General features: G+C 33.7%; 2 protein-coding genes across 4 annotated transcripts; one reads left to right on the forward strand and one right to left on the reverse strand.

The window, feature by feature from the left end:
• Nucleotides 1-14,128: 14,128 nt before the first annotated feature.
• Nucleotides 14,129-88,066, reverse strand: LOC124364382 (meiotic recombination protein SPO11). Of its 2 annotated transcripts, none has more exons than XM_046819795.1 (8): nucleotides 87,831-88,066; nucleotides 84,490-84,618; nucleotides 80,869-81,006; nucleotides 72,476-72,669; nucleotides 68,698-68,843; nucleotides 67,239-67,376; nucleotides 56,677-56,856; nucleotides 14,129-14,440 (listed from the first exon to the last, which is right to left on the reverse strand). In XM_046819795.1, the coding sequence occupies exons 1-8, from the start codon at nucleotides 87,947-87,949 to the stop codon at nucleotides 14,363-14,365; spliced, it is 1,122 nt and encodes a 373-aa protein (XP_046675751.1). In that variant the 5' UTR covers nucleotides 87,950-88,066; the 3' UTR covers nucleotides 14,129-14,362. The 2 variants fall into 2 exon arrangements, with proteins under 2 accessions (XP_046675751.1, XP_046675750.1); XM_046819794.1 differs by lacking the exon at nucleotides 14,129-14,440 and adding an exon at nucleotides 43,266-43,717 and having other exon boundaries at nucleotides 87,831-88,065.
• LOC124364383 lies at nucleotides 21,751-41,531 on the forward strand. Of its 2 annotated transcripts, none has more exons than XM_046819797.1 (4): nucleotides 21,751-21,879; nucleotides 37,431-37,499; nucleotides 38,676-38,863; nucleotides 40,650-41,531. In XM_046819797.1, exons 2-4 carry the CDS (start codon nucleotides 37,431-37,433, stop codon nucleotides 41,437-41,439), a joined length of 1,047 nt encoding a protein of 348 aa, XP_046675753.1. In that variant the 5' UTR covers nucleotides 21,751-21,879; the 3' UTR covers nucleotides 41,440-41,531. The 2 variants fall into 2 exon arrangements, with proteins under 2 accessions (XP_046675753.1, XP_046675752.1); XM_046819796.1 differs by having other exon boundaries at nucleotides 21,752-21,866; nucleotides 37,426-37,499.
• Nucleotides 88,067-144,179: the final 56,113 nt, after the last annotated feature.

Here is a 144,179-nt window from a genome sequence, read left to right on the forward strand (position 1 = left end):
TTTACAAGGGCCAAGGAATGGTTTCAACATATAAAGCTTAGTCTCAATGTTGATAAGGTACACATTATGGTCTGCAACCTAAAATCCATCAATTGTGCGAGTGCGGGGGCTGTCAAGCTGCTAGGATTTACTATTAACACTAAATTGACATGGAACTAGCACACTAACAAAGTTTGCACAAGACTGGCTCGCGTGACCTACTTGTTGCAAAGGTTCAAAACTTTGTTGACCAAAGAACAATTTAATTTAATTTATGTCAAAGAAAACATAGACTCATTTTCTTGCCAAAGCTCCTTTCATGATCATCTAACTAGGTAAAGAAACGATCTGGCGACACCTTCGGTAAGACTTTCTAAAACAATCAACAGCCATGTATATCAACAACTTAAATTGTTTAACAAATTACCATTAGCTATTAGAAACATGACATACAAAAATTTTAAAAATACCATTACTAAACTGTTAAAAAGTCAAGCATTTTACACAACTGATGAATACTTTAGTCTTAGCTTCTAAGTCCCACATGTAAATCTGTATTTTGATTAATTTATTTCTGTTAAGTACCACCTTTGTCAATATTTCTGTTAAGTACCACCTTTGTCTCTTAAATACTTCTTGTGTCTTGTTCATATTAATTTGTATTTTGATTAAGTAATTTCTGTCAAGTACCACTTTTATCCATCACTGTCAACCAGATATCTCAGTTTGCACTTGAGTTAGGCCTGTTTGTCTCTTTCATTTTGCATTTTCTTCTGTTTTACAAAACTGCTTAAAACAACTTCCTATATTAAGGCACCGTAATCCTAAGCTTTTAAGTTATTTTACTCATACAATGTACAATTTTAAATACTTTTTGTGTATAAAGTTATGATGTTACCATAACAGTTTTATATTATAACATAGAAATGACGTGTCTTATTGCATTGTTAATATGCCTAATGGAAATAAATTGTCTATAATAATAATAATAATAATAATAATATATTGTCTAAATAATATGTCTATTGTCTATTAATTGTCAAAAACATATTGTCTCAATCTACTTCGGCCTTTTTGACAGTCATCCGAGCAATGGTCTTCTACTATGGGGTCTCTCTTCTGGTAGTAAAGCAGTCTTTAAGCTACAGAAGAAGATTGTAAGGACCATTTCTTCTGCAGGGTGGCGTGATCATTGTATACCTATCTTTATAAGGCGTAATGTCTTGACTATTTATAGCCTGTATTCTACACAATGTAATTCATGTGAAGACAAGAGAAGCATCAATCTCAACCAGAGCTGCACATAAACACCTGCCATTTCAGACGGGACTTGATATCAACGTTCCTTACTGTAGATTGACTAAGAACTGTTTAACTGTTCAACGCATTGCCTGAAGCTGTAATGCAGCTTGATCTACCATCCTTTAGGAGAATGGAGATTTGGCTTGTTAACAATGCTTTTATGCTCTTGGAGAGTTTTATTGCCACCGCCATTCTTGTCTTATTCATTGTAAATTGTCTTTAATCATTAACCCCCCTGTACAATGCGTTAACGACGCATAATTATTAAACGATAATTATTAAATGTTACTTATTTAACTTCCTGCGGTATTGTACAAATAAAAAAGGAAGGATATAAAAATATAGTTATACATCAGATTAATTTATTAAAAGGTAATGATTAATTTTCAAGAAATAGAATGAGATTTTTTGTAACAATTTTCAATATTCTCTTGTAGAGTACAGGGATAATGAAGTATGAGATGTTGTACTATTCTTAAACGTCTATCAATTCAGCTAATAGTATATTTTTAACATTTCCAAAATACGAGAAGGATTACATTGTTTAAAATTGTAAAGATTTTGAAAATTTCACATAAAAATTGTTGATTTTTTCATTAAACTATCTTTTTCAATGAACTTATGAAAAATATTGTGCTTTTACGTTTACAAAAATGTTTAGCAAGTCTATGAACATTTATCTAACTTTGCTTAAATAATAGTTACAATAATATAGTGATGTTCATATTATTTCAGTGATCATGCAAAATTTCAACACAATCTTACATAGCGGCATTTGCGTGACAGAAAACACAAGATAATGTCTGTCACACTTTGAACCCTCATTATTCGTTTTTGGAAGGTGTGAATTTCTGCTAAAATGATTTGTTTGCAGCGAATGCTACTGCTCTCAATCTCTGTTCACTGTACCTCCCTATTTCCTTAGTTCAGTCTAGGGGTGTAATTATCCTTCACATAATTATTTTGAGAGTAATTATGGGTGGTTTTTGGAATGAAAAGATGCTTAAATTTTATTCTTTAATTTAAAACTTTACATGTAAAATTTCACCCAAATCTGTCCAATGGATATCAAGCAGACTCACGAAACCCTTGATTTTATATTATTAATACAATTAGGATTAGTTAAAATAGCGAAGATAAAAATTAAAAAAGGACCATGTACTTAAAAGTTTTATTACAAGCAATAAACTTTTAATTGGATTTTTTATTATAATAAGAAAACTTACAATGTTTTACGTATATTGACTTTATTATAAGTGAAACAGAGTTTGTTCTTGAGATAGAGATGTCTTCCAGTCGTCTTTCCTGAACTTTCCCGACGTCTCAAGTCTGTGAGATCGCTAAACGAAACCAATCAGGAAACACAACTTACGCTGACACTTCGTCTCAGGAAGAATTTACAAAATAATTTTATTTTGTATTCTGTCAAAGAGCATATTTAAATAACGAACATTTAAGCAATATGCACATCGTTTTAATCTATTAAGTTAATCGAAAAACAGAGTTTTGAAAAGTTACTACCTCAGCGTGCGTTAATAAAATTATAAATCTTAAAATTTGTACGTACAAGTTTTGGATTGTAGATTTCTAACATTTATAGTAAACTAAAGAATTGATTGTAATTTTCATTCAATAAGAAATTGTATGAACATAAAATTTAGGGTTTTATGAGTTACCATATTGTGGAGAGAAAACTGCCATTAGGTATAAATAAACAAGGTAGAAGTACAACACACCACGTAGGTTCGCTGAGGTTTGCATACAAAAGTCGATGTACAGTTGGGAAGAGGTCACATGTGTCACATGTGAAAACTGTGTGTCATATGTTGTACTCAGCTTGTTTGCAAATTTATTAATTCTGTATTTTCTTTTGTTGGCATCCTATAAAGATGGACTTACCCATAAGACCGCTGAGTTCACAAGTGCTCAGCCAAATCCATGCACAAGAGTGACATGCACCATCATCAAATGCGATATTGCCAATATAGAAAATAAAAAAGCAAATCAGATCAAATCAAAAAAATCTTCATTTTCATCATCATTTTACAAAAATATAACGCAGGAGCAGAATATTCCATCTATATTATATCGTTACTTTATAATTTTTTAAATCATAACTTTAAATAAATAAATATATATATATATATATATAAATCGTAGGCCCTATATTGATAGGGACTCTAGATGTGTGTAGATATATTTCCTCACATTTTTGCATGCACTTGTGTGTGAGAGACTGAGTCCCATTAATTCAAATTAAGTTTCATAGGGAGTGTGATGAATAAGGTGTGGTATTAAAGGGGTTTGATAAAAAACGTAAAAAGGACAAAAAATATAGATTGAAAGCTAAATTTTATAATAAAGCTTCCTGCGAAATTTCAATTCGTTCTCGGAAAATCATACGATTAAACAGACAGACAGACATAAATAAAACTTTACCAGTCCCTCGAATGATAGGAGCTCAACCGATAAAAATTTGTTCAGAGTCTTTCAACACAGGATTTTGCTTAACCATAGAGAGATGAAAATCCAAATTAACGAAGTGGATTATACGAGTTCAATATACTTGGTTAGATTTATTGTCTTTATTTAAGAACAGTATAATTTAATATGGTTAGGGAAAGTAGAGGAGTTGGTGTAGTATATACGAGAAAAGTGAAATAACCCCGTATTACTTACATATATAATAAATTACCGTATTCATTGTTGCAATTGAGACTAGAGAGTAATTTTAATTCTTCATTGACAGACAGCCTGTGCTCTTGAAGGAAATCAGTATTAAATTTAATCGCTAAAATGCGTTGTGATCAGTTATTTGATTTGGAGATTGAGAATTCCTTGCATTATGTATAAAGATTACGTAATATCAATTTCACAATTTTCCACTATTGTGTTTTGATGGTTAAAATATTCAACAATGGTTTTGTCACTCTGAGATACTGGAGACTATGGGTGGATTGGTGTCCAAACAAATACTTGAGACAATTTTCCAAAGTTATTCTTCTTATTTTCTTGCTTGTAAATTTTCTGCTGAGGGCTTAAAATGACTGAACGTTCCGGGACTGGTGCAATGAGAGTTTCAATGGTGGAGTTTCTACCAAGAGGCCTTTTGCTGACCTCTTCGATATTTAAGGATATCTCACCAACAGGAAGACGTGTTCTATGATGCCACGAGATTCTGAGCCTAGAAAATAAGATGAAATGGATGTGAAAGAGATTCACTCCACTCATTGAACAAATCTCAGAAAGTTTTGGAATTTTTTGCTTTCTGGCATGAGTGCTGAAGACATCCATGGATCTTGAAGAACTTGAGTTGATGCTTACCAAAGTAAATGTATGGGTTGCAAAGGTGGAGTTTCAAAACCTAGGTAATGGATTGGGGTAATAGATTTATCTTAATCCAGATCTCATGACGTCCTTGCTTGGAGGCCGTGAGCTCTCGAACCGTCCACTATCGAACAACACCCAATCAGTTGTGTGATATTTGGGTACAGAGTCAAGCAAATCTACCAGATATGATGGTACTCACCATACCTCATAATTAATTTCGTTCAGGATGGCCAAACAACCGATAATGGAGGCAGTGAACTTTAAAATCTAGTGCAGAGGGACGAAATTGGATGCGGAGGTTAATATTCTTAGAAATGACTTAATAAATGACCGCAGTAGTGGTGTTATCTTTCCTTCCAGATATAGATACCTGACCACACAACCACTGCCATTATCGACCTAATTGGCTTGGCATATCAAGAAGAATGCTTCATCTGTATGATATTTTAGTATGTAAGAGTATCGTAAAAGCTTTTGAAGATCACAATGTTTGAAACTCTTAATAATATAATGAAAGGGTTCTATAGTACTTACATCACCAATGTGGACTTGGATGCAGACATAATTATGTCGGCTACCATGTAGACCTCTTCCAACAAATCGAAGGGCTAATGCTTTCTCCGACAATTATCTTAGACCTTCAAAGATTCATGTTACTGACAGGATACATACTCTATCAGGATATGGATGTCGATGGAACACCCTCGATTTTTATGAGAGATGTTACCTTGATAATTTATGCTGTACAGGATGAAGGCTGCGAAAAAGGACACTGTGTCACAGAGATACAATGTGACACGCGCACAAGTAAATCAACGTGAACATTATTCACAGTATTCGTTTAAAGAAAGAATGTGATAATTTTGGTAGGAAGTTTGATATGATAAGGTATTCCTGAATTATATGTAACGTTTCGAGGTGACGTTTTCCTTGGTGTATACTGTCCAATTTCCAGCAACAGGTTTACTAACTAATAAATCTTCTCTGCTGTGGCTTTGGACGAAATTGGTTCGACAGCACTAGGATTTGCTGGACAACACAATTATGAAGTAACGTAACAAAGACAACCGGTTTTATCATTTAATCTTTTAGATAGATAACATTTTGAATAAACGATTAGCATCGGTTTGTAAATTTACGAAGCTTTAACAACTGGATGCTTTATAGAGCTATTTCAAGAAAGATGTATCCAATGTCTTATCCCTAAATATTACAAGGCAAAAATACGCCACACCACGTGTTGTAACAGATTCCTATAATTTCTTTCACGTGGCTGTAACTAAAATTATTTCAGAATTAACAAAAATACATTATTCCGAGCATAAACCAATTACACAACCTAAATGGAACCTTTGGTTGTTTTCAACCATACACTAATCAATTTCAATAACATCAAGTTCAGTAGTTTAAACTGTAAACTGCTGAAAGGCTTACAAACTTCATTTTCTTTTTTTAGGAAACCAAAGAGACATTTTTGAAAGAAATTATCTGGACCCGAAGTTATAATGGTAAACGTATTAACACAAAATAATTCAGAACTCTCTGTCTCTCTCTCCTTCTCCCTCCCTCCTCCTCTCTCCTTCCCTACCTCTCTCATCCCCTCCCTCTTCCTCCCTATGGGTAGTTTCTATCTCCCTGGGTGACACCCGTTAGAAAACCCGAAGTTTAATGATTATGCTCACTCAAGATGAATTTTTAACTATCATCTTAAGATAGTTACTTAGAACTTAATTTGTGTTTTAATAACTAAAACATAATTTTTGAATCGAGTTTTCCTGCAAACCGCTTTTAGGTGTGAATGTTGAATTTAGCTCCATTTTACCTACCACTTAGTTCATCGTTTGAAATCTGACATTGTCACAGACTTGGCTATAATGGGGAATCATTCTTCGACCGTCTGATGAGTTCCATAAAATAATGTTGGCAACGAACACGTTCTAAATTAACTCTTTGCACCGTTTCAACATCAGAGACCTGGACTATAAAAATGTCTGTCTGGTTTACCAGCAGCCGTCCAGTTTAATCAAGATGAAGAGGTGTTCTTTTTGTCTCATCAGGTGAACAACTGGAAGGTGAAATGGAGCTAAATTCAACATTCGCATGGAAAAATCCTACCATAGCTATATTGAATGTACATTCTACAACACTAAAAGTTTACATATGGAATCTTTCCCGACATACCCTACTACACGATACACTCAGATCTTTGTTCATTACGTTAGGTTTCATGTCGTGAGTAAATCATGAAAGTTTATGTTACCGGACAAACCCGATATTAGGACAAACTAGTTTGGACTAGGGTGATCTAGTTTTTCTTGACTGGCCTAGGATAAACTAGTTTGGCCTTATTGATTACAGGCTGAACTGATTTGGCTGGTGACGTTAAGATAAACCAGATTTGCCTACTTTAGACCAGGCCAAACTAGTGCGTTCAAACTATTACTAGAGTTTCATAAAAAGTTTAAGAGTAACTAATAATTAACATCTCGATATTCTGAGGAATAAAACTAAACGTATTTATTGTTTACTTATTGTTACATACGACAATATTACATTACGTATATATTGTTACACGACAAACTGGAATGGCATTTAGAATTGCACAGTAAATTTTTCTTTTTGCAAAGGAACCTATTATTTTGCAGACTGTTTTACACGAACATTTTACAAATCTTTGACCAATGGAATGTTTTGTTGCAGCCGTTCTCAAAGAAATCTCACTCTCCACATTCACGTCATTTTCAGTAATGAATCTTTGGGCGTTCACGTGAAACTGGGTTCTGAAAAATTTCTGAAGAAATTGTATTCTTGATAAACAATTACGTACACTTTTAACATTTGTAACCTTATTGTAAACTTATTTTTAGGCTTGTTTTAATAAAAAAAGTCATTGAATTCGGGTAAAAAGTACGGACGTTGTGGATAAAATTGTGAGAGCAAGCACGGGTTTAAAAACGTTTTTAAACCTACCTTTTGCACCAAAAAAATGTTTAAGCCCAATTAAAAATGCACTTAATATAATGTACTAAATAAATTAAAAGTAAGCCTACCTTCAATGGAGTGTTTGAAGAATTCCATATTTCGTTCCAATTTTGCACAGCCCCTCACCAGTGATATCAATAACAACCAACGCCAATGATATTCCTTAGGCCAACCTTCGACTTGTCCACACGGGAATGGGTATCATTAGGTTATCTCCAAAATTGGCTGATGGATGTGACATCACTGTGTGATTTCATTGTTTTTGCTTGCTTTTTTAGACCTTTAGCAGCGGTTTTTCTTGAATGTTTTATTTTATTGTCAGTTGAGGTATGGGTCTGAACCATATTTTCATCTTCTTCCATTAAGCTACCATCAGCTTTTTCACTTGCAGGTGTTAAAGTAACTGTTTATAAAGTTTGTAAGACTTCCTCATCATTTACATCTTTCAAAATTTCAGAGGGCAGAGATGGAGTATAGAGTCTGACTCTAGAATCCATGCCAAATATAGCTGTATAAGGGGATTGTTTAATACCAGAATGGAAAGCTCTGTTCTTCATGAATTTTACATACCGTAACCCCTCCTACCCCTTTGCTGCCTTGTTATCAGCCATCCAAGATGGGAGCATGTTTTCCATGTCTTTTTATCCGTACGCTACCCAACCAAACTAGTTTGGCCTAACAATTCAACCAGGCTAAACTAGTTTATCCTAATGCTATTTGGCACAACTAGTTCAGCCTGTAATCAATAAGGCCAAACTAGTTTATCCTATGGCGGCAGAAAAAAACTAGATCATCCTTGTCCAAACTAGTTTGTCCTAAAATCGGGTTTGTCCGGTAACATATACACATCAAGTCACTATAAAATTATGTGCTGAGGATAATTAGGCTACATATCACATGTTTTAATCTCTTATGGACGTATTAAGTTTATTTAAAAATTTATTTATTTTGATATTTTCTCGTTGCCATCATGGTTACCCATAAGACCAATGTAAAAATATTCACTAGTGCTCAGCCAAATCCTATGGAGTGAACCATCATCGAACTCTGTGTTCCTCATATAGATAAGATTCATGCCCAATTTCAATTCTACAGACCTGTTAGTACTTCGAGTGGATAGAGAAGTGATAGTCTTCGCTAAAGCTAAGCATATTAAATACATTTTTGAGTGAAAATGTGCTTTAGAAAAAGACTTTTACACGTTGAGTGCATTGGTATCCAAAAATTTTGTTTTGATTAACTAAACTAGATGTTCCTTTAGAAATTGTTGACATCTTGATCATATTTTCAGGTTCGTCCAACAGAAGTATTGCCTAATTTAAGGCACACTCACTGGGCATTACTATTTTACAACATGGACAATGACACGTCCAAAATGCCTTGCCAATACTTCTTACTAGAAGTTCTTCAACTATCTTCACACCACGCTTAGAAAACCACACAAAACAAGTAGTAAATTCCAACCCGGGTAAAAAACGAGCATTAGTCAGTGCCAAAAGATGATGTAAGAATCGCTCGTTTTGCAAATCTCGTTCCGCTCGACTGACTCCAGACCTCGACCACTCGTAGGACTTTTACTAAACGGCAATGATAATGCTAATGAGCCGCTAGTGGCCTTGGCCTTGAGTGGCCTTACAAGATCGGCGGCAGCTGCAGTCGGAAGTCGGTGGCCACTGTCAATGGCTTCTAGCAGCTGATTGGTGATCTTACCCACTGACAGTGTCAAGGACGACCTGTGGTGTTCGGAAACGGAAGTCGAACGGTTGCCAAAGTATTGGAAGTGTTCTGTGATTGTCACTTTTAATTGGAAGCAATTAGTGATGAAGATCGATAACTACACGTTGGTGGAAGAAATTCGGCAAAGAGTCATTTTTATGACACTGAATAAACGTTACTCTTTTCCAGCCAATAGGTATCAATGGTTTGGAACTCAAGTACGCATAATTTCGATGTACCAAGAAAATACATCAACATTTATAAGATTGATCCACATCAAATTCTTTTTGGTTTTAAATGATTATGACCACGGAAGTCTTCCTCTAATCCATCTATGAAGATACGGAGTACTAACGACTTGGACTGTCCAAAATATCATAATCATCCTTCGAGATTTATTTATTAAGTTAGGCATTTTAACAGTTCTATGTTTGTGTATTTATGAGTGTGCAGTTTATATAACATCACAAAATGTAGAATTATTTAATAATGTACATTCTTGTAGTACTAGGCATGGAAATACATTTGCTGTTTAACACAAGCTTACCTTTCTGAGGAAAGATTCCAATATTCTGGTAAGAAAGTGTATCAAGCTCTACCTGCCTGTCTACAAACACTAAACTGTGTAAAAATATCAAGGTGAGCAAAAGAACTTTTTTGGGCAAAACTTGCTTCTACAGTTTGGATGCATTTTTGCTTGTTGTTCAAGCCGTTAACTTAATCTAACCTATTCTGACGCTTTCCTGGAGGAGTTTGACCATCAGAAACCCAAATCTGGGCCAACCCCTGCAGAAAGAAAAGTACGAAGTAAACATCTTTGTGTTCCTGTATCATAAAAAAACAATGAGGTAAAAGGAAGTGAAGATAAAAGATACCTGAAAATACTAAGTTTGTTGTTCTCTTGATTGCATAAGTTAAAATGCACTATCATATACTACACATTATTGTTTCCAATTTATTCTGCAATGTTGCTATATTATATTGCAGACAGCTAAGATACTTAATTGCTTAAATAGTAAATGTAATGTGGAGAAATAAAATAAACCACTTCCTTCAACTTTGGAAAAATGTATCAAGCGTTAATGGCCAGACAGTTGGCAAGTCCGCGGTGTGCGCATCTTCCCCACTACAAAGTTTGTCACTGTCGAGGTAAGCAGTCAGTTTGCACTGAGCTGCAGTTGCATAAACTTTGCCCCCTCTATTCATTCTCATGCCAAATCTGAATTAAAGGAGTTTTATTCGTTTCCTGCAAGCAGAAGGGAATAGTGCCACATACATCCATTGGAAAATATTCCGTGTTTACGGAAAACAATATGAGTGATGGTGTTTGTGCGTAAATCATGTCAACAGTTTATAAAGATGGCTGGAGTAAAATTCAAGGAACAATGTGAGAAACGTCAAAGATGAATCCCTCCGTCCATACGGCACATCCTCCGGTATATTAAAATTCTGAATATTCGTTTGAAACCACTAATAATTTAAATTATAATTCAAAGTTCTATCCAGTACAATAAATCTATAATAGGCCTACATCTAATAATCTATAATGTACTGTATATGCAGAAAATATATACAAGTTCGGTAAAGATTTAGTTACTGCAATAGCCAGTACATACAATGGCGCAGTGTAACGGGTACAATGGTTATCGTAAGATAATCGGATGAAGAAACGTCGAGCGTGGCTGCTGCTTGGATGGGTGATCGTTGAGCGATCCTGTCCTTGCAATCAGCTTGCCTGCCCGGTCATTGGTGGTGGTTCGGAAGTCACCTGCCGTTGGTCCCCAGATTAAGTGTTAGAGAGGGCTTCTTAAACCCTAACTTCGTCTGGCAAAATATACATATTTACTTGACTTATACGTGATATAGTAATTTTATAAAGACAATGTTAGACAGGGAAATTGAATAGTTTTAAATGTTCTCGGGTATTTTATATGCATCGATTCTTGATAATAGCTGTGGAATATTCCATCCTCATTACCTCATGGCAAGAATATGTGGCTAGTATGGGGTAAAGTATTACTCTTTGTTAAAGCTAGTTACGTATTTATTCTCCTTTGTCCTGCTTGCGCACATACAAACATGCACTCGACCATATTTATGGCTCAATAATTATGCATTATCGTTTTAATGTGCATTTACTTCCACCATGGACTGTTTTCAGAGCATTTATTTGATGACATTTAACAGCTCTCAAATGTGACAGACAATCATGTACTATTGCGAATGGGTGAATATAGGTGAATACCTCTTCATCAAGTCTGGATGTCTCTGATATCGCCGACTTTTTTGGATCTCTTCAAACGGATGTTGACTCCAGATTCCAGGATTTATCTCTGTGACAGCGTCAGATTCCAGACGTTGCACTAAGAAGAACGTGAACTGGAGCTTAACTCAACATTCACACTAAATCAACCCTTCCAACCCCACGTCACGTGCTATTTCCAACTCATTCTGCTAAAATGTAAGAATATTGATTGGCCTCAAAGCTAAGAAACAACTTGGAATCGCCACATGATAACGGGCTGGTTCAAGAAGTCGCCTGCAATGCATTTCATTGACGGTCGCTCATTGTAAAATGTAATTGGATTTCAAGAAATAGATTGCGTAGCCAAATATTTTTCTTTATTCAAATCAGCATACTTGATCAATAATTAGCAAAATATTTTCCTAAAACCAAACGAAATTTCTATAGAATCTAGCAGGATTAAAATGTATTAGTAGTATATTTGTTTCAATTTTAATTGAAGGTAATGTGGAAATATGAAGAATGAATAGATTTTTGTTATTTGTTATCATTTATACAAAATAATTATTTCTTAAAATTAAAAAATAAACTATACCTATGGTGTCATAAGGGGCGACAAGTGAAAACCTATGCCGGATGAGATATTTGACGTTTCTTAGTATTAAGCTAAACAATCATTTGATAAGTAATGACAGAAAGCTTAAATTTATTCAAACACAATCGGGTAATACAATGTACTGCTAGGTGCTACTATAAAAAACTTCTCACAAATGAAAAATATTTTGTTTTCTAGTTGTAATTTACTCTTAACTAATATTAATATTACTGCTAGTAATAAAACATTCTTTATTAAAGAAGAAACAAGAGTCCAGGCAATAAAGCAATGGAGGAATGACGTGGCTATAAATGTTAAGCCTTGTAAGTGAAATCCCCAGGAGGGTTCACTTTTGGCTGGTTTATACCTTCCAGTTGAACCTAAACTTAATTGCATGACAAGAGAAAAATGTTTGATCCTGACTTAAACAAAGAGATCTTTTTTCTCTCTACAGTCAAAAAAATGTATAACTAATGATATGCAAGATGCTTTTATACAATTAAAAAGAAGCCAGTCTATCCAACGGCAGTAAATAATGAAGAGTTACTTTTATTTGCATGGCAGGCTGCAATGAATAGATGATTTTAATCCAAATTTCAAATTACTTTTTCAATTTTGAAATTTCGTTACAGATAAAACTGGTTATAAGAGTTCTTGTAAGGTATATCAATCCCCATGAGGGTTCACTTTTGGCTGGTTTATACCTTCCAGTTGAACTTAAACTTAGTTGCATGACAAGAAGAAAACATTTGCTCCTGATTTAAACATAGAGATTTTTTCTCTTTCTACAGTCAACAAATTCATAACTAATGATATGCCAGATGCTTTTGTACAATTAGAAATAAGCCCGTCTATCCAACGGCAGTAATTAATAAAGTGCTTATTTTTATTTGCATGGCAGGCTTCAATGAGTAGCTGATTTTAAGCTTTTACGCTGTTAATCCAAATGTCAAATCGCTTCTCCAAGTTTTGGTAATTTCGTTACAGATAAAACTAGTTATAAGATTTTAAAGTTTTTATATAGCGTTAATTTTGCAAATTCCTAAACAGAAATTAACGTTGACTAAATGTAAAATCTTGCTTTGCACTAATAATACCCAATAGAGATTCATGGGATCGTTACGTAGTGGTAGGCGAAATATCCACAGTATCGGTGGAGGTGTGGAAGCTATTGGAGACATTTTACAAATGTTGAATGTAAAGGAAGGAAAGATTTTCCAAGGACCAAGTATCTGGGGTGTCCTTGAACTCCTGCAGCAGGGGTGGATGACCAAGCCAGGACTGGTTAGGCTTGACAACAGCTGTGGCCTTGACTTCCTCGTTATATAATGGAACGTTTTATGTAACTCGCGGGCGGGCGAGCCGAATTCCTGCGGTGCAGAAAACTTGCCATCGCTCTACCATGTAAACATTCCATCTAGGTCAGAATCTAGACAGAACTTTGCACTTGCGGTACACTAAATTACTGAGAGCTAAACGGCAATACTTGCTTAGTGCGTGAAATTTGGAGTTACAAGCAAATTAATTCTCCCATCAAACCGGTATTTAAAAACCGGAATGTATTCGAAGTGCTTTTTAAAGGGAAATGGAATAATGGTTTCTCAAATCTGATACTGTAATTACGAATTTACATTGACAACTTGATTGCCTGTTGTGGTCGAATTGAGAAGGTCTACCTTCCTCTTGTTTGAATTCGACAATTTGACATATCAAGTACTGTAAAACAAATATAAAGATACTATTTCTAGATCTTGTATTATCACTATACCAGTGGCCTTGAAATACTTAGTAATTAAGAAGATGTTGATTAAATTAAAGTCCATCACAAGATTTTACATAAGTAATAACACTTTTTATTAAATTCATTTAGTTTCATGTTGTTTCGACGAACAATAATGACATTTCCATAAGGCAATTATTTGTCAAAAGGTGATAAACTTAGGGCGGTTACGTATAACGTAAACGAATAAAGTATTTTGTCTGCACAGAACTCGATGTATATTCGATGCATTTGCTTACAAAACACGAGACAAATCAATAATTCCAGCTGTATAAAATATCCCTTTTCCTCTTTTATACTTTAACGCAGCCACTTCTCGTTGTTCCATAATTGAATTTGTTGGACACTTATTGATATTAAAATGGACGATTAATTAAATTTACGGTTTCCTCCAGTTGATAAAAGTTGGGTTACGTAAGGGGTTATATAACAGTCAGAGCTCGGAACAGCTGTTGAATCGTCTGCAGACAGGATATAAGCGATACGTGGTAACGGTCACCAGGCTGGCCAACTGTGAAAATAAAATCAAGTTCAAAGGACAGTTTTCTATCAAATTAAATAAGACAAATAAATAAGAATACTATAATGAGTGAAACTGACGATCAATATAACATACATTTTTAGTGTTTTGTTGAATGGGATTACTGATAAAAATGAGATGGACGGAGCATATATCTCATGTATGGCAGTTCAATTGTTTCTATTAACTCATGTTTGTGTCGGTTTGTTAAGAAAAATTTTTTTATTGATTTTAAACTAATTTTACAAAGACCTCGAGTCTTGAAATTTTGAATATGGCTCATGACTGGAGAACGGTGTTATAATATTAATCATACATATTAACTCGGTTTGTGTTTGTATAGAATGTCAATCAACAAGGACATTTAACAATAAATGTATTGCGTGTAAAACACAATATTGTATCCATTACTTATTTATAACATATATTTAAAATTAGACACTACAAAGTTAAAATGGCTAAGCTTTTATCCCACCAGTTGATTACGAAATCAGATTTCTGTCTTTGTGTATCCGCCTGTAAGCACTATAACCTTCAAAAAATTTGACTTAGAGAGTTGAAATGTGTTGTGAAACTCCACCTCCCCTAACTCTACAATAAAATTAAAAATGACAAACATCCGTACGTTAGGAGTCGCTCTCCAGGGCAGGAAAAATCTGGTGTGATTTTCCTTGTACATGTATCAATATAACGAGTTATCATTTAATAGAGTCTGAAAAAATTATGATGCGTCGTCGCGTTTTTACTGGGGCGTTAAGACCCATTTGAGAAAAAAGCTAAAACCACGTGCGGCCTTGATAGGATACCTATAGGAGTAAGATGACACGACCGGTTGTATACTACTACAAGGTAGAAGTACGCCACAACACGTGCTGAGTAACAGGAATCTGTTTGTTGCTCATTCACTTCCTCAGGCTAGTGTGTGTTACTATGTCACTACGTACTATGTGTTACGTACTCGGTTGTACTCGGTTTATTTACTAATTTATTTATTCTGGGATTTTTTCAAACATGAAGGGGGTCGTCCCTTGAAAAAGTTTTGAAAAAATGTGACCTTGAAATGACGTTTGAACACTAATTTAAGCCCAAAATTTTACATTTCTACAAGCAAGTTTTTCATTGAAACAATTTGTTTTCGGTTTGAAAACATGTCTAAGAATACAATTGAAAACGTATACTATACTATATATACTATACTATACTATACTCTATATATATATATATATATATATATATATATATATATATATATATATATATATATATTAAATTGTATAAATGGCAATAGCCTTATTTAATTTCAATAAACATTGAATCACAAAAAGTACTTGCTCCGCCGGGAGTCGAACCCGGATCTCTCACTTGCCGGGTGAATGTGCTACCATTACACCACAGAGCGCTTACTTTTTCCGATTCAATTATTTTGTATCTGTCACATACGCGTTTAAATAAGCAAACTAACATATGATCGGAAGACCAAATACCTGTCAAACTACTTTTATTTACGTTAAATTGTATAAAACAATAGCCTTATTTAATTTCAATAAACATTGAATCACAACAAGTACTTGCTCCGCCGGGAGTAACCCGGATCTCTCACTTGCCGGGTGAATGCGCTACCATTACACCACAGAGCGCTTACTTTTTCCGATTCAATTATTTTGTATTTGGTCGTATCAGTCACATATGCGTTTAAATAACTAAACTAACGTTTTCTCGAAGTAACCTCAGAGAAAATATACAAACAATCGCTAAAAATATATACAGATGGATCAAAAACCGAGAATGGTGCTGGTGCAGCGTTCTACATTCCAGAATTGGATATCAGAGGTAAATTCTCCCTGCAAGAAGGAATATCCAGCTACTCAGCTGAGCTTATAGCCATATTGCAAGCAACCTTCACACTCGCCACCATCAGACAAAAAGACATCATAATATTCTCCGATTCACAAGCAGCCATAACAGCACTGAGTAACGTATACAACTACTCCAAAGGGGAAGGTATTCCGGTGAGTATCATCCATAATGTAATAGACAGTGGCAAGAACGTCACTTTTCATTGGGTTCCAGCACACGTAGGTATTTTTCATAACGAATATATAGATAACCTAGCAAAACAAGCCATAGCAGACGGCACAAAATTGTTCAATATTTACATCCCAACATCTGACTTCAAAGCCTATCAACAAAGGCAGTATGCAGTAGCATATAAGCAGGTATGCCAACGTACACCAAAAGCGGCATGGTACAAAGAAATAGAAAGTACGACAGGCCATAGCCCTTGGTTCATCATGACAAACTTCAAAAGGTGGGAGATAGTCAATGTAATTAGAATGAGATTTGGACATGCTCGGGTCAATACAAAGTTGTTTGACATCAAACAATATTTCACACCACTTTGTTTAAGTTGTACCCTCGCTGAACGAGAATCCCTTGACCACGTTATTCTACGATGCCCAGCCTACGATTTTGCGAGAGACCTGCGCTTTAAGATATTAAATAATCTACTTAGATCACATAATATGAATTTGATTGATATATTAAAACTTCATAACATAGAAATATACAAGGAACTCAAACCAATTCTTAAAACAAATAAAAAAACCCATATAGCTTCAAAGACAGTACACCAACATATATGTCTTCCTGGATATATGTCTCCCTGGAAAAATAAATATTCAATGAAAATCCATAGTAACACAAAATAACATATGTATGGCAGAAGTTTAACCCCCAGAGAACCACGAGGCGTCATGGGAATTCACCCGAGCCTGTTTAATTAAACGAAGAGAAAAAAAAAAAAAAAAAAAACTTTTATTTACATTCAATTGTATAAATGGCAATAGCCTTATTTAATTTCAATAAACATTGAATCACAAAAAATTAATTAATTTTTTGTATTTTTTTATTTTTTGTGATTCAATATTTTTTGTATTTTTTACGCAATATGTATATATTTATAATTTAGTACAATGTATATATTTATAATTTAATATATATTTTAAATATATATATTTACGACCGATCGGGTGGGCATGCGCGCCTGCTGTGTTATTTATGCACTTTTAAAAATATATTACGATTTCTGTAAAATTTCTTATAAAATTTAGGGAGTGACAAAACTGACTATTCAAATAATGGTGGGGACGCGTCCTCCATGTCCCCTATGGCGGCGACGACTGTGATACCAGTGTAAATATGTTCAATAACGTTCAGCTAAATCCTTCGGAGTGACATGCACCACCAACGAACTCGATAGTGCTTATATACAAATGATGCTCCATGCAAAATTTCAAGTCTATAGATCGCTTTTTTCGAGTTATCGTTCGGAGAGTCAGCTAGATAGACAGAAGTTCTTCAAGAGGTAGGCTTCACTGGCGCTCAGCCAAAAAGACGCTAAGAAGGAAAGCATATCTCGCAATGTCTCTCTCCAATCCTACGTTCTAATTTGTAATTCATGTTTTAACTCCTTTTTTGGCAGTATAGTCTATAGCATACGAATATAAATTCCTCACGCAACTTAGATTAGAATCTAAGCTGTGTAAAGGGCTACCCAGTTATTTTACTAGCTAGTTAAGCCCTTGGCATTGTATAGTGGGTGCTTCACACAACTGAGAGTAGAAGTAGTCAGGATGATGGATCAAATGGCTAAGTAAAGGGTTAAAACATATTGTACATTAAGGGCAGAGGATGATGGAAATTTGAGGAAAAGCAAATTTTTTTGCCTTCTAGACAAAATATATTTCCCGCCGATCACAATTTTGGGTAAGCTATATCTCTAGTTTTTCTGGAAATTACCATTAGAATTTTCCAAGGTAGCTCAGTGCACTTTTGTGAACATTTCCTGAAAATCTCTTTTTACTAATTGGATCCATCTCGAAGTTAGCTACCTATAAGTGTTCACAAAGTTGATTTTCACTACTGGAGTGGTTGAATAAAGACATTGTGAACAAAATGTTTAAATTTATTCAGTGGCCCCCTTAACTTTAGTTTAATTAAAAGGTCAACAAACTTTTGATATTATAAATAAGGATAGTAGTGAACCGTAAGTTCCTTGAAGTTGTAAATGCTGGTAAACTATAGTAGGTTGCATTCTTGTCCGATTTCACAAAACTTATAGTTTCAATCAACATAGTGTGAATTTTACTGGAAACTGGGTCTGATAACGGCATGGCGGCGGATTCGGCGGTTTCGTTGAGTAGGCTGGACGAGGACGAATTGATGGGCGTAACTGTGGGCGAATTTTGTATATTCATGATATTGGCAAGATCGACAGCTGCCTGACACGAATAAATGTAAGTCTGGGATACACGTGACAGAATTAGATATGTGAAGCCAACTTTGAGATAATTTTTTATTATGAACAATATGATGTTCTAATTAGGAACCGTTTACCATATTACTTCAGTCTGGCCTTAGATGGTTATTTCTTAGCAGGCAAAAATGCCACGCCCAAACCGGTATTCGAACCCGGGCCCATGGGATGATAAGCCGAATCGCTAACCAGCTATCAGTAGGGTTGCCATAACTTTTCACCTGCCAACCTCCCACACAACTGTTTGAAATTGGTGGGGGGATGAGACAAATTAAAAAACTCGGTGTGGTATGGTTTAATGAATTTTATTTTGTGTGTAAATAATATAAAAGTAGTTATAAGTTAAAACACTAAAAAAATTTGGATTTACTTTTTTACAGGGTTTTTATTGAATAAATTCAATTTTGTATGTCTAACAAATATTACTGAAATAATTATTCTAGATAAATATTTACTTCTTACAAAATTGACAGTTATGAAATATAAAAAAGTTGTTTCTTTTAATACAATTTCGCATTTTTCACTATAATTAATCTCTTTTATATTTTTCATGATATTCAGTGGAACTAAATCCAAAATTAATTTTTGTACAGCATTAAACTGCGAATGATGGATTCATGCATGAACCCTCATTCATGACTCTAGACAATGTTCATAATAGAAAGAAACTTCCTCAACTGCAGCAAATTTTCCGGGAATACTGTAGACATATTCAATTATAAGCCCAAGATTAAGGTACTGAAATATCCTGCTGCTTAAAAGAATAGAACAACTTCATCCATCTTTCTCCACTAGGTTTCTTCTTTTTTTCTCATATTTCTACTTTTGAAGCTCAGAATTTTTTGCAAGAACAACCTCGTCAAATAGATTATCGATGTTTACCCTTGATTTTTCCGCATTGTATTAATTACTACTGCAATTATTTCAATGTTTTCCCACGAAAACGCCTTTTCGCTTTTCAAGGAATGATCTAGTCGAAATGTTTGTGCTTCTCCAAAACTATCTCTCCAGAATGTAATGTAAGAGATAGACCTACTGAAAAATTCGTGGTGATTCAGTTTGCAGTCAACGTTATTATCAACTGTTTTTTGCGCCCATATGGGATGAAAATAGATTCCTTTCTTCTCTTGTAAATTTTCCTTCAAGTTTTTTTTAAGGCATTGTACAACATCAATAACACTGGACTTGTTTTTACCTATGGACTAAAATTGTTTTATTAAACAATGCTAGCTGATTATGTACAAACCAGAGAAACCGTTCATCTTGCTCTTCATAAAAAAAACTTCTTTATCAGAGATGGACACATTTCCTAAACACAAGAAATACTCTTTCAAACTAAAATAGATATCATATTTTCAATTGCTGGCATAATGGCGACAAATCTAGTATTAAAGTGTCTATTCAACACCTGCAAATACACAGAATTCTTTTAGAAGAGCAAATACATTGTTTTCCCCTTCTCTACTCCACCAAAGTTTGTATTGAAGTTGTCACACCAATCCTTCTCTTCCAAAACAAACCTTCTCCACCAAAACAACTTTCTCTTCCAATTTGTTTTTCCTTTACAACTGTCCATCAGTGATGAGTCAATATTTCTGCGGTTTCCCCGGTACATACTTAAAGTCTAATAGTTTGACTTGCACACCAGATTCCTGTTTAAAACACTGCATAACCATTGGAACAAGTTTTACTTTTTTTGACACATCCATACTTAACGCAAAAATTTTCATTTATAAATCATCATTTAACCCCTCCTTAAGTGCCAATGATGCTATTTGATTTAGAATTACAGCTTCACATTTAGTTTTGCCCAAGGAACATTTTAGTTCAAAATATTTTGAAATTAACTTTAGAGGAATACCAATTTTGAAACTAACATGGCTATTTGGCTAATGAAACATTACAAAAATGTCAGTAACAGTCAATTTAGACTGTCCTTGTCTGATAATTTCTAAATTTTAATTAACAAAAAAACTGATTCCATCAATGTGTGCAGTGAAATATCAGTCAGGTTTACCGGCTGTCCGAATAGTAACATAAAATTCCCTTCACACAACCATACAAAAACGGGCTTTTATGAATTATTTGATGTAAACCACGAGGAAGTGTAACATACATGGTATTTTTTAAATCAGTAAAAAATTTACTTGCTTTTTATTAGGTAAAACATGGGTAGTTGCATTTTAAAAAATTTTACTCGGATGTCATAGCTCTTGCTTGTCTTGAAATATTTGCCATTATTTTAGCATTTAAATACTAGCAAAAATTTCATTCGAAACACTTTTCAATATAACTACTAATAAGAGAGCTGTAACAGTTTGAAAAATTTTTCCAAAAACAGTTTTTTGAGCGCAGCGAGTGAACGACGCAACCAATAATCAACTTGCCACATTAATTTGTTGGTCTTGTTATTACACAAAACTTTGTCCATTTCATCTTTGCTGTATCTCTTATAGTTTTCAAGATCCCTTCAGTGTGCATAAAATTGGAACACACTGTATATCAGTCTACGAAAAGATATTGCATCCAGTGCTAATAAAATCTGTTCCCACTTGAAACATTGTGGTTGTGCGACATCTAGCGGCAAAACGACGAAAACAGCGATTACAAATATATCACAGAAAACTATTAACATATGTTATATAGAGTAAACTGTGACAGTAATATAAAATACTAATTTTAAACACATACATATATTTTAAATTGAGTTCATACAAATTAGGTAATTAAAATAAGATTAAAACGAATTGAAACTCGGAATAAGATTTAGTATTGTAGTGGCTATCTATGATTTAAAGAACAGAACCAACTTTACCGAGCACGATTACTGCCACACAATCCTTATTTGGATGAAAGATCTATTCTGTAAAAAGTCAAAGCTACCGCTCGAACACATACATGGACTCTTTCGGCTTAAGGTGCATACATTTTAGCCAGAAAAGAACGATAATTGGTCACATGGCTAATCATCACACCATGTGTTCCTTCTCAAAACAAACAATTAATTATTCACAAAAGTTTGGCCTAATTAAAAAATTATACATTTTAAAAGTAAACTAAGTTATACTTAGTGTTTTGTAACTAGAATCGACAACAGTAACAGTAACAGACACAGGTAACCTACTAAAATCTAACTAATTGTATTTACAGTTTAGCAACTTTAGCTGCAAAAGATAGTAACATTACGTTTTACGAGGTCATTTATTCATTCTAGATATAAAACATGCCCAACCAACCGTTAGAGACTACTCGCACCTTTGTTTATTAATATAAGGGTCAATTTTATTTTAGGAAAAAGGTCGCATCTTGAAAATGTTGTATACTTTTTTTGGTACTTTGGGATTATACCGACCACACCAGTATGAAGAACACAAAAATAGAAATTTATAGAAACAAACATGATAGAACGAAAAAACAACTCTTCAATTACAAAATTACAAACTTACAAGCATTTCCAGGTATTGTGATCGGTATTGTTGTCGCTGTTATCTTATCTTTCTCGAGAATCCTGATTACGGCAGGCCGCGCGGCATCACGTGATTTGCACGGTACATCATCGCCTTTCCATTACAATTCAATTTATATTTCTGATTAGCCCCTCTAGAATTTGATATTTTACTGATAGGTACTATCTCGAGGGATGTTTTTTCTTTCGTCGACATCAGCGCGGGGCAGCACCGAAGGTGCTGCCGAAGCCCGCGCTGATGGCCGGAGGCACTCGCATTTTGGGTGGCGGAATGTGATCAAGAATAAAAACAAGTTTTGAGTGTTTTTTTAATAAAAAGTTTAGTTTGGTAAATGTTTGTTTTTGTTGAATTTTTGTGTTTGGAGAAATGTAGAGGTAAGACACGGAAGTACAACAAAGCGATGCACCAGCTGAACGGGCGGCGAGACTCTGCAATCACGTTATCTACTAGACGCTCGACTTTGACCTCTGTCTGAGGATGGGGAGGTGTTTGCGATAAGACAATTCCTGTTTTATATTGACGAAATATTGTTCTACGCTAATCTAGTAATCAGTAGAAACGAAATGTGAAATAACGATTCATGTCTGGGTGTGGTCGGTATAATCCCAAAGTACCCTTTTTTTAATAGCGACATAACGATTGAGCCCGATCATGTACAGTACAATACAGCATAATTTGTTCACTGACAATTTTCTTCTTGGGCGAATAGAGCATGGCAGTACTGGATGATATAATCTGTGCCACTTCATAGGAACTGAAAAAAACGCCCCTTGACAAACGTAACATTTAAGGGAAAATGAACAATTACAACAGACTCGGTATTAATTTTTCTAATTCCTAAAATTCCAAAGTCAATAGATTAGGCTATATTTCTATTATTGTAGCACTTTTACCTTCAATTAATTAAATGCAGATCGTTATATTTAATTTGGAAGCAAAGTGTGTGAACGTCGGGGAATCATCGAAGTGATATAATCTCACTCATTTCTCCCAAAATAGTACCATGTGGAGGTCCGGTGTCGTTAAAAAGCGCACTACGAAGAAGGTGCACAGTTAATCCTTTTGGACAAAAAGAATCCAACCCCTATGTTCTTAAAAATGAGGAATGTCACGCATACAGATCACTCAAGTGATGTGATTTTGAATTTGGGTAGAATCTCGAGGGTTTTTTCCGTTTTTCTCAAGATGGCCAGGGGTTTTTCCGATCGGGTCTTTCCCCCTTTCTTAAATGTGATCTGACGTCGCAAAAGTTGGACGATCTGGGATATGATCTGAGGTCAGGAAGTACCGATCGGAAATACCCCTGGCTATTGCACTAAGTGATGACACACCTGAAGAGTGGGATGAACTGTGGTGGATGGTCAGGAGGAATGAACATGGATTATTGCATTCCGTGATGTCTCACATCTACGTATTCATTTCCTTGTAACATAACCGCTACCCTAAACTGTTTTTTACATTGGCCTCTGTGCACTTTCTTCGCTTTGGAGTTTTTCCGCATAATCGAAGGCCCAACGTTTAGCCGTGGCTGTTAATATTTGTCATAGAGTTATAAGTAGTTAGTACTGTTCTAAAAGCAAAATGTTTGATACTGATAACCAGCGAATACTTGTGTTCCTTCTATAACTAGAAGAAACATGATAAGTTTAAAACTTCGTTTGTTGAAAATTTCAATACTATTGTAATAGTTTCTTACCTATCTATATGAGAGCAAAATGCATAAACAACTTACTGTACTTTATAATTTCGAAATCTATTAACACACTATATTTGTATTATACTTTAAAATTAAATAATTTTGAGAGTAGAATCTAAAATATATTAGCTTAGCTCTATCAAGACTATAACACGTTTAAGTGACCTCAGACTGTCCCCAGGCTGGTTTGTGCCTGCCAGTAGAACGTACACGGGGTGCAGCAAAAACGATGTCATTTCAATCTGGGCAACCCGATAAAGGTCCAGGCCAGAAGCGACACATCGATAACCACAAGTGTCGATGTAATCAGGAAAAAGTGCTGATCGATAGCCCTAATAGACTGCAAAGGGTGATTGTTAGAGTTTATGCAGCGCTCTTCTTTTTAAAGAGTTTCAAAAGTCTAAAACGTGAGGGAATGTGGCTTCCCGTGACCTCTTGGAATGGAAGAGTCTGGAACAAAGCTAGCCTACCCTTCTTCCAAGGTGACATAACTGAGACATTGCCCGTTATTCTTCCTCATTGGATCTCGACACGAGTGGTCCATAATCCTAACCTTATCCATTCTGGATGGCCTGTAACTCCAGAAAAAGCTCGAAGGTCCTTTTAGAACTAAATGCAATTCTCATCTTCTTCTCTTAAGTGAACACAAAAATAATCACTTAGACTGTCCTTGACGAGCCACTCTCTTCTTGCTTTTAACACTATTACATTCCGGACATTTGACATCGTCAAGTGATACAGAAAAATCAATAACACTACGTTTCGAGATCTGTAATCTGATCTCTTCTTCAGGTAAATAAGAAGAGATTTTTACATGAAGAAGATATTAGATTGCAGATTCCGAAACGTAGTGTTACTGATTTTTGTAACACTGAAAAATGGCAATTGTCCGGAAAATCCTGTTCCTTCACAATCCTTCCATCGTCAAAAACAAACTTCAAACCAAGAACTATTGCATTTAACAACAAGGGACGGCAGCCTCATTGTTTTATTAGAGAAGTTCATCTTGTGCAATTGAAGGAATATAGAATTTGTGATGGCCATTACAAGCTATGGTAGACCTGACTCCTGAGATTGCGGCCATGTTCAGACAGGCACACTGTTGGTATACAAGGCCGTTTGAATGCCTCTTTAAAAGTGTATTTCTTAACTAGAACTAATAACAACACCATATAACACAAATGTTATCCACTTCCAAATAACCTATGTAAGCTATCTTGTCACTTCCAAACTACTGAAACGGCTTTGAAGGTCTTGATCGAGAACTTTGATGTTCATTCAAATATTAAAAAAAGTAAAATTTAAATATTTTTTTTAAAAGAGATCATTTTTAGGTTGATTACATTTAAGCCATCTTTATCCTCTCCATGGGCTGTAACTAATTCACGCAATGGTCAGCTTTTAACCCATGCTCATTTGACCTGTTAGGTCATGTCTTTGGTTCGAAATTCGTAATTTATTATTTTTAAATATTAAAAGGATCTTTATACAAAAAGATTATCTATGGGTATAAATCAACACAATCGTACAAGATCTAGCGTAAATGAGGCTATTTATAAAGTTTCTAATAAATATATCAAATATTGTGGTCTTTTTTACATTTTTGGTTGTTGGATAAACGGTTTTTAAATAATTCGGGTATTCACAAACTACGTCTTGCAAACCAAATTTTATAATAATCAGCCCGCCGATTTAGTCACAATCCATTCACGCATAGGTAAGGACACTTTTAACCCTAAACCCACTTTTAAAATCAGGAAATATTCCAATCAACATATTTGTTGAAAACCATTAAGGTTTTTTCGACCATCAAAACATTTCTTTATCTTTATATGGAGGAGAAACAAACGTTTTGTTGAACTACAATCATTGTAACCAACACGTTTAATACCCGAATTGCCCGAAGATGCGAAAAAGCCCTCCTGATTGTCATCCGATATTAACAACTAGATGTTTCTGAACTGAGATTTGGCGGCGTTTTTAACCCTTCTTTCGGGTATAAAATAATTAGATACCCAAATTTGAAAGTTAACCACTAAATAACCAGCAGCGCTGCAATAACGGGAAACGCATAATTTGTGATGACTTCCAGTTATTACATCTACAACAACGAGAAAAGTACCTATCAACCAAAGTATAAGTGCGCTTTTGGTGCTTCTCAAACAAACTGCAGTTTTCGTACACTTGTGTCCGATTGTACTAAAGTGTTCTAAAATATAAGTACAAGTTTACTAAGTATCATATGAAGTATAAGCTATTAATAAATTAACTTTTTTAATTTATTCTTGACCGGCCGTTTCAAAACATTCAATGCTGGTCTTGTTATAGAGCTCAAAATGTCATCTTCTTGGGTGTGTAGCTTTGAAAACCATTTGAAATGTTTAATTGAGCAGGTTTGGTAAAATAACAAGACCAAAACCATTATTTTAACCGCTTGGCAGCTTTTTTTAACCATGCAGCTTCATTGGTTAGTTTGTGGTTAACTCGGGTTTCTAAACTCTTTGATATGTGAGTAGTATATTATGTAGCCAGTCTTCCCTTGTAGCATAGTGTCCTCCAATATGGAGTCTTGTAAAGACATGTTCCTGTCCAGATCAACCAGGAAATATTTTTTTCCAGATTGGGTCAGGAATATTTTTAATTTGACATTGGAAACTGGTTTCCAGATGGCTACTGAAATAGAAACATGACCAGAACATCATGGTTAGGTCTATATGAAAAACTGCAGGACTTCCTTGTTTACCCATCAGGCTATCTATTGGTTGATTGTACTCAATTGATAAGAAACAGGTGATCTCAGCTAATGACAAAGCTACAACTCAGTTATCCATTACAGTCACCACTTTTCACATTTGCCATAGTTGGTCTTTACTTTTTAACCTTTGATCGGGCGCATCGATTTTGAAACGTTATCGGGCGCACCAGGAAGTTACCTCCAGGTTTAGAATTAAGTACAAATACGTTATTCCAAAAAGGTTTATTTAACATACACGCAATAAAAAGTGTATTTATAAAACTCAATTGTTTGTAGAAAAGCTCCCTAAATATCTTATGTAAATATATTCGTTAAATAAAATACAAATGTAAGCAATAATTTATGAAATAAGCTAACATAATGATATCGCACGTATCACTAACTTATATTATCTAAACAATATAACTAAACATAACTAATGAGTACTATTAAAACTTAACTAAACAATACAAATTAAAATAAGAATTGAAATTATAAGATTTAAATTTACAAGATTTATACAAAATCGGCAATAAACAAAAAAAAATATTATTTGTAGAAGTTAGTAAAAATGACAAAAGCGTTACTTTATGTTTTCTTTTGTCAACTATAAAAATTTAAATATTAGACCGTATTTAATTAAGCTAATGGCAAAACATTTTGAAAAACTTACAAAAATGGGGTAACCAAATTTCTTTAGCAAACTGAACTACTCACTCATGTCTTCTTCGGACGGCACACGAGACTCAGTGCACATGACACAGATAGCTGGAGCAGTGTGCTCTCTGCAAATAAAAAACTTGCACTTTGAACACCGGGTCTTGGAAAGACGATGTTTTCTCCAATCACAGCTGTAACATTGGCCGATTGAACGTCCTTCAGGCGGGGCACTTCTTGTTGGACGTGGATCAGCAATCTCCATGATTTTACAAATTCTCAGTTTTACATTTGCTGGTGTGCTCCTGATAGTTATCCTTGAGCGCATATGGTCTTGGCACAACTCCTTAGCAAGGGTTCGTAAAAAGATTCTTCTTTTCATTTTCGGTTCTTTGGCGTTTTCCTTTAGTATTATGAAGGTGTTTAGTGCACCTATATCCAACAGAGCGTAGAAAATTCGCATTGACCAGCGATTACAAACTCGAGCAGTTGAATAGGACTCCTTGTACTTATCCACCGTATCCACTCCACCCTTAACTACTGTTGTAAAATAAGACAATTTCAGGTTTCCCTACAGTTGGAGAGTTTGGGTTGTTGTCAACTGTATCATCATTGTGTAGAGTCGATACAAGCACTACATGTTTTTTCTTGTTGGAGAACAAAGGATACCATTGTGCATTTGTCTTTGAAAGCAAACATAGAACTGTTCACGGGTCTGTGCTTTGTTTCCAGAAAATGCACTTGGAATCTCCCGCTTGTTCTTTCTCAAAGTTCCGACCATTGTAAGACGATGATCATTCATTAGATCGAAGCATAATGGTACAGAGGAGAACCAGTTGTCCATGGTGACGTTTCTTCCAGACCCTGATATGGGCTCGATCATGCGGTGCAGAACACTTCTCGCAGAATTATCTATTTGGTAAGGACCAGGGGGTTGTCTTGCCGCGTATACTTCCAAATTTGCCGTGTAAAAATGTTTTTGCACATACTAGCGCATAGATCTTGAGTCCATATTTTGCTGGCTTGTTTTTGATATATTGTCGAAAACTGCACCTTCCACGAAAAGATTCCAGCATTTCATCTAAAGTTACAAACTCACTCACTCTGTAATGAAGTTTGCAATTTTCAACGAATTCTTCAAATAAATCCCTTATCGGAGCCAAATTGTCAAGTTTCTGTCTATCTTCTCTACTTGTGATGTCGTCGAACCGCATTGCAGTGAGCAGGAACTTAAATCTTTTTGATAGACATTGCACATCTAAAAAATTCTACACCAAATCCATCGCCACTCCAAAGCTCTTCAAGTATCTGGTGTGAAGACTTCATGACACCTGCCATATACAAAATGCCAAATACACATTTTAATTCCTCTGGTGTGGTTTCTTTTGCGTCTCTCTCACGACTGTACCGTTCCTTGTTACTATTAATCCAAACATTAGTTGATTGTGTAATATCTAAAATCATGGAATCTGTGAAAAACAAGCTCCAAATATCTAAAGCAGTTTTAGGCGTCTTTTGCTACACCAACAGTGCAACCCCATCCTCATTCTGAGTATGTTTTCTGGCAGGTGTTCTTACGTTCTTGACTGGGTTGCATATTCCATAACATTTTTTCTGTTCCTGCTAATATAAGCTTGAGACCCATCTGCTTTTGTGACAATATCACCATGCAAACGATTATGAATAGGGATAATATCAAGTTCATCAAAGATCGTCTGACATATTTCCTAAAAATACACTACCTTCTTCATGCCCTTGCACCTCATTGCCTTCCAGCTCCTGAGCAAGATGAACATGTCCTTCATCGTCGTCAGATCCAGCCACATTGGTGTCTTCTTCATCCGATTCGTTGAACAGTTGTCGAACAAATGCACCAGTAGGTCTTCCTAGTACTTCATTTTCTTCTCTTTCGACACTAAGCAGAAGCCTAGCTAACCTGTTTTCCTCACTTACATCCATTGTAACTAACAATAAAAATTATAAAATGTTACAGAACATACGTAAAACTGTCTACAAATAAGAAAAAAAACTAATTAAAACTTTCTTTAAACACTTTTAACAGCAATAAATAAAATAATCACTAAGTCCAATCAAATAGAACATTCATGATATTACGGAACACGGTTGGTCGCACAGGGAGTTTACCTCCAGGTATAACTGTTACACGCACGGGCGCACAGGGAAGCAGCCTCCAGCCCCAACGTAAATACGTCCTCACACTGACAAAAAAGAGAAAGCGGGCAAACCGGCTGGGTGATCGATCGATAAAGAAAGGTGTGAGTGGGGATGGGCAAAACTGGCGACACTCAAGGTCACACGCTTTTAAAGATATTTAGAAAAATAGAGCAACCTGGAGCTAACCTCCAGTATGCGCCCGATGCAGGGTTAATTGGCAATTATGATTTGTGACCAACTGATTGAATGTTTTGCTATTTGTTTTTTTGAAGTGAAAACTTCTTTAGGCGCGTTGAGCGTTTTGGTAGAGGGTAAAATCCTCGGTTCGCGTCACCGACATGCTAATGATACTAACCTGCATGAAAAAGTCAGTCTCGCTGTGTTTTTTAACCGTTAGACTTGGCCGCGGACTACTAACCTGCATGAAAAAGTCAGTCTCGCTGTGTTAAAACTGTCCCGGCGGAGTATGAAAACAGACTGCGAAAATCAGTGACCTTTACGGCTTCCTCTCGCGATTTAAAAGTGAAGCCAATGTCGTACAATTCTGTAAGATGCGTCAAATTAAAGCTCTTAATATTGGCAATCTATTGGTTACATTTTTAAATATTAAGAAAATTTCGAAATAATTTTGATTATTGTTTACATTTTACATAGCGTTTACAATGACAAGAAAAAAGTAGTAAGCGAGGATTTTTTTTATTTTTTGGTCAGACAAAATTTGTCAGCGAGAAAGTTGTGTGAAAATAGATGAATATTTTTTTTTGTAATTTATCATTTTTTTTTATTGGAAGTTTAGTTTAGCCTGTAGTAGCGTATGAAGTGATGAGTGAACGTTTCTGCCGGAACTGTAGTTGGCGCATTGGCTCACTGATACCGTATTAACTCAATAAATTAGTTTATTGTGCAATAAAAATACCTTTACGAAAGAACCAAGTTAATTTAACTAATTTATTAGTTTTAAAAATATTGTGGGTTTAATTGTTATTGCAATTATATACTTTATCCGTAGCAATAACTGTATTATTTACAACGGTGTTCAACTCACTGTTGTTCACTCGGTGTTTACTCACTTGTATTCTATGTTTAACTAACTATTAATATTGAGCAATTACAACAAGTATAATGATTGCATTGAACTTTTTTTCATTAAAATAATATTCTTTAATACTTACAGTACTTTTTTATTAAGATATTGTTAAGATAATTGTATATTAATTATTTTTTCAACCACTTTGTATTTATATTTTGTTCATGATTTGTTTAACCCATCATATGTAACTAATAAATAAAACATAAAAAATTTCATATAATTTTTGCATATAGTTTTAATTACTCTCAACTTAATAGTTCCGTTTTCACTTCTATCGGCAGTCCCACGACTGCTACTGTTTTTTTTTTTCATGCTACTGGTGGTATGGTTACTTTCAACAACTTTAGTTTAAAACTTAAAACTGTTCCTGTAATTTCAAATGAAGTCCAATTTGAACAAAACTTTCAGATAATTGAAATTTATATTTTGAAATATACCGAGAAAGATAAAAATATATATTTTTAAAAACTATTTTTTTACTTCCTTGATAACTACTACATTTTGAGATAACGGGGAAAAATAATTTTTATGTTAACACATAAAAATTTGAACCATTTTTACAGCTTGCAAATGAGTGAAATTCTACCCTAATTCTACCCTTCTACCCTAAAAATTTGAACCATTTTTCCAGCTTGCAAATGAATATCTAATTTAAAAATCAACTTTAATATGTTGAACCTTAATATTTAATAAGAATAAAAGAACATTTACATTTAACTTACCACGCTTATTGCACTTCTTATTGCAGCTATGTACGCCTTGAATAATCCATAACTGTTTGTTTGGTAGCTGTAGCTCTGATAGTTCTTTTTTTATTTATGAAGGAAACGGCAACTCAAGTCATTAGTTTTGAAAAATCACCGTTAAAAGTTTTTTTACACGCAACATAACTTCCTATTTTGGCTCAATATATGTTTTTAAAACAATTATGGCTTATTCTAGTTTTGAGCTAAAAATTTTGTTCAAACTGGACTTTATTAAATGTTCAGTAAAATGGTTGCGAGTAACTATATCGGCTCCCTTCAGAAATAGGATGATGGTTGCCATAAGTTGACACCTCAAATTTTTAATTGGTAATAGTAATTAACTGATTGAGTGCCTCATTGTTTGCAAGCTACTGACAGCTTCATGAAATAGTTTTTTCACTTTGAATAGTAATAAAGCTTAATACTTTGAAATCAAGGGAGAGCGGTCAGCTCTCGTGATTTGACAGTTCATGTCCGCAGCTGAATATGACATGCTGCTTGCAGTCAGCTCAAGTTCTATAGACGCATTGCAGTTTATATTGCAAAATAGTATGCAAGGAGTACAAAGAGAACCCCACAACTTTTGGAGAAATAATGATTTGGTTTGTGAAAATAGGGAGTACGTAATAATAAATGCATACATAGGGGTTCCCTCTACCAAATTACTTGTTATGATGGTTCTAAATCTTTTCATTACAAATTTTTAATAAATCTTGAAACAAATTGAGTAACATAACTGTAACTTGCACATTGTTTGTTTTATATGCAAGTTTTGAGTTAGATCATAAAAAATATTTTCGAACTGCAATCTACAACAAATAAATTTATCTACTTCCTAATCAACACCTTCACTGTGGCTCTAAAGTGTTCGATCTAGTATACTCTATCGCATTACTGCTCTGTAAGGCGTCTCGCAGTCAACGTTTAAGTAACAAAATCAATAACAAAACCCATATATCTTTATAATTATTGGTTTTTTAATTATTATTATACTTTACTCGTATATTAAATTATTATACGTATTATTACACTGGATGTTAGGTATAAGAATAAAGTTTTCATCAGTAGAACTAATTTCACTTTAAAGATAAGAACCTGATGGCTCCTCTGAATATAGTACCGTTTTAAAATGTTAAAAAACTGTTACAAAACTAGACATGTACATTGTTTTAGATGTTACAGTAGTTTTTATTATCATTTTCCCTTAATCTAGCTCAGCTAAGTATATGTTGATTCAGACTTCAATACGAGAGCTAGTAAGAATATTACAAACTAAAAAAAAAAACAGTTTAGATCTTTTAAATATTCATTAAAATTACAAATCTAAAATTCATTAAAATACTAAACTTCAGTGCTAAATTTTATAAATAAAAATGAACTGCAAAATGTGTTGCTAAGTGCTAATCTCCAGAACAGCTGAACCAATTTATCAAATGTATTTGTAAAATATTCCTTGAAATCTGAGGAAGGTTTATTTATAAGAAGAGAAAGATAAGAGAAATTATGTTGGAATATTTTGGAATTCAGAAAAAACTGTGTAGTATTTATGTTTCATGGTGAAAATTTAATTGACACTAAATGTTATTTATTTACACTTTCGAATGAAGTTTGAAAAATTTGCTAAAACATCTGTTTACATTTAAATTTTATAAAATATAAATTGTACAAGAACTTGATCAGTAGAGTAAGGCAGATAGCAAATAAAAAGTCAATGTGTTTTTGGTATCTTATTAACTTTCTCTTTAACTTTTACTCCAGATTGCAATTGTGACGAATTTTAAAACATCTAATGCATTGTAAATATTATTTAAACCCTGTTAAAAAACCAACCTTAACGAACAAAGCTGTGAATGTTTTCACGTGTGGTACTCAAAACTGGTGAGCTCCCTTGACAGTAATATGGTATTTTAACAGTGGCTTAAGGGAAAAATAGAGAAATGAACACCTAACATGCCTCAACGATCCATTCTTTCCAAGACTACAGTACGAAAAGCAACAAGATTTCACAATGCAAAACCTTATAAATGATTATTTTGGAAAGTTACATGAACTAAATAAGAATTTCCTCCTTATATTGGAAATAGGTAAGATGTTCCTCTAGACTATAATAGGCTTCTCAGTCTTACATATGTACGTATATTTTCTTCATCAGTAACAGATATGAAGGCAGCTCAAATGCCTGTAAGATCCGCCACAACCCAACCTCTGATGACTTCAATTACATCTTCATTGCAACAGTAAAAGAAGCATGTAGTCAGGTTCTGCCTTCTACAGCAGTTTCTGATCAACTTGTGAGCAGCTACAAGGTACCACCCCGTTTTTTTGGAAAATAGTTTCAAGTGAGGAAGTAATGAAGTGTGTCCAAAGCATCAAAAGCAGTTCCAGTAAAGACATCTTCGATATCAGTGTTGATCTGGTGACATTTATTTGTTTTGCCTGTGATAGTAGAGCCCCTTACGGCTAGCATCAATCATTGTCTTTCTACAGCCCTGTTTCCTGACTTGCTTAAGTTGGTGCCTATTTTTAAAAAGGGTGACCCCTTCCTGGCTGAGAACTATCTACCTATATCTGTGGTGCCCACCTTTTCCAAAATCATTGATTAAGCTGTGATATACCAGGTTAGTGAATTTTTTGAATCTAATTCTCTTTTTCAAAAAATCAATTTGGCTTTCACAAGGGTTTGTCCACTGTGAGCGGTTGAGCCTAGTCTCAGGAGTAATAAGTGGTTTTGATCACTGCTCTAGCACACTTGCCAGCTTGTGTGATTTGACAAAGGCTTTTGACTGTGCTCCACATAACATCATCCTTAACAAATTACAACATTATGGCCTAAATGGTGTTGAGCTAAACTTCTTTCGAACTTACCTGACTGATCGCACTCAGAGGGTGTACTTCAACAACACACTCTCTGAGTTAGCTTTAGTTAAGGGTGGTGTACCACAGGGATCGGTCCTGGGCCCATTCTTATTCTTAGTTCTTATGAATGATTTGCCTACCAATGTGGATTGCGGTTCAGTAATTTTTGCACATGACTCCACGTTTAATTATTGTACAAATAACGATATGTCTATATCGTTATTTGTACAAGGTATCTACCTTGTTTGTAGAGAGGACTCATGTCCTCCACCACTGGTTTCCATCTAATGGCCTGTTACTAAATGATAATAAATCACAAAATATTTTATTTTCTCTTTGTAGAAATCTTACGTTAACAAAGTATAATTTAAAGTCCTGTATAAGACTGTTGGGTATAACTTTCGATTCTAAGTTGACTTGGCAACCCCATGTTCAAAGTGTCTGTTGTAGGCTGTCAAGAGTAATTTTTTTGCTGCACCACCTAAAGAAACTTGTTCCCAAAGATTATCTTAAATCCGCATATTATGCATTTTTTCATAGCACCGTATTGTATGGAATCACCCCTATGGGGTAACAGTCATGATATTCAAAAAGTATTACTATTACAGAAAAAGGCTGTTAGAATTTTGTCAGGTGTCTCCTCCTTAACTACATGTAAACCTATTTTTGCGGAGGAAGGTATTCTAACAGTTATCAACCTTTATATTTATTCATGTCTGATTAAATTAAAACAGAATCTTTGTGACTTTTCTCTTAGAAATGACATTCATCACTATCCTACTTGAGGCAGCTTATATTTAGATCAGCCCTACTGCAGATTACATAAAACACAATCTATGTATTCTTTTATCGGTATCCGTTTGTTTAGTAAACTACCTCTTACCAGTCATAACACTAGTCTTAGTAAATTCAAATCAGTGAAGTATAGATGGCTGCTAACTAAACCTTTTTATAGTATAGATGAATACCTGGCACTGTCTGTGATAGATGTGTCTTTTTAATTTTAAACCTACCTGTATTAATTGTAGACTACATAAATGTTTAACTGTATTTTATTGTACTATTTATTTATTATTGAATTTTTTACCATTTTATTAATTTGTTTTCTCTAGAATCTATTAATATGTGTATTTATTGTTGTTTGTCCATGCTTCGTTATACATAGGATACTGTTATTTCATCTCGGCCAGTTAGATTTTCACTTGAATTAACATTTAATTTAATATATTGTGATCTATAAGCTTTGGTGACAATGTCAATGCATTTTAATGATGTTATGATGACTAATCAAAATTCTTGATTTCTCTCTTGAAAAATGTTTAAACATCTCCTCCAAGACCTGCGTTGTAAAAGTGGGAAAGCTTTGAAGACTTCACTGCATAGATGGCTTCTAGAATGACCCTACTGAAGCCTGGTAGAATTTATACTGAATACGCTTATTATTGTATTTTTTGTTGTTGATGATATTTGTGATCTTAATGGTGACAAATGATGATTCTGATAACTATTTGATTCACTACAATGTTCTAGACACAATATCGAATAACGGTAGAGCAACCAAGTTTTCTACACATAACACCTATGGTAGGAAGGGTTGATCCAATGTGAATGTTGAGTTCAGTCTCATTTCATATTGTAGGTTGAGTTTTACTCTCATGTCAAGAACGTAGCTAGGACAAAATTTTGGGGTGTCATACAACTGATATTTTCCCATAGTGGACAGAGAGTAAGGCCCCATTTTGTTCCTTAAAACGTTCTTGACTTAATTCTTTGTTGAGAACAACCTTTCAACAGTACATGTCAGTAATACTGAATTATTTAAATAATAATAATAATCATTTACTAAAAAAGTAATTGAAAAAATTTAAAACTTGGAAAGGTTCAGACCTCTTGGACCCACTCGCTGGCTACGTCCTTGTCTCATATTGCACCATCTATCAAAGACAGATTAATATTATAGCATAAACAATTGATGAAACTACAGTTCTTCAACCATTTATCTGAAACAAAGCAAGTAATATCCGATTGGAGCAGGCAATGCCTAATAAATGACAGCAGATATACTTTGATTGTTTCCACTACTCCTTTAACATAAATCAAGTACAGAGTATCAAAACACTGAAATGTTTAAAATTAGTTATCATAGTTGACATGATGTGATAATAATTGCGGTTTTATAACTTTACTCAATTCCTACCATTAGCTTACAAACGATCTCTGTGTGTATGTATATCATCATGACTCAAAAATACATTGCTTATATTGAACCACTTTTTATTACTCTGTTAAACTGAAATTTTGCATATAAACTCAAATCCTGTGACATGTATTTAATAAAGAATTACAACAATAAATTACCGGGTCTCCACTTTACTAGCCTCTAAAGTTGTTGAAATCCCATTACAAGTGCATTGGGGAATAAATAGTCTGAATTTAAGTCACATTTTCAAAATAAACTTTGTAGTATTAAAGTGGTTTTATTACGAATCTGTTTTAAACGTACCATCTTTTATGAACAAAAGCTGATGTAAACGTTGCATAGCCATATTATTGTTTATTGATTTTACTGCTCTGTTTGAAATGTATAGAACTCAAGGAGAAGCTTAGAAATGAAACAGAAGAGGAGAAGCATTTACACTTAGATAAAAGTAATGTACGCTTACCAATCACAAGAAAAACGCGAAGCACAATTAAATGCTAATAATGAGTGATACATAACAGCACGCTCACAAGAAAGTCTACTGTAACAAAGTAGAAATTTAAACAATTTATACTTGTTTTATTAATTATCATATAAGCTAAATTATAAACAAACAAGATTGGATATACAGAGTCAACAATGATTATGCAATAATCACTTAAGATCAAATTATAAACAAACTATTTTATAACTTTAATTTTCTAAATGTCATTACTGTGCACTAATCAATTATTTCCTTAATTTTTAACGCTTTGAACAGTGTATACTTAAAAGTTAATTTCATCAGTAATGTTGTATTACTATACAATATTTTCACTTTATACACAACAACAAATTCCAGATGCTCAGTTAATTTAAAGGTTTGCATATTAAAATGGAGTTTCTACTTCAGTTATGGAAAATCCAAATTAATAACTGAAGATTAATTTGAAGATTAATAACTGAAGATAAATTAATTCATTACAGAACTGGAAAACCTAGTTTTCCAATTTTGTAATGAAACATTGCTCCGATGATGGTACTAATTTATAACGTAACATTGCAGATGGCGCGAGCAAGAGGAAGAAGGTACAGAAGGAACAGGTTACCTGCATCAAGGAACCGCACCCGAAAGGTGATTGGTTTCACTTTTCTCTATTTCTTTATTTACAAACTATTTTATAACTTTAATTTTATACCTGCATCTAAAAAAAATACCTGTATTCTAAAAAAAATAATCAATCACAAGGAACATTGAAAAAGTTATTCAAGCATAAAATTTACTATAAGACAAAATGGCTTTAAGAGTTAGTTTTTTCCAAATGAGGTCAATGTGGCAGTTAGTTAAGAAAATATTGATTAGAATCATCTGTGGATTCATCATTCTAAGGGTTTAGAGAAGCTGCATTTTGGAACTTTTACGTTAAAGTTGGTGGTTGTTTGGGGTTTAATGTTTCGGTGTTGACTGACTGTACAGTTGTAGAGCCTGTAATTACAAAATTTGATTTCAGTAAAGAACAAGCCATATTAAAAACTAAATAACAGGTTTGGGATTCACAGCAATTTGTAAAAAAATTGTAATGAAACTTTGTATAAATTTGTACTCACAACCTAAATAAAATTTAAAAATCATTAATTTTTTCATTTCTTGCCACTTGATCACGAAAAAACTTAGTGTTAATAAACTATAATTAAAAGGATCCTACTAAAAAAATGTAATATCTGTTAGGAAGGATGATAAAATTTCAGACTTTTGCCATTGTTATATGTTACAAAAACTATAACAAAATGTCAAAAATCCTGTTACTCTTTAACTTATCCAACGTCAGTAACAAAATTCGAACAAAGTATATCTGTTTGTTTTGCACATTTCATAACAATTTATTATTACCTGAAAGTGACATTTTCTATTGTGGTCGATGCACCACAAAACTATTTTTCTTACTCTTTATATTTAAGAAGACAATTTTCATTGAATAGTGGGTTTTATAGGTCAATAAACAATTATAAAACAGCAATTTAGATAGATTAGAAAAAAGAGATCAATAGAATTGCTAATACTTTGTTGTTTCCTATCAATAATATAGATAGAACGCTACAAATTTTTATTAAGATTTTTGTATTTTATCTCTTTGCTGTATTCACAAAATTTTGATAGCTAAATTTGAAATATTTTATGATTTTATTAATTGTAAATATCAACCAACACTTTCTCCATATTCTAAGAATGTTTAACACCATGTTTTAATGTAAAATCTGCACTTGTAAACAAGCAAGACTTGACTCATATAACGTTCTTACTGTCCTAAAGTATCTTCCCAGAAGACAGAAGACAGGAGCAGGATTAAACGCTGTTCGCAAGCAGATGAACACAAGAAGACACTCCAGGAGGTATCTCGAACAAACCGACTCCGTGATATTTGTGAACGAGACTCCGTGCTGCTGCAAGTCAAAGGTGGAGAGGGAAAAGTTCAAGAGCCTTCATCTCGACTCTGCGTTGTTAGTAACAAATCACAATACTTGTAGTAATCGGTAATCACACCAATTATGTTCAATGTTATCAAAATTTAATTTGATCAGATAAGATTAAAAGGTTCAGGATGACAACCAAAACGCAGTAATACAATTCATAGACCCTTTCAGGTAATTCAGTTTTTTAAACGGGAGAAAAGTTTTGTATATGTGTTAAAAACATAAAGAGCAATAAGAATTCATTGTATTTTTTATTTTTTAATATTCCCACGGATAACGCAAAATTTATTTAATTAATTTAAAAAATTGTACCTCATGTAATAATTCTGGAGCTGAGAGCCAAAACACACAACCTCGTTTTTTATTACATTAATAGAAGTGTTCCCCCCCCAAAAAAAAAGGAATTGTAAGCCATGTTAGTTTGGGTGAGGGTCAACATAGGTGGTATCTAGAATGAATCAATAACCAAAAAAGCCCTAGTCCCGTCTCCTCCTTTTTTGGCACCATCTTGTTTCTGCCCTGACGACCGCCATTACTACAAACTTCTGGTCACTTCTCTCTGGTTGGTCGGTTAGTACAGATCTATACAGGGTGAATAAGTTAGGACACCCTCTCTATTTTTTCTAAAGCTTATGTAAGGAGATATCCTTTGGGTAGTAGTGCAAAGTAGTGCAATGTGGAAAAGAAGTTTCATTTGATAATTTTGAACATTTTTCATGTCCTCCAAAAATGTGAGATTTTGGGAGCAACTCAAAAATTTCAAACATAAACCCCTTCTCAAGTGACCCTTTATTTTAAAGAGCATAAACAAACTTGCTTTTTCAAAAGGCACTTGATTAAAAGTGAATAATTCAGCAATTCCAATAAAAACAGAATTCAAATATGTTGTTGAGACAACAATATCTAGAATTTTATCAACCCCTTCATGGTTTTTGACGTAACATTATGTTCATAGCGATTGCATAAGTCTGCTACTGACGTAATATTACGCATCGTTATATTGGTCCTGTTTTTTTCTGTTGTCTGCCGTAATATTGAGCAAGAAGCATTTCTACGAACCACATCGTACAAGTAGTTATGGCATTTTTTACTAGATGTCAGCATTTCCTTGGTCCTCTGTCACATGAGTGTTTGCACCTTTGTAGTTCGTTGTTTTCACAAAGTGCAGATAACCAAAGCGTGTTGTTTTTGCATGTCTTCTGTCCTAGAGTATTTTATGGTTTTATTTCTTGTGTTTACTGTACCATGGAAATATTTTATGCAAAATGGACAGCTGGTTTTGTTTGCGTGATGTTGGCATGGACATGGACAGTGACAATAAGTTAGTGGGCAATATATACAAAAATAACAAACATTTGAAAAATACACTAAAACAACTTTTTTTGCATAAAAAAGTATACGTCTAAACTGTAAAAACTTGTCCCTGTAAAAAAAGTGAAAGGAAAATTCAACTCAACAACACAATTTTAGGTAAAAAAATAACAAAACAGTTATAAGGTTAAGTTTTAAAATGTCCAAGGAATGGAAGATTGTACCATATTGTCAACAAGTATCATCACATCTCTCACCAGATCTTTTTGAATATTTGTCATTATTAAGGATATTCTTCTAGTTGAAACACAACTTTATAGTTTAAAAATAGTACAGAAAAGTTTAAAAGGCACTGAAAAATATATAGGAATGACTTTTTTGCTTTTATACTAACTTGAGCATGTATGACTTTGTTTAAAGGTAAATATAAATGTTACTTTAATTTTTATACTGTTTACAATGTTTTGTCTATATCTCAACTCAATAACAGCTTCTGTTTCAGGTTCCTCGCAGACAAAAAACCAGCAAAGCGTGTCCAGTCACATATCTCTGTGATAACGGTCTCTTCGAGTGACGGCGACATCGCCGTGGATCGTACGGCTGAATGGGTGGCAAAAGTAGAATCATCTGTTGACGATACAAAAAAATCTTGCAAAGAAGAGGCTTTTATCGGGGACATGGAAGCTTTCAGTAGTGAGGGTCTGACGGAGCAGATAACAAACGCAGAAACCGTTCGAGAGCAAGTGAGTTTGCAGCAAATTCCACCACAGTCTTCAGCTTCCCCGATGGAAGCCTTTTCACAAGAGTCCCAGAGCTCGACAAGTAAAAAGGAAAGTAACAGCTGTCTAAATACAACCCCGCCCATTTCTTTTCTAACAAACCCAACAGTTGCCCTTTCCACAAATTTCAGTTGGTGTCCCACATCTAACAAAAGTCCACACACCATCACTTCAAATGAAGGCTTTCCTCGTGATACAGAAGAGACAGTGGAAAGATCCCCGAAATTCATTTTCGGACAGCTAAAGAGATTTAATGAAATCTGGAACTTTCGTAAAACCACTGCAGATGCCCCACCCTCCCCTTTGATAATTAATGAAAATGCTTCTGGATCACAACAGGACCCAAGTACTTGTTCAACTTCTACGTCTAATGTACCAAAACAAACCGTGGATGTAGAGATAGACAGCCAAACGTTGCTCCAAGCCCCTTCAACTTCAAAAAGTCCGGTTATAAATAACATCCAACAACGTTCATCTGGAGATGGCTCTCAAGAAGGAACTTCAGAGTTTTAAATTTAAACAGTCACACTAAGACATCTATTCAGCTGTAATAATATTTCACTGTTGTTTTATTTATTTATATATTAAATATGATTTATTAACTATAATACTTCTTGATCAGTAATTAAGATTGAAGGTTTTTGGAAATGTTTGATTTCACAGTAATTTCCAGATTTTACTTGTATTCAAAATATTCAAATAAACAAAATTATATTAATATTATATATCATATTTGGCTTAGATAAGTATAAAATAATGTTGTGCATTCAAAGACAACTACACTGTTATGTACTTCACAGACCAAATTTTAGATTCAAGTGTAGATTTAATATTAAGGTTGGAACACAACACCTGAGGGAGTAAAACCATTATTTTTGAAGGAATCACTTTAAAATAATTATTACTTTCTTCCTCCTTGTATTATGTACATTTATTATCTGTTTCTATCTCATTCTTTTAAGTGCATTTATCTTCAAGGTTCAATTTTTTATCAAACCACAAAGCAAGCCCCCTAGCCCCCACTATGCCATCTATCAATTTTCCAAACATATTTCTTAATTCCACACTGAATACAAGCAAGGAGTATGCTACACAGAGTGTTGTACAACAGGCTTCACTTATGTTGCTTGCAAAATTGCAAATTTATAGCTCATTTCATACTCGAGATATTCTGCGGACTAGTAGCGAAGGATAGGCAATCATACAGAAAAAATATTTTTACACCCCTTGGCAGACGAAAGAGAAGTTATGACAACCTACTCAGTGATTGGCTTCAATGATGCTCAACCAAATTCCATGATTGGACGTTCACAATCGTAGAATTCATTCTCGCTTATGTAGGAATGAAGTTTCATTCAAAAGTCATCCGATGAAATCTTTCCCGAGATATCTTGCCACATGATAAACTAACATTTTTATTCATTAAGTTAGGTATCATAGCAGTGTCCAAATAATAAATATTCTGGTGAGCTAGGGATGGTCCTACAATGCAAGAGTACGTTGAAATCAAATATTATACCAACTTTTAACACTGACTTTCCACTCTATTATTTTCCCTCTTACCATACGAATAAAAATTCACTTGTTAAAATCTCATAGCTTGTACTTTGTTTATTAACAAATTTATTTATTCTAATATTTTCTTCTTCCCATCATGGTTACCCATAACATGAATAACATGAATGTAAAAATGTTCAAAAATCAGCTCAGTCAAATACTATGGAGTGACACCACTTTTATCAAACTCAGTATTGCTTATATGTTATAAATAAAGCAAAATCATTTATCTTAACAAAAATTAAAGGAAATTATAAAAATACCTTTGAATTAACTTAAATTAAATGCGTACTTTTTTACACAAACACATTACACCACAAACTAGGTAATCTTGTGCAAAAAAATTGTGAGATTTTTAATGAAAACATCTCAATCACACACAGTTGAAAACAAAAGGCCTCGTAAATAAAATACTAAATGAAAAATGGACTGTTTAAATTAACTATTATATTTTTACTGTTTTAGATTATAGTGTAAAATAAAATGGATAAATGTGCAATGTTTCAAAATCAAATTATATCTCAAGCAAGAACGTAGCCAGGAAGAAATTTTCTTTGGGAGGAGGGGGAAAGACAAGATGATTGATATTTTCCCATAGTGGACAGACAGTAAGGTAAGTGCAGTTAACCAATCATTCTCCATTTTGTTCCTAGAAGGGTTCTTGAACCATTTCAATATTGAGAACGATCTTTCAGCAGTACATGTCAGTAGTACTGAATTATTTAAATAATAATAATCATTTGCTAAAAAAGTAATTCAAACATTTTATAATTTAGGTGGGGGTTCAGGACCCCTTGGACTCCCTCGCTGGGTACGTCCTGGATCTCAACCTCGCCAAAACAATTTCTCTATAATAAATAATACTTTTATTGTTTCTTACAACTAAAAACATTTACGGACACCTAGTTGCGTGAATTTTTAAACAGAAGAATTTATTGAAACTAAAGAAATCCAATCTATATAATTATTAGTATTTCTATATTTATATTGCAGCTTTACAACTTATAAAATTGTCCTCAATATTTAGCATACTTAGTATTATTATAGAGTAACATTTTATAGGTATAACACAACAAATGATAGATCTGGTGTTGTTGGCATGGGAAGCAGGAAATCAAATAACTTCCTTGGAGGTGATTTTGTAGGAGAGAAACATGTCAGTGAGAAAGGTCGGGGAGAGAGCAGATAAATTCTCTATTTCACACTTCTTTCCAGATTTCAACAGACAGTTCACCTGTAAACAAACATTTTGGGTGTAGTTAAGGCCTGGTAATTTCAAATGCCAAGGAACAAGACCTTGATCTTGGTGATGATCCTGTAACGCAAATATACATTAAAAGCTGTCGTCTTGCATTATCTGATGTGCAGGGACTAACCTCTTAAGAGCTGGCTATGACTCCGTAAGACATTGTCAAATTTCATGTCATTGACAATGACATTGTCAAAAACTTGCATGTCTTTATTTTTGGTTGCAGAGTTATGGTAGATGTTCTTGTTTTAAAGGTATGATCAATACACATCCAAACACTTGCTATTTTTAAGCACTGAGTGTATATTTTTCAAGTATTTAGATAATAAAGAACGAAAAAGTTGAAGAATTCTTCTGCATCACAAATAAAAGTATTGAAGAAGTGTTTGGAAGCGTATAAAGTACATTTTAAAATGAAACATTTCCCATAACTCTATGACATGAGAGTGTGCTTGAAGTTCAACACTGCACTTTTATGGGCCTAAAATTAAGGTGGGGCTAAAAACTAGTTCTAGCTTGAGATAGATTTTGAAACAACTGAAAGATGGAATCTACTTGTACTCATCATGGTTAAATAACTACTCACCTGAAATATTTATGAAATCAACTTTTGTTCCTTTTCAATTTGGGCATAATATATACCCCAAAAAGCCCAAATTGAAAAGGAACAAATTAATCTATAATCTATAATGAACAAGGTCTTCGCGCATGCAGGCCAACAAAAAAAAACAAAAAAACAACACTGGCAATGACGTTCTAAGAAGAGCTTGGAATGGGCCAAAGGGATTCAGTTCACTACTGAATCCTGAGGGTACTGTACCTTGTTCCAATCATCATCAGTGAACTGAATCCCTTTGGCCCATTCCAATATCTTCTTAGACATTGCCAGTGTTATTTAACAAGAAGACCTTGTTCATTTAAGGTTCTTCTGATGGTCCTGGGCGAAACATTTGTGCCATAATCTCTTAACTGGTCACTAAGAACCTTGCTGGTCATTTTTCTATTGACTAGTGTCAAGCTTTTCAACTTTCTGGCCATCCTTGAACTTAACGCTTTCTTCCGGCCACATTTTCTGATACGGCTGGATTTATAAATACCATTGATATCAAATGTTTTCTTGATCCTACTAACTGACTTCTGTGAAATATTTAGTCTGTATGCTATTTCAGTTTGTGTGTAATGATGTTCTTCCAAAAGAACCTTGGCCACAGCACATTTCCTTGGTGAAAGGTCCACATTTTTACCCATTTCCTGATAATTTTATAAATAGCCAATAAGGAAGTAAAAAATTGGTTTCATACACTCACAAATGACCTTAAACTTACTTTAATAATAACAGAACATACTAATAGAAAGATCTACTGAACGTAAAACATGTTAACCACATGAAAGATTAACTGTTACCTGATTGAGGTTATGCAGCTGGTAGATTTGTAAAGGCAGATGATAAACAAAACAGGCAGTGTTGCCACCCGCCAATATAAAATTACCACATTTTCTGCCCATACTATTCTAAAGTAACACACGAATGAGGGTATAAACTTTAACATATACCAACATGAAATTAAATAGTTTTTTGTAAAAATTGAGAAGAAAAAACTGTAAAAAAATGTGCTTTAGTCTAATAATTTGGCCAGCACTGTAGCCTTGGCGGACTCCGTCATGTCCCGCCACCCACCTCCGTACAAGTGTGGCAGGTTCTGGTAAAATTGTCTGAAAAAACCGGTCTGCCTAAGGGCCTGCTTATATGCCACATACTTTAGTAATAACTGACGTGCTTCCCTTATGATAATTAAGTTTTTATCAAAGGTATTATCCTTAAAATAAGGCACTGTTATTTTGAGTAAAGAAATTACCAGTTAATATTTTAATATGAAAGCTATTTTTGGACTAATTTTGTGCGTGATATAAAAATTTACTGAAACAGAATTAAGGAGCAAATTATTTGAAGTAAAAAAAATCTCATTGAGATGCAATATTTCAAGGTAAAACAATACTTCGATGTTTTCCTTATTGGTGTCCTTTACCTCTACATGAGTACCATATAATCTGCATTTATACACAATCTTCTTGTATTAAACCACTTTAAACAATCCTTGAAAACAACGTAAAAATAATACAGGACTCAAGAAAGAACCTTGAGTACTCTGTATTAAAAAACATTGAAAACCATTGAAAACAAATTTCATCATGTAATTTCTAAAAACGTTTTCTTCTGCAACATAATTCAAAATATTATTACCTATTACTTAGATAGCAGACAGACCAACCTAGCTCTCTCTAGTTTGGTTGATAATTATAAACTGTGATAAAAACCTGTCTGTGAACAAGGGAGAAATGGATACAGGTTTAAACATGAAATATCTGAGGAATAACCTTTAAACACCCTTGGAGTAGCAGGCTTTAGGCTTTGCTGTAACATCTCTCAGCTGGTTTTATAAAAAAACCGCCCAAAATTATTAGTAAAATTCGTAAAGATAGTTTTTTATGATTGATAACAGAAATTCGCAAGTTCAATGAAATCTCTCCATACTCAAAAAAAGTCAATTAATGCGCTTTCACATACTTATTATATATATATATATATAATTTCAATAAACATTGAATCGCAAAAAGTACTACTCGCTTCGCCGGGAGTCGAACCCGGATCCCTCACTTGCCGGTTTAATGTATATATATATATATATATATATATATATATATATATATATATATATATATATGTAGATATACCAAGATAACTGGGTCTGCATCCCAAACATCATTCTATTCAAAATAGTTCTTAAGAAAGATTGCACAGCTCAAAGTCTAAATCAGAACTGGGAAAATCTACAAATGATAATTCCTCATCATCATTATATCTAAAAATTCCTACTATAACAATTCAAATAAAAAAAACCAAAGGACCATGACAGAAATTTGTATAACACATTGCAAAGCACTGTGTTAGTTGCATGCAAAATAAACTATTTGCTTTGGTAATGCTACTAAATCTCTAGTTACCCATTAGAGAGCGGTAACAATCAAACACCACTACTGATGAGTTCTTTCAGTTCAAACAAACACTGCTAAAGTCTATTATTTATAAGCTATTGATCAGCTAGGTATTGACACATCACAATATTGACAGTTTTTGTCACTAAGGATGGGGCGATACAAAAATTTTGATTCTAATTCTGATACTGATAACAAAATTGTGGTATCGATTTTCAAATCTGAATTCAATGCTAAAACCGATTCCTGTAACTAAGAATATAGGCTGTATTTGTATATAAGCTAAAAAATTTATATCAATATTTTCAAGATGTGTCTAGAATTAAAATTACAAATTTGTTTCCTAATACACACCAATCAGTTTAACCAGTTTTATTTTCACTTGGCACATAGGTGTAAAACAAAATAAGCCAAAAGAAACAAAGGGAAAGATACCATAAATGGTAGCTGTCACATTTTCTATCACATTACACAGTGTGTTTTTTTTTTTGTTGCTATTAAAGCAAATTTACCAATAGGAGAGCTAGTTGTCACTTGCATGTTACTATTGCATATGGGCTGCAATGGTCATATTTTGATTACCCAACCACCAGGATCGTTTCTCTCTCAGACAGTTGCTGCTCCAAACAATAACCAACTGCAGAGGAATCTACAAATTTATAAAGTATACAAACATTATGTTTGACCATACAAAAATGGAACGCTTGCCTAAACATTATACGATTTTGAGTTAAATAAAATCATCACCAAACCTATTTCTGCCCTTCATAATCTTTTGGGGTCAATTCCCAATAACACAGAGAGACCCAAGAATACTATTCTTTTTAAGAAAATTGGAGAGATCCAAGTAAATGGCATTATTTTAAGAATTCAAGGTGAGAAGTAGGAGATAGAATTCTACTTTTATTAGAATATTCAGAATATATCTTTCACAAAATACGCCTTTTACATGAAAAAGATACGTACATTATATTGTAGTGTTACACTAACACAACCTCAAAATGGCACTGTGTGGAATAAGCAATAAAGTATCTGGAACTAAGCAGTTTGAATCTCCCTGTTGTGATTGTGGAAATGATTTTCACGGGACATGAGATAAGTTGAGTAAAGCTGATATTGAGTATTTTTCTCCTGCTCCACCTGTGTGGAGATGCAACCAATGTAGTGAGGACAGGTGTCAAGAATGTCGTTTAAAGTGAAGGATACTAAAGGTATGCTTACACGAAGACGTTATGTCTGCTATTAAAGAGTTAAGGAATTCAAGTCTCATGAGTCTGAGTGAAAAAATAGGATGAAAATACAAATGCATTAAGAGACCAGACTGAGAAAATGAATCAGTATTTGGAGAAGATTGAACATCTAACTGCAGAAAATGGTACGTTGAAGGACAAAATTCAAATGTTACAAGATAGATTTGATGAGGCAAAACGTTATTCCAGAAGGAACTGCATGGAAATAAAGAGTGTGATCCAAACTTTCCAAGATGTGAGAAAGGCATTAGGAGTGGACATATAAGACTTAATGATTGATGCCTGTCAAATCCTAGAGAAAAAGATAAATTCCTAGAAACCATCAGGGATTATTATAAAGTTCGTTCGAAGACGATGTCAATAACATACTGGCAAAGAGACGTGCTAAAAAACTTCTCTACCAGACATCTAAACTTGCCAACATGATCTATATGAATGAGTCGCTCATCCAGGCGAAGAGTAGGTTGCTGTGTGTGCAAGGAAGATGAAGAATGAATGAGGTTACAAATGGTTGTGGGTGAGGATGTAAGGATCTTCCTGAGGAAGCAAGATAATGTTCCAGTTCCATGTGTAAAATGTCAGGCTGACCTTGAACAAATTTAGTAAATAATTCTGTTTTTGTTTATAACAATAATATTAATAACAGTAGTATAGATTAGTACACATTGTACTACATAGAAACTACAGTATTAATTAATTTTATATTTTTAGTAATTAATAGATATCTATTTAATTCCATTAAAAATATAGGGTTTTAAGCCAAAGGGAAGGTCTAGTTATGCATTGAAATATTAGGAATACGAGGGCTAATTTTGATTCTTTCCTGGTGGATTACCATCCTTACCTAAGATCATGATTTTATCAGAGATCTAGGTTAAAGCTAATGGGACCCAATTTTATCGGATCACAAATAATATTCCACATGCAAAAACGAATGAGAACTACAGGTCCCATGGAATATCGATCTTTGGGCATAACATAAAGTACAAATTGAAACAGCTGATGTCATAATTGTCAGATAAATTTAATACCTATTTATAAAATACATTCGAATTCTAGTACAACTTGTATTGTTAAACAAGACCAGACATTGGGAAAATCTAATATTAAGGCGTGTAGAAATATTTTAATATTGGGAGGTGTAAATATAAATATTTTAGATGAAAGTTCAATTATTGATGGATATAAATTTACCTTGGCTGTAGCAATGGAAGAATCACTTCTCACTGAACCAACTAGAATCACGGATAATTCTAAAACATGTATAGATCACTTACTCGTAAACTTTAAAACACGAATAAACTCTGCATTGAAACCGGAACAATGATTAGTATGACGGGGACAGCCGTTCACCTATGCAGAGGGGCAACTACTGAACCAGCGAGTGACTCACCCAACTCAACGGTCAAGGCTAAGGTCATACAGGTATGTTATTGTATACATAAATAACAGCTAATTAGAAGTCTTGGAATTGTGGTTTGGAGCAATGTATAAGACAGCTAGCTGCATCTAAGGTTTTGTATGTATTTTATGATATATTTTGAACAATTTTACTTTATTCAAAAGAACCTAAAACAAGTATTAAATAAAATATCATAAAATTAAAACCTTGGATTATTTCTACTACTTGGAGACATTAAAATTATAAATAACTGATTAAAATAACTTTGAAAAATCTCCATAATGAGGAATAAATTCAGATAATATAGAAAAGACAAGTCTTCATATGAGTCTTAAAAAAATTAGTATCCCAAACTATTTAAAAATCATAATTACAATTATTTTAAACCTTTTAATGTTACAAACACTGGCTAGAAATATGTAATGATACTTTAGTGATATAGTTGGTAAAATAATAAGAGACCCTAAATGAATGGCTATTGGATTTAATAATTATTTTTGCTCTGTTGCGGAGCATATAAGTGCAAAAATAAAGAGACAGAGTAACGTATAAAAAAATGTTTTACACAACGATATGTTAGTTGGTCAATGTTTTTGACCCCTGCAACATTAAAAGATCTCAAAACAGCAATAAATTTAATTCTTATAAATTTAAGCTACGAAACAGGAGAATTTCAGGAAAAGTTAAATGAAGCTATGGTTCGACCGATATGTGAAACTTATTTTGTCGTAATTATAGACCAACATCTCTGCTGTCTTCTTTTCCTAAAGTATATGAGAAAATTATTTTTTTTTAATTTGTGGGGTTCCTAGAGAGTTCAAGCTTCTTCTAGTGTAAATCTATGGATTTATACAGGGAATTGGCATTGAAACGGCTTTGTTGGAGTTCATGTTGAAAGCAGTGTGTTAAAGTTAAACGGTATATAAACAAATTGGAATAATAAAATATAGAGTACCTCAGGGGTCTACATTGGGTGCAACTTTATTTTTGACATTTACAAATGATCTTTGTAATGGGGAATTTTATGGTGGAATTAGTTCTTTTACTGATGATACTTGTTGAAAATTCAGGAGAAGAAATTGAAGTTAAAATAAATTTTGACCTACAGGCCTTGAGGTGGGGATTTACAGAAAACAACATGGAAAAAACTAAATATATTATTTTACAATATATTATATTATATATTATATACTATCTTCCTTGAGAAGAAATGTGCATCTCAAAAATAAAATTATTTACAGATACTTAGACTACATAAATACTGATAGACAATCTAACAAAAACTTTGGGTTGATAGAAGGGAAAGAATCACTAAAATACTTGGGGTTATGACTGGACAAGGATTTAAATTGGAAAACACACATTGAAACTAAAACCAAAACTGAATAATGTATTCAGAATCTTTTGTTTTAACTAAATATGAATGATAATAACTTCTAAGAAATGCTAGATTTTCTCAGTTTAAGGTCAGTTAGAATATGTAACATTGTATAGGGGAGGAAAAGAGGGTGGACATATATAATAAATTTGAAAACATTAATTGCTCCTCAGAAACATTTAAAGAATTATTATGAGATAATGGAAGACTGAATCATCAATTTTATTATTTTTGTGTATGAAAGTTTTACCTCTCAGATATATGTATGTATAAAAAACATTAAAATATACTTTATGAGAATAGAACATAAAAAATATTCTTTATGAGAAGTAAGAACTTTAAGTCTTTAAATGAATATAAACTGATATTATGTAATTTAGAATATTCGCTTTTGCTGATGCCTTTAAGCACATTCTACAAATCTTTTTCTATATGGCACATACGTTAAGTGACTTAAACAATGGCATTTTGAATTAGGAGACATTGAACATATACTGTTTGAATTTAGTTTATTAATTCACAAGAAAAATAAATAAAAAATGAATAAACAAATAAATACAATATGAAAAATATGTCATGTCTAAATTATTATTACATGTTCTAAAAATATTTATTTTGTTATTTATTAGGAAAATGTTAACTACTATTAATTTTATATTAACGCAAATTGTACTATTCACATTTTAAATATAAATGTATATATTTATTCATTTTTTTTTGTTCATTGTTTTTGTTACGTATATTGTTATTTTTAAAGTTTATTAATGTCAATTTCATAATAACACAAATTCATATCAATACTTTGGTTGGTAACAGTATAAATTTAGAGGTCTATGGAAACAGGTGGCTTATTTGGAATATCAGCTCTTAAAAGTCAATATTATGTGTGGACAATAAAATAACTATTAGGATGGATGAATTCATTCATGTGTCTTTTTTTGGTTGTGTTATGATAATATAAAATTAAATATCTGCATTGTAGTAGCCGTGTTACTATAAATAAGGATATATATGTATACAATGCTCCTCCAAACAGACTAAGCCTGGGAGCTTAAATCTGTATTTCGAGTGTAAGAGACTGCTCAAGCCTTGTAATATACAAAGAATGATACAATTAAATAATTAGTCAGCCGGTGCACTATTACGGTTAATGTTATCAGTATTTATTTGACACAATATCAATATTGATATTGTGAGAAATAAAGTTCTCTCTTTCTACGTGCTGGGACGTGTGGGACAGGTAAATCTCTGAGTGTAGAGTGTTGTGGTTTACGAGTGACCGCACTTCTCATGGGATCGGTGTCAACACCTGCCGTCCAGAACAGTCGCTACTGCACTCCCAGTGGCCACCCGATACGCAACAGTCACTCTCACCGTATTCTCCACAAACGTACAAGACCTTCATCAGTTCTGCTACATGATACAGTGTAACATGAAACATGCTTGTTAAACAATGACCGTGTAAAATCTATCTACACTGGTGTCATGTTATACACTCACATGCAAACTCGGTTGATATTCAGTGTGAGTTCAAAATTCCAATTATTCCTAATAGGATTTCACAATTTTACTGTTCTAAAAGTCTGCTTATTTAGCATATTCTGAAACGGTAAAAAGAAAAGTAGAGCAATGCATTATTAATAAAGCACATGTTTAATATTACAGGACAAAATAATTTCTTTATTATTTATTAGTAAAACCTAAAACATTCGTAGAAACTTCTATTAGTCATTGATAATGGTGTACAACTCTTCAAGACTATAATTTAACCCCCTAGCCACTTGAACAGTTTCTTCTTAAAAATCTGAGGGCCAAGTTTCTTGAGTTCTTCTAGTAGCACATTAAAGTCTAGCACCTGCATACAATGGCTTTTTGGCAAATGAGTTGATCTGTGCATTGGCAAATTAAATTTATCAACCTGTCTTGTTTGACATTCGTGGATTTCACTGTTCCTCAAATATTTCCTTTAAAGGCCTATATATCTTAGTGATATACTTTGACTCCAATGTTAATATATCCAAGTTCTTAACTTTTTAAGAAGTACAGACTTCTTCATATTACAAATTTGGTATTATTGTGGTTTAGGACAAAACAAATTCAAAACAGGTGTTTTGGGTCTGATAGACTTATATAAGAAAATTACTGATCCCATCAACCTCTACCATTAATTTAAGGTGTGCCCTCCCACCAGCTTTACCACAGACTAAGTGTAAGCGTACAACAGAGCGCAAAAATCGAACCCATGACTCCAAGGCTAACTTCCAAGTTTGAGAGTAGCACCTTAGACCATACAGCCATCCTGACTTGATGTATTGAATGTGCAGATAGGATACCAACGGCTTTAAACAATATCTTGTGTGTGTGTTTAGATTAAACATCCTTATGAACAAACCGTATAATGACGTTCCAGAACATCATTCCCCACAAAGAGTTAAGAACCTCTCTACTACTATCTAGAAGATAGATTTAAGCTACCCATGATTTGCACTGCAGGCTTTGCAAAACTAGCACTTCTTGAACGTTAATGATGAAAGATCCCCCTCCCTCCTCGTAAGCACTATTTCATACTAAACATGTGTCTCAAATAGTGTAAAGTGAGCTATTCTGACAGCTTCTAGAGTGCTAATGAGTTTGACTCACTATGAAAAAAAAGGTATTGTATTGTCTTGAACACAATATATCTACATGTTAATTCCATTAGAGAAACAATTGTCAATTGTAACACGCAAGTGTTTTGCAGTGTACTCAATCTAAATCTAAAGGCAAAGATATGTTATCTTTATGACTTTTCCACATGATGCATTTTGTTTTGAATTATTAAAAACCAAATCATTGTTCAGGCAACATCAGAGCTCTAGTCATTGATGTGTAGGTGTAATTTCCAATGTTCCAATGATTTGTTGCTCATAATGAGAACAGTGTCATCAGCATATAAAACTGGATAGCAACACTCTCCTAGGTGCTCTTGAAGGTTTCCAATAAAAAGCACAACAGTTCTGCCCCCAAAGCAGATCTTTGAGGAACACACCATCGGCTTAGATCTTCCAACTTTAATACTAAATTACAAAACTTGCTTAATCTTGATCTACTGCAAATATTTTTAAACCACAATAGTGGTGTGCTCTTGATGCCTAAAGAGTTATGTTTAAAGACTTTGCTCAGATCTAGGAAAACACTGAAAATAGTTTTGAAAACAGTGCAAACTCGTAAAACCACATAACCATGTTGTCTCTTAGGTAGATTGTGATTTATTTTCGTATGTGTATGAGACGTATCACTATAATCTTTTCTATGACTTTTGGACACTATAATAGTCAAAGAGACAGATCTGAAATTCTGTATTTTCATTTTTATTACCTTGTTTGTGTAAGAGGTAAACTTTATATTTTTAGTTCTTCAGAAAATATCCTGAATTAAAGATTTATTGATAATACTAACAATGGGTGTACTAACTTCATGTCTGCAGAAATGTATTGCTTTACAATTTTCCCATATACTCCAGTCTCCTCTAGTGTTTTTCAATTTCATCAAAGAAATTACTCAATATCCCTTCTGATGTTTCTGATTGGAACTCATTGCATGCTGTACCGTAACAATCTCTTAGCTCACTGAACTTTTGGGAGGATTGAAGTTGACAGGAGTGTTTTCCAATTTCATCAAAGAAATTACTCAATATCCCTTCTGATGTTTCTGATTGGAACTCATTGCATGCTGTACCGTAACAATCTCTTAGCTCACTGAACTTTTGGGAGGATTGAAGTTGACAGGAGTGTTTTCCAATTTCATCAAAGAAATTACTCAATATCCCTTCTGATGTTTCTGATTGGAACTCATTGCATGCTGTACCGTAACAATCTCTTAGCTCACTGAACTTTTGGGAGGATTGAAGTTGACAGGAGTGTTTTCCAATTTCATCAAAGAAATTACTCAATATCCCTTCTGATGTTTCTGATTGGAACTCATTGCATGCTGTACCGTAACAATCTCTTAGCTCACTGAACTTTTGGGAGGATTGAAGTTGACAGGAGTGTTTTCCGTTATTGTCAAAAAGAACTTATCAAAATATTCTGTATATTATTTTTTATCAATAGCTCGGGTTGTAGTGCCATTGATGATCAACAGCCAAATTATCTCTAAATCATTTCTCCTTGATTTCCTTTCACTATTGACAATCTCCTAGGCAGCCTTATTTTTGTTACTTGCCTTAGCAATTCTTCGTGCTTTTTCCCCTTAATTCTTGCATCTTAATATCATATTCTTTCCTCTTTAGAAAGGCTACATTTTTATCTTATTCTTTTTGTTGGGTACCTATATATTTTTCATTAGCTTTTACAAAGTCTGTTCAAAGTTACAAATTATATTCATATTAAATCACATATTTATTTTGGAATAGGCTTATACAGTCCTACATAAAAACAAACAAATTATTAATGTTACAATAAAATAATTAGAATGCCGTTAAATCTAAATCATGACGATTCTGTTAGAAACCATTTTAGCAATTTGAATATTTTAACAGTGTATGATATGAATGATGAATTTAGGTCCATACAAATTGAATTAACCCTTCCCATTATAGCTCAATTATGTGTGTGTTTGGTATTTATAGCCTTGAAAACTATTTTAATTGCAAACCAAAATTGTTTAAATCTGTTAATTTAGGCCTTCGTGTAGATAGTTACAATACAAGGAAAACATATTTTTACTGCAGAACATCACTATTTACAGATTTACAAAGAAAAGTCAAGTTAAATTGGAAAAAAACTTTTTTTAACATTTACCACGTAACATTCAGGAGGAAAATAACACAGATACGTTTCAAATCAAGCTTAAGAAGTATAAAGAATTATAGTTTGTATTCATTATTAATTAATTATGTGAAGTTTGACACAATTTATCCCTTATTAATAATGGACGAATTCGATTGTCGCTTAGTGACACCATCTAGACTATGTATTTTGTCATAAAGCAAACTGTACAAGGTACTGTACTGTAATCATTCCTCAAAGAAAATTAAATTCATTAATATATCATACCTTAAGATCATACCTTAAGATATAAATTAAGAACATTTTTTCTGCGCACCTGAAAAGCTGCTCAAATACACTGTTTTGGCACTCAGTAAATTAGAAAACTGTGGCAGACACTAAAAGTGATTCCATTTTCTGTTATTCTGATTAAGACACTATCTTGTGTGTGCGCAACCTTCTGCGAACATTTTTAACATTTGAAGGCATATCATTCTCAGATCAGCATGAAAACATACTTTTTGCAGCGATGCCAAAATTATGCTGTATATTTTATCCAAGACATGACAATCATATCACGCATATTTATATTAAAATTCTATTCTAAAATTAGCCGATATAAGATTTTTTTAAATTCTGAAATTGGTATATTTTAATCTTAATTTGGGAGCCATATATCTGGCTGACAAATTCAAATTGATCTCTGAAACAAACGCAACAGAGACAAGAATGACCTCATCAATGCTTCTTACTCCTCACCACCGAACCTCAACTTACAGTATCTTTGGCCTAAATTTGCCCTTTTGTACATTACGAATATGGTAAAAATAAAGCCATTTGATTTGAAAACTTTTTCCTCAAAACTTCCTTCCCCCTTTTGTATGATTTCCTTTGTATTTTTCAACATAATAAATAATAAAATGTGGAATTAAAAAATATTCCCATCATACTTTAAAAATTGCATTTTGAACAGTTTTTAAAATTTAATTGCTTACAAAAATTATATTAAGGAATAGATTAAAGAAATCGAATCTAAAGTTGATGAAATCCCATTTCTGAAGTTGAATCCACCCCACCCTCTTGAATTGTAGTAATTTTGTTGTAACAAAAGCACAAAATAATTATTCTAATACGTTCTGTAAAATTTGTTCTAAAAAACCTCAGATTGATACCTGCTCTAGCAACTCCTGATTCTGGAAGATATAGGGTCTGCTGGCGAGGTCCCTGGCCTTGACAAAGTCCCGGGGGGTCAGGGGAACTGTAGGGATGCAGAACTTGGCGATGTCTGTGGGATGTATGCCGACCCATCTCACCTCCGCCACAGCTAAGTGTTGCGAGTACTCACTCAGACTCTGAAATGTGTATTGGATTATATTTCGTATTCGCATGAATTGGCATTTCAAATTCGCAAAAACATTTTACGTAGACATTTGGCTTTATTATAATTAAATACAATTTCATATCTCTGGTGTATTGTTGTTACAAGAAAACATATATTATTAGCATGGGGATATGTATACATGAAAGTGGATCAGGGGCCTCAAGGCCCTCTCAAAATTTTGAAAAACTATGATTAAAAATTTTACTTAGTAGCTTGTTTTCAGCTAAAAACATTTGTAAAGTCTTAAAGCTCAACAATTTCCTGGAGGAAGATTCCTGAGCTCCTATTTTGCAAGAACATAGCCAGGAACAAATTTTGCGGAGGTCCAGATAACCCATTTTCCCATAGTAGACAAGAGAGTAAGGCCCCATTTTGTTCCTTAAAAACTTCTTGACCCATTTCTTTGTTGAGAACGATCTTTCAGCAGTGCATGTCAGTAGTACTGAATTATTTAAATAATAATCGTTTACTAAAGATTTTGGGGTGTCCGGACTCCTTGAATCCCCTTGCTGGCTTGCCATTTTGGAGGATATTTTATACTTCCTAAACCACCCATTATGTCAAACCCCCCTTCTGAATAATGTACTATACATGACAATCATTATTAAAAACATTGCTAAACATAGTTCCAATTCTGAAATACAGTTTAAAAAGATCAAGAATCAAGAACTTTATTTTCCATTAAGTAAACAAGTCACAATAGGCATCGTCAAGAAGTTATAAACAAAATTAAGGTATAAAGTCCAACATATCATAGTTCATATACTCTTCTGCAGTATAAAATGCTTTCTTCTTAAGCCACTTAGCAATAGTACAACTAAATTTATTACAAGGAAGTGACCTGATGGAAATCGGCAGTTTATTGTATAACAAGATTTGTTGATACTTAAAACTATCTAAACACTTATTAAGCCTAACATTAGGTTTAACAAGATCTTTCTTGTGTCTAGTATTGTAATCATGTATTGAATTTGCTTGATTAAAATTACTAATGTTTTTCTTAACATAAATCAGGTTACAGCTAATGTAGATACATGCAAGAGTCATAATATTAAGTTGTTGAAAAGTGTTTCTACATGAAGCCGACAGATAAACATCATGCTAAACTTAATTTTGTTGACACATCCACAAATCTTAAAAATTCAACCAATTTTTATAAATAGTATTTAATGTCTTTTATTCCATGTTGTATTTTTTACATGTCAAACGCAAATTGGCCACTAATATATATCAAAAAACATTTCTACACTTTTTATGACTACCGTATCTATGAGTATATTTGATTTTTTGTTCAATTAATCTATGTTCTGAATTCCCGATGTGCTTTAGGCATGAACATATTCCTAATAATTGTTAACACAAATTCGAAATCCTTGAAATATTTGAAAACTTACAGGATAGTGAGATAATTTAAACTTTATTTTGATAACCTAAGGCTTGCTTTTATTTTTTTTACTATTTTTTTAAATATATTATTTTAAACTGAAATAAAATGTACTGGGACAAATGTATATAGGACTAATACAAAGGAGTAATTTAGCTTTGCTCTTTCTTGAATTCAAAATCATAATGCTATTGAACTGACCTTCACTGTAGCGTGGGAGTAAGTGTGCAACTATCTAACCGAGAGCTCACGGGTTCAATTCCTGGAGAGGTCAATGTAAATTTGCAAATGGATTTGGACAGATTTCACTTAAAAACGTTTAATATAACTTTTTAAAATGCCACTGAAAGAACTCCCTTTAAAAAATTGGTATGATTACGGATTTAATTTAATTTTTCCATCCATGGAACCAATCTTTTGTACTTATTTCCCCGTAGGATTGTAAAACTTGTAGTTAGGAGTATCTTAAATTTATGACTCCTGAGGAAGGATCACACCGACGTGTATATAATATACATCACACCTTGAAGTATATTTAGGCTATGTATTCTGTAAAAATGAAAAGGCTAAATAAGACCAAGTGAGATTGTATACAGTACAATCAAAGAAATGTAATATAAAGAAGCTGGTGTTTGGTAGAATCCCAAAACGACTAACTTCTCAACTATATCTGGACCATTACTAATGGAAAATATTTTCACCAAAGAATTATTGTTGGTGGGATAAACAATATACAACGCTAAAAGTTAATATAAAATGTAGCATGGAAAAGTGGTTGGATAATAGTTTACGAGTACTAGGCCTACCTTCTACGAGGTGGAAAAGAATAGAAACACTTTGTGATAGAAGCTGGAAATATAGAAACAAATAAGCATGTTGAACTAAACAATATAATAGTAGTATTAATTTGGTACTTTGGGATTATACCGACCACACCAGTATGAAGAACACAAAAATATAAATTTATAGAAACAAACATGATAGAACGAAAAAACAACTCTTTAATTACAAAACTACAAACTTACAAGCATTTCCAGGTATTATTGTCGCTGTTATCTTTCTCGAGAATCCCAATTACGGCAGGCCGCATAATAATAATAATCACATGATTATTTAAAGTTTTTTGCACGGTACATAATTGCCTTTACAATTCCATTACAATTCAATTTATATTTCTGATCAGCCCCTCTAGAATTTGATATTTTACTGATAGGTACTATCTCGAGGGATGTTTTTCTTTCGTTGACATCAGCGTGGGCTTCGGCAGCACCTTCGGCCGGAGGCACTCGCATTTTGGGTGGCGGAGTGTGACCAAGAATAAAAACAAGTTTTGAGTGTTTTTTTTTTCAATAAAGAGTTTAGTTTTTGTTTGGTAATGTTTGTTTTTGTTGAATTTTTGTGTTTTGGAGAAATGTAGGGGTAAAACACGGAAGTACAACAAAGCGACGCACCAGCTGAACGGGCGGCGAGACTCTGCAATCACGTTATCTACTAGACCGCTCAGCTTTGACCTCTGTCTGAGGATGGGGAGGGGTTTGCGATAAGACAATGCGTGTTTTATATTGACGAAATATTGTTCTACGCTAATCTAGTAATCAGTTGAAGCAAAATGTCAAATAACAATTCATGTCTGGGTGTGGTCGGTATAATCCAAAAGTACCATTAATTTAAATTATTAGAATATATTATATAAATTGTGCTTAAAAAAATGGTTACAACTCTAAAATACAATTTACAAGGAAAACTTCCCTTGCCTTTCTGGGAAGTTTCATTCTGTAAGATCTTTTTGTTGGGTCAGGTACCAAATGCATTTTTATAAACAGATAGAAGAGATATCAGATGTAGCTAAGAAACTGATCGAAGAGGCAGTTCACAGCACTTAACTTGCAGTGGAATTTCAAAACAATATTTACTTAAACAAACATGAGTCATACATTTGTGTTTCTCCATGATACCAAAGGACTTAATAAAGGAATCTCAACTTGGACTAATTACACCACTCGTAGATTCTTCAGATTGTCTGCCACCTTAATTCCTTTAATTGACCAATAAATCAATTCATAATTGAAACAAGATTTTCTAGCCTATAATGTGTGATTTTTTTCCATTTGTTATTTTGCCACAGTGATCAGAGTTAAACATGAAGAAGATTAACCACTGGTCCATTATAAGGGTTAATAATACTATCCCCGTTTTCTTAAAGCCTACATTCTACGATTGCAAAAGCCTCTTTTCAAAATATGATGTGTTTCCAATTCATTGATAGTCCATGAAAAGAAGTGTAAATCCTACAAACTAAACACACTATTTTATCTATCCTTGACAACGGAAAAGCAATAAATCGTTTGTAAATAGTCTACCATCATCCTTTATTTATGATTCTCTGAAGCCACAATTAATACTTGAGTACGCTATAACTTTCCTCATTAATACCCATATTAAGTGATTGTTGTATATCATATTCTATAAAATTTGAACATGATACATTACTGATATAGGTTTTCAGTCTGTTATAAGATTACAGTAAAACTGAGCAGACTCTACGTTGCCACACACTATGTATCATGAGAGGAGCCATAGTACCACCAAACCATGGGCGTCATTTCAGCTTTTTAACTGGGGTGGCAAGATCTACTGGGGGGTATGGAATACCCCCCAGGTGGAGGGGGGTCCGGGGCCCTCCCCCGGAAAATTGTAAGAAACTGGCTTTAAATTTGTTAGTATTTTAAGCTTTTTCAAGCTATTTTTACAAAAAATTTTACTGCTAACAACTTAGCCTAAAACAATAATTTTAATGAATTGAGTTATTAACTAAACCACAAGGTCCACAAGTGAGGTAATTATTGTTCACACACAACTCAAAAGTGTGCCCAATTTTTAATTTATGTGTGCCCCAGCCCGTTTGTTTTTTGTAAAAGGAAAAATCAAGTAAACATGATCAAACAAATTTCACTTTATTCTATGTAAACCAGACTGCATCCACAAGTTAGTTTTTAAACAAAATGAAGCCTTCTCTTCTGGCTTGAATTGAAGTCATCAATTACTTTTGAAATGTCTATTTCTACACTCCTTTTCAATAGCCAAAAGGGCTAACGAAGACAACCTCTCCTGGCCAATAGAGTTTCTAGTATATGTCTTTTAACCGCCGTAAGCATGAAAAGGATCTCTCACACGATGCCGAGTTCATTTGGAATTGTATAGTACAAACGAAAAAGTTCAAAAAGCATAGGGAACACACTTTTCAAAGATGTTTGTACAAAAACGTCAGCTCTTTCTTGGATACTTTTGCTTCTTGATTCCTCCGTTCTGTTAAACAGTTTAGTTCAGACAGAAGAATGTCATAGTCTAAACTATAGTATTTACACACATACTGTAACACTGGGCTGTGTCTATATCACTTCCACCTAGAACTTTGCTTAAAGTGGTTAAGTACATCTAGGTTGTTTTCTTGAAGCCTGGCCTCTATCTCCTCGCTTAGGATATCAATAACTGGCCAGAGGATTGAAACTTTGTAGTACTGTTGTACAGATTCAAATGGAGCTTTACTCCCACCCCCGATTTTTGAGGGAATTTTGCCCTTTCTTGGCAACTCGGCAGCTCTAAACCCGCACGTGTCAGCAATTTCTGTGCAGTGATTGAACAACTTGGTGAAAAAACTCATCTGTTCTGAAGGATTGCAAAACTTCAAGTGTGCTGTTTTTTTACAGATTTCACAACTTCATAGGTCACACTGCTTGACTGAAGGGTCTTTGACAGTATGTCACATTGTGTTAGAACTCTCCTGAGTAATAGAAGGTCAAATACAAAGTTGAAGTCCTCCATATTTTTCAACAAAGCATTGGCTTGTCCACCACTGTCAGGGTCTGTTTCAGAAATCTCTCGTAGTGTCGTAAGAGTGGCATCAAAATTATCTAACAAAGAACGCACTGCTTCGACACGGCGCAAGGCCCATCTGGTATCACTCAAAGACTTCAATGTTGCTGTTCCACCACTAAAGCTTTTTTGCACTTTTTTTTGAATGTTTTCAAAAACAGCATGTCTTTTAGTTGATTTCTCAATGAAGTTGTAAAGACTTTGAAGCACAAAAGAAGGTGTTTTCTTATTGAATTCACGCTTTGTGCAACAGCTTACAATGCACAAGTTCAATATATGTGCATTGCAGTGAATGTACATTGCCATGGGGCTTCTTGTTATAATTCTAGCTGCCACTCCTTTGTAGGGACCCCTCATGTTCGAAGCCCCATCATAGCACTGAGCACGCAGATGTTTAATATTCAAAGTCCAGTGAAATCAAAACGTCCTTAAGTACATTTGCCAGTGTATCGCCATCAGTTCTTCTAGCACGGTAAAACCCCACAAACGACTCATGAACTTCTAGTTTATCATTAACATGTCTCAAGACAATAGCTACTTGCTCGTGCTTTGCTATGTCTTGGGTCTCATCAGCTATAATGGCAAAAACAATTTGCATCTTTAACTTCTTTGGCAATGTGCAACTTAATTTGTTCCCCAATTATGGACAGAAGCTCATTCTGGAAAGTCGCTCTGAAGTATATTGAAAATTTTTGCGATGCTCTACAAAGAATTTGTTTACTAAACTATTATCTTTTGGAACGAAGCCTCATCAGCTCCAAAAAGTTTCCTCTGTTTTTTTGAATCTGTAGATTCGTCATGACCTCTTAGAGCAATAGATTGTCTCCCACAAAATATCAGGGATTCACACAAAGCCTCTAAGTACAATCTGTTTTCTTGTACTTCTTCTGAATACTTTTGATTTACTTTTTCAATAACAGTGCCACTTTTGTCGGCTTCTCTTAAAGAACTGAGTTTAGTGTTACTACTTCGATGCGAGTTACTCTTTTCATGATTCTCAAATACTTTTACAGCTTTCTTCCATTTGGAAAACCCACTGAGTGTAAATACATTTTCTGCATTTTTTTCTTTCTGGCTGTAAAACGAACGGCAGGCAAAACAGAAACGCTTTGTCAGTTAGAGGACTGTATTCCAGCCCAAGGATACAGTTTATACCACTCTGGCCTAAATTTCCTACCATCCGTTTTAGGGAAATTTAATTCTCCGTGGTTGGAATGAGCCTTCCCCTAAAAAACGCCTTAGCCAAACCTGGGCCATGAGCAGGATCACGTTTTAATTAATTACAGTGATTGTCAATTGGTCAGATGAACTAGAGGAACAGCTAGGACTCTGCACTTCATCTGTAGGAGTAGTTGTGGTATCTTCATTTGTAGTTGTGGTTGTTAACTGAGCCGATGACGAATCTAAAACGTCTACTACAGCCGGTTCTGGTTCATGTTCCAAAACAACTCCTTCTGGTAGTTCATCTTCTAACCGTTTCTTTTTGTTTGCTGGGCCTGAGCTAAAGTAGGACAGCAACGAACTCTGGCCCTTTTTTGTTCTTCTGAGCCTGAAAAAACCCCATTAAGAATAGCAAAAGAACATTTAAATAATGGCAAAATGCTACTAGAACACAGAGTCCTAAACCTAAAATTAATACAAGTCTAATATAACATGCATAGGCTTTGCACAATTTTTTTGATTTTGGGCGCTATTGTGTGTGTGACACTATTTCTCATCTCTCTTTGTTTTGACATCGTACCATTTGATAGGGGATTGAAAGGGCAACAAAAAAGATGCCCTGACATTTGACTTCAAGTTTATGGTTTTCATACAATTTAGGTTAAGAAATTTTAAATGGCAATCATTTTGAAACTAATGATTGAATTAAAATTGGTAATTCTTCTGAATATGGATATTGTATTAGATAAAAACCATGCCAAGTTTGAGTTAAATCGGTCAAAACATTCTCGAGATATAAATAAAAATTTAATAAAACAAAATGGTAGATATCTCAAAAACGGTGTTTTTAAGAAAACCATTATTCTTCATTTTTACTTTATTTTGATTTATCTACCAAAGTTTTGTTTTTGTAATTTTGGGAAATTTTGTGTAAAATTTGTATCGGAATAAACACAGCCTAACAGCCAATGAGTAAAACAGTCATACTTTTTATTTGCATACTGTAAACAGTACTTAAGAAGCTGTAGGCGTACACGAAAACCCAAGTCTGCCTACATTACCAGGTTTCGAAATAGTTTAAAATTTTGCTATTAATCTGGTATTTTTATTACACATAATCTTTTTTTTGCCTAAAGATAAAGTTCATTTAGTGCCTTACTCTACGAGTTGATTGTAAAACATGTATTTTAAATAATTGCAAGACCATTAAAAGATTCTGGATGTTTACTAATTATTTTGTATGACCTTTTTAGTCATTGGCTCTTCGACACAAACGTCTGCAGCCTGACAGCCACGGCATTGCAAAAACAGCTGTCAAACACAGAAGGGCGGGAGTTATTAAAATGACAGTAACATAACCTAATTAGAGTATAAGCTGAAATTAACTTAATTTCAGGTGATTGGATGGTATCGTTGTTATTTTTACATATATAGGTTTAAAGTAGTGTTGCGTTAAATGTGAGGTTATATGACATCGGTAAAAAGCATTTAGGTGGCCAAACAAACAAAAATAAACCTAGTATTCCATACCGTACTATAAAACAAGCTACTTCCCTTATATATGCAAAAAACTTCTCCTATACCAACCAATTTACACCTATAAAATGTTTTAAACAACTAAAACCATAACCGTAACAATGCAGAACTAACTGGCAGAACTAATAAAGTTTAGAAGTGAGGTTATGTTTTTTTGGGGCCATTTATTGAAATCTAGTCAGTAAAAAAGATTTTCTATTTTTCAGCATTAGGCCTAGTTGGAATGTAAACAAAGATGGGGAAACTCCAGAAACTGACCAACACCTAAGTTTAACCTACGAAATAAGAAATAACTGAACTAAACTTACCATCTCTTAGTCCATGCAATCATACGAACGGTTCACTTGAAATGTAATTCACATCGTACTGCAACTGCACTAATCGAATACATCTACTGAGGAGTAAGGTTAAAGTAGGCAGGCGACACGACAGACGTTGTCTGCTTCTAGCTGTAAAGACAATATACTACAACAGGTGCCCTGTTGCCAAAATCTCCCTCGCCAACTGTGTATTACAGAGTTTGCCGTTTCCAGACGGCAGACGAGAAGCACCTACATTGCTCATTCTCGCTCTTCACGCATTTAATGTTCCTTATTTCATTTCGTAAATTCTACTACACCAATATTTCATTTTAAGTTTATGATTTACAAGTTTTTAAAAGACGTGCTATCTTTCTGTGCTAAACTAAGCAAAATTTAATGGAGAATTGATAAAGTTAAAAGGTTCCCTATTGGTAGACTTGTATTTTCCAGTTTTAAGTAAGTTATATGTAAATTATTTAGACATTTACTTCAAAATTCTGGGTGGCAAAAATACCGGGCTCCACAATTCTGGGGTGGCAACTGCCACCCCTTGCCACCCCAAATTACGCCTATGCACCAAACTGTACCTGAACACTAGAATTGTGTAAAACACTCCACTGAAAACATTCTTGGAATGTTCTTTTAAATATTTTAATTATGTGTCGGTTTTCATGTACGTGTTCATGTTCGTGGTTTTAATTTATAAGGATTAAAAACATTTCAACCATTTTAATGCTGCTTTGACAATGATGTAACATTGGAATGCATAAGTGCAATATTGCTTTTGGATCGCTGACAAAAGGTATGCAAAAACCTATTTAAATACTAATTATTGTAATATAAGAGATAAAATATGAAACTTGATACTTTCTGATGCGTACTTACTGCTATGGCCACTGACATTAAATATGGTATTTCACCTACCAACAATATACCTCCATTTCTTCCGCACCTTCTTCCCTGACCTTTCATCTTGTTGATGTCTGTAAGCATTAGGTCTTTTCATCTTCTCATTGTGTGTCCAAGAAGTCTCTCCCATTAGATATTTTTTCCAAACTACCTTTTTTAGAGGGTCGTCTTCTATTCTTACTATTTGCTCAGCCCACTGCAAACGTCTGTATTTGGCTTCAGCTACAATGTCTGGTATTTTAAAGAAAGGCAAACATGCATCTATTGGCTGACATTGTGGTTCTTAATATCGTATCCTTCACAGTACATTTATTTCTGTAATGTTTCCAATAGCCAATGGTACATCGGCACTAATAATCTGGTTCAAATTTTATAGGTTGCATTGGTTAATGATTGATTTGTTGTAATATTGCTAAAAATTATAACCAGACATTAGGGATGAAATCCTAGTGTGTGTTTAATAGTCTGTGACAAATAAGTGTTGATTGTAAACCATTTATAAAGATATCGCAAATAAACCATAGTTGTTCACTTGAGCAGTAACAGTTATAAAACTACATTCTTTTACAAATGTTTGAGAGCTCCCACATAACTATAAATTGTCTCCTCAGACGCCTGTTTATGATCAGCAAATACTTCATTGACTGGGTTTGTCACGATTTAATCTAGACGGATTATTGTTTCAGTGTATAGATGATACTCAAAGATTATATATTCACAGAGGATGTACTTGTATCTGTCGCTTTTGTCAGTTGTGTAGCTCTTGCTGCCCAGCTACGACGCCGTAGGACTGATACTGAATCTGTCAAGTCTATGAATTCAACTCATTAAAAATTGTAGTGCAATAAATTAAAATAAATAATGAATATCAACTTTCGATAAGGTCTTTAAAGTACGAAACATAATAAAATGGAGAATAGATAAAAACTCAGAATAAATGAAGACAATATAAAAAGTGTAAATATAAAAACTATAATAACAGCTGACACCATGACAAATAGCACTATCTTCATATCTGAACCGTAGCATTTAAGAACACTGAAAACAAAAATTTAATAAAAAAAAATTTAATTTAATTTAAAATTTAATTTAATAATTTAATAATAAGTTCTTGACTAGGAGATCTGATATTAATTTAACTAAAGTACCCTTAAGATCAATGACATTGATATGACCTAATGAGCTTACCAGAGAGCCGAACCTATAAGTACACATGATCTCTATACCATATGGGTCAGCATCAACCACTATAAAGACAGGAATGGCCAACTCCTGGCAAAGACGATGAACCAACAGTCGGGTGTTGATGTCGGGTTCTCCTTTGCCCTGCACATAACATGTCATTGGTTATATATTTGTACAATGTAGTGTGCGAGAGTTGTTCGGAAAGTAAGTTGCTTTAACAAATAAAAATTGACACGTAACATTTACAGCTTTTTTATTTTATACATTTGTAATAACAACTCTTAAAACTATTTTTTAACATATAACATTTATATTTAGGCACTTATCATATCTAGACACAAGGTTTCAGTACCAATAAAATTCTGCCACCTATACCGATCATGGCAGTTTTCACTTTATAGAGATGTGACCCCATTCCATTGATTGTCTTGTTTGTTTGATACTGACATGAAAGACCCATGTTTTATCATCAGTGACTATGTGGTTTCAAAATGCTCTAACCTTCTTCATGGTGCTGCATTAGAAATAAATTAGTCCCATTCTTTTTTTTTCAAGTACATGAGTCAAGAGTTTAGGTACCCATCAAGCACACAATTTACGGTATTAAAGTTTCTCAGTCACAATGTCATACTAGATCTGTGATTGCTGATTTTCCTTGTGTCATGATGGATTTGATTGGCAAGGTAACTGGTAACCACAGGTGGTCAGCCACTTCGTTCTTCACCATGAATTTCTCAGTTGTTGTGCTTTTCATGAAACAACTGGCAACATGTTTAAATGCAGTATATGTTTTTTCCAGACCCAGAACACAATTCACGATGAATTGCCACCAGTTTCATTTTGTTCACCAAAATAACTCTAACAACACTATGTTCTCCACAATTGGCAGGAGATTTGATTGTGGTGGCCATTTTGAACAACAGTTGAGAGCGCTAAAATGGCATAGTACATACACTGACACTGGTAACTACATTCACTAAATGTAACACCACAATGCCACTATCCTCACTTGCTTGGCAAACAGATGCCTTGGCAACTTACTTTTCAAATGCCCCTCATATATTAACCACAATAGACACGAATGGCCTGTCCTGTCCTCAATAGACAAGGAGATAACAGAAGAAAAGTGTTATGTTGGGTTCTCCTTTTCCCTGCATATCACAAACATTGATTGAACCTTATGTGACTCATAATCTTCATACTGTACATGTCAACATCATGTGAGTCTTAACTATGTTGTATTTATTTGTCATGTTATTCTATAGCCAAAATCTGTGTTCTTGAGTTCCTTCAGTTTTAATAGAAATAATTAACACACATAGTTTACACCCTGTTTTTTTCACTAGATATTAATTTTATGAATTAACTTGGTAAAAAATAATCCGAGAATCAACAGCCTTGTCATGAAATAAAAATTTTAAAAAATTACTATTACGTAAATAACAAGTTTCACTTGACTTACTGTGATAATTATGCAAGGAGCAAATCTCAAATGTGCTCCTTCATCTAGAAGTTTCTGAAAAGCAGCATCTTTCTCCACAAGCAGAATAAAGGCTGCTGACGACTTTATTTTTTTAATTTCTTTTACATTTTGTGGAACCAGCACTCCTATACAAAAAAACATCATTAAATTCATATAATATATGGGACTGGAAACACATAAAAGGCAGTTGAACATCTTTAACATAAAAACCTCACCAAAATTGGTCGTATTTCACTCTTAACAGTAATAAAACGAGGAGTGTATTAAATAAATTTTAACGTGTTTCATTAATGAAACATATAATATTCTTTGGTTCATTATTGCACATAATAATTGAGTAAATAAAGTTGCTTGTTTTATAGTTGCGTTGCTGACCAAAAATGCATTTCAGTGCAGTAGTAAAAAATGCTATAGACTTTGCATAGCATTTGAAATGTTTTTAAAGCACTTATTGATTTTTAAACTGCAGTAGTTGTTTGTTTTTTGTTTTTTTACTAAATTCCTAAAAAAACCTGTTGAAATAGTGTGCTCTTACTTTGTTTTTCAAGTAATGGTGTCAGTGTCTATGCAACTGTACATCCAGAATGTGTAGGCCTTGCTTCTTCAATATCACATTCATTCTCCTCAATCATCCACTTTTTCGCATCACTTTCACGTGAAATAGGAAGCTGAGTCTGAGTAAACAAACTGATAGTTTTGCTATATAACTGCCCCTTATGCCGGTACCCAAAAACACAATTCATGTGCAACTCATATACGTAGTGCTTACTTAATTGCTAAACCATTACATTACTGTATTTACTAACAAATTTAAATTATTGAAAATCCAGATATTTTAAATACAAATCATCAATGCTCTACTGTACAATTAATTTATCCTGTAGATTTGAAGTAGAATCAAAATGTTCCTGGGATTGTTGTATGTTTATAAGCAGTTTACTGGAATTTATTTTTCTGAGTTTGGCAGTACTGTTTTTGAAACCACTATTTCCATTAACACTTCTTTCTGTTAGTACTGTAAAAATCTGCAAGTAGTTTCTGACAAAAATTATGTGTTTAAATTTGTCGGATTTTTTAATGCTACAAAGGCAAATGTTTGGAGGTTTTTAAAAATAATTTTCTGTTTATTTTTAGAGTACAATAATATATTATAACACGTCACGTTCTTAGATCAGTAAATTTATACAACACGAATAGCTTGCCAACAAGAAACACATCCTGTTTGGATAATCTGTATACTAATATCAACAAGGAATTGTATAGTTGCTCCTTGCTTAAACAGGACATAATCTCTGACCATGCAGGTGTTTTTGTTTTTCTCTTTCAATCACTTCAAAAGAGAAGGGTGAGAACAAACCATATAAAAAACGTCTCACTTCACAAGATAGATTGTATGACTTAGGGAGAGTGCTTAAAAGGTGTTGATTGGTCAGGTTTAAGTAATTTCGATGATGTAAATGGTGTTTTTTCTATGTTTGTAGATATGTTGGTAACTCATTTTTAATTATTATTGTCCATTGATTAGTATCAAATTAAGTTGTAAACCAGGTGATCACTTAACAAGAAGTCAGTTTACTCCCAAACTCCGGTTGATGCGCACTTTCTTGCTCGCCTTATATGATAAGTGGAAATTAAGTTCAGACAACTTGACAAGAATAAATACATGCAGTTTAAAAAAATTGTACTACAAAGCTATCAGTGAAGCTAAAATAAGTCTCAATGATAAATTGATTCAAAATGCAAAAAATAAATGTTAGAAAGGCTTGGGAAATTGTTAAAAAAGAATCAGGGCATATTGAACACACAATAAAAAATTCTCTCTCTGCAGATGTATTGAACAATTATTTTTACAAATACACAAAATTAACACAGTAAACTACATGTCAAATAATGTTAATTGGGCGGATCTGTTGAGGAATTTTCCCCCCCCTGAAATATGTATAAATGACCAGGTGGAAATCAATTGACAAAAAAACTGTTAAAGATGTAGTTAACAAGATGAGCAACTCTCGAAGTGAGGATGTATTTGGTTTCTCCAATTATGTAATCAAAGGTATAATAGATGTAATATTAGTTCCACTTACTTATCTTGTAAACCGCATGTTTCTTGAAGGTAGTTTTCCTCAGTGTTTAAAATTTGCCAAGGTGACACCTATTTTTAAGAAAGGTGGACAGAACTAACCCTGAGAACTATCGTCCCAATTGCAATTTGTCCCCATATTAAGTAAAGTAAATTGAATCCTGCATTTTGAAGCAACTGTATGATTATTTTGTATCTAACAATTTGCTATATCCCCTTCAGTTTGGTTTTAGACCTCATCACTCCACTAATATGGCCGTTGAGTCTGTTATTGACATTATTCTCAAGGGCTTTGAAAAAAAACTTGTTACTGTCTGTAGTTTAATTGATTTGAGCAAAGCATTTGATTTAGTGTCACATTCAGTGTTGTGTAAAAAGTTAGAATTTTTACGGTATTAGGAAATAAAGAATTGCAACTACTTGAAAGTTACCTTAGCTATAGAAAACAATTTGTATGTGTAAATAACTGTTCTTTTGATGTGTTAAATGTAAGTACAGGGGTACCTCAAGGCTCAGTCCTTGGACCCTTTTTATTCTTAGTGTTTACAAATGATTTTAGTTATAATGTACCTTCAACATCAGTGCTATACGCTGATGACACAACATTGATATGCTCTGATGTTAGTGTTTCACAAGTTAATTCTCAACTCACCAATTCATTTGAACTAGCTAAAAATGTGGTATTCTGCCAATAATCTGGTTATAAACGATTAGTAAGACTGAGAGTATTACTTTTTTCATTGAAAAATAATTTAGACACAATTAATGACAACTTTTTAAAATCGGTTAAACTACTTGGTATTTTCCCCTAGACAGTACACTCTGCTGGGATGAACATGTCGATGGCCTTTGTAAGAAATTGTCAAGAGTGTTATTCTTACTAAGGAAACTAAAGTATTGTGTGAGCCCGGATGTTTTATTGATGGCCTATTTTGGTCTCTTTCACAGCCATTTAAGTTACGGTGTACGCCTCTGGGGTAATTCTAGTGCTGCAAAAAAATCCTTTACATGGCAAAAGAAGGCAGTAAGGGTATTGGCTGGGTTATCTAATCGAGAATCCTGCAGAGCAAGTTTTTGTAAATATAAAATCATGACACTTACCAACTTGTATATATTTATAGCAATTTAATATTTGTTAAAGTAAATATAAATAATTTTAATACTCACAGTTTAGTGCATAATTATCAAACAAGAAATAAACAAGACCTGGTTGCACCAAATATTAGATTAAGTAAAACAAATGAAAAGTTACCAATACCAACAGTTGAGATTCTTTAATAAGTTGCCTGTTTCAATTAGATTGTTGCCAAATAATGAGTTTTACAAAGTTGTATCTAAGTGGCTTAAGTGTAATGTGTTTTATACAATTGAAGAGTATATGTCTTGTGAAAAATTTTATATCTTAGTTAACCTTTTTTAAATTGTTAACATTGTTCTAGTACATAATATTGGTTTAGGAAATCTAGACTTACTCTGACGAAGCCTATTGTAATTTGTAAAAAAATTATTTAATGGCTAATAAAGATCTTGATTCTTGATTCTTGATTCACATTTGGAGCATTTATTGTTTGTGCTTTAAATACCAACAATTTATTGTTTGAGTCCGAGCACCACTTTGGTGGTTAAAATTAAATAGTAAAAAATTAACATTTACAAGTTTGTCCGACTAGGACATACCTCTAGGTTTGGAACAGTTGACGACTTCCTTATCTGCTGTGGTAATGACAAGGTCCCCAGCGACCAAACCTTTGGATGTGGAGAAAACCCGCAGTTCCCAGGGCGTTGCTCCCAGCAGGCCGCAGATGTCCATGAGTGCAGCATTGACTGTGGCTTGGCTGCCGAAGAGTTCGGTGTGCTCGTAATACAGCTCTCTGTAGCATAGCATAAACCAGTAAGTGACAGCTGAGATATTGCTGAATTTTCATTGGATCCATTCACTGTAACGGGTTATTCAATTGATTCAGAAATCTGTGAATTCTTTATCCAACTAGAAAAAAGTTCAAGAATATCAGATAGAAATTTTTTGAACCAACGAAACAGTTACACAATTCACTGTTAGAAGAAAAACTAAGCAAGGTAATCAATCCTTTTGAATGTTTATTTTAGGCTGAAAAATTAGTGTACACAAGGACCATAAACATTGGTTTTTAAAGAATCTATTTCTCATTGCAACTAGTATGGGTCGGTGGCCTATGAAGATGGACAGAATAAGGCTTACAGAGGAGTAGCATCTTAATTTTTAAAAAGATATAATTTGTGAAAAATATATAATATTTCAAGTTTCTGTAGAGAGCCACATCAGTAAACAGATGTTTTAGGAAATCATTAGTAAAAAAAAACTCATAACTTTGGCTTCTGATCTCCTTCTATTGCAATTTTCTCAAAGTTATATACATATACAGAGTGTTTCAGATCTCCCGTGCAGTATCTGTAGCACCCAAACAAACCGAGCTGACTAATTTGTTTCAAACACATAATACTGGACTGTGAGAGACTGGGAGCAAGGAGAAGGGCTCTTTTCGGTGATAAACAACCAGGCGACGAACCAGATGCTAGTATCGGGGAAAAGCTTCTTAGCCTAATTAAGGGCACAAAGATAGGCTTACCCCTCTAACATCAAAGGGGCACACAATAAGCTCAGGTTGACGTGTGAGGATCTGTGAATCCACCCCAATACCCCAACGCCAAAAAAAAAAAAAAAAAAAAAAAAAAAATTGTTTCAACAGATACCCCTATTTTTTACCTCAAATAATTCAATAAAATTATATTTAACCTGGACAAAATCACCCAAAAGGGCACTTTGTAGGGGGTAGGGGTCGTTTTTGGAAAGTTTTCAAATGGGAACATAGATTATGTGATGCCTCATTTTAAAGATCTATGTACCCTGAGCATTTTGGCACCGAAAAGTCAATATTATGTTTATTTATATGTAGCCTATAGTGTGTGACAAAATGTATTTAATTTAAGTTTTGGTAAGTTCTGCTGTCAGCCCCCATTAAAACCTAAGCGCACCAATTTTTTTGTATGACAATCAGTTTTAAATATATTAATATAATAGAACATATGTTTACAAAAATAACTACAAAAAAGCAAATAGATGAGCAAAAAAAATAAACAAGTGTGCTAGAGAGTCAGACAAATTAACATTATTGTGATTACATAGTATCAAAAAAGGCAGTAAAAATTTGAAAGAAATGATAATAATTTAACAGGAAGAAAAGAGAGAAACATTTCAACATGATATTTTAAACGTATGGATTTAAGCTGAGTATAGTTAATCATTTAAATTAGAGAAAAGCTTAAACAGATTCATGAAAAAGTCAGGTTCAGTGGCTGTCCAATGAAGAATTATAATGTCAACTTTGTTAGAGATATAAATACTAGTGTATGTGGTGGTACAAAAGTAGAGAATTTTTGTTGATCTGGATTATCTACAATAACTTCTTCTACAAATCAATACACTGCGATCTAGTCAACAATGCAAGACTACGCCACACTATGTGTCACATAACAGGCTTTGTTGATCTGGATTATCTACAGTAACTTTACTGATTAATACATTGCGATCTAGTGAACATTGTAAGACTACGCCACACTATGCGTCACATAACAGGCTTCATTTAAGATGCATGCAAAATCTCAAGTCTATAATTAATTTAGTGTCATTCTCGAGATATCCCATAGACAGACAAGACAATCAGAGAAATTTTTACAGCCCTCAGACAGCAGACAGAAGAAAAAATCTGCTAGCCTACTGGTTAATAGACTGAGTCAAACCCCATGGAAAGACATGCACCCTCAACAAAGTGATTCTTACCAGTGAAGAAATGAAGTGTCATGCAAAATGTAATGTAAAGTAAAGATGTCTTATTTTATCAAGTGAAGTTAGGGCTAAGAAGCACTTTCTAACACTTAACTTTTAACCTGGGGACCAACGGCTTAAAGGTGATGTCCGAACCACCACCAACGGCCGAGCAGGCGGGCTGCTTGCAAGGACAGGATCGCTAGCGGTCACCCATCCAAGTAGCAATTACGCTCGACGTTACTTGATCCAGTTATCTTGCGATAACTGTTGTATCCGCTACACTGCGCCGTTTTATCTGTAAAGTCTACAGATAAAATCCTTCTTGAGATGTCCTGTGGACAGTTAAGCTGTAAAGGCTCAGCCAAATTCCATAGATAGACATACCCATCCTCATATACAACACAACGTCAGTAATTGAGCACACACTTTAGTAATCTGACCAGCCAACAGACCCAGGTTCAAATCCCAGCCCTGGGAGAATCTTTTTGCTTCCTCTGGAACTTGAATAATAATAATACCTTTATACCTTTGTACTTTGTAAATAATATTTGATCATTTTCACCCCCTTGATATTTAATCATTGTTGGCTGACTGACTACAGTCAAAGTGAAGTGGCTCCCAGTTAAAAGTGTACTTAAGTGTGTTTTTCAACAACAAATATTGTCACCATAAAACTTGAAGAAAATTAATCTACTCAAGAATTCAAGATAATTATAAGAAACTAACTGTAACACAAGAACTAAACTGCAATCTAATCTCACAAAAACTAAATAAAATGTCCAAACACCCCTGCGGTGTCTGTGTGTCTGTGCAATAGGAGTAAAACATAAAGGACTCCTATGCACTGGCACCTGCAATCAATGGTTTCATTCTAAATGTCTTGAATGGCCAGACAAAAAATTCAACAAGCTATCCCAGACAGATATTGAATCCTGGCAGTGCATCAACTGCAAGAACCACACAAATATATCTTCAAACTATCACACACCCTCAAAATGTACTGACAATGAACAAACCATTACACATCAGTCAAAAAACAGTATAGAAGACATCCACTTGAAAGTACAGACTTTTCAAGATCCTGATGACCTAGAAACTTCTCTAACTTTAGCTGCTGAGGTTGGAAATGCCCTGTTAGCTGAGAACAGGAAACTTAAGCAGGAACTGCTCGAGGCATCAATTAAAAATGCTCAACTGTTACAGCAAACTACAGATAAAAATAGTTTTTGTGAAATGCAATACCAAATAAAAATTGAAGAGCTTGAAACAGAAAAAGTGTCACTAATAAGAAACAGTGTCACTAATAAATCGGAACTGCGCTTTAACTGAAACTTTAAATGAAGTAGAACACCAACTCACCAAAGAGAGACAACTACGGTCAGAACTCATGCAGAGCTTTGAAGAACAGGATAGGGAAAAAGAGAAAATAGTATGTTCCCTTGAAAAAGAAATTAAGCAGCTAAAAGATAATATCAGCAAACTTAAACAAAACAAAACTTTGAAATAAATATCACCTAATAAATAACACCTCAGAAATGGCAGACATGCAAACACAAACCGACCCTAGAAATATGGCCTTATGAAATAGATGAACATAACAACCAGCAACTACCCCTTATACTGGAATTAAATCAGTTGAAGACTCGTCAAGACTCCATGGAGCACTCCATGAAGGTACTACAAGACCAATTTCAGAAACATGACCAAGCTAAGGTGAATGCTTACATAGAGCAGGGCCTCCCCCACTACTCCAGGGCATACTTTTCTCAAAATTCCACGCTTAAATGAAGGCAAGAAGAATGTACACAAAAGAGGAAACAATCATCGCAGTGTATCCCTTCAGATAGCAAAGAGCAAAAATGCTCAGACAGGATTTCAGGAACCTAAAAATGGCTGCACAATAAACAATACATTAATAGATGGAAATACAAACCAGACAAACTCCGTATTAGACTCCCATCAACCTTCATCTCTCCCAACCTCAAAAGAATCAAACTCGGCTCGAGAACCGCTACGAAAGCCCCCAATGAATGCTAAACCCCGGGCCACAGATGAGAGTCTAGAGGAGTTCTACACAAAACATATAGACTACTATATTAAGTCTATGACACCCATTGAAAATACTCTGACCCCTACTTACTCCCAGCCACCATCTTCACTTGAGCCTGGTCAGCATGTTCCAGTGCAGGTGGATATCTCTCATGGGTCTTTTTTAGATCAAATATTCCCAAAAAAATGCAAGATGAAACAAGGCTTGACACAAACACTAACCAAGGAAATAGCCACCCTTCAATTAAAAACTAAGCACTAAACAAAGAAGTGATAATCTTGCACCAAAATATACAGGAAGTAAGAAACAAAACAGACAGATTATCCCATCTACTTCAAGACATTCAACCTGACATTACCATCTTAAGTGAACATGGTTTAAAAACTGAACTCTTAGAAAATACTAGATTTCAACACTACTCTCTTAAAACACACTTTTGCAGGATTAAAAGCAGAAAAGGAGGAGTGGCTATATACGTAAAAGATTCTTTACAACCAAAAACCGAGACTCTAAATGTGTCTCACCATTGCAAGGAACTGACATGTGAAGTGGCAGCGGTCAAGGTGACTTCAGGCAAAGAACATCTTTACATCCTTGGCATATACAGATCTCCAAGTGAAAAACTGGATGAAGCTCTAGATATTATTTCTAACATCATTGAAGAGGTAAAAGCTGACAACCACCCCTTAGTCCTCTTGGGGGACATTAATGTGAACAGACTGGTGCCAAATAACGACGCTAGGAAACTAGAAGAAATGCTTACCAGTCACAACATGACAAGACTACCTCTACCTCCTACCCGAATCACTCACAGCTCCATCTCCTCCATAGACTGTGTATGCTCAAACCTACCTAAATCAAAAATCAGTGCCAGTGTAATACATACAGGCTTGTCAGACCACACAGGCCAAATTAGTAAAATATCTCTAGGGGCTGAGAAGATAGAAAAATTCTGTCTTATGCTACGACAGATGAAAAGAGACAATCTTGACTCTCTAAAGATGCTCTTGTATGAGGAAGACTGGGCTGATGTGCACAACGCTCAAAGTACTGAAGAAGCATACAACATCTTTTTAAATACCCTGACAATAGCCATGGATGCAGCTTGTCCAAAAAAGAAAACAAGACCTAAAAGAAAAACAAAACTTAACTTTAACGATGACATAACCCTTAAACTAAAGGATACATATCTTCAATGTCTGAGGAGATACCAGACCACAGGAAGTGACCAACATAAAACAGACACGGCCATATCAAAGAAAAACTATGATCTCAGGCTAAAACTCTTAAAACGTCAAGGAACAGCCAACCATATAAACAGGGCTGAGAATAAATCTAAAGCAGTATGGCAGATAATAAACAATGAAAGGAAGAGCGCAGAAACAGGAAAAGAACAACTGAAACTGAAAATAAATGGAGTAGAAACGACTGACCCCCATGACATTGTTGAGAATCTCAATGAGTATTTCACTACTGTTGCTAAACAAACATTGGCCACCAACAACCAATACCAAAAAGGCAGACAACCTACATTACACACACTTAATTGTAGGCTCAGTCAACTGCACACTACCACAATAGCAGAGGTACAAAACATCATTGCAAGTATGAAGGCCAAAACCTCAGCAGGACTGGATGATGTATCATCAAAGTTACTAAAGCACTGTAGTGATTTTTTTTTTTTTTTTTTTTTTTTTTTTTTTTTTAAAAAAGGAGAAGCCGATCCCCTTTTAAGCCTTATTCTGCCCGTCCTCATGGGCCACTGGCCTGTGCGAGGATCTTATCAAACAGAATAAGGGGGAGAGTCGATACAGTACAAGGTCAATGGTACTGATAAAAAGTGCAAGGGTCACAGACAGGATTCGAACCTGCGCTATCTCTAACTCAGACTCAAAGTCCGACGTCTTAGACCGCTCGGCCATCGGCACTCCCAAGCACTGTAGTGATGCTTTAACACCACCTCTTGTCAGTGTCATAAACAGATCATTATCGTCAGGACTGTTCCCATCAGCTCTAAAAGCATCAAAGGTGTACCCCAAACACAAAAACTCCTGCCGAATGACACCTAGTAACTACAGACCAATTTCCTTGATTTCAACTTTTTCTAAAGTAATTGAAAAGGTTGTACTCAAGAGACTGATGTGCTATCTTGAACAGCACAATCTGTTGACAGACTGCCAGCATGGTTTTGTGAAAGGGAAATCCACTACAACTGCAATTGCCGAACTGTCAGAATTCATATGTAACCAACTGGAAGTGGGTAAACTCGTGACTGGTGTAATGCTTGACTTCAGTAAGGCATTTGACTGTCTGGGGCACGACCTTGTTTTGCAAAAACTCAAAAACCTAGGCATCAGTGACCTCGCCTACAAATGGTTTAAGAGTTATCTGGAAGAACGCAGCCAAGTGGTGGAAATAAGACATAATGACAAAGGACTAACACAGAACATCAGATCTCAGCCTCTAACTGTTGATATGGGTGTTTCTCAGGGATCAGTCTTAGGCCCTGTTCTATTTATATTATTTACTAATGACTTGCCACATTACCTGAGTACCCACTGCTCCACTTTAATGTATGCTGACGACACAACACTTCTGCTTGCTGGAAATTCTACAGATGACCTAGCTATGAGCTCTTACACAGCACTAAACATAGCTTATCAGTACTGTCACTTAAACGACTTAGTGGTCAACATGACCAAGACTAAGCAAATGGCATTCGGTAGAAGAAAGGATGAAGTTGCAGCATTGCCAGAGGTTGACATAGAATCACACACAACATTCCTTGGACTGACAATAGATGAAACTCTCTCATGGACTCACCACGTTGATAACTTGTGCAAGAAGTTAAACACCGGCCTCTTTGTCACCAAAAGAATTCACCACATCAGCTACATAAACACAGCAAAAACAGCTTATTATGCCCTTTTCGAATCCCACCTCAGATACGGAATTGCTGTATGGGGAGGCACAACTGTTACCAACTTACAAAGAGTTCTTGTTGCTCAGAAAAAAGTTATAAGAGCTCTCAAGGGTCTGGGGCCCAGGGACAGCTGTCGTGAGGGCTTCAAAGATCTTGGAATCATGACGGTTGTGGCTCTATACATACAGGAAGTGGTCCTTTTCGCCGATAGGAATGAACTCCCTCGAGGAGCAGATGTACACCACCATAACACTCGACATGCTGGTAACTACATCCTGCCAGCGCACCATCTGTCACTGTATGGAAAGAAGCCATCTTACATGGGACGAAAGCTGTTCAATGCTCTACCAGTCGACATCAAGGCTCAGAAGGGGAAGAATTTGAAGACATCACTGAACAGATGGATGGTGACCAGACCTTTCTACACCTTGGAAGAATTTCTACACCGAAACGAATGATGTATTGTACCTTTACTTTATCCATAACCATTGTAACTTTTGACGCCATTACACTTCTCAATGAAATTGTAAATAAAGAGATTTTGACTTTGACTTTGACTTTGATGTCAGAATTAAAATTTCAAGTTTCATAGTCGAAATTCATAGCTTGAAACATCCAGCAGGAAACGGACGCACGGCAGGTAGATAAGAAATTTTTCCAGAACCCCTAGTTATAGATAAAGAAAATATACAAAATTTCAAGTTTAAAGCTCAAATTATTCTTGAGATATCACTCTGAATTATAGACTTTGCTGACGCTTAGCTAAATCTCAAGGAGGGACATGCACCATTATCAAGCTCTATCTTGTCTCTATACACATAAAGTGATACAATGGGATATCAAAGAACCTGATAGAATGCAACTAGATCTTACAAATACGTCATGTTAAAATATCATAAATGAGTGTACACGTCTGTTTGCAAATTGGTTTATTATTATTGGTTATTGGTAGTTATTTTCTTGTTGCCATCATGATTACCTATCAGAAAAATGTAAAAACGTAGGCTAATGTTCAGCCAAATTCTGTGGAGTGACATGCACTGCATCAAATTCGATATTTGTCATAGAGAAATGGAGATTCATACAAAATTTAAAGTCTACAGGCCACTTTGTTCTCGAGATATTGTGCAGAAAGAAATTAAACTTTTCAGCCCCTCGAGTGAAGCTTCGCTGACGCTCAACCAATCGCTCAATACGCTCAAATACGTTATCAAAAAGACCATGCTACAAATTACATTTAAGGGGTAATGTTAAGAAAGTTTTAGGTATAACCAGAAAGCAGCAAAAGTTACCTCTTTGTCATGGAGCTTTTCGTCTGAAGGAGGCGGTATATCTTAGCCAAAATGTTGAATATTATATCAAATCTCTTCTTTTGTGTAGTGTATCTTACTTCTTGTAGTTGCACTTCTTTGTTTGATTTCTTGCTTAACCTAAAACCAACTGCTAATAAATTTCATAACTTATTAAAGGCTCTAGTTTTAAAACTTTTCATTTTGTTATTATAGAATTAATACCAGGTAATTGATTCCCGATAATGAATTTTAAAAAGTACCATAATTTGTCTAAAATATTAAGTAACCTGTATAATTAATACTGTTTTTTATTCCAACTAAGTTTACTACTGTACCATTATTTATGTTATTACGGTTTTAGAATTTATTTTGACGATTTTTGTTAGGTAGTTAAAATTATTTGTAGCAATTTTTAAAATACTATAACAAACATTTTTGGCATTAAAATTAGGTGACTTTCAAAAGACCACTACGGTCAGAGAAAAGAAAGTTACAAATGCTACAAATTATTTTCTTGTCTCTCTCTAACAACTAATTAAAAAATCAAGTCACTTGAATCCTCAAATTGAACAACTGTTTAGCAAATGAAAGTTATATTGAGGCATAATAATGAGAAACTGTTTGGAGAAACGACAATAGTTTGTTACATCAAAATTATAATTAAAGTCTCCTCTAATTATAATTAGACCACTTAAAGATAGAAAAAGCAACAATTTGTTGAAAAAGGCAAGAAAAACATCCATGTTACTTTGGTTAATACTTACAAATTATTTTTATATTATCCAGAAAAACACCTGACATTTCAAAATTAAGTCCAGAAACTCCTCTGAAATTGAGACATGGATCTCCAGTGAATGTAATGGATCTAACCAATTCTGCAAGACAAATATAAGCGCAGAAGAGAATTTTGTGTCCGATCCAGGCGACTCAATGTTTAATACAGTTACAGATGCAGCTGTTGCAACAACTAATCCTAATTCTCCTTACACAGAAAATAATATATCCTTAACATACTTAGAAAATAGTCTAAGAGAAAATGACCTTACAAATGAGGAAGACAGACTAAAAATGGCTGCCACCAAAGGTGCAATACTTTTAGAAGAAAACCAATTTTTGAGGGGTCAGATTGCCATACTAGAGAACAGGGTGGCCAGCAGTGAGACAATAATGGAAGAGCTGGCAATAAGGAAAACGAAAGTAATCACCTGAAAAAAAAAATAGAAGATCTGCTAAGTTAGAAGAAGCTCAAGCACAACTTAACAAAGTGACACAAGAAAAATTAAACATTCAACATATCTTTGAAGAACACGATCAAAGACAAGAGTCACTGATTCAAGACTACCCTAGTAAAATAATTCATCTAAAGCAAACTATATCATGTCTCGATACCAAACTAAACAAACTAAAAGACGCCAAACAAACAGGGTTTACTATAAATAGTGCTACTCAGACTTCAATGGACAATTTACCAACATCAGCCTCCTCATCTCTTGTTTTGGAAATGGCACAAATTAGAACCCAACAAAGCGTAATAATAGATTCTATAAATTCTTCTGAGAAACAAACTCAAAATCAGCATCCAAAAGTATTGAAGACAATGAAAACTCAGACAGTTAACACAGAGCTGGAAATGTCGGATTTACCTCAACGCGAATTGGCTCAGATAAAACTCTGACAGAACCTGATGGAAAACACTTTCTAAACACAGCAGGCACAACTAGACAGTCAAGTTCAAAAAATGTTTCTGGACGAGCAAATTCCATCTCCTCAACACCAAAGAAAACATTAAACAATAAAAGTACAAGGATAGTAGCTAAGCGGTGTGCATACAGCATGTCATTGCAAGCTGCCAAGTACAGGTCCAATCATCCAGGTTGTAGCACTGCAGAACCCATTAATAGAGAATTTAATTCAACCAACAATGCAATGGAATCACTAGTGTCAAATGCCCCTCAAGATGCAACTCTCTATGAAAATGGAATAGTTAATGAAAAATTTTTTATGAAAACAACAGAAAAGAAATCACCAATTACAGCAATAAACCGCTCTGAGGAGGAAAACCTTGAAGATTTCTTCAATAATCACATAGACATCTATAAAACAATTATTGAGCAGTATGATTATCGGCCTATACATTAGAGAAGTCATACTCCATGTTGACAAAGAGCAATTGGAATGAGGCCATGATTTCCATACCTACAACACCCGCCATGCTTCAAATTTTCACCTGCCATTACATCACACTGCACTATTTGAAAGGAAACCATCCTACATGGGCAGAAAAATTTTCAACTATCTTCCTGAAGATATAAAAATGCTACAAGGACAGAAATTGGAGACAGCACTGACCAAATAGCTCTCTAGCCATCCGTTCTACACCATGGATGAGTTCTTGAACTGCAAAAGAGAAGAGCAATACTCTCAATAAAAATTAACCATGTAATATTTGACACCATTGCATTTCTTGTTGATTTGTAAATAAAGAATTTGTCTATTGTCTATTGCCAGAACAAAACTGACGAACATCACAAATTCGTACATCAAGGTTATCATAAGTAATTACTACGAAACCACCGCTAATATGACCAGTTTGACAAAATGATTTCCTCATCCTCCATTTCCTCATAACTTTAACATAAGTACTTTTCAAAAAATTTTCCAAAATTACATACTTATTATTAAGACTTTGTATATTTAAAAACAAATAACTAAAATTCAAATTTTTATTTGCCAGTGGTGATGATTCAATTTTTATGAAATAATGATGTCTCAAAAGCGCACTATTACCACTAACCCTGGAATTGACAAAGTCGTCATTTATGTAAAATTTTTTGCCACTTTGTTAACAGACTTTTTGTACAAAATTTACAATATAAATTCAAGTATTATTGTGGTTTATATGGTTTTTTTAACTCTAAAAAGCTATTATGTGCCAGATCGTCCAATGTGATCTGATGTTGAAAAAGTTTGGCGAAGAAAGAAAAATATCTCTACAGATAGTTCCCAAATTCAAGCTCTCAGATTATGTGAGTCCTTATAAAGGTTATGTTTAACTTTGGTACTACTATAACATATTTATGATAATCTAATCTAAACTTACTTATATCATGTAATAATAAGTAGTAGATAGTGACCGAGTGGCATCCTTCTCGACGACAATGCTTCCTTTTGGGAGCCAGAAAACAAGAACCGATCGTCAAAATGAATTAATTTTCACAGTATGAATAATAAGGTCTGTTTTTTCTAACAATGTAGGTTTATTAGGTCCCTTGTAAGAATAACTCTTCCAAAAAAAAAGAGATCTCCGGATAATACAAAAGTACTGAACAAACTTTTGCTGTTGGTGGAAGAAGGTGAATTTTGTTTTAAAAAGTTATTAATTAATGTGACTACAGTTGAACAAATTTTGGAAAAAGAAAAACCTAGTGCATGAAGTAACAATCTCAAAAAATACTTGATGTAAGTTTTTAATAGTTTAATTACAACATAAAAAATCATTTAAATGCAACAAATTTAGAAAATAATTCTTGGCCGTTTTTGTAATTTTTGAATATTGAAGAAAATTAATACCGCATTCTCAAGTAATAAACTACCTTTTCAGAGTCAAGTTAACAAATTTACCTTTGATTAAAATTGCAATGTTTCCATTGACAACGTCTTGATCTCAGTTTCAACAAAGGACATTCATCGTCACTAACACTTTTTACAGTCAGCAAAATTATAATCTGGATCTTCTTGAGCAATTCTCTTCTGAAACATAAAGAAATATTTAAATATAAACCAATCACTGTGCACCAATATTTGAAGTATCTTGCGTTTCTGTAAAATAACTATTGAAAGTAATTTGTTAGTTGATGCTGTGGTACTGTGAAGAAATGTGGTGTAATAGATGTATATCAGTTTTGTTATAAAACACATGTAAAATATATTATTTCCAAAAGGATTTAAATTTGACTCAGCAAAATGACTTATTTTCCATTAGAAATTTCTCTGCAGTCATTTGATTTTTGTGAACCATACATTATGAACGCCTATTATTAACTGTATTTAAGATGAAAATACAATCATGCCAAACTACCGTTTCGATTGCTCACACAATGCAAACAAAATAGTGGCAGAAAAACAATGCGTATTACTATAACCCGTTGATAACTGAAAAATAAGTAAAATACCACTAAATTAAAACCAGAGCATTTTTTGTCCTCTTAGGACAAAAAAGTTAGAAATTGCACTTACAGTAGTCCTAAAAGGACATTTGCGCTGCTTCCAGAGTAATAGGATGTTCTGAATGGGTAAGGTTGGGGTCGGGCCTCCTCCTGTCGAGGTCCATGAGGAAAGATTTTGGGCATTAATGTTGGTCATGACTTAATGTAAGAAGGAGAGGCCAGCTCTGTACAGCCTCTCCAGTCAAAACATGCAAGGGGTGGCACGCTCTTATTTTTAAGCTAGTTGTCGTCTTTACCACTTAGGGATCCCCACCAACTTAGTCATACCCCGCAGTAGACTAAACCTATCGATATACCCTTGCGCCCCAATATCTTGACATTTGCAGTTAGTGATGTCCCGCTTCTGGACATCCATAGGGTTGCCATCCATTTATAATTAAATAACACATCGGTTTTTGCAGTATCCAGTGTACTGAAGGTATGTGTTAAACCGGAAGGTATAAACCAGTCAGAAGTGAACCTCCTGTGGAATAAACTAGAAAATGCAGGCTTTTATTTTATATATTATTTAAAGGTCTGCAACCAGTAATAAAAATTATATATTGATTCTAACTGTTAAATACCGACTGACTAGAAAACATTTGACTGCCAGATCAACACTCCTAGGGTTAATTAACCCTAGAGCATATTTTAGAGCAGAGATAAAGGTGGTTTGTTTACTCTGCTTGGTATACTTGAGAGAGAAGATATCTGCAGCAATGGTAGCCTATCTTGAAAACTTAAAGAAACAAACCTGAAACAAAGTTTGTGGTAATGACATTTACTTTATGATGGTAAAACATGATTTTATATTTACTTAAAAAACTACTTTAGATTATCAGATTTGCTTCACTTTACAGAAGAAAAACTGGCTCAAGTTGGATAAAAAAGTGAGAGGTTACTCTACTCAATGACATAAGATGTCATTTTATATGGTTTTTAGTGAGTCATAGCAGAGCAAATTTAATATAGGATATCTAATTTAAGCTTGTAGAACATTAGATGAAATGGATTGTAAAACACTAGAAACGATAAGTCAGTTAACTACAATCCATTTAGTGGCAATATTATATGCCTACTGTTGATTGTAGTTTGTGAAATTTAACATAAGACACAAGTTTCTCAGTTCCTCCTAAATAGGCTACTTTACTTAATATGGAAACCTACTTAAACATGAACATAAAAGAGTAGGGCAGAGTATGATAAGCGCCCCCTGTTTTTATATTGCTCATTGCAATCATCGATACTTATTGAATAACGGAATTATCAATCGATATCAACGTATCTAAAATACTAAATTAAAGTCACGTGTTTAAAATTAATAGAAATTGTTTAAAAAGTTATGTAATACCATAAATAATAAATGAACGTTAACCATTATCCAAACGATAAAATTAAGACAGATGACAGGAAAAACGTCCTTTAAATAAAAAAGAAAATATAACAACAAAACAAACATCTTGAAACCGAGAAAGATTTGTCTTTACTTTGGTAAATGATCTTTATGTGTTATTTAGTTTAGTTTTCTATTTAAAGTTAACTATATTTTTTATTTTAAAAAGGTTTCTTAGAGAACAAATTGTGTTTAGAATATGAAAATGTTTATACAGTTGGTTTAGTTGTTATTCAAATTAATTACTACTGGTTAATTATATCAATGTGTATGATAATTAAATATCGTTTGATAATTCCGTTTAAAAAACCGGGTCCGCTTATCATACTCTACCCAAAGAGTACATTCTCTTATTTTTACACTTAAAAAGAAACATTTTGTTCCAAATAAGTTAATGTACATTTCAAAAACACATTTTTCCACCGTCTAAGCAAAGTTGTTAATATGTAAACAAAGTTTTATACCACCTAGCTTTCTGTCAACTGTTGTTTCATACACTAAGATAGACAGAAACTCAAATGGACAATATTTGTAGTTAGGCCTACGTTATATTTTATGATTAGAGTTGATCATGGGTAGGGTCCAATAAGCGGACCCGGTTTTTTATATCGAAATTGGCAAACGATATTACTTAATCATAACCATCGATATAATCAATCGATACTGATGAATTATTTTTAACAACTTAAATAATCTATATGAACAGCTGTAAACACTTTCAAATAATACAATTAAGGTAATATTTTAAATTTCACGTAACATTGTGTATTAAAATGGCCGTCAATCTTAGGAAGCTTCACGAAATTGCTTTAAAAGACGACAAAATATGTTTTTTATGGCTTCAGGATGTTGGGTTAGTACCTAAGAATCCATTATGTGATATTTGTGGAAAGGTAACAAATGTAACTGTCAGAGGAGCTAACATGGTCGTCTTCAGATGCAAAAAAAAGAAGGTAATGGTGGACACAACTTTAGTAAAAACGTTTTCGTTCTATTTCATTTAGTTAAAGTTATTAGTTTCCCTGATTTTGGTTATGTTCATTTATTATTTGTTATCATTAAATTCACATTTTAATTTAAACATATGATTGTTATTACTTTTATATCGATTGATAGTCTATGATTCGATATGCGAATATTAGGTATCGATGATTATATTCTTCGATATAAAAAACCGGGTCCGCCATGATCTCTTGTTTTAAAATTTTGAACTTTTTAAGGTTATGTTTTGATAAAAAATTTGAGTAAATAATTCAAGATAACGTTTCGTAAGAATTATATATAATATAATAAGCAGTACATTTTTGAATCTCATAAAATAGACCAACTTTGAAACAATTTTTAACAAACGCTAGTAAGCCTACCTTCTTTGATCAAAATCTGATGGATAAACAATTTGACTACACTTTGCTTTTTGGAACATCTTGCTCTGTAAGTATTTTATGGAAGAACTAAAACTATCTTCTGAACTAATTAGATCCATTTTTAATATCTTAACAAATTTACTTTACTACTGCTTTACTTATCAACTTCAAACGTAACGCCAATTCTGCCCATATCACTATTCAGGGTCAGGCCTATCTATCTACAGACAGGAAAACAACAAACGTCAAACCAATGACAATTCACCAAAGAAGAATCAATTTTAGATATTTAAGGACCAGTGTAGCCACAGAATAAAAATGTAAAAATCTGTACAGTTGGAGGCATGTAACTGTGCGCGCGACTAGAGCAGGCCAAAATTTTAGTCAGCGTAAAAACATCATAAGTGTATAATCAACAGTGAGCTTGGAAGGTCATAAATATAATACAGTATTGATTTTTAACTATAACTATGTACTAAGTGTACTAACTTTCCTAAAGGTGAAAACAAGATTTTCCGGATATTTTCTATCGTTCAGATACACAATACAATCAGTAATACTATGTTTCGAGATCTGCAATCTGATCTCTTCTTGGGGTAAATTACTAAACTAATTCTTGGCTACAACCTAAGTTAAAGTAAACCAGATATACTAGAGTTTACCTCCAAACTATGTATAATGATGTCTCTGACCCATAAATAATCATATTGTTAACATTTTCAAAAAGAAAATTAAAAATATACAACAGCAATTAAGATGTTACTAAAGGAATTGTGTATTAAATAGGGGTTTCTTTAATTTGTCTGTAGATTTTAGAACTTGAATATACAGTAAAACCTCCTTAATCCGGCATTGTATAGTCCGGAATTATCTATAATTCGGCATCAACGGCAACAAACAAAAATTATAGAATTGCCCTCACAATGAACATTGTAAAGTGAGTAACTCGACCAGGGCCGGATTTACCAGTTTGCCGCCTATAGGCTTAAGATAATTTGCCGCCCCAAAAAGGGGAGCACACCCCACCCCCCCCCCCGCCAAAAGTGGGTCCGGCGGTCCGGCCCCCCCCCCCCCCGGGAAAATTTGCATTTTTCAGGAACAAAATAGTAATTTGGATGGCGTTTTTAAAAGCATTTCGTAACAGTTTTAATGTATTATAAATTTTTTTAATGTTTAGTCAAATAACGGGGAAATATCGCGACGCGGTGGTTAGGTTAGGTTATTTTCACGTTATTTACCGATCGAGAACACAAAATACGTGAAATAACCTAACCTAACGCCGCGGCACGATGTTTTAGCTTGATCAACAATCGATATGTTCGTATTCGATTGTGCCGGTGGAACTATATGGAACTTGCAGCCCAAATAACACACATTTTAGAAAATGTATATTTTTTGCAGACTTACACTTACTTGGAATGTTGTTAAATATTTTCAAATCTTGGAAAATTGTTTAATTTAAATCAATCAAATGGTTTTGCAAGGTGAAATTAAAGTTGACAAAATTATTTGAATTAACTGGTTTATTATAAGCATGAGTTGAAATATTTAAAAATAACGTTTGTACATTCTAATACAAGTTTAATTGTGTGATTAACAGAACTAATTTATTGTATATACAGTAGGCTATTTACATTTTACAGAGCTTTCTTACGAGCCTTTTTAATTGAGAAACTCTTTAATTAAATCCTTCATAAGAGAGCTTCTATACATAGGAGGGAAAGTGAATTGAGCCTGTTTTCAGAAATGCTTGTCCGTAAGTAGTTTTTTAACTCTTCGAAGGCAGGAAAAGCTACGTTCTCCCGCGCAATTAGTTGCAGGTATGCACAAACTAATTCGTACTGCTATGTCCAAGTTAGGGTAAACATCATGCAACGAGTTCTTTCTCAAAAAGGTAGAAATTCCTTCCAACGTTTATCTGAGGGATTGTCCATTCCCACCGCACAGTGTTTTTGGAAGTGAATGCACTCTTCAATAAAATCGGAATCTAAGTCATTTTGATAAATTTGATGAAGTTTCGTTGCCTTGTTGCCTTCTGTGATGTTGATGTCTGTTTTGCTGTCACACAATTGGAGTCAGGAAGTAGAATTTATCTACAAAGTCACTATAGGCCACTTTTCTTCTCTTAAATTCACAAATAAAGGAGTCTAGAATTGGAAGAAAATGTTTTAAATTCTCAAGTCATCTCTGCCAGTCAGGTTGACTTCTTCACTCCGGGTTTCGTCTGGCCAGACTTTTCGCTTGGTTTGTCTGCTTGTGTCTTTTTCGTATGAATCGTATGTTTCAGTTTTGGTTATCTTCATACCCAATTCCTCGAAATAAGAAAAGTTGTTTCTTTCTGACACAAAATATTCCTCTAGAGAACCATACAAATCCCTGACTAACAAAACGTCAACGGTTCCACTTTGTATAGTTTTACTGACTTTGTGAATTCTATGGAGGGCAGTGCTCCAGAAGCATACCATAAATGCAGTCTCAAAACGTTCTAGATTCCGAGCGATTCCTTGAGCCTCACATCTGGTTGTAGCCTTTTCTGTTGGGTCTTTTGAAATTGTTGTCAAAGCCTTGTACACTTCGTCCCAAGACTCTCGCAAGCTCTGACATGCATCATCCCCTAGCCGACCATCGTGTAGGACACACCCTTTTTATAGTCTTATTATTCTGATAAGAAATCTTCCATTACACCTATCAGGCACTCCGCCCATCGTTTTGTAGAAGATGTAAAAAACACATAAAGTTCTTGAAGCAACATGAAGAATCTGCACGCTTCCTTCACAAGATTCAGCAGCAGATGATCCGACCCAGATTTAAAGAATGAGCCGCACACGGGATGAATAGAGCTAAAAGGACTTTTGCTCTTTATCTTTGCCTGAAGACCATTGTAAAGTCCCCGACATATTTGAGGCATTATCGTACGATTGGCCTCGGCAGTCATCAATGTTTATTTCCAGATTTTCCTAGTTCTCTCATCACACTTTTAAACATACCCTCTGCGGTATGTCCAACTGACGGGATGAAGTAAGAAATCGTTCACAGGGTACACCGTCATTTAAAACATACCTGACTGCAAGAACCAACTGGTCTACATGAGACATGTCTGGGGTTGAATCAACTATGAGAGAAAAATTAGTTTGACTGTTTCAATTCTTCACAAATTTCTTGTCTTACATTTTGAGCCATTAATTCAATGACTTCTTCACACGTTTGGGAAGAGAGATAGTTTGTATGACCACTTCACAATTACCATATTTTTCAATGTGAGTAGCTAAAAAAGGGTCGAATTCGGAGATAAGCTCTAAAGCCCATAAGAAAATTTCCATTTCTGTTTGATCCAAAGATTTCATCATCGCCTCTTAATGCAAGGCCTCTTGATGTCAAGGCCTTAACGGCCGCTATAACCCTGGCCAAAACCTTTTTCCAATAATTGGTTTCTTTGTCTAGCTGCTCAGTTAACATACTGCCAACACGTTTCAGAGCAATTTCTCGTGATTTAGAGTAATGATTGCCGACTTGTGAATTGGTGAGTTTTCGTGATGACTGGCCGACTTTCACCATTTTTCCAGTCGTTGAATCCGTCTTTACAATCAAAACTGGGATTTTCTCCTTTGAAATTGAATGCCAAACAAGGGCCACAATAAACAAACCCTTGCTTTTTGAGAACACCATCCACTTTCTGTCCTGAACCTCTCCATTTTTCAATGTTCGTTGAAACAGAGATTTGGATAAATATCGTTTTTGATCCTTGTATTCTCTGACGCTGTTTGAGAAATCCAGGTCGATATTTTGTTTGAACCCATTTTTTTGCGATTGAATCTCGAGTTGCATCAATCAAAACCCAGAAGGCTGGATCTTCGCTGGAACAGCAGGGTGACAGCAGCTCCAACGAAAGGCTTTTCAGTGGCGATCTCGGTGAGGTATGATGATGTCTTCGTTTAAACTTGCTAGATTAGCTGGTGGATTTGAGCAGCTTGGCCCAGCTGAAAACATTGTCGTCCAGCTGGCCGGCTGTCTCGTCAACGGAATCGTCAAGTGCAGGTCCTTCAAGTACTGGTGCAATCTCTTGTTCTCACTGGCGTCTTAAAGAACAAATCTAGCCTTTTGGTTTGTTTCAATACACGTTCTTGTTCTTTGAGTTTTCTTCTTCGCCCCGTTTCTTGTACTCCGCACCGCTAAGCCTCTTCCGTCCATCACTCATTGTAGTTGTAGAGAAGCTAGTAGTAGCCTAAAAATAAAACTCTACGTTAGAACCGAATAGTCCAGTTATTTGGGAGCGTAATCTGCGTAACTGCCATCCTAGGGGTCCTGGAGAAAACGAGATTTGAAAGCTCTTTTTATATGGGAAGAGAGGAAGAAGGTCTGGAGGGCACACATATACCAGCCAAAAAGGGGATCTGGAAAAAATGTTGGACTTTTTTTCTGTGAGAAACGCAAGCAAATAACATTGTATTACTTACATGAATTTTTATGAGATTTTTTTCAATTTCTTTGAGTTTCACTCGCCAAAAAATTTTATTTTGTCTTAATAATGAGTTTTAGAGTACTTCTGTTCTTACTTATCTAAAACATATGTTTAAATATATGCCAAAATATCTGTAGTTTAAAACAATTTTCCCCCTTAAAACTACCAAGTAACACTCATGATTTAGGGTACCTACCTAACATTCCATGATGTAGAGAGTAACACTCATGAGTAATAAGTACAAGAGCAGCGGTAATAAGCAAGTAAAGTAATTATCCTAAATTTTAATTGGTTCATTGATAACACATACGACAATTGAGTATATTTTATTAAGGGGGTGCTCTAACACGCCGCTGACCATGAAAACAGGGCGTGGAATTCAAATGATCACTGCTCACAGAATTAAGTTATCCTAAATTTTAGAGTATTGGTGTATTCCTCAAAATGGTGATCTAGGATTGCCGTTTTTTAAATGTTGAAAATATTAAATAATATAGTGTAGGGGACTTGGCAAAAAGTCCAAAAATTAGTGATTTTTAACCGCCCGTTGAAGGCTAAACAGATTTTTTGAGAGGAAATTAAAAATCGAGAACCCTAGATTGATTAGTTGTCAATAGATTTCCGTAAAAAAAAATATTACTTTTTATGAGCACATTTTGTGAGCACTGTTGGAATATGATCATTTTGAATTCGACAAGCCTGCAAGCGTGAAATTAACATTGCGCTTATGGGAGCCGACCGGCCAAAGGTTTGCTAAAACCGCAATGGTGAATCGCCCCCTTAAAATTAAATTTATTAAAAATTGTATATATTGGGACCCTCGAAAGGACAGTTGATTTGACAACGACCCACATGTTATTGCAATGGTTACTTGTTAGCTAAAATTTTCCATTCACTCCACTCTTACATCTAAGTCTCATTCAGATTCAATCATACTTACAATTGATTGTTGACTTAACATTGAACTAGCTGAATACAACAAGTCAACGACTTATATAACACCGTAACCGGCGTAACCGTGCCGCCGTGTTGCAACAACACTAACATCAACCACCAACTGACAGCGCAGTGTAGTCACTGTAGACTGTAGTGTAGTGTAATCTGTGGATGTGTGAGTCGTGAGTCAGAGGGTGCGTCTGTCGGTCCGTGACAGCGTCAGGTGACTATCAGCTGAGCGCCAGTGTTGGAGAGGTGGGGAGGGGCAGGGGAGCGGAGAGCTGTCGCGCCAGCCACCCAGGGCTGCCGGCTGCCAGGGGGTGTTTGCCAATGTAACCCTACGGCACCGATCTGCACTGCATCCATATTGGCAACTTGGAATAAAGTGATCTGGGAAGCAACGTGGCGGTTTCTGCGCTTGTATAGTCTGGCCAGCGGGGCGTTGACGCAAAAACAGCGCGACGCATTTTGCGTCCGTATAGTCCTGGACAAGTAGTCCAACTTAGCGCCGAACTTTGGCATTTAGCGTCCGTATAGTACCAGCCTAAAATCGGCAGATCGCCGCTCGTTGCGCGAAGGAACAAGGCGTTCGTACATATTTTGTAGTAATACATACAACGAAAATAGGAAATTAAAGTGTATTGTTTCCTAAAAGCTCTATTTATATAACACAAACTTAAACTCGTACAAGGAAAATATTGTATTTCACAATATTTCATTTTAATATTTGAATTTTTTTCAAATCTGCCGCCTCTTAATTTTGTTGCCGCTCTAGGCTGCAGCCTACTTAGCCTATTTAGAAATACAGCCCTGAACTCGACAGCTACCGCCGACAATCAAGAGCCACAAAGCGTCACGCTCTGAGCAGTAAACTTGACCATCGTAACTACTCGGTAACAAAGAAACCGAAAGTGGGAATGCGTTTAGTGATCATAAACTTAAACTGTTCGTAATAGACAAATATAAATAACCCAGAGCATTTAAGGACCTTATTCATCTTCCAGTGCATTATGTAGCCCAAAGTAATGCTTGGATGAGTGCAGATCTGGACAAAGACTAGTTTTTTTCACCAGTAAGACCATTAGTAATATCTCATTTTGTCAATTTGAGAAAACCAGAAGATACAAAAGCAGTTTTTTTTGCTAGACAACTGTAGGCACATCCATCTATCAATGAACTTACTTATGGTAATATTTCTTTCATGTGCCTTCCTCCAAATGTCACGCCTTTAATTCAGCCCATGGGCCAAGGCGTAATTCAAAACTTTAAATGCAAGTTCAGAGGCTCATTCATACAAGAATTGGTTGTTTCCTAGTCCAGTGTTAGGGACTTTCAAGCCAAGTTTAACATAAAATATGCAATTTTTATTGCAGCTTTGTCATGGAATGATGTTGAGAATGAAACAGTTAAAAGATCAACTTTGGCCAGGTGTTATGAACAATGACGATGTTCCTAATGAGAATGATTCTATTGAAGATTATGAAGACGTTGGCTTACAAATTAATCTGGTAGAGATTAGAGAAAACAACTACTGAAATGAGTGAGCTGAGAAATATTCCAAGAACAGAAATCGTTGAGTGTTTAGGAATTGATAAAGATCTCTCACCATTTGAAGAAATCAGTGATGAAACCATAGTTCAAAGTGTTCTGAATAAAACACCAGTTCAGGTCAAATCAGAAATTGACGATGAAGAAGGTCCCATAGTAAAATTGCATTGCCGACCCTGATCGTTGTTACAAATGAATCGATAAGTATAGTCTAAACTGTCTTACCATAATATTTAGTAAGTTTAATATGTCACATTATTAAAGAATGTAATTTTTGATGTGTTGCCTAAGAGATTTTCACAACTTATATAATCAGATTTCCAAAAAAGTGATTTTTCCCTCTATCCTCCAATATTATTTTAGAAAATGTATCGACTAGTAGGCCTATTAGTCGAAACTGGCTTCACGTAATATTTAAGCACTCTCTGAAGATTTAGCTATAAGAGATTGTGTTATAGGCGTAAGTTGCATGTATTGATACTCATTCTAAATAGTCTTCACAAATAATGAATGTTACGATACAATCTTATATTTCATAAACGTTCCAGACATTTTACCGCTGTATATTACTTAAACATTAACTTATTGAAAGTCTAAATAAATGCTTAATTACCAGTATAAACAAAATTACGAGAGTATCATTTCCTGCAAATAAAACTTTTACAAACATTTACCGTCCAATAGCTCATGACAATAACATTTAGGACATACTGCAAATGTTTAGAGATGAAGTTATTTCTTTAAAACGAATGACTTACATTTAACTAATTATGTAGTGGAAATTGCTATTCCAATCAAATGGGTGACAAGCAACATATTTACAGCATTTAATTAATTGAGACAAGAAATGGTTTTCACTTGTACATTTTGATTGTTAAAGTTTAAATATATTCACATTAAGTGCTATTCCCAATGATTAAAAACTACGTTTCTAGCCCATTAAGCCCGCCCAAGAAGCTTAAGAGACAAAGTGCTGTAACTTACCAATGAGTTTCCTTTGGGGGAATGTAGTAAAGTAACTACTAAAAATAAACTGAATTGAATGCTCCGTCAATATTATCCTTAAGATCAATATTATATTTAAAAGTATACAGTTACTGAACAGTTTCAACAGGTACAAACCGGTTTTTGTATGGGCGTCATTATCTCTAGGAATAGTTTCCTTATCTCCGGCAGTAATGTGGTTCAGAGATGAAGAATACTCTTCAACTGTATTCTCAGGCATAGAAACGTTTGAGGATACATCGCCTCAAAAGGTAATACTTATCATGGATAATCCTTTGGACAAGACAATTTTTGGCACTTTATCTGTGCTGATGAAATAAAGAAATAAATATTGTTTGTGCTTGGGATGTTGCCAAAAAGTTTTGTATTTCATGTTGTGTGATTTGTAAAAACTTATATTTCCTTGTTATCAATATGTGGAAACAACAAGTAAATAGTGCTAAATACTAACAAAAAATAAATAATAGTACTGTATTAATAAGAACAGTTTACAGCCTAGTAATCTTGCTTTCCAACCGGGAGGAATTACATATATTAAGGCAAAGAAGTGTGACTATGTGAAAGGCATTAAAGACCTCAATGTAATAACATTTTAATACGTATATAAGATTGTAAATACATCGTAACAAAAAATTAATGGAACATTGAATTAATCTCAAGCTTTTTCTGTGTAATTTGTAAAAACTGTTATTTCCTTGTTGTCAATGATATAAAAAAACTTTTTAGAAGTGTTCTGCTTCTCGGATATTGTACAAATATATTGTATCATTCCTACAATCTTTTCAAATATTGCGTTGAGGAAGGCGTTATAGCTGACCAAATGCTTCTTCAGGTTATTAAACACTTCAACGACCCAAAACATGTAAAATCTCGTCTAAATACCTCATAGAAGACGTTTTACTCTGTCATACGTCATGGTGGGACATTGGGATAGAAATTCCTATAAAGGATTGATAATCAAAACAAATCATGTTTAACCATAATAATATAGTCTAACACTAGCAATATTATTTGTAATGGTAGTAGTATATAACGTAAGCTATACAATGGTGTGATTACAGTTAATGCTATAGAGAATGATGCTGTAATTACAATTGTCCGAAAACATTGGCATAATAGTGTGGTAATTCTTCAATCCATTAAGAAAGTGATTAAACTTAGGACATAGTTATAAATAAATTTAATATTATACAGATATATATCTTACAGGTAAAATTAGTACTGCCTATAGTTAGAGTATTTGTGATAGTTCCGTTCCAATCATAGCCACCAGGAGACTCGCTCTTGTTAGTTCGGTTATTTGGTACTAGGATCCTTTTCTTAGACATTAGGTAAAAAGAACTAATTTTTATTTTAAAATTAACTATAATTTTTATACTACTTAAAATTGAACATATTTTAGCTTTATATACAAAGTTAATTGTTAGAAATTATTTATAATTAGAAGTCTATCTGATTGTTTAGTACTTGCCATCATCTTAAGCAAGATACCTCGCGGTTTTAAAACAACGTGTTTTATTTTATGAATTCTCTTTTTTCCAATACCACCCTCGCGCTGGCACTGGTTTCCAAAACAACTGTTGCGTCTACTTTTAGGAACTAGTGTCGGCGACATTAATTTGCATATAATAATAAGTTCAACGGCTACATCCTAGTAGAAGGTATACGGTTCAGAAGTTTCCTCTTTTTCAGGGCTTTACATGAAAAACTGATCAAACTTATAAGTAAGTAAATCTTGAGGGTTCTCTGCCTCCTTAGACAGATTAAAGTTTAGTATAACAGTTAGACACTTTTGCCACCAGTGCAACTAGATTGTAATCTTGTTCTATTCTTATTACCGAAATCTTGCTACGAGTTTCTGGAATATTATACATAATGATGTTCCTTGCCTGACGTGTTCTGTCATTAATCTCCTCAGCACAGGCTCGACCTCAATTCCACCAGAACTTTTATTATTTAAATTAATTAAAGACCTTATTTATTTGTTGGATGGGTATGGCCGCAATAGTGGAATGTTATTCTTTTAAATAACATTCTTACTACAGATTGTATGCCCTAAATGTTAATGTTGTCATTTATTGGATTAAAATTGTGTGAGTACTTTCTATTTTAAAGAAGTATAGCCTACTCTTAATTATTTTTTTTCAAATTACTGGTAAGTAAGCATTTACTTTAAATTAAGTCTATTTTAATGAATTAAGGAAGATAAATATGTGTTGAAATTTGATTAAAAATTCCGATTTTTCATTTACATTCATTATTGGTGAGAATTATTTATTAAAAAATATACGAAAGTAAAATATTAAACAACGTTTTTGACAATTTTAATATTTTCATGAATTCATATAATTTTTAAAGTTTTATTCAGCTTGTAACTGTATTTAAGCTGTAAGAATATATTTTAATAACTGCCAATTGAGAATTCAGCCAGTTCGGAATATAAAAATATGCCGTATTTGTTTATGAAGGGCGTCGTGTATTAGATTTGAAATTGTTGGAAAATTGTGTAATTCGTTTCTACTGCAACAGGTCTTCCCAATAATAATTTAATGGCGTGTTTCCATCGTTTGAATTTGTTAGTTCTCATCTCTAATAACAGTGGATACTTGACTCACTTTAATTGCAAATGACAAGCCGAATAAAAATTATCACTAAGGCATTATAGTTGCTATGATCGTTATTATTAACCACTAAAAGCTTATAAAGTAGCTCGTTTAAATAGCTATAAATATAAACATTGACATTTGATATCCATTTCTAGGATAACGACCCACGACATTACTTTAAATAAGAAATACTAGAACAGTAGCAAAATATTGTATTAAAACCACAATGTCCCTTCCTTAAATTCATAAAGAAGCGTTAAGATTAACGTCTGTCAATAATATATTTGCAAACAACTATATTTTATTTTAGTACGAACATATTATAATAATTATTTAGCAATGCAACAGTTTTTAATTACTATTTTAAATAAAAACTTCCTTTTTTACCTAAAGTCTAGGGAAGAGAACCTAGTGTCAAATAACAGAACTATCAAGAGCGAGTCACCTGGTGGCTATCACGAGAACTAAAGTAAATTCTCAGCTACAGGCAGAACCAAAGTCAATCACGTGAGATTTACATCTGTTTCCATATTAATTTATATAATCACAATAATAAATAATAATAAACATTATTCACACAGATTATTCTTGTATAAACGTCTCCACGATGTCCTTGGAGTGCGCAGCCTTCTGTGTCTGACATCGACTAACACGTAATACAGCACTTCGCCAGGCACTCATTATCTGACTGTAGATCATCTATTTATGCTTCTAACTACTTCTATTACAATTGAATAATAATTTTAGTTTAACCTTGTAGTATGTCCAAATGCATTCAAGAAGGTGTTTGACACGGATAAAGTAGTCTAACATTCTCTTACATTGACATGCATTAGTGCAGAATCGAGTAGCAGTGGTTCTTGTGCAACTGGAATGAAATAAGTCTTAAACGAGCCGATTTATTGCGAACTGTTTGTTGCTGCATTCCTGATATTACCTCGTTAAAAAAACGAGTGTCAGTTGAATATATACTATATGGGCATTTATAACACTCCAAAGACAAAGTAAAACAAAGCTATCTTTGAATGGATAAAGTTTGGGACAGAACATAAGTAGTGTTCCAGCAGTTCAACAAGTTCAGAGTATGATTTATATACCACGACATAGTTTTTTCTGAATTATCAAAAGCTTCAAAGTTTATGTTTGAAAAATAAAATAATCCTGTATCGCTTATTTCTGATTTAGAGCTAAATTGTGTTGTATTAACAGCGATGAGTTTGATTACAAGAGCAGCAATTGCTTGAGTCAACACTAAAACATGTTTAAAATTCATGTTGTTGTTACAATGAATGGCTGAATAACAGAATTGATAAAACAGAACAAAAACTATGATTACCACTTGTCACCACAAATCTCTCAATCCATTGACAATATTTTTTTATATTTAAACAAAAAATATAATGGATACCTTTACCACAAAACTATAACTCGAGATTTTTCAATAACAACAGTTGTACTGAAATAAGAAATTAAGTATAGAATAAAACTACTAGGATCGAAGTAAATTAATGGATCATAAATATCCACATTACGATATTGCGTGCGAAGCCGCGGGTTACTACTAGTAATACAATAGAAATATACCTTTAACACAAAACTATAACTGTTTATTGTTGAATTACTACAAACAAATCACCTTGTTTATTGTATTCCAACTTTCAAATCACATAACATTCGGTCCGACTCTATTTATGTCGTTGTTTGGCCGTTGTACGAAAGTAAATAATAACTTCCACAACGGCTTAGTTATAGGCATTATCGCTAACAGATTGGCCTGACCATTGAATATTTGTATTGATTGAAATCTGTATACTATTCCATACTTTAAATGGGTTCAATTTTATTTCCAAAACTGAACTCTATCTGAACCATCATGTAAATACCACGTTTCAACATGGAATGATAGGGTTGTGGGCAGTCGCTGGTCACCGATACTTACAGATCACTGTCACTAAAGTCACCGATAGTAACATGTTATATCGAGCCATCACAGAACAAGTACATTGGTACATGCGGACATCACTACGTGACACTGCATTATAGCAGGGAGGGGCAACAACAAATATCGGGTCCACGGTACACTACAGGGACAGCAGAATAGAAACTCATATCGTAACGTTGTATTGGAGGTTAGATCATTATAAGCCACCAAACGCGCTTGTAGCAGCTCGTTCAAGTGGCTTTCAAATACTTTTCGCAATTCTCCAAAGAAGACCTAGATGAATAACCACAAGAAAAGAAGAGTACTAATATAAAATCGCATATTGTTTTAAAACCGGGAGGTCTTTTGCTTAAGATGATAAATATTACACATACAGATTTACTTCCGTGCATGTTACAATTATAAACAATTATGCTATAATTTTTTGCAAAATATATCAAATTGTTGTGCTATGTATATTAACATTTAGTATGTATTTTCTTAAAAATACAGTTATTTTGATCTGATGTCTAGGGAAAAGAGCCTAGTGCCAAAACACGTAACTAACAAGAGCGAGTTACCTGGTGGCTATATTAGGAACTAACATAACATACCTAGCTAAAGGCAGAACTAATGTTATCTCGTATACATTACATCCTGTGCTACATATATATTTATTTATTTATATTTGTGTGTGTGTGTGTGTGTGTGTGTTGTGTGTGTGTGTGTGTGTGTGTGTGTGTGTGTGTGTGTGTGTGTGTGTGTGTGCGTGCCTGTGTGTGCGCGCGCGCGCGTGTGTCAAATGGAAATTTAATTATGTAATGTATAAATTAATATCAATTTAGTAAACAATGTATCAAAACATAAAAAAAGTTTAAAGATTAATTTAGTAGTAGTGATGATATAAAACTTCTTGGATGGGCTTGGGAAGTGAAGTAGCCTACGAATTACACTTGCGAATTGCACTTAATGTATGTATATTTAAACTTTAACAACCAGCACGAACAAGTCAAGAGTTTTTCTTGTCCCAATCTATCACAGTCTTTGTTTATTTGTTGGCTGTCACTCTCGATAGATGAGTATGATCGCATTATCCAATATTTCTTTAGTGGAATGTTGCGCATTCCTTTTAGTATTTCAGTAGGGCCCTAAATTCCTTTATCATAGTCACTAGTCTTTGCCATTTTATGTAATTTCTCAAACTGAAGGAAGGCAAGATTACGAGATAAAGAATGATTAATTAATAAGTATTTATGAATATTTGTTATTGTAACCACAGAAAGTGAGACGAGAGATTATTGTTTCTACACAAGTCAAGAAATAAAAGATACTATGAAAGTACACGTTTAAGAACATTAAACGTGGTAAGTTCTGAAGAAAGAAATACAAGTACAAGGTATTTCATTCTTGTACGTGGTAAGTACAAGAAACGAAATATTACGTTTAACAACGTAATTAAATGAGGTAAACGCAAGATGTTCGAGATGCCTCTACATGTTATCGGTTGTGTCAAGTCCATAAAAGGTTTGTGAAAGTGAACGTTTATACTATTGTCTTTATTAGCTCGCATTTTGAGGAATGATAAATAAAAAAATCGTTATATCCATAAGTTATATTTGGAACGTTAACTAGGATACGCGAACAAAGTTTACGAATACTGTAAACCATTGTGTTTCGCCTACATTATGGAGCACTAGAGAACATACAATAATTTATTTTTGGAACGTTAACTACGATACGCGAACACAGTTTACGAATACTGTAAACCATTGTGTTTCGCCTACATTATGGAGCACTAGAGAACATACAATAATTTATTTTTGGAACGTTAACTACGATACGCGAACACAGTTTACGAATACTGTAAACCATTGTGTTTCGCCTACATTATGGAGCACTAGAGAACATACAATAATTTATTTTTGGAACGTTAACTACGGTACGCGAACACAGTTTACGAAATTGGCATGCTAGCGTTGCAAATCATTAATCCATTAGAAAAATTTGAAACCTAGTTTTTATTTATACGAGTAAATGATTCATCATTATACGTACATATATCTTACTAATATCATTGGTACTGCATTTAGCCAGTTTTAATGTGTTAGTCTCAATCATGGCCACCAGATAGCTGGCTCCTGTTAATTCCGTTATTTGACACTAGAATTCTTTCCCTAGACATTAGGTAAAAAGAACTAAAGGTTTATTTAAAACTAACTAAATGTTTTGATATTGCTTAGAATTAAATACATATTAGCAAAAAATTAAATTTAAATTTTGTGCAACTATAATTTATTTATAAGTATATCTGGTCGTGTGGTATTTATCGTACAGGCTAGAGACCTCGCGGTTTAAAAGAAATGTGTTTTATTCTACTAATATTGTTCTTCCCAAGTCTGTTGTTACAGTGGTAGTTTTCGTTATGTTATTATTTGAAAGCCACTTAAACGAGTTGCTCTATGCACGGTTAGTGGCTTATATTAATAGTAGCTTAACGTTCGGATCATCTGACTGATCCGGTTCAGTCGGTCTCGATCACTGCCGTGAACCGTTCAGTGCAGAGCTATTGAGCCATCCCACTAGAGTGCCATACTGGTCATCGTGTGAACTAGTGAACAAAATGATCCGTTTACGAATAGGGGGAGAAACATAATATCGTAAAAGAAGTTGTTAATTATATGAAAAAAATGTATTTGTTACATTTTACGAAGATATGTATTCCTCTGGTTATAATATAAAATTAAAATAATATAGTAAAAGTAATTCAGACCGCCAATATTTCTTCCAGAAATCGTCTAATAGAAAAAATCTGTTGGAAATGTCAAAATATCAATATAAATACTAAACCGTCCTCAAAAATATCCTGAATTCTAATATCGTATCCCTATGAAATGACAAAATTCAAAACCAATATATTCGTATTATAATTGGTATTATTTATAGCATGATTAAAGCTTTGCAATAAAAATAATGATCATTATTTATGCGATAAATTACTCGTATATTAATGTTATCGTGTTGTCCCAAAATATTGACACGATAGCGTATCAATTCTTTATTAATTAAGTTATTAAATAATTTAATTATTATGCATGGAGTTAATGAACGTGTGTTTAATTATATTGATCGCAACCAGGTACTTCAGCTCTTGTTAACTCCGTGATTTGCCACTAGGTAATTGTCCCAGAAATCAGGATAAGGATAACGATCTATACATTTATTTATGGATAAACAAATAACGTACAATTATTTGAAAAGATAAAATAGACAGAAGTAAAGTGATTTATATTTATCAGCTTATGTAAAAGATCTTACGATTTTAAAATAATATTTCTCAACCATTATCGTTTCTTTTCAAAGAATATATCACGCAAAAACATTCAGTGACCTGTGACTGCCCACAATCCCATCATACAATGTTGTAGTATGGAGGTTGAGACGGAGCTGATTTTTTAAAAAATGAATTTGAAACCATTTAAAGTATAGAGTAATATACAGATTGCAGTCAATACAAACTTTAAATGATCAGGGTAATCTGAGGGCTCTAACTGCAAAAGTCACACTCTCCACTTTTTAAAATTTTACGAAAATAGCAAAAAAAAACTGCTACTTGCATTATAAATAAAGTAACCTTGGTAACCATTATATGTTCTTAGAGTTGGCATTCCATCGAATTAGATTTACAACATTTTTTGTATATAAAAGCACTCTAACATAGTGAAAAATGCCTTTAAACTTTGGAGAATGTGAGTTTTGTATTCTCAAACTGGAGAATGTTAGTTTTGCAATAATCCGATATGGAGATTGTTACTTTTGACACCAAACATTGTAGGCTTTCAAAGACAAGAAAATAGTAATAAATTAATATGCTTAGACATAATTACTGGGGATTTATAAGGTACGGTATTAAAACTCATAAAATGAAGAAATCAGAGAACCAAAGTTTTATTGCCTATTCATTTTAGGACTTTCTGTACAGTATTTTAAATTTGGTAACAAGGCATCTCTTCGGCTCGTTGGCAACCTTCCTCATCGTCACCAATTACTTCGACTTCAGGGTCATCTAATACATGTCTAAAAAAACTCCAGGGATTCATTCTGTCGCCATTCATTTCCATAATGTTTTAGTAGAAGAGTGTTTACATCAGCCTTTTTTTCTTCCTTTCCAACACTGTTACCTTTAACAATAGTCACTGGTCTTATGGTTGTTAAGGCTTCTCCCTCTTTTTACTATACTTCTTGCTGCTTGTTCAGGATTTGCTTTTAGGCGATAGGTACATTCTCCTTGTACCAAAACCGTTTCATTGTTACCATTACTCTCCTTAGTAAAGTAGACCCGCCTACAAGACTGGATACCAAAATGCCATGTACTTGTCTTGCGTATGTGTTGCTCCACCTCAGATTTCCAATCAAGGTTCACAGTATCAACGCCAAGATTTTTTCACTGTAGCAAAATTTCCTATGATGTCAATGTACTCCTGTGGGCTTACAATTACTTCACATCGCTTTATCTCCTTCTCGACATTGCCAAACACCCTATCTGGGGGATAAAACTATGACCTGTCATTGGGAAAACTAACTGTACCTCCTTGATGTTATCAGGTGCATTGACAAACCATGAGCACACCATAGTGATTAAAATTGAATTTTTTATTTTGACCCCACACCCGTCGCTAATAAGTCGAACAGTCATGTAGGGGGTCAGATCAATAGAATTCAAAGTGTCATATAAACAGGATGAAATCTCATTGGATCCCTTAGAAAACTCATTCTCTGTCCACGTGTAAGCTGTTACATTATCTTTGTCAAGTTTGGATTTTGAATGGCCCTTTACAACACAAAAATTATTTAAATATAGCTGACGGGTGTAGTAGGAGGGACTGATCCGGAAGTTTAGGTAGAGGTTGATTTTTTTGGCAATCGAAAGATAATATTAGGAGATCTTCACGGTCTTCTTGTAACAAACCGTAAAATGCTTGTGATCGTAGCTTGTGGACCCGTTTCTCTCAACAAGAAGCATGTTTCGCTCGGCATCACTCTTTGTCGACTTTATTTTTTCTGCCAATTCTAGGCAAGTAGAACATACGTCCACCCTAGGTGATCCGAATCCCAAGTTGTATTTTCTATTAAAAATATATCTAAAATAACTGTCTTTCACTTTAAGGTGATCTTCCGCATTGGTCTGATACATTCGCCAGAGCTTCTTTATATTTAGTTCTGCAGGCAAATATTTCCGGCCACTTCTGTTTGTACAGTAATGAGTTTCACTGCACTTTAAACTATTAAATAAACGTCATAATACTTTCTTTTTTTAGCCACAAATCTGTTACCAGTAGTGTCACCGCCTCCTCCTCTCCTTCGGCATTTCATGTTTGTAATAAACCGGTCAGCAATTTTATTAATTCTAAATCTGGAAAATATTTAAGGCCCTCAGAAAAGTACCCAAACACACCGGAACCATTTTCTTCTCACGGTTTGTTATGAAATATTTTGCTCTAGCTTGTTTTTTAATATTTTTTTGGTTTTTGGGTCTTCTTCGCTTTATCACGTTCATTGTTATATGATTTAGAACAAAGTTGTCTTGGTATATTTTATCATGTTCCTTATAAAAAGCAGAATGAAATCTTCTTATGTCCTGGGCTGTCAATGATCGGCAAAGTAGGCGCCGCCTTTGGTGTGGTTACACGTAGGAAAATCCGGAAAAACCCTTCGGAGCATATCTGAAAACAAAAAAAATAAAAATAATATGCTGATTCTAACATTTTATTCAGCAATTATTTCTATTTTCTTGTCTCAGAGAACCACAATGATATATTTAGCATTTCGTGTCAAAAGTAACAAAGGCTAAGTCCTATTTGCTAAAATTGCATACGCCTAGAGAATGACAAGCATCCAAAAGCTATGCCTCAGACCGGTACGTAAGTTAAATATAGTTAAATAAGTAAATATTTATGCAATAAAAAGTTTTATTTCTTAATTAACCCGGTCTTTGAAACATGGCAAATAGGTTATGAACATAGAGGTTATGTATGAAGGTTTTGGTTACCTTTTCTTTTTTGCCTGGGCTCTTTTCCAGTGGTTTGGTGCTCGAACCTTCTTCCTGGGTGTTTCTCCTTTACTTTTATCACTTGGTCTTACACTAATATCCCATTTTTAAGCTATTTAAACGCATAAAACAGAAACAGTACACCACTACACTGACTTCCTACTTACAAAACATTAGCAAAACAGACGATACAGGGTGCAGTGTCACGTGACTCAAACAAGCCTTCCTATTGGCTGAAATGGAGAATGTGAATTTTGCATTCAAAGACTTTGGAGAATGTGAGTTTTGAAAACAAACGTAATTTTCACCGTTAAAATAAAGTGGGATACTGTTAGTTTTGCTTTAAAACTCTTAGATCAATATGTGCAAAGCTATGAATATAATTAGAATATACCCAAAAGTCAATTTCGAAAAAAAATTGGAGAATGTGACTTTTGCAGTTAGAGCCCTCATCTGTTATTGATAGCGCTTAACTAAGCCGTTGTGAAACTTATTATTTGCTTTCGTAGAACGGCAAACCACATAACTGGATCACATTGAACTTTAATTATTGTTGTTTTTGTTTATTTTCAATTTTTTAACTGAGTAGAGTAATGTTTTTTGAATTCTATTGAAATATCTGGCGAGATGTGATTTGAAAATTGGAATGCAATAAACAACAATACTCGTAAATTGACACAACAGTTTGGTGACAAATAACAAAGAGATTGTTCTTTGTTTTATTAACAATTCAAATTCATTGTTTAACTATTAATTGTAATTACATCATGGCTGATTCAAATGTTTTAGTTTTGAATAAAAAAGTTAAACTTGTTGATTCTTGTAAAAAAAAACTCGATGTTGTTACAAGGGTAGCGAATTTCCTCAGGAGGTCCTGATCGGTTGTTGTCGGCGGTTTGTAGAACTGCTGAAACCGTAGACTGGTCGGCCCCTTGGTGTTCTTCCGGGGTGCGCAAAAGGCCCTTGAGGCTTAAGTGCATGGTAATAAGCCGACCCATAGAAGAAGATGAAGAACCTCTCTAATGCATTAATGATTTGCCAATATTTTTGGACTGTGAGAATAACAAAATCATTCTTTATAGCAACAACTGCAGTCACACCCCTGCACAGCATAAATTAATACACTCATGCCATTGTAAACATAGTATTATTTATAATATAACGAATAAAAGTTTATGTTTACGATGTTCAAGCTGGGTATTTCTTTCATTATTAATGAAGCACAAGAATCTCCATCCCAACTTCCCACCATGACCGTTCGACAGAGTGAATCGCCTTTTATACCATAAGGTGTTTTAACCGAAATTTAAAATATTTTGGGATTTTTAGATGTTTAATACCCTCAAGTAGCATGTTCACATTTATAACGCCTCCCAAAACAAATTGTTAGAAAAGAATGAATGAATGATATTTTATGGAATATCTGGGAAGCAGAAAACATCAAAATGTGTTTCGTAAGACTGATAACGTGGAAATATTCAGTGTTTTAAAAACTATACAGAAAATGCTTGAGATAATTTAACTGTTAGTTTATTTGATTATAACAATATAATTGCAATTTTACAAAAGTATTTAAAAATGTGTTGTAGCGGCGTGTTTAATACCTTCTATATAATCACACTTCTTTTGCTGAATTTATGTCATTCCGCCATACGTTGTAAAAGAAAATTGCTAGATCCAGATTGTTGTATTAATAAGTAATACTTATCATTTATTTAAGATTTATCTAATCATATTTAAATTAGTAAATTTGTTATGAAAAACAGTTTAGATTTTCCGTAATGTGTCACAAAGTATAAATGGAAATGCCCTTCTAAATTCGGGTGGTCTTATTGATCCAGAGATAGCGAGATGGGAGAATATTGTATCCACACAAGTCAAGAAATGAAAGACGAGTACTTTAAAGGCATTAATCATGTTAGTGTAAGATGTATGAGATGCTACAGAATGCTATATTAGTGGTGTCAAGTCCTTAGAAGTGTTACGAAATTGAAAGTTTGTACTGTTTCCCTTATTAGCCTACATCTTTAAGGAATTTCCAAAATAATATATCGCTTCATCCATAAAAGAAATAGAGGTACGATAAATAAGTCTAAATAATTTAACAGCTAATTGAGGATTCATTGAGAATTTCCTCACCATGTTCCTAAGCGCAAAGGTTCTTTTATTACTAAATGCACTGAGAGGTTTGTCAGTGTTTTGAGTTACTAAATGAATGAAAGATGACACACTGAGACAACTTGTAAACGGTTAAACGATGAAGTATAATTAGCAAATTACGAGTAGAATCAAGTTTGAATATTCTATGCACATTTAGTCAGTGTGACCTGATAATTAATATTATAAATTGAAATATCATAATCAATAGATATATGTTATAATTTATTTTTATAAGAATATATTTACAGTTCTGTAAAATATATTTTAAACGTCTGTTTGATATTCATTATTTAATAATGGAATACATATTAACTATTCGTTACAAATTTTGTACCATTACATTACATTGTGAAAGACAAATCTTTTTGGCGGCATTCAAACACAGGCAATCCCTGGAAGAAATATTTAGTACATGCATATGCGACCTAAAGACAAAGTGGATCTGCCAAAAGGTCTGTATTGTCGAAAGGATGGCATTAGTACTGCCAATAGACCCCAGGTTGAGTTAGTTCCAACTACAGCCACCAGGTGATTCGCTCATGTTAATTCCGTAAATTGACACTAGACCCCTCTACCTAGACTTTAAATGACAATAGCTAAATAATTATTAAAAAATAATCTAAATGTTGATACAATGATTAAAAATAAAATGTATTTTTGCAATAAAGTAAAACCCAATGTTTTACAATTGTAACGTACACAGAAATAAGTCAGCATGTGCAGTATTTATCATCTGATGCAAAATACCTCCCGGTTTTAAAATATCGAGTGTTGTTCTATTAATGCTCTTCTCTTTTGAACAATTACATGTTTCGTGTGATTTATTGGAATTTGTTATCGGTATATTTTGAAAGCCACTTGTACCTGCTGCTTAATGCGCGGTTGGTGGCTTATAATAGTATAATCTCTAAAGCAACTGAACTATATAGCGTTTATCTTTGCTCTGCCATTTGAGGACCTGGTACTGAGTATCGCCCTTACCTGCTATCTGCAGTATCATGTCCGCATGAACCAATTTACTTGCTTTGTGATAATTCGAGACGACATGGTACTATCGGTAACTTTAGTGACAATGATCTGTAAATGTTGGTGACTTCAATGATAATGGTTTGTAAATACAAGTAAAAAATGTTCGTGGCCAATGATTGTGGACAACTATATAATTATTTTTTTTTACTATGAAGATTACAAACTGGTTGGGACGGAATTAAACAGTTTTAAAGTATTTAGAACGCATTAAAAATGTACAGTAATATACAGATTGCAGTCAATACAAACATTGAATTATCAGGGTAATCTGTTAGCGATAACGCTTACAACTAAGCCGTTGTGGAAGTTATTATCTGCTTTCATACAACGGCCAAACACATAACAAGGTCAGACAGATATTAATTTGTTATCGCATTTTCTATATTTTCGTATTTTCTAACCGATCATAGCAATGACACAAGAGTTTATTGAAACATAACGTGTGATGTAGTTTGAAAGTTGGAATACAGTAATCATAAATAATAGTTTCATATGTTATTTGTTGTGAATATGTTTATAATACTCTATAAAAAACATATTTTTATGATACAATTTGTATACGTGTTGTATATTTTTAAAACATATAACAATAAAGAGTTACACTTTTATGCTATAGGTAGGCCTATATTTCTTTTTAATACTAGTAGTTAACCATAGCTTAGCTTGCAATATCATAAGTATTACACTTGTATGTGCACTTCTGGTTCGAGTGAATTATATTTCCGACGTGAATGTTAAGTTTACCTTGTTGCCACGATCCAGTCAGAATATCTGTCAAAATGTGTATATTTGTGACCTTTTATTTACTTAATTCCTAGTAGTTTTATTCCATACTTGAATTTCCCTCATTTTTTCATCTACAAAATAAATATACTTTCAAAATTCTAAATTGCCTACTTGGGTCAAAAGAAAACTAACGTGGTTGCTATAACATACTTTAAATGTATAACAAAAGTTATTAAAAGTAAATTAAGGTAGTATCTTTGCTTCTATATCTCTATTACCTAAATCTAAGAACCTAAGAATGTTCATGTAAAATTTCAGTACAATCTTTGTTACAAAAAAGTCTAGAGTTCAGTTTGGTCTTAAACTTATTCAATATCAAGATTTCATTGGAGAGATCAAAATGTGAATATAATGAGTATTAAACCGTCCGCCCGTAAAATCCTTGATGGATATCGTCAATTAAACAACATTTTTAACTATAATATTGAAAATGATAAAATTCAAGACCAATACATTTGTATCATAATTAGCTTAACCAGTAATGTTTATGACATGATTGAAGCTTTATTAAACTATCATGTGATTGTAGTTTATGTGAATATTAAGGTTATTAATTAATACACGAATTATTATTAGGCTAATATAAAGAATATTGACACGATAGCGTATTAATTCTTTATTAATTGAGTAAAGTTATTAAACAGCCTACATAGTTATTAAATAATGAAATCATTATGCATAATTAGTGAATGTATGTTAGTTTTATTGATGACAGCCTGGTGACTAGCTGTTGTTAAATCCGTGATTTGACACCAAATACTTTCCCAGAAATAACAATAGGGATAACGAACTATACATTTAGCCTATTTAAGGAGAAACAAATAACGAACAATTTGTGAAAACATAAAATACACAGAGCTAAAGTGATTTATATTTATCAGCTTAAGTAAAATAGTTTAAAATAATGTTTCACAACCATTATTATACTTCTTTTCAAAGAATATATCACACAACACTACTGATTTCCCATTTTAGACGCTCACATTGCGCTGTTATAGCGCAGTTGTATGGTGGTTAACAACTGTGTTAATATCTAATATAGCATCGCATAGTGAAGTATAGACCTAACTGTTGTGTAAACTAGCCGTTAGTCGCATCCAAGTAATCGACAAATTACTAATGAGTAGATTAATATTAGTAGGGAAGTTGGTACAACTTATATACTGAGAGCTGATAAGTTTTTGTGTATTCTTTTACACAGCTCTTACAAAATTGATCAAAAGAATCGAGTAGTTTAGTCCATACTGGCTTAACGTAGCATTTATGTAATTTGCGACATGAGCAATCGTGCCATTAGCTTAAGATAAACGTATTGTTACTACTTTTAAATAGTCTTCTCAAATAATTCATATAATGAAGAACTTATTTGTTAATTAATGTTCAACACATTTTAACTACTGATAATTATTTAAAAAAACTAATTTATTTAGAAAAAATCAATTAACATTTATCAATTTAATACATTATTAAATGTATGTGTGTTTTATCATTATTTTATTAGTTTGAAAAAATAAAATACAAACTATAATTTCTTACAAATAAAAGGTACACAAACGATTATCTTCCGATAACTTAAAAATTAGCATTAAGTCATTCAAATAAATCCTATACAATATGTGCAATTCACAAGAATTAAAAAATTAATTTCTCAGTTTTATGTGTGCGCACGCGCGTGTATGTGTTAAATATATCAAAGGTATATATATATACAGGGTGGTTATAAATTATTGTACACATTTTAAGATTGAATAAATAAATAACCAATCAACTTAAAAACATGGAAATTGTTTTATTAAATAGCAAATTTAAAACAGTTTTATTACCAATGAAGGACAAAGAGATTACTGTTACTCATACTTTTACAAGGAAACTAAACTAATTCCACGTGCTCTCCGAAGTTTGCACGCAAAGTTTGTAGTCTAAATTCAACCTAACACCATGTGTTTCTGAGCATTGCTGGAGTTATGCTTCCAATAACCTCTCGAACTCTATTCTTGAGTTCCTCAATATCTTGAACTTTTTTGGCGAAGACTCTGTCCTTGACATAGCCCCACAAAAAAAGTCTAAGGGTGTAATGTCTGGGGAACGTGGAGGCCAAGGAATTGGACCATCCCGTCAAATCCAACGACCAGAAAACGTGTCATTTAGATAGTCACGTACTATCTTACCCCAGTGTGGAGGGGCACCATCTTGCTGCCAGTAAACATTTGGTTGTCTATGCTCAATTTGCGGTATTGCAAAAAGTTCAAGCATGTCGAGGTATACCTCTTTAGTGACTGTCGGTTCTGCGAAGAAAAAGGGTCCTATCACTTCATCTATAGCCAATGCACACCAAACGTTTATTTTAGGACTGTCTCTTTCTTGTTCTCGAACATTATGAGGATTTTCAGTAACCCAAATCCTACAATTGTGTCTATTCACCTTACCAGAAACATGAAAGGTTGCTTCATCAGAAAAAATTACTTTTTTCAAGAAATTGCTTTCTCCAATGTTTATTGTTTGTTCTTCGAGGTCAAGTAATCTAACAGCAAAATCGTAGCGTCGAGGTTTATCGTTAGGTTTTAGTTCATGTAATAACTGCATTTTGTATGGATGGAGCTTAAGGTGTTTGTGCAAAATTTTTAAGACTGTTGATCGAGGTAATCCTAATTCCAAACTTGCACGCCGAGTAGACTTACCAGGGCTCCTCGTAAACAATTCTCTTACTTGATCAACAATAGCTTCAGAAACTGGAGGTCTACCAGTACCTTTTCTATGTTGGACACTTCCCGTCTGTTCAAACTGCCTATACCAGCGTTTTATAGAATTGTTACTCGGAGGATTGCGGCCATACTCTAAACGAAATCTTCTTTGAACAGTTATTACAGATCTGCTTTCATGAAACCAAAGAACACACCTTGCTTTTTCTTGCACACTAGCCATTTTGATACTGAGGTTAGTTTAGTGTTTGTTTAGTCAACTGTAATTAACAGCTGGTGTGGAAATCATTGTTGACCAGCTGACTATGTCACAACACAAGTCATTAAGAAGAATCATACCTTACACCCACAGTTTAAGTGACATTTTTACTTTATTTTTATAACTGCTTTTTATAATTATTGTAATGTGTACAATTATTAATTTTCAGTCAGTATATAAAACTGTTTTAAATTTACAATTTAATAAAACAATTCCCATGTTTTTAAGTTGATTGGTTATTTATTTATTCAACCTTAAAATGTGTACAATAATTTATAACCACCCTGTATATTTATATCAGAACATATTAAATACGAGATGACATTAGTACTGCCTGTAGCTAGGTATGTTATGTTAGTTCCAATTATAGCCACCAGACGACTCACACTCCTCACTCTTGTTAGTTCCGTGATTTGACACTGGGCCCCTTCCCTTAGACATTTAATAAAAATATCTAAATGTTTATTAAAATACATACTAAATGTTAATATATAGTAAAAACATTTAATACATTTTTCAAAAAATTAAAGCGCAATTGTTTACAATGATAACATTTACAGAAATTAATTTTTATGTGTCATATTTATCAACTTAAGCAAAATACCTCTCGATTTTAAAACAATGTGTGTTTTACTTTAATACTCTTCTTTTATCGTAATACATATCATGATGTTCTTCAGATCGCTGTCTTGTATTGTTTTTAATATTTGAAGGCCACTTGAACGAGCTGCTCTATGCGCGGTTGGTGGCTTATAATAATTAAAACTATAATAAAACGTTACTTTATGAGGTTTATTTTGCTGTCCCTTTAGCGACTATTTTGTATTGCCCTACCTGCTGTAATGCATTCAATAACGGACAACATTAACATTTGTGGCATACAATCTCTTCCTCGAGATGAAGATGTTTATTTAAATTAATGAGTAACATTTTACTATTGCGGCAATACTTATTCAACAAATAAAAGAAAATTTTAATTGACTGAAATAATGAGAAGATTCTACTTCTTCCTGTCAGTTTGTCAACAAATAATTACTACGGCCGCATTAGAATTTCTTCTAATTTAAATATCTTCATCTCTAGTAATAGTTTGTATGGCATAAATGTTAATGTTATAAGTTGCTAAATGATAATTATTTGTGAAAAATTATAGCCTACTCTTAATTTTATATTTGCAAATTACTAGTAACTGAGTTCCAATTAAGTAGAATATTTTAATTTTATCACGTCACCCAAAATCCAAATGTTTAAATTAGAATAGTTTACTTAGTAGGGACTATTTCCGAAAACGAGGCGAATAAGAATAAGCTAATAATAAGTTTTAACTAAGGCCGTCCAGAAAGACGTACTAATTTATACGTACTAGAAAGACGTACTATATTCTAACCGCTTAGACCTACTAAATGCTAGAATTACTATAATTGGGGTCAAATTGAAACTTTGTAACGTTCTCGTCCCTTTGTTACGCTCTTCTATTTTTTTACAATATTGGTTACATTCAAGAATGACGCCGTTTAAGTTATTAGTTTGCCTCCAAATATAAACACACAAGTACTTACGGTAGGCTACTTATGTAATATAAAAGTACAAGTATGATTATGTATTTAAAGAAACATAAAAGTAGTAAAAATAGCAAATGTCAAAACATTTATGTCCTAGGTTTTAAACCTGACTCGTTGTTAACAATAATTTGTTTATTTTCAATACAGTCGTGATTGGCTTTTCTGCATAGAACTTGCATCAACATTGCATTAATTGCCCATCCCTGTCAATTAATAAGAACTAGGAATATTCCAAAAGTACCTAATAAATACTAATGTTTAATAATATTATCAGATTAAAAAAAATACTAGGCTTCCGAATCTTCTTAGAAAAACTGGCCAAGAACATCATTATTAGCCACCAACCGCGATTGAAGCAGCTCGATAAAGTTTTCAAAAACAACCTAATTAAAAAACGGACCAGTTTTTTCAATACTGTCAGCACATAATAATGAAATGGAATGAAATAAGACAATTAGGACATATCGATTTAAAACCGCGATGTCTTTACTTAAGATCTTGAATATAAAAACAATAAAATGTACTGTTCTTAATTTAAAGTTTATAAGTACAAATAATTGTACGTTAATTAATTGCAAAAATTAAGTATTTTGTTACACAATTTATGCATTTCTAGTTAATTAGTACATGTTAGTTAGTTTAATTTTTAATTAAATGTTTATTTATTTTTAAGCAATATTTAGTCGATGGAACGTGGGATTTCATGGAACTAACAAGAGCGGTCACCTGGTGGCCATCACCAAAACTAATATTGATATCCCACCTACAGGCAGAACCAATGCCATTCATGATTAATGTATCACATAGATACGAATGGATCATTAAATGTGTTGTTACTCACTAATTTCATGAACATCTGGATAAAATCGATAAATTCTTTGTTAAATATGTTTTTAAATCCGAAAAAAGGTTTAGATTTAAATAAAAGTCAAATAAGTACTTTAGAACAGTGCTTGATCTATATTGGAGACATTAGTAATATCTGTCTTTTACTCCAGAATGCACAAGTGTTTTATTTGTTTTAAAACCGTGATGTATCTTGCTTAAGATGAATTAATCATTAAACAATCACATATACTTTTATCTATATTATAATTCTAGCAATTTAACTTTGTGTATAATGCTAAAATATGTTCAATTTTAAGTAAAAGGAAAATTATAGTTAATTTAAAAATAAAAATTAGTTCTTTAGTTAAAAGAAAAGGCACCTAGTGCCAAATAACCGAATTAACAAGAGCGAGTCACCTGGTGGCTATAATTGGAACTATCATAACTACTCTAACTATAGGCAGTACTAATGCTACCTGTAAGACACACCTAAACCTACACCTACACACACAAACACACACACACGCGCGCGCGCGCAGTAAGTACTGAAGAGTAAGTACAAGAAATGAAATATTACGTTTAACAACGTAATTAAATGAGGTAAGTGCAAGACGTTCGAGATGCCTCTAAATGTTATCGGTAGTGTCCATAAGTCCATAAAAGGTTTGTGAAAGTGACCGTTTATACTGTTGTCCTTATTAGCCTACATTGGAATCATAAATAACAAATTTCAATCTCCATAAAAGAATAAGAAATTTTGATCAATAAGACATAATAATGGAAAAGGTTATTAGATTTCCGAACCAATCTGATCTCACCCTGTTACATCATTGGTCGTTGTCGAAAGCAAATGTCAACTGCTATAACGGTTTAGTTATAAGCGATATCGCTAACAGAGTGGCCTGACCATTCAACATTCAACATTTGTACCGGTATTTGTTTAACTCCGTCTTATGTACGACGTAACCTTCATACTACAACATTGAGTGATGGGATTGTTAGCAGTCACTGGTCATTCAATCTGTCACCGATATTTACAGGTCGTTGTCACTGAAGTCACCGAAAGTAACACTTAGTAAAACAATAAGTAAATTGGTACATGCGCACAATACCACTTGATACCAAATACCGAGCCCAACTCAAGGCAGAACAGATCAGAAACATCCCAACTCAGTGTGCTGTTGTATTCGAGAAAGAGATAAGATAATTTAAAGCCACCAATCACGCATGAAACACCTACTGTATTTAACGTGACTCTCAATTATTGAGCTCCACATGAAGTACAATGAGCAGTGACTATACAATAGTTATGGAAGGAAAATAATGAAACACATTGTTTTAAACCCGCAAGGTCTCTTGCTGAAGACGATAATTATCACAAAATCATTTCACTTCTTATTACAGTACATTATAATTGCAAACAGTTGTTCTTACATATATTTCAAACAATTATTTATTTTTTACAATTTAAAACCATTAGATTAATTTTTTCAATAAACATATAGTTAATTTCAAATAATAACAATGGAAAGGAGCCTAGTGAAAATTACGGAATTAACAAGAGCGAGCCATCTAGTGGCTATTGTAGAAACTAATATAACATCCTTACCTACAGGCAGAACTAATGCCAACTGTTAATGATAAATGTATGTATAATATCCTTCTCCTCGTAGATCGGTGTCTTCTTGGGTTTTGGGTCTGATTACGGGGCATGATTATCTGAGGAAGCATCTCCACAGAGTCGGTATCCTTCGGGAGGATTCGCTCTGTAGAATTTCCGACGAACAGGAGAAAACTGGTGAACACCTAGTCTTTGACTGTCCTGCAATAGCAAGCATCTTAATAACATCTTTGGTAGTTTGTACAAGGGTATCGAATTTATTCAGGAGGACCTGATCGATTGTTTTCGGCGGTTTGTAGAACTGCTGAAACCGTAGACTGGTCGGTCCCATGGTGTGCTTCCGGGGTGCGTAAAAGGGCCTTGAGGCTTAAGTACATTGCGATAAGCCGCGCCATAGAAGAAGATGAAGAAGCCCTCTTTTATGCATTAATGATTTGCCAATATTTTTGGACTGTGAGAATAACAAAAACATTCTTTATAGCAACAACTGCACTCACACGCCTGTACAGCATAAGTTAATACACTCATGCCATTGTAAACATAGTATTATTTATAATATAATGAATAAAAGTCTAGTTTTACGATGTTAAAGCTGGGGATTTTTTTTTATTATTAATCAACCACAAGGATCTCCATCCCAACGTCCCACCATGACCGTTCAGCAGAGTAAATCGCCTTATATACCATAAGGTGTTTTAACCGAAATTTAAAATGTTTTGGAATATCTGGGAAGCAGAAAACATCACAATGTGTGTCGTAAGCCTGATAAATAAGGAAATATTCAGTGTTTTAAAAACTCTACAGAAAACGTTTGAGATAATTTTGCTGTTAATTTATTTGATTCTAACAATACAATTACAATTTTACAAAAGTATTTAAAAATTTGTTGTAGCAGCACGTTTAATACCTTCTATATAATCACACTTCTTTGGCTGAATTTATGTCATTCCGCCATACTTGGAAAAAGAAGATTGCTAGATCCAGATTGTTGTATTAATAAGTAATACTTATTATTTATTTAAGATTTATCTAATCGTGTTTTTAATTAGTAAATTTGTTATGAAAAACAGTTTTTCCGTAATGTGTCACAAAGTATAAATGGAAATGCCCTTCTAAATTCGGGTGGTCTTATTGATCCAGAGATAGCGAGATGGGAGAATATTGTCTCCACACAAGTCAAGAAATGAAAGATGACACACTGAGAAAACTTGTAAACGGTTAATTAGTATAATTAGCAAATTGCGAGTAGAATCTAATTTAAATATTCTATGCACATTTGGTCAGTGTAAGCTGATAATTAATATTATAAATTGTATTGAAATATCATAATCAATAGATATATGTTATAATTTATTTTTATAAGAATATATTTACAGTTCTGTAAAATATATTTAAACGTCTGTTTGATATTCATTATTTTAATAATGGAATACATATAAATTATTCGTTACAATTTTTGTACCATTACAATACATTGTGAAAGACAAATCTTTTTGGCGGCATTCAAACACAGGCAATCCCTGGAAGAAATATTTAATTCTGTCTTTCCTCAGCCATGTACATGTATATGCGACCAACAGACAAAGTGGATCTGCCAAAAGGTCTGTATTGTCAAAAGGATGGCTTTAGTACTGCCAATAGACTCCACCTTGAGTTAGTTTCAACTACAGCCACCAGGTGATTGGCTCATGTTAATTCCGTAAATTGACACTAGGGTCCACTACCTAGACATTAGATGACAATTACTAAATTTGTATTAAAATATTATTTAAATGTTAATACGATGCTCATAAATTAAATGCATTATTCAATAAATTAAATGGTTTACAATTGTAACGTACACAGAAATAAGTTAGTATGCGCAATATTTATCATCTGATGCAAAAGACCTCCCGGTTGTAAAATATTATGAATGTTATTCTATTAATGCTCTTGTTTTCTGGACAATTACATGAAGCTGTGATAGATTGATGAATTTTAGTATTGGTATATTTTGAAAGCCACTTGAACCTACTGCTTAATGGGCAGTTGGTGGCTCATAATAGTATAATCTCTAAGTCAACTTTAGTATATGACATTTCTCTTTGCTCTGCCATTTGAGAACCTGGTATTGAATATCGTCTTTACCTGTTATATTGTGGTATCAGGTAGTGATGTCCGCATAAACTAATTTACTTGCTTTGTGATAAATTAAGTTGACGTTGTAATATCGGTGACTTTAGTGACAATGAATGATCTGTAAATGGTGATTCCAATGATAATGGTCTGTATAACCAGTAAAACATTTTCGTGGCCACTGATTGTGATCAACCATATCATTTAATTTTGTACTATGGAGAACTGATTGAGACGGAATTAAACATTTTTAAGTATAATTGAACGCATTTAAAGTTTACAGTAATATACTGATTGCAGTCAATACAAACATTGAATTATCAGGGTAATTGTTAGCGATAACGCTTACAACTAAGCCGTTGTGGAAGTAATTATCTGCTTTCGTACAACGGCTAAACAAATAACAAGTTCAGACCGATATTTGTTCTCGCATTTCCTACAACTTCATATTTTCTAAGTGATCATAGCAATTTATACATTAGACTGACATTAGAGTTTATTGAAACATTTCGGGTGATGTGGTTTGAAAGTTGGAATACATAAAATTAATCATAAATAATACTTTCATATATTATTTGTTGTGAATTGTTTATAAAACTCTATGAAAAAAGTTATGTTTACATTTACAGAAATTAATTTGTATGTGTCATATTAATCAACTTAAGCAAAATACCTCTCGGTATTAAAACAATGTGTGTTTTACGTTAATACTCTTCTTTTATCGTAATATTTCAAGGTTTTTCTTCATATCGCTCTATTGTATTGTATTTAATATTTGAAGGCCACTTGAACGAGCTGCTTTAAGCGCGGTTGGTGGTTTATAAAACTTAAAACTATAATAAAACGTTACGTTATGAGGTTTATTTTGCTGTCCTTTTAGCGACTATTTGGTATTGTCCCTGCCTGATGTAATGCATTCAATAACGGAAAACATTAACATTTATGGCATACAATCTCTTCCTCGAGATGAAGATGTTTATTTAAAAATAATGAGTAACATTTTACTATTGCGGCAATAGTTATTCAACAAATAAAAGGAAATTTTAATTAATTGAAATAATGAGAAGATTCTACTTCTTCCTGTCAGTTTGTCAACAAATAATTACTATGGCCGCATCAAACTTTCTTCTAATTTAAATATCTTCATCGCTATTAATAGTTTGTATGGCATAAATGTTAATGTTATAAGTTGCTAGATGATAATTATTTGTGAAAAATTACAGCCTACTCTTAATTTTATTTTTGCAAATTACTAGTAACTGAGTTCGAATTAAGTAGAATATTTTAATTTTATTCACGTCACCCAAAATCCAAATGTTTAAATTAGAATATTCTACTTAGTAGGAACTATTTCCGAAAACGAGGTGAATAAGAATAAGCTAATAATAAGTTTTAACTAAGGCCGTCCAGAAAGACGTACTATATTCTAACCGCTTAGACCTACTAAATGCTAGAATTGCTATAATTGGGGTCAATTGGCAACTTTGTGACGTTCTCGTCCCTTTGTTACGCTCTTCTATCTTTTACAATATTTTTTACATTCAAGAATCACGCCGTTTAAGTTATTAGTTTGCCTGCAAATATAAACATAAAGTACTTACGTATGTAATATAAAAGTACAAGTATGATTATGTATTTAAAATAAACATAAAAGTAGTAAAAATAGCAAATGGCAAAACATTTATGTTGTGGGTTAAAAAACGGACCAGTTTCTTTTTACTGTCTGCACATATTAATGGAACAATAGAATAAGGACATACAGATTTAAAACCGCAATGTCTTTACTTAATATCTAATATAATATAATTATAATAAAAAAACAATAAAATGTACTGTTTGTAATTTAAAATTTATAAGTACAAATAATTGTGCGTTAATTAATTGCTAAAATTAAGTATTTTATTACACAATTTATGCTTTTCTAGTTAATTAGTACATGTTAGTTAGTTTAGTTTCTAATTAAATGTTTGTATATTTTTACCTAAAATCTTGCTGATGGAACGTCGAACTTCATGGAACTAACAAGCGCGAGTCACCTGGTGGCCATCACCAAAACTAACATGACATCCCACCTACAGGCAGAACCAATGCCATTCATGACATATATCTTATAAATATGAATATATGACTAAATGTGTTGCTACGTACTTAACTCATGAACACCTGGATAAAATCTATAAATTCTTTGTTAAATATGATTTTGAAATCCGACAAATGTTTAGATTTAAATAAAAGTCAAATAAGTACTTTAGAACATCTATATTGGAGACATTAGTAATTATCTGTCTTTTACTCCAGAATGCACAAGTGACGTACTTAAAACAGAATAAAAGCATTAAAAGTCCTATACACTGTTATAGATACCAGTTTCATAAACACAGCTGTGAATATTTTTACGTAAGGGATTCAAAACTATTTGCCTTCCTTGACACTGTAGTGGCTTGGCAGCCGAGCGGAACGTAGCTCTGATTGTGCGCGCTCCGATTTTGAGGTTATACATTGTTGTTATACCGGTTGTGGGTGATAATATGTACTTTTTGCAATTAACAGGAAATGAATGAATAATTAGTACAGTGAACATTTATTCATCAAACAGTGTAATAGTTGTTTAAAAGGTATAAGTGATGAGGAAAAATGCTTGAAATTTGTTTAATGTGAGTATTGCTTTCATGTTTCTTTTTTAAATGAAGTTACTGATGAGGACTACAAGTTTATTATTACACATACAAATTTATGGAAATGTTCTAAATGTTTTAAAACTAAATCTGTTCGTAATGATAAAACACCAGTGACTCCAATTATGGAAAAAATCAACCTATCTATTCCACTGGTAATTCTAATTCGGAAGCTACAAATTCGGCAGGTGAAACGAAACAAAAAGATATTTTCCGTAAATGTAGAAAGGGTTTCTTACATAATTCACACAGAGCGAGGTGTGTAAAGAGTAACTTTTCTTATAATTTTAAGTGTTCAATAAATAAAGACGAATATGGCTAGTTTAAAAATAAATGGATGTGTGAAAACTACCCCATACAGAGACAGGATATTCATGAGATAGAAATGTCGCATACACAAACAGAACAGGCAGGAGTAACTTTGCTAGAGATTCTAACAGAAATGAAAGCGTTCAGATTGGAAGTTGCTAAAAGTAATAAAAATTTTCAGAGTATTGAAATTATACTTCAGGAAAACTATACCTTAAAAATGAACAATGAGCAGCTGACTAAAAAAGTAGTTGAGTTGGAACAGTCATTAATAAGGACAACAGTACAAACTTTCACAGGACTTTGAAAGACTTGACACAACTGGAAACTTGATAGAGGATTGATAATCATGTTTCATATAGTCTACCATTAGCACTATTATTTATAATGGTAGTACTCGTATATAACGTAAGCTATAGCCTACATACAATGGTGTGATTGCAGTTAATGCTACAGAGAATGATGCTGTAATTACAATTGTCCGAAAACATTGGCATAATTATATTTGGTAATTCTTCAATCCATTAGGAAAGTGATTAAACTTAGTACATAATTATGATTAAATTGAATATTATACAGATATACATCTTACAGTTGGCATTAGTACTGCCTATAGTTAGAGTAGTTATAATAATTCCTATCATAGCCACCAGGTGACTCGCTCTTGTTAGTTCCGAGATTTGACACTAGGATCCTTTTCTTAGACATTAAGTAAAAAGAACTAATTTTTATTTTAAAATTAACTATAATTTTTATACTACTTAAAATTGAACATATTTTAGCTTTATATGCAAAGTTAATTGTTAGAAATTATTTATAATTAGAAGTCTATCTGATTGTTTAGTATTTGCCATCATCTTAAGCAAGATACCTCGCGATTTTAAAACAACGAGTTTTATTTTATGAATTCTCTTTTTTCCAATACCACATTCCTCTACGTCCTCCAATGGACGACTAAACACTACTTCACTTCACTTACTACTTACTATACTGACTCGTAGCACTAGCTACTAGGGCACTGACCCGCAACTTACATAAGGCAAGTGCCTAATCGGCAGACGCCTTAACAGAAGTGGGGGACCTACCCCCCCACAGTCACAATCAGCCAGCCAGCCAGCCACCACATTCGCTTACATAAGGCAAGTGCCTAATCGGCAGACGCCTTAACAGAAGACAGAAGTGGGGGATCCACCCCCCCACAGTCACAACCAGCCAGCCACCACATTCGCGCTGGCACTGGTTTCCAAAACAACTGTTGCGTCTATTTTTAGGAACTAGTGTCGGCGACATTAATTTGCATATAATAATAATAAGTTTAACGGCTACATCCTAGTAGAAGGTATACGGTTCAGAAGTTTCCTCTTTTTCAGGGCTTTACATGAAAAACTGATCAAACTTATAAGTAAGTAAATCTTGAGGGTTCTCTGCCTTCTTAGACAGATTAAAGTTTAGTTTTGCCACCAGTGCAACTAGATTGTAATCTTGTTCTATTCTTATTACCGAAATCTTGCTACGAGTTTCTGGAATATTATACATAATGATGTTCCTTGCCTGACGTGTTCTGTCATTAATCTCCTCAGCACAGGCTCGACCTCAATTCCACCAGAACTTTTATTATTTAAATCAATTAAAGACCTTATTTATTTTTTGGATGAGTATGGCCGCAATAGTGGAATGTTATTCTTTTAAATAACATTCTTGCTACAGATTGTATGCCCTAAATGTTTATGTTGTCATTTATTGGATTAAAATTGTGTGAGTACTTTCTATTTTAAAGAAGTATAACCAACTCTTAATTATTTTTTTTTAATTACTGGTAAGTAAGCATTTACTTTAAATTAAGTCTATTTTAATGAATTAAGGAAGATAAATATGTGTTGAAATTTGATTAAAAATTCCGATTTTTCATTTACATTTATTATTGGTGAGAATTATTTATTAAAAAATATACAAAAGTAAAATATTAAACAACGTTTTTTGACAATTTTAATATTTTCATGAATTCATATAATTTTTAAAGTTTTATTCAGCTTGTAACTGTATTTAAGCTGTAAGAATATATTTTAATAACTGCCAATTGAGAATTCAGCCAGTTCGGAATATACAAATATGCCGTATTTGATTATGAAGGGCGTCGTGTATTAGATTTAAAATTGTTGGAAAATTGTGTAATTCGTTTCTACTGCAATAGGTCTTCCCAATAATAATTTAATGGCGTGTTTCCATCGTTTGAATTTGTTAGTTCTCATCTCTAATAACAGTGGATACTTGACTCAATTTAATTGCAAATGACAAGTCGAATAAAAATTATCACTAAGGCATTATAGTTGGTATGATCGTTATTATTAACCACTAAAAGCTTATAAAGTAGCTCGTTTAAATAGCTATAAATATAAACATTGACATTTGATATCCATTTCTAGGATAACGACCCACGACATTGTTTTAAATAAGAAATATTAGAACAGTAGCAAAATATTGTATTAAAACCACAATGTCCCTTCCTTAAATTCATAAAGAAGCGTTAAGATTAACGTCTGTCAATAATATATTTGCAAACAACTATATTTTATTTTAGTACGAACATATTATAATAATTATTTAGCAATGCAACAGTTTTTTAATTACTATTTTAAATAAAAATTTCCTTTTTTACTTAAAGTCTAGGGAAGAGAACCTAGTGTCAAATAACAGAACTATCAAGAGCGATTCACCTGGTGGCTATCACGAGAACTAAAGTAAAATCTCAGCTACAGGCAGAACCAAAGTCAATCACGTGTCTTACATCTGTTTCCATATTTATACTGTATAATCACAATAATAAATAATAATAAACATTATTCACACAGATTATTCTTGTATAAACGTCTCCACGATGTCCTTGGAGTGCGCAGCCTTCTGTATCTGACATTGACTAACACGTAATATAGCACTTCACCAGGCACTCATTATCTGACTGTAGATTAATCTCTTTATGCTTCTAGCTACTACTATTACAATTAAATAATAATTTTAGTTTAACCTTGAAGTATGTCCAAAAGCATTCAAGAAGGCGTTTGACACGGATAAAGTAGTCTAACATTCTCTTGCATTGACATGCATTAGTGCAGAATCGAGTAATGGTTCTTGTGCAACTGGAATGAAATAAGTCTTAAACGAGCCCATTTATTGTGAACTGTTTGTTGATGCATTCCTGATATTACCTCGTTAAAAAAACGACTGTCAGTTGAATATATACTATATGGGCATTTATAACACTCCAAAGACAAAGTAAAACAAAGCTATCTTTGAATGGATAAAGTTTGGATAAAGACAGGACATAAGTAGTGTTCCATCAGTTCAACAAGTTCAGAGTATGATTTATATACCACCATATATTGAGTTTTTTCTCAATTATCAAAAGCTTCAACGTTTATGTTTGAAAAATAAAATAATCCTGTATCGCTTATTTCTGATTTAGAGCTAAATTGTGTTGTATTAACAGCAATGAGTTTGATTACAAGAGCAGCAATTGCTTGAGTCAACACTAAAACATGTTTAAAATTCATCTTGTTGTTACAATGAATGGCTGAATAACAGAATTAATAAAACAGAACAAAAACTATAATTACCACTTGTCATCCAAAATCTCTCAATCCATTCACAATATCTTTTTAGATTTAAACAAAAAATATAATGGATACCTTTACCACAAAACTGTAACTCGAGATTTTTCAGTAACAACAGTTGTACTGAAATAGGAAATTAAGTATAGAATAAAACTACTAGGATCGAAGTAAATTAATGGATCATAAATATCCACATTTTAACAAATTTATCTGATCGCGGCAACAAGGTAAACTCAATTCACTCGGAAACCTAATTCACTCGAACCTGAAGTGCACATACACGTGCGAAACCTACGATATTGCGTGCGAAGCCGCGGGTTACTACTAGTAATACAATAGAAATATACCTTTAACACAAAACTATAACTGTTTATTGTTGAATTACTACAAACAAATCACCTGGTTTATTGTATTCCAACTTTCAAATCACATAACATTTAATATTTCAATAAACTCTAATGTTAGACTACTGCTGTGATCAGTTCGAAAATATGAATTTGTAAAAGACGCAACTAAGTTCGGTCTGACTCTTTTTATGTCGTTGTTTGGCCATTGTACGAAAATAAATAATAACTTCCACAACGGCTTAGTTATAAGCGTTATCGCTAACAGATTACCCTGACCATTGAATATTTGTATTGATTGAAATCTGTACAGTATACTATTCCATACTTTAAATGGGTTCAATTTTATTTCCAAAACTGAACTCTATCTAAACCATTATGTAAGTACCACGTTTCAACATGGAATCATAGGGTTGTGGGCAGTCACTGGTCACCGATACTTACAAATCATTGTCACTAAAGTCACCGATAGTAACATGTTATATCGAGCCATCACACAACAAGTACATTGGTACATGCGGATATCACTATGTGACACTAAATTATAGCAGGGAGAGGCAACAACAAATATCGGGTCCACGGTCCACTACAGGGACAGCAGAGTAGACACTCAAATCGTAACGTTGTATTGTCACTGAAGTCACCGATAGTAACATGTTATATCGAGCCATCACACAACAAGTACATTGGTACATGCGGATATCACTATGTGACACTAAATTATAGCAGGGAGAGGCAACAACAAATATCGGGTCCACGGTCCACTACAGGGACAGCAGAGTAGACACTCAAATCGTAACGTTGTATTGTCACTGAAGTCACCGATACTAACATGTTATATCGAGCCATCACACAACAAGTACATTGGTACATGCGGACATCACTATGTGACACTAAATTATAGCAGGGAGAGGCAACAACAAATATCGGGTCCACGGTCCACTACAGGGACAGCAGAGTAGACACTCAAATCGTAACGTTGTATTGTCACTGAAGTCACCGATAGTAACATGTTATATCGAGCCATCACAGAACAAGTACATTGGTACATGCGGACATCACTATGTGACACTAAATTATAGCAGGGAGAGGCAACAACAAATATCGGGTCCACGGTACACTACAGGGACAGCAGAGTAGACACTCAAATCGTAACGTTGTATTGTCACTGAAGTCACCGATAGTAACATGTTATATCGAGCCATCACACAACAAGTACATTGGTACATGCGGACATCACTATGTGACACTAAATTATAGCAGGGAGAGGCAACAACAAATATCGGGTCCACGGTACACTACAGGGACAGCAGAGTAGACACTCAAATCGTAACGTTGTATTGTCACTGAAGTCACCGATAGTAACATGTTATATCGAGCCATCACACAACAAGTACATTGGTACATGCGGACATCACTATGTGACACTAAATTATAGCAGGGAGAGGCAACAACAAATATCGGGTCCACGGTACACTACAGGGACAGCAGAGTAGACACTCAAATCGTAACGTTGTATTGTCACTGAAGTCACCGATAGTAACATGTTATATCGAGCCATCACACAACAAGTACATTGGTACATGCGGACATCACTATGTGACACTAAATTATAGCAGGGAGGGGCAACAACAAATATCGGGTAAGTCACCGATAGTAACATGTTATATCGAGCCATCACACAACAAGTACATTGGTACATGCGGACATCACTATGTGACACTAAATTATAGCAGGGAGAGGCAACAACAAATATCGGGTAAGTCACCGATAGTAACATGTTATATCGAGCCATCACACAACAAGTACATTGGTACATGCGGACATCACTATGTGACACTAAATTATAGCAGGGAGAGGCAACAACAAATATCGGGTCCACGGTACACTACAGGGACAGCAGAGTAGACACTCAAATCGTAACGTTGTATTGTCACTGAAGTCACCGATAGTAACATGTTATATCGAGCCATCACACAACAAGTACATTGGTACATGCGGACATCACTATGTGACACTAAATTATAGCAGGGAGAGGCAACAACAAATATCGGGTAAGTCACCGATAGTAACATGTTATATCGAGCCATCACACAACAAGTACATTGGTACATGCGGACATCACTATGTGACACTAAATTATAGCAGGGAGAGGCAACAACAAATATCGGGTAAGTCACCGATAGTAACATGTTATATCGAGCCATCACACAACAAGTACATTGGTACATGCAGACATCACTATGTGACACTAAATTATAGCAAGGAGGGGCAACAACAAATATCGGGTAAGTCACCGATAGTAACATGTTATATCGAGCCATCACACAACAAGTACATTGGTACATGCGGACATCACTATGTGACACTAAATTATAGCAGGGAGAGGCAACAACAAATATCGGGTCCACGGTACACTACAGGGACAGCAGAATAGACACTCAAATCGTAACGTTGCAATGGAGGTTAGATCATTGTAAGCCACCAATCGCGCTTAAAGCAGCTCGTTAAAATGGCCTTCAAATACTTTAAAATTACCATGAGAATAGCAATAGCAAGGAAAGAAAATTACCAATATAAAAACACACATTGTTTTAAAACCGAGAGGTCTTTTGCTAAAAATGATAAATATTACACATAAAGATTTACTTCCGTGAATGTTACAATTGTAAACAATTACACTATAATTTATTGCAAAATATATCAAATTGTTGTGCTATGTATATTAACATTTAGTATGTATTTTCTTAAAAATTCAGTTATTTTTACCTGATGTCTAGGGAAAAGAGCCTAGTGTCAAAACAGGTAACTAACAAGAGCGAGTTACCTGGTGGCTATATTATGAACTAACATAACATACCTAGCTAATGGCAGAACTAATGTCATCTCGTATACAATACATCCTGTGCTATATTATATATATATATATATATATGTGTGTGTGTGTGTGTGTGTGTGTGTGTGTGTGTGTGTGTGTGTGTGTGTGTGTGTGTGTGTGTGTGTGTATTAACATCTGTAAAATGAAAATTAAATTATGTAATGTATAAATTAATATCAACTTAGTAAATATTTATCAAAATATTAAAAAAAGTTTAAATGTATTAAAATAGATTAATTGTAGTAGTAGTTTTGATATAACACTTCTTGGACGGGCTTGGGAACTGAAATACGAATTACACTTGCGAATTGCACTTAATGTAAATATATTTCAACTTTAACAACCATCACGAACAAGTCAAGAGTTTTTCTTGTCCCAATCTTTCACAGTCTTTGTTTATCTGTTGGCTGTCACTCTCGATAGATGAGTATGATCGCATTATCCATTATTTCTTTAGTGGAATGTTGCGCATTCGTTTTAAATAAACATGTTCATCTCTAGTAATAATTCGTCCTTAATGATAATTTTATAAAATTATAATAATTGTTTGTGTGCTTTTTATTGCTAAATTATGGTGTTCATTTTATTTTTCCAAATTACTGGTAAGTGATCATTTATTTTTCTTTCAATATATTTTTTTAATAATACATTGTAGTTCAAATGTGTTGAACGTCTATAAAAAGTCCGACTCTTTAGTAACATGGATTATTTTTTAACATTATTTCAAAACAGTAATAATACATCCAACTGACGCTAATGACACGATCTCTCATGTCAGAAATTATATAAATTCAATGTTAAGCCAGTATGGACTACACTAGTCAATTAGGCTAATTCGATCAATTTTGTATGAAGCATGAGAGATAATAGAGAACAACATATGAGCTCTCAGTATATAAGTTGCACCAAGTTCTCTACTAATTAATAATAATCAACTCATTAGTAATTTTTCAATTATTTATACATGACTAACGGTTTATTATACAACATTAGGTCTACACTTCACTATGCAATACTTTATTTTAAAATCAAGAGATCTTTTACTGAAGCTGATAAATATAAATCACTTTACTTCTGTCTATTTTATATTTTCCAATAATTGGATATTATTTTTTATTTATAAACAAATCTATTGTTCATTATTCTTATCCTGACTTCTGGGAAGGTTACCTAGTGTAAAATCACGGAATTAACAACAGCGAGTCACCTGGTTGTCATCAATAGAACTAATATTATTTACTCAGTTCAATTTAGAAATCATAGAAACAGTGACGTGGTGTTAGCAGTGACTTCAGAGACAGTTACTTGTTACTAACGGTGACAAAGTTAAGTTACCAGTGATTGCTCACAATCTAATATAGGATCTCACACCACAAACACTGAAGAACATACAATGAGTGATGTTTTAACGTTATCTAACGATGTGCGAACAAAGTTTACGAATACTGTAAACCATTGTGTTTCACCACACTATGGAGCACTAGAGAACATACAATAAGTTATTTTTGGAACCTTAACTACGATACGCGAACACAGTTTACGAATACTGTAAACCATTGTGTTTCGCCACATTATGGACCACTAGAGAACATAAAATAAGTTATTTTTGGAACGTTAACTACGATACGCGAACACAGTTTACGAATATTGTCATGCTAGCGTTGCAAATCATTAATCCATTAGAAAAATGTGCAAACCTAGTTTTTATTTTTACGAGTAAATTATTCATCATTATACGTACTTATATGTTACTATTGTCATTGGTACTGCATGTAGCCAGTTTTAATGTGTTACTCTCAATCATAGCTACCAGATGGCTGGCTCCTGTTACAGTAATTCCGTTATTTGACACTAGAATTCTTTCCCTAGACATTAGGTAAAAAGAACTAAATGTTTATTTAAATACTAACTAAATGTTTTTATATTGCTTAGAATTAAATACATATTTGCAAAAAATTAAATTTAAATTGTGTGCAACTATAATTTACTTACAAGTATATCTGGTCGTGTGGTATTTATCGTACAGGCTAGAGACCTCGCGGTTTAAAAGAAATGTGTTTTATTCTACTAATATTGTTCTTCCCAAGTCTGTTGTTACAGAGGTAGTTGTCGTTATGTTATTTTTGAAAGCCACTGAAACGAGTTGCTCTATGCACGGTTAGTGGCTTATTTATTAATAGTAGTTTAACGTTCGGATCATCTGACTGAACCGGTTCAGTCGGTTTCGTTCACTGCCGCGAACCGTTCATTGCAGAGCTACTGAGCCATCCCACTAGAGTGCCATACTGATCATCGTGTGAACTAGTGAACAAAATGATCCGTTTACGAATAGGGGGAGAAACATAATATCGTAAAAGAAGTTGTTAATTATATGAAAAAAATGTATTTGTTATATTTTACGAAGATATGTATTCCTCTGGTTATAATATAAAATTAAAATAATATAGTAAAAGTAATTCAGATCGCCAATATTTCTTCCAGAAATCGTCTAATAGAAAAAATCTGTTGGAAATGTCAAAATATCAATATAAATACTAAACCGTCCTCAAAAATATCCTGAATTTTAATATCGTATCCCTATGAAATGACAAAATTCAAAACCAATATATTCGTATTATAATTGGCATTAACTGTATTATTTATAGCATGATTAAAGCTTTGCAATAAAAATAATGATCATTATTTATGCGATAAATTACTCGTATATTAATGTTATCGTGTTGTCCCAAAATATTGACACGATAGCGTATCAATTCTTTATTAATTAAGTTATTAAATAATTTAATTATTATGCATGGAGTTAATGAACGTGTGTTTAATTATATTGATCGCAACCAGGTACTTCAGCTCTTGTTAACTCCGTGATTTGCCACTAGGTAATCGTCCCAGAAATCAGGATAAGGATAACGATCTATACATTTATTTATGGATAAGCAAATAACGTACAATTATTTGAAAAGATAAAATAGACAGAAGTAAAGTGATTTATATTTATCAGCTTATGTAAAAGATCTTAGGATTTTAAAATAATATTTCTCAAAATATGATATCGTTTCTTTTCAAAGAATATATCACGCAAAAACATTCAGTGACCTGTGACTGCCCACAATCCCATCATACAATGTTGTAGTATGGAGGTTGAGACGGAGCTGATTTTTTAAAAAATGAATTTGAACCCATTTAAAGTATAGAGTAATATACAGATTGCAGTCAATACAAATTTTAAATGATCAGGGTAATCTGTTATCGATAGCGCTTAACTAAGCCGTTGTGAAACTTATTATTTACTTTCGTAGAACGGCAAACCACAGAACTGGATCACATTGAACTTTAATTATTGTTGTTTTTGTTTATTTTCAATTTTTTAACTGAGTAGAGTAATGTTTTTTGAATTCTATTGAAATATCTGGCGAGATGTGATTTGAAAATTGGAATGCAATAAACAACAATATTCGTAAATTGACACAACAGTTTGGTGACAAATAACAAAGAGATTGTTCTTTGTTTTATTAACAATTCAAATTCATTGTTTAGCTATTAATTGTAGTTACATCATGGCTGATTCAAATGTTTTAGTTTTGAATAAAAAAGTTAAACTTGTTGATTCTAGTAAAAAAAACTCGATGTTGTTACAAGGCACAAGCTAGATCTACATAAAGAATAAACGATACGTAATTATTTAATTTCCTAACATTCACTTTGTGTGTGTGTGTGTGTGTGTGTGTGTGTGTGTGCGCGCGTGCGTGCGTGTGTGTGTGTGTGTGTGTGTGAGTGTGTGTGTGTGTGTGTGTGTGTGTGTGTGTGTGTGTGTGTGTGTGTGTTATATACAACACATACATATATACACACAAAAACACGCGCGCGCACACACACAATGTGTGTGTGTGTGTGTGTGTGTGTGTGTGTGTGATATGTATATCATTTAAAGAATTAAAATTACGGGTTAGGTTTACTAACAACACTATTAGACTATAATAACAAAAGTTAAGTATTCAATATTACTGCTAGGTAATCTTCTGTATGATGTAAATTATTGGTTTTTAACATCTTTTCCTATATTTTGATTATATTAATCATCTTTAAGAATTTTCATCCCAACATGCCAGCCTTACCTATAAGGTTTTAATTGTAAAATTAACGTAGATTGCTAGTAATTTTGTAGATTGCATTTTCCTGAGTTAGTGCACGTTACATGATTCTACCTGAATTAAATGCAATTACAAATATTTATATATGTTAAGTATTATAAATTTGTGGACGATCCTTTTATAAAAGTCGCCATGATGTCTGCAAGTATCAACCCCATAAACATGAAGTGGCAGGTATGAGTGAAGAATTGCAAAATCGCTCTGCTCAGCCACATCGCCGAAACAGAAACTTGGTACTTTTACTGGAGAGCCAGGTAAAGACTTTGCAGAGTGGTGGAGTTGAGGTCGAGCCTGTGCTGAGGAGATGAATGACAGAACATGCCAGGAAAGGAACATCATTATATATAATCTTCCAGAAAGTGGTAGCAAGATTTCAGTATAAAGAATAGAACAAGATTATAATCTATATGCATTGATTGCAAAAGTGTATCACTGTTATACTGAACTTTAGTCTATCTAGGAAGGCCGAGATACCTCAAGACTTACTTGAAAAGTTTGTTCAGTCTTTCATGTCCTGAGAAAGTCCTGAAAAAAGTAAACTCCAGAACCGTAAACAACATTATACCTGTTGCTAGAAGGTAGCTGTTGAAGCTATTATTAATTTACTGAAATATTTGGCACCGACATAGTTCCTAAGAATAGGTTCTCTTAGAGACTAGTGCCAGTGCAAGCATTGTATGAGAAAATAGAAAATTAATAAAATAAATCACGTTGTTTTAAAACCGCGAGGTATCTTGTTTAAGATGATGATAAGTATTAAACAATCACATATAATTTTATCTTTATTGTAATTCTAGCAACTTAACTGTTTTTTATAATACTAAAATATCTTCAATTTTAAGTAATATAAAAATTATAGTTAATTTTTCAATAAAAATTAGTTCTTTCTACTTAATGTCTAGGAAAAGGATCCTAGTGCCAAATAACCGAACAACAAGAGCGAGTCACCTGGTGGCTATGATTGGAACTATTACAATTACTCTAACTATAGGCAGTACTAATGCTACCTGTAAGATATATATATATTTGTATAATATTGAATTTAATTATAACCATGAACTAACTTTAATCACTTTCCTAATGGATTAAAAAATTATCACGCTATGATGCCAATTTTTTAGGACAATGATAGCAACATTCTCTATAGCTTTGACTGCAATCATACAATTGTATAGCATACGTTAATGCAGTGGTTAATTTCAGTGGGAACGCAAGGGAACGGCGTTCCCTTACCTCCCAAGAGTGCCGGAACGCAAGGGAACGCTTTTAAAACTACGAGTACAAGTTTTAGTTAAAAAAAATTGTAGGTAGGATCAATATTATGCTATGCTTTGTTTGCGAGTGACTCGTAAGCAGATAGTAAGCGCCCGTACAAGCAGTTGTGAGCTGTGCTGTGATGAGTCTTGCACGGAATCAGGCAGGAGGAAGGTGACGGGCGAGTCATCCTAGTTCGCGCATGCGCGGCTGCGCCTCTCAATAACAAAGCAATACCCACCCCACCCCCTTCCTTTCCCCCTCCATTCCTTCACCGCGCCACCGCCCCAGTGATCCCAAGTGTGTTGACTAGTTGACTTGACCTTGGTGTGTTTCGCGTTTAAGTTACAAGTTGCATCGCATCCCATCACGCTTAAGTTCGTTTTTGAGGTGCAGGTCGTTGATTGTGTTCGTGTTTATGCTTATTAGTGCTGGTGCAGCTAAATAGTTTCCTAATTGACTATGACTACCAGAAAAATTGTTGATTTCTTTAAACCTAACCCTAAGAAACAAAAAGGTTATGCGAATAATGAGAACTGCAGTTCGGAAGCATTGACTACAACTTCAATTGTTGATCAAGATAAAAAAGAAGACGCAATCGGGATCAATGAGGATAATTGCGATTACCATTCCCCTTCGACTTCCTCGTCGGTCAAAATAGTATCCAGGTTGGTGGGTTTGGGATCTGATGCAGACGAAGCTAAGGTTAGTAATGAAAATAATGATTTTGTTAATAGGGGTGAACAGCCAGTTTGTTGGTCTGAAGAACAAATTGTTGAATTTAAAGCTAAAAATCCATGGTTAATTGTGAACAGAGAACTAGGTTGCAATGTTTGCCGTAGTGTGAGTACTCTAGGTGCAGAGAAAACGAAGGGCCTAAAGATTAGCGAAGAGTGGGTTTTAGGAACTGTTACCGCTTATGGAAACAATAAAAAAGACCAGCAATCCTCTCTTAGGAAAAAGATATTTTTACACCGTGGGTCTCGAGCTCATTCTTTAGCTGAAAAAATACTCATTGAAGCTAAGAAAGATACAATGAAAAAAGCTGTTGCTTCTATGCATAAAGAGCAGCAGATTGTAACTGAGCGCATTTTCCGCACGGCTTATAAGCAAGCTAAACTAAATAGGCCATTTTTTGAGTTTGAAACTGAAATTGATCTTCAAATAATGAATGGCTTAGATATGGGGCGAATCCTAAATTCAAATGTTGCTTGCTCCAATATAATTCATCATATTTCTGATGAAATGAAATCAGACTTGATAAATTGCCTAATCAAGTCAGACTCTAAATTTTCCCTGCTTTTGGATGAAGCCACTTCAGTTTCAAACAAAAATGCTTTGGTGGTTTATATCAGAACTGTTCTAAAGGGAATGCAAAACCCTATGACAGTGTTCTTAACACTTTTTGAGCTAAATAGCACAACATCAGCTGGTATATTACAAGAACTTTTAAATCAGTTACAAGCATTAGGTCTAAGCTTTGAATTCATGAAAGACCATATGATTGCTCTAACTTGTGATGGTGCTTCAGTGCTACTAGGCAAGAAATCTGGCCTTGCTATACAGCTTACTGAAACGTTCCCCAACTTGTTCATTTGGCATTGTTTGAACCATCGTTTAGAGCTTGCCGTGCACGATTCCATAGAAGAAGTAGCTGGAATCAATCATTTTAAGATATTCATGGATAAAATTAGAAACATGTTTAGTTGTTCACCGGAAAACAGCAGGGAGTTGGCAGAAGTTGCTAAAGGACTAGAGGAGCAAATGTTGAAAATCGGCCGTGTTTTAGATACTCGTTGGGTAGCCTCCAGCTTAATGGCGGTGAAAGCAGTTTGGACAGATTTTAAAGCTTTGTACAATCATTTCATTGAAGCATCTGAAGACAAACAAAGGGACTCGAAGCAACGTTCAACTTACAAAGGGCTTTGTAGTACATTATCTTCTACAACTTTTGTACACAACCTGGCATTGATGTTCGATGCTCTAGAAGAGTTATCGGATTTGTCCTTACAGCTTCAAAAATCAAGCCTCAACCTTATCCAAGCCCACAGTGATGTAACACTGTTAATCAAAGTGTTTGAAAACCGAGTTGAAAACATGGGTAGACGTTCAGTTGCTATTGACGATTTGATGTTTCAAGATGTTAAACTTTGTGTAAGATTCAAGATACCCAGTATTCCAGAAAACAGTTCTATCGGAGCCTCGCTAACAACTTGACTTCAAGGTTTCTATCATCATCTTCAAATGCGGCTGAACACTACACCAAAATCATGAATGACATCAAAGTGATCCACCCCATGTATTGGCCAAAAGACTTATCCATCACCTACGGAGAATGTGAGATCCAGCGAATCTGCGATAGATTTAAGATTAGCAGCTCTCAGGATATAATTAGAGACTTCAGACACTTCAAGCAGGGACTGAAGCCTATGTTAAGTGGAGAGAAACCTACTATTCTAGAGCAACCGCCGTCGTTTAAGAAGCTGATTTCCATCATAAATAGTATTGCAGTGTCTAGTGCTGAATGTGAACGTGGGTTTTCTGCAATGAATCTAATTATGTCTCCTCTTAGATCTTCACTCTACATTAGCACTGTTTGCGATTTATTGCGGATCAGGCTCCTAGGACCTCCTGTGGCTAGATACAATCCCGAGCGACACGTCAAAACCTGGCTGGCGAAGGGACACCATTCTGCACTTGACACCAAGTCAAAACAACGAGGGCAGAAAACTTACCATGAAGAGAGCATTGCATTGTGGGAACTTTTTTCCTAAATCTGTTTTTTAAATATCTTTTAGAATTTCAGAACATTAAGTTTTCATTAAAATAACTAGCCTATGCCTAACTTATAGTTGTGTTCTGAACTCAAGTTTCTGAGTTCTTTTTTGTACTTACAGTTAGTTTTGTGTATTGTTGTTTTGTTTCTTTTGTAGTTTTCACTTTAAAATATTAACAAACAACTAAAACTAAGTTTACCAACAGTCTTGGCATTGCCTTACAATATTATACTACAAATCCGTACATATTTATTATAATAACTAATAAGCAAATAAAATAATCAACCTTAACTTTTTAAAACTACACTAAATTTAAAAAAATGAAACCGCGTTACTCCACTCTGTGTGTCATTTATTTTGTGTGTAATTAAACGCTTCCTTTTCCTTTCCAAGAAGTTGGTTTATTTTGAATGTATTAATATTGTTTTGTACCCATAAGGTATGCAATTTTTTTGTAAAATATGCAAACTTGTAAAAAAGCTGTTATATTAACAAACATCCATTTACATATTAATTTGTATTATAATTACTACTGTAATGTGTATAAATAAAACTGTGAATAAGGCTCAATTTGTTTTTATTTTACCATTCATTAAAAAATTAATATTGGCGAGCTTCATTGATTCAAACAAAATGGTCAATGAAATCAAACCAAATATTTCTGGGAAATTTAAAGTAGGCAACAAGGTGTTAATGGAGTAGAGTAGAGTAGAGTAGAGAGTAAACTCAATAATTTAAATTCATGTTTTTATTTTCTTACATCCTAATCAAGCACCTTAAAGAAAATAAACAGCATTAAAATATCACTTGGTATTTTATAAAAATGAATGTATTATTATGTCTGGGTGGCCTAAAAACAAAGGTTTACAGTTATAATTTTCAAAAGTTTTCCTGGGTGAGGGCCCCCCTCCTTCCTGGGGTGTATTCCATACCCACCGGTCTGAGCTTCCCGCTTTAAGAGTTCCCACACCTAAAATTTTTGAAATTAAGCACTGCGTTAATGTACTACAATTATAAATAATACAGTGCTAACATTATTGATTATGGTTGAACATAATTTGTTTTGATTATCTATAAATAGGAATTTCTATACCAATGTCTCTCCATGATCGTATAACAGAGTACAACATTGTTTATGTTATACCGTGTTTTAGTTGAGATTTTTAATGTTTTGGGTCATTGAAATGTTTAATATCTTTAAAAAGCTTAAGATCACCTATAACGTCTTCCTCAGCACAATGTTTAAAAAGAATGGAGGAATGATACAAAATATTTATGTAATATCCGAAAAGCAGAACATATTAAAATATGTTTCTTTTATATCACCGACAACAAGAGAATATAAGTTTTTATAAATTATACAAAACAAGCTTGAGATTAATGTAGTGTTAATTTATATTAGTGTAACAATATATTTAAAATTTTACAAACGTATTTAAGAAATTATTGCAATGAGTTCCGTAATGCCTTTAACATAGTCAATCTTCTTTGCATTTTTTATGGAATTCCTCCACCTGTTGGAGGGTAAGATTACTAGATGTATACTGTTTTATCAATAAGCATTTATTGATATTTACTTATAGTAACCACGGAAAGAGAGACGAGAGATTATTGTTTCTACACAAGTCAAGAAATGAAACATGATGACGTTTAAGAACATTAAACGCGGTAAGTACTGAAGAAATGAAATATTACGTTTAACAACGTAATTAAATGAGGTAAATGCAAGATGTTCGAGATATCTCTAAATGTTATCGGTTGTGTCAAGTCCATAAAAGGTTTGTGAAAGTGAACGTTTATACTGTTGTCAGCCTACAGTTTGAGGAATCGTAAATAAAAAAATCGCAATCTCCATAAAAGAATAAGAGGTTTTGATCAATAAGACATAATAATGGAGAAGGTTATTAGTATTACCATACCAATCTGATCTGACCCTGTTACATCGTTGGTCTTTGTCGAAAACAGATGGTAACTATAACGGCTTAGTTATAAGCGATATCGCTAACAGAGTGGCCTGACCATTCAACATTCAACATTTGTATTGATGGAAATCTGTATATTAATCTAAACTGTAAATTGGTTCAATTATATTTCCAAAATGTTTAACTCCGTCTTAATACGACGTAACCTCCATACTACAACATGAGTGATGGGATTGTGAGCAGTCACTGGTCATTCAATCTGTCACCGATATTTACAGGTCGTTATCACTGAAGTCACCGAAAGTACATTAATTTTGTCAATAAACGTATAGTTAATTTTAACTAATGTCTACGGAAAGGAGCGTAGTGGAAATTACGGAATTAACAAGAGCGAGCCATCTGGTGGCTATTGTTGAAACTAACATAACATCCTTACCTACAGGCAGAACTAATGCCAACTGTTAGATAAATGTATGTATAATATTGTATAATATCCCTTAGGGTGGCGTCTGACCTTCTCTCACTTAGTAGATCGATGTCTTCTCGGGTTTTTGGTCTGATTACGGGGCATGATTACCTGAGGAAGCATCTCCACAGAGTCGGTATCCTTCGGGAAGATTCGCTGTGTAGACTTTTTGACGAACAGGAGGAAACTTAATACCTACACAATCCTTCCATCGTCAAAAATAACCTTCAAACAAAGGAGGAAACTGGTGAACACCTGGTCTTTGACTGTCCTGCAATAGCAAGCATCTTAATAACATCTTTGGTAGTTTGTACAAGGGTAGCGAATTTCCTCAGGAGGTCCTGATCGGTTGTTGTCGGCGGTTTGTAGAACTGCTGAAACCGTAGACTGGTCGGCCCCTTGGTGTCCTTCCGGGGTGCGCAAAAGGCCCTTGAGGCTTAAGTGCATGGTAATAAGCCGCCCCATAGAAGAAGATGAAGAACCTCTCTAATGCATTAATGATGTGCCAATAATTTTGGACTGTAAGAATAACAAAATCATTCTTTATAGCAACAACTGCAGTCACAACACCCCTGCACAGCATAAATTAATACACTCATGCCATTGTAAACATAGCATTATTTATAATATAATGAATAAAAGTCTAGGTTTACGATGTTGAAGCTGGGTATTTCTTTCATTATTAATGAAGCACAAGAATCTCCATCCCAACTTCCCACCATGACCGTTCGACAGAGTGAAACGCCTTTTATACCATAAGGTGTTTTAACCGAAATTAAAAATGTTTTGAAATTTTGAGATGTTTAATACCCTCAAGAAGCATTTTCCACATTTATAACGTCCCAAAACAAATTGTTAGAAAAGAATGAATGAATGATATTTTATGGAATATCTGGGAAGCAGAAAACACCACAATGTGTGTCGTAAGACTGATAAATAAGGAAATATTCAGTGTTTTAAAAAATATACAGAAAACGTTTGAAGTAATTTAGCTGTTAATTTATTTGATTATAACAATATAATTACAATTTTACAAAAGTATTTAAAAATGTGTTGTAGCGGCGCGTTTAATACCTTCTATATAATCACACTTCTTTGGCTGAATTTGTGTCATTCCGCCATACATTGGAAAAGAAGATTGCTAGATCCAGATTAATAAGTAATACTTAATATTTATTTAGGATTTATCTAATCATGTTTAAATAATTAGTAAATTTGTTATGAAAACCAGTTTTGATTTTCCGTAATGTGTCACAAAGTATAAATGGAAATGCCCTTCTAAATTCGAGTGGTCTTAATGTTTCACAGATAGCAAGATGGGAGAATATTGTTTCCACAAAAGTCAAAGAAATGAAAGATGAGTATTTTAAAGGTATTAATCATGTTAGTGTAAGATGTATGAGATGCTACAGAATGCTATATTAGTTGTGTCAAGTCCTTAAAAGTGTTACGAAATTGAAAGTTTGTACTGTTTCCCTTATTAGCCTACATACTTAAAAAATATCGCTATATTCATAACAGTAATAGAGGTACGATAAATAAGTCTAATTTATTTAACAGCTAATTGAGGATTCATTAAGACTTTCCTCACCATGTTCCTCAGCGCAAAGGTTCTTTTATTACTAAATGCACTGAGAGGTTTGTCAGTGTTTTGTACTAAGTGAATAAAAGATGACACACTGAGACAACTTGTAAACGGTTAAACGTCGAAGTATAATTAGTAAATTACGAGTAGAATCAAATTTTAATATTCTATGCACAGTTGGCCAGTGTGATATGATAATTAATATTATAAATTGAAATATTATAATCAATATTGAATTGAATTGAATTGGTCTATTTCCAAAAGCTTACATTTCAATGGCCCCGCTAAGTACAACACTTATCAGCGGGGTCCAAATTAAACTATCTTAACTAAACCATACAATGTATTTATTAAATTACATATCAAAATTGGCATTCATTACTTTGTTAATGTTTACAAGCAAGAGTAACAGCATACAGGTTGGTTTTATTTTATCTTTACATTTCAAATTATTAACACTGATAAAACCGGTCTCTTAACTCTTAAAATTAAGTTCATGTTCCTAACTAACAAATTTGCACTGGTCATATAGTGTGATTGGATTGTATGATTTATATTCAGAAGCAGTCGATGTCCTTACCCAATTCCAATCGGTATGAGACAAGAATAAATACCCCCTCCCATCAGGCGTTTCCTTGTTCCTTGTTTCCTCAGCCTTTTACATGAAATATTAGCTAAAGGCAAACATTTTGTGATCCACTGGGTTCCAGGACACTGTGGTATTTCGCAGAATGAATACGCAGACAAATTAGCAAAGGAGGCTATATTGGATGGAGATAACTTAGATAACATTAATATTCCATCAACAGACCATAAGAAAATAACTTGCAATGTAGTATTAGACCAATTCAAAGAACTTTTTAACGCAAGTACATCAGGTATATGGTATAAGTCCATAGAACAAATTCCTCCGAAACAATCATGGTTCAGAAATGTTAGGATTAAGAGACACGACATAATTAATATATGCAGACTGAGATTTGGTCATGCCAGAAACAATAGCCGACTACACTGGATGAAATTATATTTCACTCCCTTGTGTCTTAAATGTACATTAGGAGTAGAAGAGACATTAGATCACTTAATTCTAGGATGCCCAATGTACAGTTATGCTAGAGATCAAACGTTCATCAATATTAAGAAACAATTCAGTAATCACCCATATAATTTAATTGATGTACTACGTACAAACGATCTAGATATTTACAGCGAAATTATTAAATTCATTAATCTACTCAAATTAAAAATATAAGATAGCAACACAAAAACATATACACCTCAGACATAATTGTTGCATCACCCAGGGTTCTTATAACCGTGGCCTACCTTTCGGTTTAGAAATGCCTGACAGGTCCCAGGCGAGAAGACACCCAAAACACCTATGCAAAAATTATCCTATAATAAAATCCATCTTAGAATTTTCCCAAATCCTTCTTTGAAACTAACCATAACACTTGTAGACATAAATGTTAACCCACTAACACAATAATCAAATAATTATAAACAAATAAGATCGGCAACCACAATAGTGTGATTATAAGTAATTCATTGTTTTAGAAAATACTGTTAATATTAACATAGTCAGTGTACTTCGTGGCTTCATGGTCAGTCCAAAGCCGAAGAGAGAGAAAAAAAAAATAAAAAATAAAAAAACTTGTTCCTTGTTCCGCCACTACCAGTGTTTATTTCTGCAATTGCAATGCACGTGCAAAATCTAGCATGAATTTTGCTCTAATTATTAAAGTTCATTTTAGATGATTATCAATAAATAAATAACTGTTAATTTATTTCACCCATGTGTAGCATTTACAGCATTCAAAATATATGTCAATGTGTCTGTTTGCCTATTCAGACTGCGATATGTGTTTGTGTTATCCCTGTGCTAACCTAATTGTGTTTTGGTATTGTGCTATTGTGTGTGTGTTATTGCATTGTGTTTTGACGCATTTATATATTGATAATAATTCATTTTCCTACTCCTTCCAAAATGTAAGTTATTTCATATTGCATATTGTTTAGTCATATCTAACGAATTTCCATTCCCTAACCTTTTCCTTACTGCAGTACAGTACGCGGCCACCACAACAACCTGCAGCTCCTCCCCTCTTTAGTCTAGGCTTTCATACCAATGGCAAACCCTAGCAAACGGTTTATTATTGTATAGATAAAATTCATGTGATATATTTGGCATGTGTTTATATAAAAAAAGCAATAAATAAATAAATAATAATAAGTAATAATATTTAAACTAATAAACTTTAACAAAAACAACTTATATATCAACAACAAAAACTATAGGCTATGCTTTATAAATATATCTGTAACATTTTCTTAACAACAATCCCATCATCACATCAAAACATTTTAAACACAAACAACTGACAACATTATGTCAGAATTTGCAACAAAAATATACAGTTTACTCTGTATCTGATTTTATCTATAATAGGGCAACCAGATCCACCATAGATTCATGAAGCTTAATCAGGTTACATAAATAATTAAAAACTATTAAGCTAGACTATAACACAATAAATAACATATTATAATAACTATATATACTAGGCCTATATGTTTATCACATATAACACAATCTAATAATGTTTATTCATAATATTCAAAAGCATAAACAAAACTATAAAAAATATAACATGGACCACAATAACAGATTAATATACACTATATGTTTATCACAGCAATAACCAAAATCAACAACAGACCCCAAACAACAACATTACAATAACAAAACTAAACTATAAAAAATAACAATATTATGGTATAAGTTAAGAACAAGTTAATATAG

This window comes from Homalodisca vitripennis, chromosome 6 (genome assembly GCF_021130785.1).
Source record: "Homalodisca vitripennis isolate AUS2020 chromosome 6, UT_GWSS_2.1, whole genome shotgun sequence".
In the NCBI taxonomy this organism is placed as follows: Eukaryota; Metazoa; Arthropoda; class Insecta; order Hemiptera; family Cicadellidae; genus Homalodisca; species Homalodisca vitripennis.

Coding starts and splice junctions, on each gene's coding strand:
- LOC124364383 (XM_046819796.1), top strand. Junction 37,500..38,675: donor CAAGGAACCGCACCCGAAAG/GTGATTGGTTTC, acceptor ACTGTCCTAAAG/TATCTTCCCAGAAGACAGAA. Junction 38,864..40,649: donor CTTCATCTCGACTCTGCGTT/GTTAGTAACAAA, acceptor CTTCTGTTTCAG/GTTCCTCGCAGACAAAAAAC.
- LOC124364382 (XM_046819794.1), bottom strand. CDS start 87,949: ATGGATCTAATTAGTTCAGAAGATAGTTTTAGTTCTTCCATAAAATAC. Junction 84,619..87,830: donor TCAGATTTTGATCAAAGAAG/GTAGGCTTACTA, acceptor TTTATGTTTCAG/AAGAGAATTGCTCAAGAAGA. Junction 43,718..56,676: donor ATCAGGAGTTGCTAGAGCAG/GTATCAATCTGA, acceptor GTTTGTTTACAG/GTGAACTGTCTGTTGAAATC.